The 137781-nt window shown below is 36.1% G+C and overlaps 1 protein-coding gene across 3 annotated transcripts; it reads left to right on the top strand.

The window, feature by feature from the left end:
• The first annotated feature begins 24034 nt into the window (after positions 1 to 24034).
• CHD1 (chromodomain helicase DNA binding protein 1) lies at positions 24035 to 98171 on the top strand. 3 transcript variants are annotated; one of them, XM_032403936.1, is made up of 37 exons: positions 24035 to 24543; positions 26668 to 26863; positions 49641 to 49842; positions 51039 to 51146; positions 51929 to 51993; positions 53946 to 54095; positions 54236 to 54507; positions 55859 to 56084; positions 56685 to 56785; positions 57011 to 57189; positions 58063 to 58190; positions 58632 to 58848; positions 59494 to 59583; positions 60610 to 60800; positions 61517 to 61705; positions 63246 to 63408; positions 64242 to 64394; positions 66785 to 66856; positions 67296 to 67445; positions 70146 to 70294; positions 70887 to 70983; positions 71108 to 71203; positions 73106 to 73282; positions 75776 to 75936; positions 77263 to 77304; positions 78414 to 78544; positions 79254 to 79392; positions 79619 to 79769; positions 80720 to 80842; positions 81659 to 81787; positions 82248 to 82511; positions 82874 to 83014; positions 87552 to 87730; positions 90263 to 90359; positions 91297 to 91348; positions 91875 to 92085; positions 93792 to 98171. In XM_032403936.1, the coding sequence occupies exons 2-37, from the start codon at positions 26811 to 26813 to the stop codon at positions 94135 to 94137; spliced, it is 5394 nt and encodes a 1797-aa protein (XP_032259827.1). In that variant the 5' UTR covers positions 24035 to 24543; positions 26668 to 26810; the 3' UTR covers positions 94138 to 98171. The 3 variants fall into 3 exon arrangements, with proteins under 3 accessions (XP_032259827.1, XP_032259829.1, XP_032259828.1); XM_032403938.1 differs by lacking the exon at positions 82248 to 82511 and having other exon boundaries at positions 24036 to 24543; XM_032403937.1 differs by lacking the exon at positions 24035 to 24543 and having other exon boundaries at positions 26388 to 26863.
• Positions 98172 to 137781: the final 39610 nt, after the last annotated feature.

Below are 137781 nucleotides of genomic sequence, written 5' to 3' on the forward strand. Positions count from 1 at the left end.
TAGGAATGCAAACTGGTGCAGCCACTGTGGAAAACAGTATCAAGACTCCTCAAAAATTTAAAAATGGAACCGTCCCAAAATCTAACAATTGCATTACGAGGTATTTACCCAAAGAATATAAAAATACTAATTCAAAGGGATACATGCACCCCAATATTTATAGCAGCACTATCTACAATAGGCAAACTATGGAAACAGCCCAACAGTCCATCAACTGATGAATGGATAAAGAAGATATGGGGTGTGTGTGTGTGTGTGTGTGTGTGTATAATATGGAATATTATATGTGTATATAATATGGAATATTATTCAGCCATAAAAAAAGAAATCTTGCCATTTGCAACCAACGTCAATGGAGCTAGGGGGTATTATGCTAAGTGAAATAAGTCAGTCAGGGAAAGACAAATACTATATGATTTAAGGAATTTAAGAAACAAAACAAATGAGTGAAGGGGGAAAAAAAGAGAGACAGAGAGGTAAACCAAGCAACAGATCCTCAATTACAGAGAACAAATTGATGGTTACCAGAAGGGAGATGGGTGGGGAGATGGGTTAAATAGATAATAGGGATTAGGAATGCACTTGTTGTGATGAGCTCAGGATGATGAATGGAAGTATTAAATTACTATGTCATACATCTGAAACACTGTATGTTAACTGGAATTAAAATAAAAACTTAAAAAATTCTGGAAATGGCTAAAGTACTCCATATTGTCCAGAGGAGGTATGCACCTATTACTGCACACAGTGTGAATATTCTGTGTAGAAAACTGCTCAACACCACCTAAACACTTAAGAGGTTTCTTAGTAAATGGTCTGTTTTAGGAATTTCTCCTTTTTCATGCTAGCAGAATTTAAAAATATATTGTACATATTTGAAAGTCTAAAAAGGAAAACATTTTTCATTTACTGACCTCATATTTAGGTACTGAAACTATAGAAAAGAAATACACGTGGGTAGATGATTGTATTTATTAACTGAATGCAAATCTACATCAAAAAACAGATTTCTGACTATAGTTTCTGTAGTATTAATCTGAATTGAAAATAGATTAGCATCTTCCCAAGAACACTTGATTTTTAAAAGTACTTTTAAAGGTTTTAAAGTCTAATTATGCCTAAAGGAGTCATAAAAATGTTTTGCCTAATAGCCTACTCAAATACATACTCTAGTACTAGAATAGTACTGCCAGTAATATAGTATTTATTTCCTAAGGGAACTGGTCTTCCAGGAGTACAAAAGGCTGATCTGGCATCTGGAGTGCCCAACTGAATTTGGTGGTAAAAAGAGTGGGGTGCAGCCACTCAAGAGATCAATGCTCTTTGAAAATCATTTCAATAAGTGTTCTTCCGTAAACTTTGACACTTTCTTGAGTCACTTACTATATTAGTTTTCCCAAATGAAGTATCACAGATTGTGTGGCTTAGAAAATAGTTCAAGATCAAGGTGTCAGCAGGGTTGATTTCTTCTGGAGCCTCAATCCTTGGTTTGTTCATGGCTGTTTTTTCCCTGAGTCCTGGTCTTCCTTTTGTACCTGTTTCCAAATTTCTTTTTTAATGAACACCAGTCACATTGGATTAGCTTCATTACCTCTTTCAAAACCTTGTCTCCAAATGCAGTCACATTCTGAGGGATGGGGAGTTAGGATCAATATATGTATTTTGGGAAGACACAATTCAGTCCACAGCACTTACCATGAAGCAAGAAATACTGCTGGTCAATGTTTAGCAAGCAGCTCTTCAAAAAGGAAAAGCTCTGAATTGCAGCATTTGCTTATTTCTATGGTAAAAATTCTCCCACCACAGCCAATTTCAAGCTATCAGTGTGATATCTCCGAATGCAGATTTGGGGAGAGATATGCCACGGCACACCATTTTTTATTATTTCTACTGTAGCAATATATAGATGTAAATAACCTTAAGAGATCAGAAGTCAGCAGACTTTTCCGTATAGTGCCAGGTAACATTTTGATTTGCTCAACTCTTGCATTGTAGCAAGAAAGCAGCCATGGGCAGCATGTAAACAGATGGGCATAACTGGGTTCCAGTAAAACTCCATTTTGCAGTTGGACTTTGCCTAATGATACAGACTTGGGGAGACGTAGTGTTGTAATTGCTTCTTCAGCAGCTTTCAATCAGCCCTCCATGTTTCAGCCTTCCTTCCCATCCCCTTGATCAAGTTCTTCGGCTACTGGTTGCTGGCACACCTACGCCTTTCCAGGCTAGATCAGCAGGACAGCCATGGAAGTGTACTACTTCTATCTCCCGTCAAGATAGAACTTGCAGTTCAGCTGCAATTAACACCATTAAGGGAACTGCCTCTACCTGCAGCATTTTCAAGTTTTGATACAGCATTCCAACTGAGGCCACCTCTCCTGCTCAGCCAATGACTGAGCATGGTGATGGTACTAGAGCCCCGCCATCTTTGCCCAGTGTAGGATTTCCCCAACAGGCAATATTTGCTCCAGAGCTCCACACTGTGTTGGCTGAGCTTCTGTCAGATTTGAAACCTTTCTTTCCCAATCCTGCTTTCTCTCCCTTTATCTTTTTTCCAATAGACTTCCTGTACAACTAACTTTATGTCATCTTCTGCTTCCTGGAATACCCCAAATGAGACACTTGATCAAAGGAGTAGTCTGAGAAATCAGTAAGATGGGCTTTGGGAAACTGGATCAGAACCATCCCACTGTCAATGAACCTCACCACATGTGGTATCTGGGGCATGGATCGTCTCTGGTACAATGTGGGGGCCCAGTTATGAAAACATTCACCAGTTGTCAGTAGGGAGACTATTCTGAAGCAGAGGAATGCCATGGCAGGGGCAATTCAAAAGTGTGTGTACGTGTATGAACAATAGATACAAGCTATTATTAGCTGGCTATTATTTAGTCGCACTGAGGCCTACAGAAGGTTAATGAAAACCAGAGAGCAGTTAACCAAGTGAAAACTCACTACTTTCCTAGTGGCTTCTAAAGACACCCTTACCTCCTGCCCTGAGAAAACAGAAAAAGCTTGAACACCAGGGAATATGGACAACTGCATGGATGCCCCCAAAGATTCTGGTCCTGAGAGACTCCCGTGAACACTCAGAGCCTACAGAAGTTGCTCAATTTCTGATTAAAAGCTAGCACTCCTGGGACTCCTGGGCAGCTCAGTTGATTAAGCAGTTAAGCGGTTAAGCATCTGCCTTCTCAGGGTCCTTGGGCTCCTTGCTCAGCAGGGAGCCTGCCGCTTCCCCTCCCTGGGCTCTCTCTCTCTCTCTCTCTCCCTCTCTCTCTGTCAAATAAATAAATAAAATCTTTTTTAAAAAATTAAAAAAAAAAAAAAAGCTAGCACTCCTCTCAGGCAGAGAGTCACTACAGTGAATGCTTCTGAACAAAAGAGGGCTCTCTAGGAAACTTAGCCCACCTTCTCTCATGGCTGCCACACCAATAACTAGGGTTAAGACACAGCATAATCAGAATATGCTAGGCCTGCTCTATACTCCAAAGAAGCAGCAAGAACTAGTCAGCATATACTGACAGGAAACAGGGGAATACGTGGGCAGATTTTCAGAGTGCTTGATCAAGAGAGCTAGAACATGAGAGTAGATAAGGGTAAGCTTATTGACTTGGTGGCATTCTTGGGATATGGGATTTCACATCCTGGCAGGGTCCCAGGGGATGGTGCAAATCTCCTGTTAGCATGGTTCCTAGAAGTCTAGAGAAAGTAATGGCCTATGCTGAGAGATGTAGAAATGCCTGAATTGCCTGGCAGACAGTGGAGGGAAAAATTTAAAAGATCAGAGAAGTAGATATATTATGTGAGGCCAGAAGCCCATATGGAAGATTATGTTGCATGAGAGGGATCAGAGGATACACTATTCACCAAAACCAATGGGCATGCCATGGTAAGAGAGGCACCACCCTCATGAAGAAGTTCAGTGACAGCTCACTTGTAAAGGCCAGAGCTTACTGTAGGTGATACTACCATAGAACTTGGCTTATTAATTGCAATGGGAATGATGGGGCCCAGAGGCATAGTAGATCCAAAAGACAGAACTTAATACCAGAGGTCAGCATAATCACAGTTATCCTAATGACTGACAAAATCAGCATGATGGCCAAGGGAGTTCAACCCGCAAAGAGTTGTGGAGATGTTTTCTAGAACTAAGTGTCCCTAGGAGAAAAAAAAATGATGGGCAGGCAACAAGGATACTGCCTAACATATGTAATCAAGGAAAGGAAGAATGAATGAGGAGACAGAGCATGGTCACTACAGTAAGAAGTGTCAGGATCCTTTGCCCAGTTCCCAGATCAGAGCTAATTTTTAGACCCAGAAGCTGTAATCAGGTCCTAGAGGAAAGGACTCCACAACACTATGGCAAATATATATTGTAATGATTCTTCTAGTCCCTCCTGCAAAGGGACCTAGGCCATTTTCTCAGGTGACTGAACACTGAGGAAAAGGAAATATCCAGACATTTCAGGGAAAATTAGACATGGGGAGTGAGTTGACATTGATACTTAGAGACCAAGAGTATTATCTTGACCTCCCCATTAAGAGTTGGAATACATAAAGGCCAGGTTTGGACTGGCCTTTATGTATTGGACAAATTTGGACTCACAGTGAGTACACTGGGTCCATGGAAACAACTAGTGCTCATTTCTTCAATCCCTAAAGGTTATAATTGCAACTGACATGCTTGGCAGTTGGAGTAATCCCCATATTGGGTTTTAGCTCTTAAGTAAAAGCTGTTACAGTGGGGAAGACTAAATAGAAGTCTTGGACACTAATACCCAGTGTACTTCCAACCAAACAGCAACAACAACAAAACAGTATATCATATTTTGGGTATGGATGGTGGCGATGAGTGCCACTCCAATCTACTGAAGGCCTGAATAGAACAAATAAGTCTAAGTAAGGGATAATTTTCTCTCTGCCTGACTGTTTTAGAGTTACGACATCACTCTTCTCTTGCCTTTGGATTCAGACTCAGACTGGAACTTACATCATCAGCTCTTCTAGTTCTCAGGGCTTTGGACTGGAACTGTATCATTAGCTCTCCTGGGTCTCCAGCTTGTTAGGTGTAGATCTTGGGACTTCTTAGTAGTCTCTAAAGCATGGGCCAATTCCTTAAAATAAATCTCTTTTTATGTATATCCTATTAGTCTGTTTCTCTTGAGAACCCTAATACATGGTCCCTATCCTAGGTCCCTATCATTTGTCTGCCCCCTGCAAAAACTGGATGAATCCTGGAGAATGACCATATACTACTGTAAGCCCAACCAAGTAGTTAGTAGCTTTGACTGCAGGCCAGATTTGGCCTGTCTGTTTACTAGAGCATATTAATATGGCTTCAGTGACCCAGTATATGATAAAGCAAACTGAGCACAGAATCTTCTGGATGTTTATGCTATTTTACTTTTTTTTTTACAGCTGTTTCATATATACCCTTATCTGAATATTCTTAGCCAGTTGAATTTCAGTTTTTCAAAATCATTCCACAGAATTTTCATAGAAACTATTGCCGTCTTAGTTCATCAGTTTATGTAATTTTTTTCAATTACGTAACTGCAGCAATGAGTACAACTAGCATTAACAGGCTTAAAAGAATAAATACATAATTTAAAATATGCAATTCAACTTACAGAAGCAGGAATGTATGTTGCACTAGAGTAGCTTACCACATATAAGCATTTAAAAGGTCAGCATGTCGATGAGAGCAGACAGTGTGTTTTACAGAGGGGATGGAGAGGGTGGGTTATTCATTCCAAGGAGTTACAGTGGATTGAAGATTAAGTGGAGCTCAGATATGACTGTGTTTATACTCAGAAAGGACATGATCCTCCTCTCCTTCTTCCTAGTCCCATGTATGTGTATATGGTGGGAGGTGGCAGGGAGGGAAGGCAGTGGTAGGGAAATGTACTTTAGAAATTTCCAACACTAAACAGATCTGATCTTATTACTTCCCTGCTCCTAAACCATCATTAGTTCTCACTGCTCTCAAGATAAATATAAACTCCTTAAGGGCACCTGGGTGGCTCAGTCGGCTGAGCGTCTGCCTTCAGCTCAGGTCATGATCCCAGGGTCCTGGGATCAAGCCCCGCATCGGGCTCCTTGCTCAGCAGGAAGCCTTCTTCTGCCACTCCCCCTGCTTTTGCTCTCTCTCTCTGACAAATAAATAAATAAATAAATAAATAAATAAATAAATAAATAAAACCTTAAAAAAAATAAGAAAAATAAAAACTCAAAACTCCTTAAAAGTGGTGTGTCCCTTCACCAGCTCAGAGTCCCTATGTTTTCAGTCATATTTCTACCTTGTGCCCCTTCCCCCACCAACCCTCCTGTCATGCCACTCAGTCTGGAATTAATTTTTCCTTCTTTTTTTAGGGTGATACATAATTTACTATCCATACTGGTACATATTTAAGAGCAAAAGGGGACACTAACCAAATGAGACAATGGGAAAAAATATACAAACTGGGGTACTCAGCAGACTTGTGATCCCCCTATTCATTATGGGCCCAATGATTTCCTCATTTCTGTGATCTCAGGGCCTAACACTCAGAGAATGCTCCAAAAATCTTGGTTGAAATTGATTATATATTCTATAACCCTCTCCTATTGCTGTTTTTATTTCCCTTTCCAACCTTGGTCACCAATAATACCTATAGAAACTTTGTGTGAATTATAAAATGTGCCCTTTCTTGCTGGTAGCAAATTCCAGAGTACATAGCAAGTGGACACAGGCTGGATTTCAGCCACTACTTTCCCCTCACATGGGCACTTTCCTGTAGTAAAAAAATTACTCGATGTGTCTCCAACTATTTATCCCCTATAAAAATTAAGTGGTTGTGGAAGATCCTGAAACACTCCACTGAAATATATGTCAGATGACATTTGAAATCTGGATGAGAAAAGATGCAAAGTGAATTTGTAGTAAGGGGAGAAAAGTATCAAATGTTTATCTAGAATTTTATGCAGAGTGAACATGAGAGCACTGTGAAAATCTATTGGGGGGCAATAAATTTGCTTCACATTGAAACAGGAAAAGATTTTACAAGTGGAACATGGGGCCATAATATTATTTAGAGAAAACATACTATCAATATCAATCTAAGAAAAAGAAAAGCCGATATTCTTACTGCTCAGAAATGGGCCATATGTATAAAATGTCCATTTTGTTTTAAGAAATCTATCTTAACAAACAAACATTCAGTTTTTTTTTTTGTTTTTTTTTTTTGGTTATTCAATACCTCCCTAACATAGTACATATATTTTAGATATTACCCACTGGGGAATTAAAAAAAAAAAAAAAAGACGAGGGGCCCCTGGGTGGCTCAGTTGGTTAAGCGTCTGCTCGTGTTGTGATCTCAGCGGTCCTGGGATCAAGCCTTGAGTCCTGCTCCCTGCTCAGCAGGGACTCTGCTTCTCCCTCTTCCTCTGCCCCTCCCCCCACTCATTCTCTCTCTCTCAAATAAATTAAAAAAAAGATGGAACTTCAAACTTCTTATCCTTAAGACCCTGACTTCCTTTCTATGTCCATTCTATGTACCCCACTCCTCTATTACCATTCTCTACATCTAGAACAACAAATACTTTGATTTTTAAACTGCCCATATTAAATAGTAATTAAAGAAATCATTTTTTAAAATGGACTCAATTTAAAATTCTAAACTTGGGGGTGCTGAGTGGCTCAGTTGGTTAAGTGTCTGCCCTCGGCTCAGGTCATGATCCAGGGTCCTGGGATTGAGCCCTGCATCGGGCTCCCTGCTCCACGGAGAGCCTGCTTCTCCCTTTCCCCCTGCTTGTGCCCTCTCTCTCTCTGTCAGATAAATACATAAAATATTTTTTAAAAATATATATATACTGAAAGCTATTTCTTCATTTACATATTTTAGATAATGTCTCTTCACTTGTTGTTAAGAGAAAGTAGGATTTTGTCAGATAGGATGCCTCAACTTCTAGGAATGCCAATCCCACCTCATTTAAGAAATAAGAACTGTGCTGATTTCCACAACTGGAAGCCCAGTTTATTGTGAACCTGCATCAACTTCATTCAGTGGCACTAGCTCCATTTCTCCGTGGTTCCCTCAGGTCTGTTATCCCTGGAATGATGTCCCCATCCTTAGACTGCCTCTTCTGTGTGGGCAAATGAACTGCAGCATTTCCTGGTCTCACGCTAACACAGCTGACATCCAAAGGAAGAGAGAGGTTCATTCTTTGATTTTTCACATTAGAATAAAGAAAATCTCTTTTTCTGAATATCTAGACAAATCCCTTATAGATCCTTTTTTTTTTTTTTTTTTAAGATTTTATTCATTTATTAGAGAGAGAGCACAAGCAGGGGGAGAAGCAGGCAGAGGGAGAAGCAGACTCCCCACCAAGCAGGGAGCCCGACACGGGACTCTATCCCAGGACCCTGGGATCATGACCTGAGCCGAAGGCAGACGCCTAATGGACTGAGCCACCCAGGCATCCCCTCCTTACAGATCTTTACTACAAATTGGGTCATATGTTCATTCCTGAGCCATTCCCTATAACCTAGGGAATGCCATGGATTTATTGGCTCAGAACTGCCCATCCACAGATTTATTAGATTGGCAAGGGCAATCGGATTGCACTAATCAGTTTAATCAGGCTGACCTCTAGAGTGGTCTACATGGCCACTATGCAATGGGGAAAAGGTGGAATGGATGTTGGACAAACAATGCCAACTTCTCCTGTAGGCATTTAGCACTCACATACCACATCCACCCATACCACTCCAAGAGAATCACATCACCATATTTAGGTAAATCACACTTAACTTCATGATAACCATGAAAAAAGCTGGCAATAGGGTACTATAATTTTATTTCCTTTCTGTAGAACATTTATGTTTTACCTGTAATTTTTGATTGCTTTTAAAAATCCTACAAAATCTACTTTTAACATATCCCTAAACTTTTCCAAATGTTTCATCCGATCAATTTACCAGGGAGCTTACCTTTTAGTAGGGGGGAAAACAAGAGGCAAGTAAGACAAGTAAAATGCGGTAAACGTAAATCCTAATCGCTATTTTTATGAAGAAAATAAACAAGGGAACTAGAAAAAGTAACTGAGGAAAGCCTCGTTAGAGAATGCTGTTTCGAGGGCCTCTCTGAGGAAGTGACATCTGACCTGAGACCTAAAGGATGACGAATAGCCTGCATGAGAAGAGCTGAGAGAAGCATTCCAGGCCTAGAAACAACCAGAGCAAAAGCCTGTGAGTGGAAAAGAATTTGTCAGGCTTGTGGACAGAAAGGAAGCCAAGTGACTGGGACAGAATGAGTAGGGGAGAGAATGATGGGGTAACACTGCAGAGTTAGACTGAAGTCAGGTCATACAGGCTCTTGGAAGACCATAGAAAGAAGGCTGGATTTCTCTGAAAGGGTGTGAAACAGTGGAGCAATAGGATTTGCTTTATGTTTTTAAAGACACCCCCTGGATCCTTTGTTAAGAGTTGATTTAAGAGGAGGGTGGGGGATGGAGCCAAAATGGAAGTATGAGAATCAGCAGGATACTGGCTGCCACACTCTTCCTCATAGCAGTTCTACTAGACTGCACTCTTCAGCCTATGTTTTTTTTAAAAAGAAGCTTGAATTGTTTTGAAAATGTTCAATCAGCTTTATTTATTAATGACTAGATGTTCATTTAACTACTAAGACCCAGAGAACAACAAACTTCGACAAAGTACTTGTACTTATTTCTCTTATTCACTTATTGCAGATGAATCATGTAGGCTCACCTACCATCTCCTCTGGAAGTTTTGTTAGTGACATATATAAAATGATAATTTCATGTAACTTTTACTTACATTCCTCTAATTAAAGTGATCTTAATTCATCACAGGAGAAAAATAGGTGATCCACAATAATAACTAATATTAAGAAACCACAAAATCAAATTGATTTTTAATTTTTTTTTAAAATAAAGCATTTATGCCTTATTATGTGATGCCAAATCTCTAAATACTTCACATTTCAGGTTGAAAAATTAAGATCTATGGAGAATTTAAAATATGAAAATAGAGAAGCTTCTAGCTAAATGAGCACTTTTACTTCCTCAGTGTTAATACAAAAATTAGTATAAACAAACAAATAATTAGTATGTGAGTGCTCACTCCACTGAACTCAAATTAGATTCCTTGCTGTGTCATAAACATAATAAGTACCCTCTAGCCTTAGGGCTTTTGTCCTTGCTCTTCCTTCTACATAGAATGCCGCTGTCCCTGCCAAATATCTGCAAGTGTCTCTTCTTCACTTTATTCAGTTTTTGGCTCACATGTCTATGACCTTATCAGAAAAGCTCTCTGTGACCTTGTTTAAAATACCATCCCCATCACCCTCTATGTAAATATGTAAATATGTAAAATACATATTTTTTCTTCATAGCGCTTACCACTACCAGACATAACATATGTTTACTTTCTGGCTCCCCATACAGGAATATAAATTCAAAAAAAAAAAAAAATGCAGAGACTTGGCTTTCTTGTCAATTGTTGTATCTCAAACATCTAAAACAAATAGCACAATACATAGATGTTTCACATACAGTCGTTGAATAGAATGTGTCCTTATCAAATTAGGAACTACATTCTTAGCATTAAATGAGTCTAGGCTGCTTAAATTAATAATGACTCAACTATATTCTTTTCAGCTGAAGACTTTCTTTGCCCCTGTATAGTGAATCTCAGGGTCAGGATTAGGGGCATGTCCTTCTTGTCTCCAGGAATATAAACTCCTTTGAAGCTGATATCATCAGCTCGATCAAGCTGGTCAAGTCCTGTACAGCCGTTCACTTCTAATCATTCTTTTATTTACTGACAACATTATTTTCTGGTTTACTATCATATTTCCCCTTTCCAACACCATATGTGGTCATTCTCAGTGACTTTCAAAATATATGTAGATGACCCATCCAATAGCATAGTCTTCCAGTTCTTTTCTGTTACAGTGTTTTTGTTTTTATTTGTTTTTAAATCTGTAGCATTTCTTTCTATTTCTTTCTTAGGATTTCCATCTCTCAGCTTACATTGCCCATCTGTTCTTGCATGCTGCCTACTTTATCCATTATTGTTCAGAGTATATTAGTCATTGTTGTTTTAAACTCCTTGACTGATAATTCCCAACAACTCTGTCATGTCTGGTTCTGATGCTTACTGTCTCTTCACATTGTGGGGGTTTTTTTGCTTCTTGATATACCTGGACATTTTTTTCTTGATAGTTGGACATAATGTACTGGATAAAAGGAATTGCTGTAAATTGGCCTTTAGTGATGTGGTGTTGAGGTGGTGGAAGAGAAACATCCTTTAGTTCTGTGATTAAATTTCCATCATTTAGTGAGCCCATGTCTCTAGACTGTGAACCTCACAAGTGTTTCTCAGATTTTTTTCTGTCCCCCTGTGGTGGGACAGCATAACTAGAGAGGATAGGAGTTGGATATTTCCCTTCCCCTAGGCCAATTAGGCTTTGAAAATAGCCCAGCAGGAAGAACAGAATGGTCTGGAATATTTCTGAATGGTTCTTTTCCCCTCTTCCTGCAGAAAGCACAAGGGGATTTGTGTCAGATATTTATTGTGGGAACCTAGTCAAGCTCTTGAAGGTAAATCTCACACTATTCGTGAATCTCACCCTTCTATGACTGGGTCCCCTGAAGTTTTTAACTCAGAGTTGTTTATACAAATCCTCCAGAAATTCATCAATTACAGTTCAGATTTTCCTAATCTGGTCTTGTTCCCACAGTGTTTTCTGCTTATCTCTGCTCAGGTAAACCATGACTCTGTGTATTCACTTGTCTTGCCAATCTTGGGAGCAGAGGTCTGTCCTGTGTTGTCTCCCTTCTCTTACTGATCCAAGAAGAGTTTCTGATTTTACAGTCTGCTAGCATAGAGGGGAGACTTCCAAGCTCCTTACCATGGAACTGGAAAAGACTGACTTCTTTAACCTTCATCATCTCCACAGACCATCACCAACCTCAACGCATATCCTGGACTAACCCTGGACCATGTAAGCACTGATAACTGTACTACCTGTGAAATATCAATTTTGAAGATCCTATTTGGTCCACCCACCACCTCCTATCTGTCCAGCTCACTTTAGCTTGGCAGTAAGTCTTTAGCTTCTTACAGACCTCCAGTTCATTGATATTCTCCTCCACTCCCACTACTTTTTAATTATCTGTATTCACTCCCACATTTACCCAGCTTGGAATTCATGTTTCATCATATAATCATTCCTTCTGAAGTACAATCAAGTGCCTTGGCTCCCATCTCCCTCTGTTGAACTCATTTCACAAAATCTCAAACCTGCTTGAATTCAAGTATTTGTTCCTTTGTGCAGAGACCCAAGCAACTTAATAAAGAAATAATACAATTAGCTGACTCATTTCTCTTTAAATTCATGACCACAGACCACAAACGAACACCTAAGCCAACCTGGCTGGCCTTCTATGCTTCCCTAGGAAGTTCATCTTTACATTCTCTGAGGTAGAAATGTCATATTTTTTTTTTCCTGTTACCTCAGACTCCTTCATTCTCATTTTCAGCTGATGATCCTACTCCCTATGTAATTCATTGTGAATACAGAAATCATCAGAGAAGATTTACTTCATTTTCATTCCAATAGATATCCAAACCTCTCTGCATCTGTACTCGTTTTCTCAGCCTTCTTTTCTGTTAAAATTGAAATAGTATTATTTTCCCTATCAGGGGCAATTGTAACTCTTGACACCTATATTTTCTCTTCTTCTCAGTTTTGCTTCTTCAGTTATTACATTTGTCTACTACACATCATCAAATTTTCATTCTCTGCTTATTATTCATGCCAGTCTACCAACAGACTTCAGTATTTTCAACTAAAAAGAAACACTTCATTGACTTGTTCCATCTATTACCACACACCTCTCTAACCTTTTCACAGCAAAGGTTTGTTTGTTTTTTTTAACATTTTATTTATTTATGTGTCAGAGAGAGAGAGAGCGCACACGCAAGCATGGGGAACGGCAGGCAAAGGGAGAAGCAGGCTCGCCGCTGAGCAAGGAGCCTGATGCGGGACTCAAACCCTGGACCCTGGGATCATGACCTGAGCTGAAGGCAGAAGCTTAACCCACTGAGCCACCCAGGCGTCCTGACAGCAAAGGTTTTATATGCACACACACACACACACACACACCAATTTTTATTTAAAAATTATATTGAATGTTTACGGAAAAAAAAATATTTCCTTCTCCCAGCCCTCTCCACTCTCAAATACCTTCAACATTTCTAGCTCTTTGATATTTATCTCCACATTTCCAAACAATATACTTGTTTGCTATTTATTGATATATTTAGATACTAATGTATAGCAAATGATGACCGCAACTCAATTGTCGTCACTCTTACATCCCAAATTAATCTAAATTCCATCTTCTCTACATTTCAAAGCTACTCCTCTAATCCTAACAGCTATTATATATTAGAATAGCTTTTTACGTGGAGAGCTAGAGAGAGCCGCTTTCACTTTTCCTACTATTATCCATTTTCTACATAGCAGCTACAACAATCTTTTACAAAGTAAATCAGATTATGCTATTCTTTGGGGTAAAGCCTTTCAATAGCATCTTCTTGTGTTTGGAATTAAACCCCAGTGCTTTTCATAGACCACAAGGCTCTGGTTCAAAGGAGGTTCCCTGAATGTTTTTTTGACATCCAATATCAACTTCTCATACACTATGCTTCAGCTATACTTGCCTCCTTTGGTTCTTCACATATAACAAACCCCTTCTTACCTTAGGGTCTTTGCACTTGTTCTCCTTCCTGCTCTTCCCATGGTTCTTCCTACAATAGGCACAACCTCATTCTACCAGTTACAGCTTGAAGAAGTCTTCTCTGACCACTCCCTTGCTCTTTCCATTTGTCTCCTTTTTACTTTCTCTGACATCACTTCACCTTTCCCCTACAAAACCCATCCCAATTTGTAACCTTATTTCCTTAATGATCTCTCTTCTTTCCCTCCTCCAAAGTAGAATGGCAACTCCAAGTGAGAAAGCCCCTTGTCCATCTTAACACGTTTTCCATGCCCCTACCCCAAGGATAGGCATATAAAAAGCACCCAAGAAATACTTGAATTAATTCTGCAATATGTGGACTAAATATAAATTAAACTAGTTTAACTAAATTATATATTATATCCAGCAGGAGTGTGATAGTAAATAATAGACCCCTGAAATCTTATAAGGCATGAGCTAATGGACCCACTTCCTAGTCAGTTATTAGGAAATCTGGCTGCACCCAATTTGGATTCTCTTTAAAATCTTCCAGGGCCACTCCAAAGGACACTAAGGTTCTTCATTTGGGGCAAGGGTACCCACTTCTGACTGGTGCAGATTCTTTTGTACTGGAGAATGAGAGGTGCTTGAGGGGTTGAAATAGTCTGTGGTCTGAGTCTATTTTGGGGTTTATGACATGCAACTGCCTTACTGTGGAGGACTGCCTGCGAATTTTCTTTTAGGGAGATTTGTTTTGTATTTAGCTAATGCTGAAGAACGTAGTGGGTCAGGTTTCTCCTTAAGTTGTCAATTCTTCTGAACTTCTGTTTCTTAGCAACAGCTGGGACTTTGTCCATCCTCATTGTCCTCTGCTTTAGCCTCAAAGCAAACAAGAGGAAAAGTGTGCACGGCAGCTTGCAGTTTGCCATTTAGTAATATTCCCAGACACATAGTGCATTCCAATCTTAGTAGCTATTGATAGACAATGTAAAGGATCATCACACTTTTGTGAAGGGATGAGCAGTGAAAAATGTTTTGGAGGGAACTGAGAAATTGGAATGTCTTGATATCATTTTGCTTCTTCTTGAGAGTCCTATTGCTATTACTAAAATTTCACTCTGGAATGCAAATGTAAAACTTCAGTGTTAGAAACAAGGTGGCAAAAAAAAATATGTGGCAATTCAATAAATCCCTTGACTAATTTCTTTTTTTGGTGGGGAGGAGCAGAGGGAGAGAGAGAATCTTAAGCAGACTCCACACCCAGTGGGGCTCGATCATACAACCCTGAGATCGTGACCTGAGCCAAAATCAAGAGTGGGATGCTTAACCAACTGAGTCACCCAGGCGCCCCTCCCTTGACTAACTTCTTGATCTGTTTATATATTGTCAGACCAAAGGCAAATTGGCTTCAATAATTGTCAAATCTGCTAAATTTGGCATAAATGGACAAATTTGGTGCAATTGACTTTCATCTGGGAACTTTGTTCAGAACTTCTCTTTTCAAACATACTTTTAAAAAACCCTACAATATAGTAACCAATGCATGTGACTTTTTTTTTTTTTTAATATGTAGCCAGAAAATTCTCTAATGCCTCACCTCAGTGAATATATACTCTGAGTTTTAAGACACTATTGGAGAAAGTCTGGGTAAAAGGTTCACAATTGTATAACAGAAGCTAACAAGTTCCCATTTTAGGGCAGGAAAGTCTTTATTGCCTGCTATTCCACCTTGATTCAGCCAGCTTCAGTTTCTCTGAGGTTTGTTATTTTCAATCCCATTCACAGTCGAACTGGAGAAATACTCCTCCAGTTGCAATTGGCAGAAACCCACTTAAGCTAGCTTAAGCAAAGACATGAAATTTTATTATAAGGATAAATTATGATAAATAATTCAAAGATAGGAAGCAAACTCAATCTTCTCAAGAGACTGACATCAAAAAATGGAAACCTATCGGGAACCAAGGCAGCTTTTATAGCTGTGTCTGATATGTCAGCACTGCTTCATGAAAGCACAGACTGGAGGCAGACAGCCTGAGTTTTATTTTAGCTGCAGTACATATTTACTTTAGTCAAGCTTCTGAGCTTCCTTACCTGCAAAGTGGGGATAATAGTACCAACCTCACAAAATTATAACACTTAGACCACTGAGTGACACAGTAATGTGAGATCATTCTTACTCTGCAACACAACTCAGATTCTCCACATGCTGCTCCCAAATAAGGTAGCCTTGACTTAACTTCCTTTCTCAGAACAGATTAACTGTCTGATAAACATTCTCAACCCCAATTTTAAATACTCAAGATAATTTGATTGGTTCAGATAGGGTATAGTTGTTCATTCTAGCTAAAGACAGAGGCATTAAGTTACCTAATACATACACAGCTGCTGAGGCCCACTCCTCAATGTCTATGAATATTTCTCGGTGGTGGTGGTGATCATGAAATAAGGCTAAACTCAAAACAAAACAGTGGATTTTTCTTTTTTCTTTTTAAGATTTTTATTTATTCATCTGAGAGAAAGAAAGATACAGAGAAAGGGAGGGAGGGAGAGAAAGAGAGAGACAGCAGAAGCCAAGGGGAGAGGCAGGAGAAGCAGACTTCCCACTGAGCCAGGAGCCTGACATAGTGCTCGTGGGGCTGGATCCCAGGACCTGGAGATCAAGACCTGAGCAGAAGGCAGATGCTTAACCATCTAAGCCACTCAGGTGCCCCAACAGTGGATTTTTCTATATTTCTCTTAACTCACAGATCTTCCATAGCCACAAAAAATACCAATATAAGTGACTTTACCAATGTCATAATAATGGATGAAGCTATGGTTCAAAACCAGATCTGACTCCAAATTCAAAATTTATTTTCACTAAACAATGCATTGGAGTTGTTCACAAAGTGAATCTATTATGCAGCTAACCCTGTATTTAACCAAGCACTTGAGACACAAGGTTTCAAGTAGTTCAAAATTAGGTTTCCCAGTTTCTTTCCCTAATTTTTAAGAAATGGGATATAGCATATACACAGTAAAGTCAATAAAACTGAAATGTTCAGTTCAAACTTTTTCATATGTATATGCTAATATAACCAGCCAGATGAAGATGTGGAAGGACATTTCCATCATTTCATCATTTATGCCCCATCTAATACCCATGCCCTGAGAGGTTACTATCCTTTTATCATCACAAATTAGCTTTGTTTGTTCTTAAATTTTATATAAATGGAATTATACAATATGAATTCTTCTGTGTCTATTTCACTCGACACAATACCTCTGAGATCTATCCATGTTATTGTGTGTAGCAATCTATTCTTTTTAATTGATGGGTATTATTTCATTATGTGGAGATATTTCACTTTATTCCAGTTTGAGGCCATAATGAATCAAACTGCGATGAACTTTTGTATATGAGACTTTTAGCAGAAACCTTCATTAATTTATCGAGATAGAAGTTGCTGATATAGGGTAGGCATAAGTTCAGCTATAATAGATACTGCCATCGATTTTCCAATCCAATTTACACTTCCACCAGCAATAAGAGTTTCAGTTACACTATATTTTCTTTTAAACAAGGACAATGGGGCGCCTGGGTGGCTCAGTTGGTTAAGTGACTGCCTTCGGCTCAGGTCATGATCCCAGGGTCCTGGGATCGAGCCCCACATCGGGCTCCCTGCTCTGAGGGAGGCCTGCTTCTCCCTCTCCCACTCCCCCTGCTTGTGTTCCCTCTCTTGCTGTCTCTGTCAATTAAATAAATATTTTAAACAAGGAAAATAACATAATCAGTCTATTGTGCTAGTTATATTTCTTTGTTCTGCAAATGTGTTTTGAGGTTCTTTTGTTGCTAATTATAAATAAGTTTGAGCTTAGGCTAAGTTATTGGGTAGAGTAGATCCTCCTTCATTAGCACCCTTACCAAACCACAACTCTACCCATTAAGATTTCACTAAAAAATACTACTTAGCTTGCCGTTCTTTATAGCAGGGTTTCTCAACAATGGCACTATTGTCATTTGGAGCCAGGTAACTCTTTGTTGTTGGGGCTGTCTGGTGCATTGTAGGATCTTTAGCAGTACCCCTGGCCTCTACCCATTATATGTCAGCAGCACCTGCCATTCATTGTGACAACCAAAAATGTTTTCAGATATTGCCAAATGTCACCTGTGGGGCAAAATCTTCCCTTGCCCCATTAATAACCGCTATTATAAAAAATAAGTGTCCTGGACTCTCCACACTCTATCTAAACTGTTTTGAGTCAATGCAATATTAATACAATGATGCCCATAGTTTTCCAGTGCTATAGCACAGAATCATCTTTAAGAAAAGGTGAGCTTTTAAAGAATGCATAGGCCAAGGACCCACCTTAAAACAATGGAATGCAATCTCTTGAGGTAGGGCTTGAACATTTTTATGGCAAAGCTACCCAAAATTTAATTCTAAATTTTGGCACAGTTGAGAACTTCTTAACATATTACTCTTCCCAGGAGTATATGCTTTAAAATAGATTTCTACCAACAATTTTTCAAACATTAGTAGAATATGAGACATACATAAATTTGGGGAATAGAAGGCTCACAGAAACTCTCAAATCATACCAATGACCACCTGGGGCCCATAACTATAAATAGTGGTATCTAGTGTTTAGTTCCTGATTGAAAAAATTATTTTTTTTCCTAAATCAGACTTTTAATGTATTTCCTTTTTCTGAATGATTGTTAATCCTTCCAGCTATCGTTAATCCTTTCACCTAATTATTGCTAACTCTTCTCTAATCAACCTCTCTCTCAAAAGGACGTTTCTCATTGTTTTTGAAACACCTGAAGTCTTTCACCTAAACAAGTAAAAATCCACAACCCTTCCCCCAACAATTCATGTTCCCTCCCAAGTCAAAGTCAATGATTTTAGACTCAATGATTCATTTAACACATTCCACTCCAATCTGACTTCTGGCCCTACTATTCCAACAAAATAGTTCTAAGGTAACAGATGTTCATCATGTTACTAAATCCAGTAGATATGCTGACCTTATTTCACATGATTCTCAATAGCGTTATACACTATTCACCACTCCTTCCTTGAAGTACTTATGCCTTTGTTATCCATTGCACAACACACTTGACATCTGCAACTCCTTATCCAGCTCATCTTCTTCCACCTAGCCAAAAATTAATTCAAGTTCTTGACTGTATACTCCTAGACTGTCTTTCAAGTTTATTTCATGTATACTCCAGACTTTAATTTCTCCCCACACACTTAACAGTTTTTATTCAGTCCATCTCCCTTCTCAGCTCCAGACTTCTATACCAGACTCTTAAATGACTCAAAGGTGTCAGAAACTCAGTAAGTGCCAAATTTATGATCTTCACACCTACCCATCTCCAAATATATTACCACTGAAATGAATGCTATTACCATTCAGTTCTATTCCATTCCATTGTATGTACAGTTTCCCTCCTCCTCCTAATCCTGAATCCAATTGCATCAACAAACCCTGTGGACATTTCCTTCCAAAACTACTCTCTCTTCCATAACACTACCCTGGTCCATCAAGTTATTTATCTTTTAGCCTAATTCACTTAAGAATATTGTTTTCTTTGACATGCCACTAATTTCGGCTAAATTTTCCAATTTACAAATCCTTCATTACCACAGTTTAAAATCCTTCAAAGGTTTCCCTTTGTTCCAAGAAAAGAACCCACTCAATTTTTATTACTTATTATTTTTTTAGAGAGGAGAGTGGGGAGGGGCAGAGGGAGAGAGAGAATCCCAAGCGGCTCCATGCCTAGCATGGAACCTATCTCACAACCCTGAAATCATGACCTGAGCTGGTATCAAGTTGGACGCTTAACTGACTGAGACACTGAGGTGCCCCAAACCCAATTCTTTACCTGGCTTTGGGACCTGAAGAGCCTGGCTCCTATGCAGCTTCATCTTCCTCAGTTCTGTCTGCTCCAGCAGTACTATGCTCCTTGTAGTCCAAACCAGAGTGCCTCTGAAAGTAAAAAATGCCTATCCTTACAATCCTAACTGGATTGTAAGTTGACCCCATCTCTCTGGCCCAGAATTTTTGCCCATCTTATTTCTTTTACCTGGAAAGCTCTTTTACCTCTCTTTTGCTTTTCTACTCCATATTAATGCTTCAGTTCTCCAATAATGTCACTTCCTTTGGAGCCTTTTTTTTTAAGATTTATTTTAGAGAGACAGAGAGCTTGTGAGAGAGCACATGAGTGGGAGGGGGGGAGGGAGAGAATCTCAAGTAGACTCCGTGCTGAGCATGCAGCCTGACAGAGGACTTGATCCTAGGACCCGTGAAATCATGACCTGAGCCGAAACCAAGAGTCAGACACTCAACCGACTGAGCCACCCAGGCACCCCTGGAGACTCTTCTGACTAGGGCTCTCCATTATGAATTCTCATGTGATTGATTCTTCATACCATTTTTCTCAGTTATGATTTTGCAGTATGATGGTTTCCTCTATTAGACTTTAACTCTTGAAAGTATCTGTTTTTGCTCTATTATAATACCCCCACAATCACCCCCACCCTAGCAAAAAGTCTGGTATGCAATTTTTTGAATAAATGTCAACAATAGTGCACTGGGGACACAGAGAGTCCCACTCAAGGGGCTCACAGTGTAGTATGGAAACAAATGCTTTATTATAATACAAAGACATGCTGCACTTACAGAATACACAATTTGATGTCCTAAAAGGGAGGTGGAGAGCTGCCTGACATGTCTCATAAGGTGTCTGTACAATTGCATCAGGACATTCAACAATCCTTGATGATTTACTTAAACCTGTAAGAGACTACTTCATAAGATAGATGGACTATATCCATTTACAATTAAAGGTAACTTTCCAATGACCTGAAGAAATGTGTGGCTAGAGTGTTATGTGTCTCCTAGGAATGATGGGAGGCAATGCTGGGGTGAGATTGTGAAAAGACTAGTTAAAATATTATTTATGCAAATTTGTAGTATATTTAAAAATACATATTTAAGGCAGGGGAGTGATTTCATTAGATTTCAAGTCTGAAGGAAGGCACAGGGTGAGCTAGAGGGAAAGACGTAGAGAAATTGGGGCTTATATAAATAAAGTAGTAGAGATTAAGAAAGGGTGAAGAGGGCATACACCAGGTAAAATGAACAGCAACTAAAGGATCTGCAGGAGAGGAATAATACAGCATTAATGCACCAATTTGATATTAGTTAGCTAAACTTACTTTTCTTACTCTGTGGGTGCACTTAACTTTGAAATTAAAGGAGGTAGAATCTTTACATACAGGTCAATGGTTAGATTTTATATATAGTTGCCTCTTGGTATAACCTCTAAGAACTTTCCATTTGACATTTAACTTGTGATTCAAGAATTTATCAGTAAAACCCCCATATACAATGGCCATAAGCAAGGTGAACGAACTGTTGGTGGATATCTGAAAAATCCAGAAAAAAATTTCTAAACACTATCTAGAACCTAGAAATTCTGCGTATCAGAAGAGGAAAGGAAAGGGAGTGTCCAGCATGCATAGTTAGGAAAAAATTTCCTCAGTTACCGACTCCTGCCCCCTGTTCAACACTGGGAACCACAGCTCCTGTCATATAATTTTAATGATTAAAAAAATAGAAAATGTAAATATTCACTATAAGGTGACTTAGAATTTCATGGGTTCTATTTATAAAGGACTTTGTAAATTTTAAGTATATTTGGAAAGCTATTCCTCTGTCTGGGAAGGATCTGGGGGATAATGACATAGGTTTAGATTCTAGGCTATTTTAATACTGTTCTGATTGTTTTAGCAGCTTCTCATACACAAATCCTCTAGGCAACAAGAATATAATTATGGAATTAAAATCCTATCTTGGCATCCAAAACATTCATGAGAAAAGCAAGAGTTATCATTGTCTTTATGTTGAACATCTCACAATTCTGGGTAAGTGGTTCTCAATCTATCTCCACCTATGGATACCCATCAGTAACTAGTCCTAGCAGAGCATATCAGAATCAAGGTCCCACAATGTGCTGTCCTAGATTTTGTAAACATAATATGCTTCCCAAAGAATATGAAATTTCTCAAATGGGAAATAATAAAGACTTCCTGGTTGACATTAATTTTCAAGGATTTTTGCTAGTCATGTGCTGAGATTATCAACTGTCTATTGTTTTTAGTACCAATAGAGAGAGATAACGACAGTTTGTCCAAACAAAGTGAAACTAAAAATTTAACTGTGCAGATAACAAATGGTCAAAAAAACTACTCTTGCCTTATTAATCAAATAACTTTTAAAAAACTTAACTGGCAAGACTGTTCCCATTTTCCACAAATAGCTTGTATTTCTCCACATTCTCAACAGTAATTCTAAAATTCTGTGGAGTCATAAAGTATATTATGATATTACCAGAAATATAAATCTCACAGGTTCAGTATTCTGTTACAAATTTATTAAGACTTATTTTGCAAAAAAAGTGTCTATAGAGTTTATGTGTAGTATGTCACATCCAAATGGCATAGTTTAAAAAGGTTTGTGATGTGCTTTCAGAAAACATATATATAATTCATACAATTCTTTTTTGTAAGATAATGATAAAATGTAGTACAGATATAATTCAAGTCTTTATTATCCAAATCATTCTTGATTACAAAATTCTTTATCTGCAATGGTTACTGTTTTTCTGGGGCTTTTTCCTTTTACTTACCACTCTAGTAATCCAATAAAGAAATTAGTCTGAGGCACAGGAAGCCCCTATCCTTAAGGCACCTTAATCATATTTTCAAAGCATAACATTAAAAACTAGCAATTAGTTCCTACTTTTAGGGACTTCAGAAATGGGTATTTATTATGACCGTATTCTTCATAACCCAGCATTACAGCTATTTAATAACTAGGAAAAAAGAAAATTTTAAAAAAATGGCTGAGCACAGATCATTTTACAAATTATGGTAGTGTTACGTTTTACTACTTCATGATAAACATTTTTTTTCCGAGTAGACCATGTGTACTTGTTTGCCTTTCCCTACTTCCCAAAGGTGAATATACCCTTCCATACAATGAACACATATTTGGAATTATGTTTTGAGATCTTTTTGAAGGCTTTAAACCAAACTGTTTCAACAGCTAGTGGACTAAAACATGAGTATTTCCCACAGACGAAAAGAATTATTTTGGGAATGCAGGTACCACATTCAAACCCATTGGGCTTGGAAGGTGGGCCTTTGCACCAAATCCAATCACTGGCGAATAGGATTAGAGTTTTATCATTAACCTCGGGTGAGTCAAGACTGACCAATGGATTGGAAAAAAAAAAAAGTATGAAAGAATTTTGATTTAAAAAATGCTTTCAAAAAGAGTGAAGCAGGACACCACCGTGCTTGAAAGGTGTTTCCTTCCACACTTGTAAAGGGTTGTAACTTAGGCCCGCAGTTACAGTTATGAAAGAAACCGTCAACTAAATTGCAGCAGGTTAAACCGACACAGTTACTAACGTCCCGGAGTTGCTTTTCTGTTGCGAGTCGGCACCGCACCCTCCACCCCGCCCTCCAGGAAGGGACTTAGAAAGGTAGTAAAAGCTTTTTACTGAACCAGGCAAGGGCTCCCCACAAATGAATCAATCACAGGAGGACAACTCGGTCTCTATTTTTCTCCGTCTCCTCAGGAGCCCCGCCCTTTCGGGGCATGAGACCCCCGAGAGAGCCCGTGTCACAGGTGGCCTAAGCGTAGAAGGCGGCGGGAGGTGACCACAGTTGCCCAACAGTTGGGTTCCCAGGCTGCCTGGTGTGACGCACAGCCCCCTCCCCACCCCTCCGGACAGGCGCTCAGACTGGGCCGAGGGAGCTATGGTTCCAGGCCTGGACAACCAGACTCCACGCAAGACCCTGCTCCCTCGGCTTATCCAACTTGGCCCTCCCGCGGCACTCCGAGCCCCAACGTAGTTTTTAGCGTTTCCCCACCCTCCTGCTTCCCCCGTAGCTTCTCAGTCTCTCCGCCGCGACGTCCTTGCGTAATCGTTCCGAGTGACAGTAGCGTCCATACCCGCACGGAGCGAGCCTGCAGCTCCCACTTCCCGGAATTCAATTCCCGGCCACTAAGAGAGGGCGCCCGAGCAAGGACCAGCGGCCCACGGCCGTGGCCAGAGTCCGGCGGCCTCCGCGCGGCCAGCGTGCGCGCTCCCATCCATGCGCGTGCGCGCATTCACTCTTCGCCCTCCTCAGCACCAATAGCTTTCCTTCTACACCCCACGACTCCACAACGTAGCCCCTCCCACCGCCGGCGCGCCAGCCGGAGGTGTTCGGCGTGCGCGCGCTCGTTCGCCCGCCGGCCCGCCTCGCGCCCAGTGGGGAAGGGGAGTGAGCAGAGGAGCTTACGTCGCGCGGGAGGCGGAGGCGACGGCGACCTCGGTGGTGGCGGCGGCGGAGGCGGCTACGACGGAGACGGTTGCGCTCGCTCTCTCGGCGTCATGGCGGCTGCCGGGAGCCGATAAGCGGCGGGAGCGGGAGCGCGCGCGTGGCCGCGGCGACGACGACGGCTCGTTACTTCTCGCTTTTGCTGCCTTCGCCGTTGGTGCTTCAATAATGAATTGATTGTTGGATCCGCTCCGCAGGGGATCGCGCGTTGGTGCCGCGGCCCGGGGCTTCCCCTTCCCCTCTGCGTCCTTCCCCTTCCCCCTCCTTCTCACGGACTCCTGCTTACCCCGAGACGCCCGGAGCCCGAGGACTCACTCGGCGGCAGAGACCGCGGGCCCGGGCGCGGGGGAGGCCGCCGACCCGAGTCGGCTCCCTCCGCCCCGCGAAGCCTGCACGCCCGCCGGTAAGAAAGGGGGCGGCGGGCGGGTCAGGATGTGGCGGGGAGGACGGGAGCCGGCCAGGCGGAGGGCGGGGGCGGCGCGGTGCCCGGGCGGCGGCCCAGCGGCCGAGCGCCGGGCGAAGGCCGGGGCGGCTCTGTGAAGGCCGGCAGGGGCTGACGGGCTTGGTGCACAGGGGGCGTGTGAGTGGCGAGCGCAGGCCGGCGCCGAGGAGCGCATCCTCGCGCCGGACGGGCGGGCAGCTGGGCAGTCGAGCCCGGGCCTCCTCGGCTTGGGGCTGGCGGGGCCGCGAGGGGAGAGCGGTGAGGGGAGAGCGGCGAGCACTTGCCGGGTGCTTTGGTCCCGCCGCGACCCGGACTCCCAGCACGTGGGGAGCGGCGGGGAGGGGGAGGGGGCGGCGGCCCGGGCGAGCCCGGGAGGGCGCGGGGCGGGTCTGCGGGAAGTTTGAGGCGGGAAGAGAGACCCGGGGACCGGGATGAAGGCCCGGAGAGGGACGGGGTTGGAGGGGGGGTTGGTGAGCGTCTGGTTGGGAGGCTGATTGGAGCCAAGCTGCAAAGTACGGATGAGGGAGGAGGAAGGTTTCCAGCCTCCTTTCGAGTACCGCTTTGAAAACTTAGCAGGAGCGAAGCAACTGTTAAAAGACGGGCGCAGAAAAGGAAGATTCAAAGAGGTATAGCGACTTAGGGAAGAGTCATTGTTAAGACGCGTGAAAGGCAGGAGAGAGCTGCGTGCGCCTGGAGCTTCAGAACTTACGGTTGTGAGAAGGGTTTCAGAAAGAGGACTTACTCGGAGAAGGAAGATGAGGGGGGAAAAGGAAGTTACAGTGTACGGAGAAAGCCATTTTGAGGGGCGAAAAGGAGTGAAAAGGAAAGAACGGAAAGAGTTGTGAACTTTCTCGGTGAAGAGAGACTTTGGGTAAGAGAGGCAGTTTGTTAGAGTACCTGGATTTTTAAGACATCATTGTTTAATAGTAAAGCTCTTTGATTAGTTGGAATTAATATTTAACGTTGAGACTAAATGTTGCGTGGAATAGTTACTTTTTGGATGACCATTTCTTGGAAAGAGTCTACTGGACTGTAGTCTCGAGAATTAAAATAACCGATCAAGATGCAGAGTTTAATATGATTGGGTTGGCAACAGCGTATTCCCCCCCTCTTTTTTGTGGAGTGGAAATAATCGTAGGAGTAAATTCTCTTTGCTGAGGTCGGCGGACAGCTCTGCTCTCAGTCGCCTGTCTCGGTACTTTCTGGCTGGGGAAGGATCTGACGTCTCCTTCCCCCGCTTCTTCCTCTCCCTCCCCTGCCAGAGATCTCCTTTGTTTATTCGTGGATGGCTCGTAGGTGACTCTCCAGTGTTGGGCTGAAATCTTGAAAGGTGGAAATGCTGTGTCTTGGCTCATGATTTCTACCCCAAGCCCATGTCTTAATTAATCCTCCTGTATATTCTATTACGTTTTTTTTTTTTTAATGGAACCTCTGCAAGTCCGAACTGGATAAATACTATTTAAATTTTATCACTCCACTCTCGGTTTACCTGCGAAAGAATACATTTGTTTTGACCTATACATTTTTCGCTGAAATTGTATGATACACTTTTATTCTGTTCTCATGTGAGCATTTTCAAAACTTTCCCTCACTCAGTTACATGAAGTTCTGGGTAATAGGAATTAGTGCTTGATTAAAGGTAATGTTTTTTTCCCCTTCATTTGTTTGACCAAGTTTCTAATAAGACTTCTTTTTCTGTTCTTGATATATATATATATATATATATATATATATATATATATATATATATATATATATTACATACTACCACTTTGCTTTAGTTATCTGTTTCTGTATAATGCGTATATATGTGTATTGCTACACGGTTGCAGTCAGTTTAAAAGTTTTATCACTCCACAAATATTTTAATTTCTTCTGTCAAAAATAAGCAGTAGTGCTAAATTCTAGTAAGTAGTCAGGAATGTAGTTAATAGAAGCCTAAGTATTTTGAGTGAAAGACTGCTAACCCTTCCTTACCATCTCTAATTTAATTGGCCTAGGTAGATTTGTATGAGTTCTAAATAGACTTAACTCATCTTTTCCTGGATAGGAAATTTTCTTACTTTCTCAATATATTTTCTTTAGGTGAATCAAAAAGGGCCCAGGAAGCCTGTGAATGTTGGAGAAAATTCATCTGTGAATTTTCGATGTTTAAGGAGTTCGTATTTGTATTCATCTTTTAAACTGGGAAGATTTATATTTTATTTTAAAACTTCTTGATATTTACAATGAATGGACACAGTGATGAAGAAAGTGTTAGAAACAGTAGTGGAGAATCAAGGTAAGCACTTTATTATCAAGTATTTATTATGAAGAGAATGTAAAACTTGAATGACTCTTTAGTTTTCTTAGTAGGTGGCAGAGTTTTCAGATCAGATTCTTCCTCTTAGTTATCCAAACAGTAATAAAAAGTTTCTGATACATGAAGTTTTATTGGTAATACAGGTTTTATTTTTTCCATTGAGATACACAAAGATGAATTTAAATATGGAAAGTTTAGGTGACTTAAATCTCTTTGGAGGTTTATATTGTTTGGGTCAGTTATTGAAACTAAAGCAAGTAAAAAGAGACCTTTAAATTGCTTTGACTGTTAGTTCACTCTCCAAATAAAGGCAATAAGGAGTTCTTTACTCACCTTTTTCTAGCATTTTGTCTTCTATCCCTTTCCTGTCCAGTATAGTAGCCACTAGCCACATGTGGCTATTTAAACTATTTAAAATTACAAAATATTCAAAATGCAATTAGTCACACTTGACGCATTTCGAGCGCTGAAAGCCATATGTGATTAATGGCTACCATGATGTGTAGCACAGATAGAAAACATTTCTATCATTGCAAAAGTTCTTTTGGACAACGCTGATCTGGACATTTGTTAAAATATTGCTGCAACCCTTTTTTTCCCCCCAATTTTCTTTTTAAATTTGAGTTTTAATTATATATGAATGAGTTACTTGGGCCATGTCTTTGCAAAGAAGATAGAGTTAATGGGAATAAGCCATATTAAGCTGTTTTATTGTGTAAGAAACCTCTTTAAATACAAAGACTCTTTAAATTCTTCTCTAACCCCCAAATTTTGAGTTACCTGCACATTGATGGAATCCATGTCGTTACATATAGACTTATCAGTAGAGATCAGGAATGTGAGCATCAGAGTCAGACTGACTGATTACTTTTTCCAGTTCTACTTTTTATTAGTTGTGTAAATTAGGGCAAATTACTTTACCTCTGAGGTTTTGTCTTTTTCACTTGGAGAACATGAATTACAGTGTTATTTGTCTTATTTAAAGTTGGGAATAGTGAGGTGTTATGTGGAAAGGGCTTAAAATAGTTCCTGATATAATAAGCACTCACTATTTGCTTATTATAATTAGCATCATGTTTTATGTACCATAGGATACTACATAACTGGAACATTAATTACAGTGGTAGAGAAATGTGATGGACAAGAAACAGGAAAGTTTTGGCAGTTGGGAGGGTTTCAGAAAAAATGTTGGATAGAGAAGGAAGCAGTGTTATAAGTATTTGACTTGAAACTTGGTATTTTCTGGTCATGCTAGGTGTACTTTATCAGCTTTCACAGGCAGACTGTTTGGATAACAAGAACACAGAGAGAGAAAGGAGCAATTATGAAAAGCAGCATTATTTAGTTGAACAGGTATTGGTCTAAACATTACAAAACCTGAGTTGACACTCTGCTTTAACTAGTTCTTTGAATGATCGTCTCAACTTTAAAAAAAGAATTAAACTGAATGGTTTTGAAGTTTCATCCCACCACTTAATTTACAAAGTATAATAAGGTTTCAGACAATAGAGTTCAAGAATCAACAGAGTTGAGAGGCTAAATTGGAAGAGTTGAATCTCATATTTGATTCAAATCTCTACAGGTATATTGACTATATAAGTGATTAGAAGAGTCTCATTGTTCACATTCTTTTGTTAGTGAGCAATGAAATGGTTAATAGGTAGAAATATCTAGAGGAAACACAGGAACTAAACTACTCACAAAATAGGAAATAAGACTCTTGAGAGTAAATCCTCTAGTTGAGTGTTCAGAGAGGTCATGTGCTGTTACATTCTGAGCCCTTACTTGTTCCAATGATGTTTTATGTATTTTGCTGCCGTATCTAAAGGGGAGTAATAAGATAGATTTGGTAGTATAAGTGAAAAAAGTTAAACCCTGTGAAATCAGATTTACTTAAATCTTTTACAGTGCATATTTATGAAATAATTGCAAATCATATTCCCTAATTATTGTGAGTTATTATTTCTACTATACAGGTTTTACGTGCTTCTGAGAAGTGTGGTTGTCAAGTTATCTTGTTCTTGCAACTGCCTTGGTGTTTATCAGAAGGAGGGAGACCTGCTTCTCGTCTACTTTCATTTTCTTCCTTACTGCTGTTATGCTGTCCTTTTCCTTTGCTCTACTGTTATTGTTACCAACCCTCAGCCACCATTTTCCCCAGCACCCCGCCCCCCCAAAAAGCTTTCATACCAAGGCAGTACAGAGAAAGGAGATTGTGCTTAAGGACATGAACTTATAGGTAGGGGGATTTTCTTGCCAAAAAAACCCACTTCTAGTAACTATGAATATTAATATAGAGTGAAGAGAGGAGAGATATGCTCTGCTTTTAAAATTGATAATATATTGTAAATAGTTTTTAAAGTAAAACTTGATTTTTATTGGGTAGAATTTTTAAATGGATTTTTGCTTTAGATTTTCTTCCTTTGTGGAAATTCCATTATGAAATGAAATAAAATCAAGTAAGAAGTCATTTGACATTTTTGGTTGGTATAATTAGCTTTATACTAAAAAATGTTCTTTGATTCTTTCCATGTGGAAAGTTGTCTATGACCATTGAGTGAAAGGAGGAAGAATACACAGGAAGATGTCTCTTTAGCTATGCTATAACTGACAATTTTGAAACTTATTTACTAAGAAATGTGGGTCAGGATGCACCTGCACATCAGTTTAAACTCAGCACAAAGTTTATTATATAACTGAAGTTAAGCTTTCTAAAGATGCTTTTGGAAGATTTTAAAATACTGATTCCCGGCTGTGGATTTGAGAAAAAACAAAAAAATCAAGTTTTCCAAATCCTGGTTAGACTTTTTATTTTAAAGTTCTCTTGAATGATGATTTAATCCAGGAATAGATTTGTGGATGAAGACCAGAAATACATAGTCACATTTGCTAATTTTTGGGTGATTAGTACATGCTTAATGTTCAGAACAATTTCTCTCCTTGCCTGCAGATTAAATTTTTAATCTAAAATTGTACATGTAAATTTGATAATTTATTTGAGTCACTTTAATTAGTATCTACATATGATGCTCTTGAAAAATTTTTACAGAGTGAGGGAAATTGTTTGTGATGTGCTACAATGGTCTTAACCATTTATAGTTAGTATGTGGCTGGCAGTTGAGCTTTATTAACCTGATTCTTAGAATTCTTTTGTTTCATTATTGCTTTTCATAGTGTTAACAATGCTTGATTTAATATGTTTAATATATGTTTTAAATATATATGTGTGTAAATTTTATATTTATTTAGAACTCTGTGTCACACAAATTTCCTTGGTTTATAGAGAATATTTTTGTTAATGTTACATACTTCAAAAATCTTTGGATCTGAACTTTTAAAGTGTTCCGTGTTAAGTAATGAGTAGGAAATATGATCAGTGGAAATGTTCTAAATGAAAATCTCCTTTTATAGAAATTCAGCATCTTTAAAAGGCTTTGAGAAGTCTAGTCTAAAGGACCTGTTAAATTTAAGGAACACCAAGTCAAAGTTAATTTGAACACAGGCCATGTTTCTTTACCATGTATTTATTTGTTAATGTCTTGTTGAAAACTACTATGGTACACCAATTTTGGCAATTTTGTGTTTATGTACACAACACATACCAGAAAGATTTGTTGTCATCCAAATCATTTTTTTTCACTAAGTAAATTTGAATAATTTTTAAAGGCAATACCAGTTAAAATGGTATTTTCTAAGCTTACTTTGCAGTTATCTCAGAGTTTTAAAGTCAATTCATTCTTAAATTTCAAACGTTTGTGCTAAGAAACATTTTAAGAAAGGCAGGAAAACATGAAATCATAAAGTCAGAATAGCTAGAAATCATTGAGTTAAGGAAACTGGTTTTTTAAATTCTTCCATGATGTCATTATTTGCGGGAAGTATGGCTCTTTTACGTCATTTTCTGTTAATCCCTGTTTTTCAGCTCTATATGTACTTTTTTCATTTATTCCTATTAGTTTTTTCTTTCCTCAAATATCCTATACACGATCCTAGATGATCTGAGATTAAGTACCATTTCTTAACATTTTGAAAATTGAATAAACTGTTAAGCAGGAGCTTTAGTAATAGGTTACTCTCTCTCCAAATGCGATTTACTGAATTAAAATTTTCATAGTATTTCCTAGGATTGTGATTAATCTAGATTACCTTAGAGTGTTTAGACTTCCAACTGGTAAGGATAAGAGAATTGTATATGATTTGACTTTCAAATACATTACTTTTATCTACATAGGCATGAGATAATGTGGATGCAAATGTTAATGGGTAATTGCCCCTTTTTTATACTGCTTAAGTAGTTCCTTATTTAAGATCTTGGTGACTGGTTACATCTGGTATGGTTCTATATTTAAAAATAAAGAGTATTTCTTTGCAGGGAAGAGATAAAGAATAAATAGAAAAAACTATCTTTCTTACAGAAAATTTTAAAAAATGTATAAGTAGAAAAGTTAAAGCTGCAGTTGTGGTTCTTGGAGCTTGTTGGAAATGTACAGCCTTGGGCCCCACCCCAATCCCTCTGAATTAAAATCTTGATTTAACAAGATTTCCAAGTGATTTGTGTTCATGTTAAATTCCTGTGTGTGTGTGTGTATATATCTACACACACACACACAGGGGGAGCTATTTGCCTGGAGTCATTCAGCACCTTGCCACTTTTTTGTTGTTGTTACTGATATTGTTATTTTTTTTCCTGGGAACCCCCAAAGGATGGTGTCATGGCCCATGCCAGCAAGAGATTGAGTACATTTCATTTCTCTTGAAATGATGATAATGTGGCATGCAGTGATTATTGAGCTCTTACTCTGACTGAACCAGACATGGTAAACAGAGTGCACAGAGTATTACATGAATTTATCATAGTTTATCCTCATAAAACTCCTGTGATGTATGCAGTATTATGATTCCTACTCTCCAGAAGGGGAAACTACTAACTGAATTCCACACTTTACTTGGATTTCATTGGTTTTTCTATTAATGCCACTTCTGTTCCAGGGTTCAATCTAGGGTACCATGTTGCATTTAGTTGTCAGCTCTCTGCAGTATCCTCTGGTCCGTGAAAGTTTCTGTCTTCCCTTGGTTTCCTTAGGTCTTGAAGTGCTGGCCAGGTAGCCTATAGAATATCCCCCAGCTGGAATTTATCTGATGTTTAGGATAAACTGGGGTTATCAGTTTTTGGAAAGAATATGACAGATGAAGTGCTCTTCTAGTCACATAAATGGAAAGGGTAATATCCACATGATATTACTGATATTAACCTTCATCACTTAGCCATTTTAAGTTACTGCTTTTTTCTTCTCATACTGTATTCTTTGGAAGCAAGTCACTATCTCTATCCCTCTTGCAAATGGTTGGGGGGAAGGTTGGAATTAAGTTCTGTCTCCTGCTAGGAGAGAGTATCTACATATATTAAGTGGAATTCCTCTGTAAAGAAGTCTTTTCTCCTCCATTTATTCAATCATTCATTTATATAAGCCTGGACTTACGTATATGAATTTTATACTTTGGGTTATAATCCAGTAAGTTATATATTTTGTTGCTCAAATTGTTTTAGCCTTGCCCATCAAGTGCTATCTTTCAAGTTGGCCTCTGTATCCTTTTTACATACTCCTCTATCTTTTTGCCCTAGAATCAGCCATTTCTCCAAAGAGCTCTGGATCCTTTTATTGGAAAAAAGGGTATTAGAAACCAAGGTTTGGGTGCTGGGTATGCTTGTTGCTACCCAGGTATCACCGCTTCTAGGTCCTCGCAGTGGAAAAAGCGGACAGAGCTAGGTAGAATATGCATATATACTAAACCAAGTATATCTACATATCTCTAGTTTTGGTATCTATTAGTATGCATATTAAGGTAGACATGAGTTCGTATTGATGTCTAATTCTGTACTACAGGATTCATCCTAACTTTCCTTTCTTGCTCCTTTATAACTTCAATGTCCTTCAGAGAGAAACTTGGCTCATACCATCCACCATCCCATCATGCACTTCAAGGTCAGATACAGGTAAAGGAGTTTTAGAATTTTTAGGCCATACTCCCAGAAGAAACAAATTTATCAACTAGAATACAATGTTTATGTACAGTATACAGTTCATATTATATTTAGCCTTACAGATTCTAGTCAAAACACTGTTTTCTAAAGTTACTAAATTTAGCTTCTTCCTCGCACCCTCTTCAGTGTGGTTGTCATAAATTTGTAATAAAGTTAGATTCATTTGGCACAGTTTGCATTTCATTCTGTGTTCCTCAGTCGCAGGTTGATCTTTTAAAGTTGCATGTATTACATTTTCTCTGTGATGTACAGTTTCATGTGTTTTGACAAATGCACAGAATCATTTATCCTCTATTCCATTACTGTGCAGAATGATTCCTTCACCCTAAAATTTCCCATCTTTGTCCCAGATCTGCTGAATCAGAATTTTCATTTTAACAAGATTCCCAGGAGATTTGTATGCATATTAAATTCATATGCATATAGGAGAAGCTGTTCACCTGGAATCATTCAATATCTTGCCATGTTAATGAAGAAAGATTATTATAATTTAGAGCAATAGCTAGGTTTTAACACACCCATCAGGTTAAGTAAGTATACTCAAATTCATGGAACCATATAGGTAAACAAATGAGGTGAAAGAAAATGGAATTGGGCAAAGTACTGGAGTAATGTAATGGGCTATATGGAAAGTTTTCATGGAGCTCTTTAATTTTTATAACCTTAATGGTAAGAAATGATTTAGTTTGGAAAGAAAGGAAGAACAAATAGTATATATTCAGAAGTAGGATGGAGAGGAAGGTTTTTACAGAGTCATAGGCCCCCAATAAAGGAGTGCAAGTTCCCTAATAAAGAATGTGGTGGAGATGCTGGCTTTGCAGTTCTTTAGTCTGATGTTTATTCAGTGTTATGCTGAAGTTATTGTATGGTTTAGTCCCAAGTGAAGGAAGGAGTTTAAAAAGGGAAGGATACCTGAATAAATGCAGTATGTGTTGAGAGAATAATACTCATATAAATGGACTGGTCAGAACCACTGGTTTAAAGAGATACTCTAGAAATTTATTGTACCAGATTCAAGTTCTTACATATGAATGGCTGAGAAAATTGCTGTTTATAGTTAAGGGTATCTTATCTGTCATTGTGATATGAGGTGACTGCTTAGTCAAAAGTCAACTTTAAGTAAATGTTAAACTGCATTTGAGAGTTCTTTGCTGTGGATAGATTGATATGTAAGTTATCATTGAGAATAAAGTACAGAGACATGGTAAGTTCTGGCTAAACAGTACTGGCTTCTGGCATCCATTGTCTATACAGCACAAAAATAGTGGCAGCTCTTAATGAAAACCATTCATGTTATCTATTTCACAACTCTCATTGCTGCTTTCAGAAGTACAGTTCTCTGTCTTCAGATACTTAATTTAGATAATTGAGCAACTACTTTGTGGTAGATTGTATGAGATATTAAAATTGGAGATTCTCCTATGAGGCTTATAGTGAAGAAACTGAATTTAAGTATTTGTAGTATCAAGTGGTTATAGTTAATACAAAGAGGTAATAGCGTGCAGCCATTCAAAGGTGGGAGCCAGAGAAGTTTGGTCATATGGCAGATAGTTTCTCTATCAAGCCCAGTGTCAGAATGAGGTTTGTTGTTGTTTTTAAAAGAAATGTGTAAAACCCTGGTGATCTTAGATTTTCTACATGTTAAAAGTTCTGATAATGTGGCTTTTATGATGGTGAGGTATTTTGACAGGCTTAAGCAAAAAGCAGATTAACTTTTATACTCAGGAAAATGCTGTTAGATGGCAGTAAATACTGTGCTGAAGAGCTGTTAGTGTGAAGCAATGGGGCCATTGGACAAGAGTGGAGTTACAGTCTAAATTCCTTGAAAGGAGAATATTCTTTTTGTGCTTGAAGTAGATTGTAGTATGATTATTGCCATTTGATGCAACTACTACAGTATTCCCATTTCTCATTGAGTAAATCTTGCATTTATAAAAGGAGGATGTTTGATCTGAAAGGAAGTTTTTTTTTAAAGATTTTATTTATTTGACAGAGAGAGAGATAGTGAGAGCAGGAACACAAGCCGGGGAAGTGGGAGAGGAAGAAGCAGGCTTCCCGCCGAGCAGGGAGCCCAAGGGATCCCAGCACCCTGGGATCATGACCCCAGTTGAAGGCAGACGCTTAACGACTGAGCCACCCAGGCACCCCTGAAAGGAAATTTTATAAGAAAAGAATTACAGTTGTATATGAGTACGAAAAATGTAAATAATCTCTTTATTCCAGTTTTAGCCTGTATTTTATACCAAAGGATTGACCTAATGTTCAGTAACTTATCTCAGTCATATTATACTACATTGATGATTTCACCTCTTTTTTTTTTTAATCGAACTGCTCACGGTAATTGGAGGTGGTTGTTATGTGCAGCACCTCCTATGTGTATCTGCAGACTGATGAAATACCAAATTACAAATAATTTTATTAGAAAGTAAAGCATATAGTGCTGGGAACTTAGTTGTTTTGCAACAGTATTCATTAAAATAATAAAAAGCATATACATACTCCAAAAATCTTTTTTAAAACAAATTAATCAAATGGATAATATCTTTAAAATTGAGCTTTTAAATATAGACATTTATTATTAGTGTTAACTTAAAAGTTGTGGATGATAATTTCAAGCATATGCGTAAGTAGTGACAGTAGTAAAATGAACCCTCATGTAGACATCATCTAGCTTCACATTTTATCTCATGGCCAATCTAGTTTAATCTCTAAATCCACCCACTCAATTATTTTGAAGATTATTTTGAAATACAATTTTTTTTTTTTTTTAAGATTTTTATTTATTTATTTGTCAGAGAGAGCGAGCAAGTGAGCACAAGCAGGGGGAGCGGCAGGTAGATCCGGCAGAGGAGAAGCAGGCTCTCTGCTGAGCAAGGAGCCTGATGCGGGACTCGATCCAAGGACCCTGGGATCATGACCTGGGTGGAAGGCAGACGCTTAACTGACTGAGCCACCCAGGCGTCCCTGAAATACAGTTTCTACATAGATTAGACTTCTGCATGATAGATAATACTAATGGGGAAAACAAATGTTACCGGTTAAGCTTTGTCTGCTTGTTTACAATTACAAATTACAGAAATAGAGAAGCACCTGGGTGGCTCAGACAGTTAAACGTCTGACTCTGGATTTCGGCTCAGGTCGTGCTCTCAGGATTGTGAGATCGAGCCCAGTGTTGGGCTCCTCGCTGGGCGCGGTGCCTGCTTAAGATTCTCTCTCTCCCTCTCCCTTTGCCCCTCTCCCCATCTCTCTTTCTCTCTCCTTTTCTCCCTCCCTCTCCTCTCTCCTCCCCATCTAAAAATAACCCAAAATTACAAAATTAGAGATTTGTATTATTAATATTATAACAAATTTTATATGTATTTTATGAAACTGTTTAGTGACTTGCAAATGTATATATAGTAGCCTTTATTTCTCATCTGATTCTCTGAATGTTTACTAGAGAAACTTTTGAGTTTACTTTCTACCTCATATTCAACATGTCTAAACCCAAACAGTCATCTTTAAAATTAAGTCATGCTAAATGTGACTCTTTCTAGCATCTATTTCTAGCAGTTTTATTCTCATTTAGACAGTTGGAGGCTTTAAGGTGGTAGAAGCATACTGTACTTTGAGTTTATAGTAGCATTTTGATTTGGATTGGTAACTTAGAATGCTAAAAGGAACTGTTGGGTTCCTATTTTGTGCCTCACATAGCAATGGCATTAGTTGGTTTTCAGAACCATACAGATGGATAGATACATTCCAGATTTTCTCAAACCTTTGATATTTATTTGATGTCTTATAATAAAAGATAAGGCGGATAACAGATTTTAAAATATTTTTTAGAGATATATTTGAGAGAGAGAGCATGAGTGGGGGGGGAGCAGTAGGCAGAGGGAGAAGCAGACTTCTTGGTGAGCAAGGAGCCCAACATGGGGCTCCATCCCAGGAACTTGGGATCATAACCTGAGCCAAAGGCAGACAATTAACCGACTGAGCCACCCAGGTGCCCCAACAGATTTTAATACGATGTAATTTTATAGAATTTAAAGGTAGTCCGATCTTAGTTATCATCTAGCTGAACTCTTCTCATTTTTTAAATGACTACTCTAGGGTAATACATTTTAAATAGTAAGTTGCAGTATGTTAAAGGATTAGGGTCAGTTTTTTTTTTTTTTTTTTTTTTTTTTTACTGAAAGAGAATAGTGTAAACTAGAATAGAAAGTACAGGGTTCCTTTTGTAGAGTACTAGTTCATCAAACTTTTATGCCTATGTGTGCATGTGCGTGCATGTGTATACTGCATCATGATATGAAATGTATTATATAAGTCATAGTCCAAAAAGTTTGAAAGCCAGTGCCTTTGGCCACTAATTCATTTTTTTAGTTTTAAGTATTTTCTCAATACCTACAAATTTCCATATTGTTTCTCTAGTCCTGTTGAAGTGAATGATGGTCTATAAAAACAACTAAAATGAAGTCCCTGACATATTGAATTCCAGGATGTAGTTAGAAGAGAGATACATGGGGGCACCTGGGTGGCTTACTTGGTTAAGCCTCTGCCTTCGACTCAGGCCCCGCGTCTGCCTCCCTGCTCAGCGGGGAGTCTGCTTCTCCCTCTCCTGCCTGCTGCTCCCCCTGCTTGTGCTCTTTCTGTGTCAGATGAATAAACAAAATCTTTAAAAAAAGAAATACATGTATACAAATAATTAAATATTTATATTTAAATATTTAAATATTATAATTAAAATATTGTGAAGGCATTACTAATAACATATGAGCAAAATATTGTGAACATGTGGGTTGGAACAGTGATGTGCCTGGAGAAATTGGAGAAGGTTACATAAAGAATGTGATAATTTTAAATAATGTTTTATCTGTTCTTTCAGAGAAGAATCATTCTCCAGAGTGAAAAGTATGGGGAATACTACCAATACTGATCTCTAAAATCACTCCCTCCATAAAGCCATTTCCCTCATCTCTAGTTCTTTAATCAGGAATCAGTCCATTTTTGTATCTTTGATTCTCATGTTTTACTTTTTCCCATGGTATTTTGTCTCTGCTAGAAATTCTTGCTCAATATTTGTTTGTTGAAGAGATGAGCCAATGAATTCACATTATCCATGTACAGAACTTATTCTTTTAAAAATGTTTATTGCATAAACATTATTATAGTATATTAGAGAACCAGTTAAGGTATTCTATATGCTGGAAATCTCACAACACAGGGGCTCAAATAGTTACTTCTTTTTCATTCTCAGATAAGTGAGCGCTACCCCTTGAGGTTATTAAGGTACTGTGGCTAGTGAGACAGCTTTGCTAAACTTAATCTTAATACATGGCTTCTCTTGCCCTACTAGCCATTTTTCAGCCAGCAGGAAGAAAATGGGGAGGGGTAGGATTTAAGGCAAGCCACTTTGAGAGCTTGTTTGGAGGTTCTAGCAGGGGAGCGCAGCTACTCGTATACCCTTGACCGAAGAACGGTCCTCCTCTATCGGGGAAGGTCGTCCTCTTCGACCGAGCGCGCAGCTTCGGGAGGGACGCACATGGAGCGGTGAGGGAGGAAGGGGACACCCGCCTAGCCAGCCAGATCAGCCGAATCAACCCTGGCGATCAGTGGGGTGACAGATGTCGCAGCCAGATCGCCCTCACATCCTAAGGCAAGCCACTTTATTAAGGCTGTGATGTAAAAATCCCATACCATTTCTAGCCATATCCCTTTGGCTGGAACCTGTTTACATGGCCACATGTAGCTAAAAGCTGGGCATATACCAGTGAAACCTGGAGGACAGTTAATATACTACTAAAGGGCAAACAAAATGGATACTGGGTGAGTGGGGAGGAGCAAGTAGACAACATAAACATATGGCACAAATAGAAATGTTATTTTAAAATAAATCACTCCTATCATACAAGAAATTCATGGCTTTCATTTTCTGAATTTTCTTTCATTTCTTTATATGTATTCATAATTTGTACACTTTGGTTATCTTAGTATTGGTATTTGGTTTTGTAACTTATTCTTCCCTGAGCCTCAGTTTATTTATTATATGAAATTGAAAGGATTAAATGAGAACCCAGGATCTGGCACATAGCACCAATTAGTAATCATCATGTCTTCCCTATTTTTATTAAGGAATTTATATTGAAAATTTTAGTATATCTGTAGGTTTAACTCATAGGCATTTTACATATTTATATTTACAGTTATGACATTCCGAAGAACAGCTAAAGTAGTCCTTGAAGTAATGATTCTGATCTTGAACTCAGGAAAAAGACCCCCCCTTTTTTTATTTCTAATAGCTGTCAGTGTTGAATTCCTACAGTATATCAGACTGTATGCTTTACATCTCTTTTAATCTTCACAGTAATCCTTAAGTATGTTTATTGTTCCCATGTGGCAGAAACTTGAGGCTTGTCTAATGGGTGTACATATATAAATATAATTACAATGAGAAGAAGGAGCTAGAAAGCTAGGAAAAAATAAGTTAGGGTTGGTTGAACTTCAGAGCACTCATCAGGTTAGCTCTGAATTTTCCCCATAAGTATCTTTCAAAAATTCTTTCAGAATTCCCCTAAAGAAGTCCTTTTGAATGGTATTGACTCTTAAATAGTAATCAGAGGAGGGAACAAGGCATGAAGTGAGAATTTACTATAATATGTTTGTTCCTTAGAATAGTAAATACATTTCTTTGTTTATGTATTACTGTGTTTGTCAGGCATACAACCTTCTGTTAATATTTCTGTGGAAAATCATTTTACCTTTTATCAGTGTATCCTATAAGCTTTCCTCCCCTACCTTCTCAGAGTCTGCTATATTTAAATACTACTACCAGTTTAAAAAATTTTGAAAATGATAAAGTAGGGAAATGGTATATACCAGAAAGAAAATCTTGACGTCCTAGGGACAAAAGAAGAAAATAAATGAATACATTATTTAATGGACTTAAAATGAGAAATCATTGATGTAAACCTTTGATACAGGCAGTCTAATTTATATATAATGTTTGAAGACACAGTCTTCTTTTCTTCTTTACTGCTGTTGTTTTGAGAGGTTCTTTTTATTGCTCCTTGGTACTTCCACACCCACTCCAGTAACACTTTCTTTCTCCCCCCCCCCCCCCCCCCCATTCCAATAACACTTTCTTGGCTTTTTCAGTCTATTCCATCCCTTTATCAGGGCCAGTTTCTTCTTTTGCTGATCTGATGGTAAGGAAAGCAGCTGCTCATTGTTACCATTTTCTTAGAAGATCATTCACTATCTTATTCATTCTTCCTTTATGTGCTGTTGCAGACATAGTTTCCAATTTCTGTGATAAAGAAAGCAAAAAATACTTGAACATTTTTTTTCTTGTAATAAAGAAGAATCTTTGTTTATTCACTTGAGAATATTTTCTCATCTACCCATTATAGGTCTTGGTGTTTTCTTTAGTCTAAAGGATTGATTTGAGTGGAGAGAGGAGTGCAGAGCAAGGAAGTGTTGCTATTCTGTCATATGCGAGGCTGAGCTAACATAGACTCTCCTAAAGTAAAGTACTTCCTACCCACAAACACATGAAAATCCTAAAAAAAATTGGGAAAATGGGCAAAAAGTCAGTGTACTGCTAAACTTCAGAGAAAACCTTCATGTGCCAGAAACAAAAGGGACCTTGAAGTCAGCAGTAAGTAAGCTCCGAGCAAACATGGCAGTACAGGGGATATTTGGAGGGATACAGGGTCTCTGAACAGGAAGCTGAGGTTGGAATTGAACTTAAGTATTTGACTAGGGAATTAAGTCTCCTTAAAGTTGGGACCCCAGACGGCTTGCCTCCTCTGGAAAGAATCTAGAAAAACTTCCTATGTGTGCCTTCAAGGACACTTTTTGTTGTTAAAGATAAATTAGAATATAGTTATGAAGATATTTTGAAATCTCTGAAGAGCTATTAAATTCTGTCTAGAGTAAAATGAGAGAAAGGGCCATAAGAACCAAGCAGATAACATAAATGAATGAAGCTGTCTGGGTATAAGATACTTGTTTGGGAGAGGTGACTAGTGAAGATCATACAGAGATTTGGTGATTATATGCATCATTGTAAGGAACCAGTGCTACTTGGATATAGATAATCGTGACCATGTGGGGAATGGACCTAGTATTTAGTGTTCTAGATATTCTGATTCTTCAGAATTATTTTCCCCATAACAATTTTAAATTAGGTGACTTAGAGAAAGAAAAAAAACAAAAGAAGAAGAGTGGAGGTAAAGAAACCAGGAGGAAAGAACAAGAAAATTATGAAAGATGTAGGCTTAATGATATTTTTTAATAAAAAACAGAGAGGTGGTAGTTTTAACTGTTTATTAATTCACATGTTTTTAGAGTCAGAGTTCTAGAGCGTAGAGATAGATTTAAGTAATAACACTCCTATAATACAACTAGCTTATGTTAAACATGTACTAATAAGTGCCAGGCACCCTGCTAGGTATCTTAATGTAACCTGTGGAGATCTAGAAAAACTGAATTGGAGATGTGAAGGATGAATAGAGGAGGAGTACTAGTGAAGAGTACAGAAAAGTTGCAAAAATAGTACCAAGAAATTCTTTGTGTATCTTTTGCCCAGATTCACTAATTTTTAACTTTTTGCCTTTATATGTATATTATCTATATACATGATACATTTGTAATACATATTTACTTTTCCTGAGTTTTTTTAAGAGCATGTTACAAAAATGATGCCCCTTTAGGCATTGATACTTCAGTATATATTTTCTAAGAACAAAGGTACTCCTTTACAGAAGCCATGTATAGTTATTAAATTCAGGAAAATTTACATTGATATAATACTTTAATCTTTAGTCATTATTCCAGTTTAGCCAATCGTCCTAATCATTTTTCAGTACAGGGTCCAGTCTAAAATCACATACTGCATTTGGCTGTCATGTCTCTTTAATCTTCTTTAATCTGGAACACTTCCTCTTTGTTTTTATGACATTAGCATTTTGAAGATGATAGGCAAGTTATTTTACAGAATATATTTCTCAGTTTGGGCTTGTCTTATGTTCACTTATGATTAGATCTAAGTTATGCATTGCCTACCATATGCACCTCTGGCTGGAGTACTGTGTAAGTGGTGATACATCTTTCTCAGAGGTATATCTGGAGGCTCATGTTGTCTTCCTGTCCCTATTGATGATGATGTGATCATCAGGACAAGGTGGTATCTGGTTTTTCAACTAGTTTCAGATTTATCTGTTACACTAAAAAGCAATTTCTGAGAAGTTACCTTGAGACTGTGCAAATTTCTACTCATCAGACTCTCTCCTTAGATTTAGCATGTCTTGATGATTCTTGCCCAAATCAGTATTTTCTATGATGATTGCAAAATGGTAATTTTCTAACACTACTCTCCTGGTCACATTAATCATTTGGCATTCAGAGCCCTATCAGAGCCCTCCCCTGTCTTTCTGCCTGTCTACCTACCTACCTGCTTATCATCAGCATGGCCTCAAGGATTCCTGTTTTATTTACTGGGTAATAACCTTCTTATGGTCTGTTTTGATGCTCAGGTCAGATGTGGCCAATGAAAGCTTCCTCAGGTTGGCTCCTGTGTTCTGTTTTGGTTTTTTCTCCTGTTCTTTTGACATGCCCCCATTTTTACTTTTCCTTCCTTCCTTTCCAAGTATTTTGCTTTTTGGCATAGCAAGATAGTTTAGGTTCATCTTTTATTTTCCTGTTCCTAGAATCTGCCATTTCTTTTTTTTTTTTTAAGATTTTATTTATTTATTTGAGAGAGAGGGAGAAGCAGGCTCCCCGCTACGCAGAGAGCTTGATGTGGAGCTCCATCCTAGGACTCTGGGATCATTCCCTGAGCTGAAGGTAGACGCCTAACTGACTGAACCACCCAGGTACCCCTAGAATCTGCCATTTCTGAAAGGACTCTCAGTTCATGTAAGTGTGGAATAGTACATAGCTATCAGGATCTGGGTGCTATGTGATTATAAATTTAACACTTCAAAGCGGCTATTTTTACATTAGTTGATAAATAGCAAATCAGAAGATACGCTGCCATAAATACAAAAAGATATATGCAAAGGCCATCTTTTTGTATCACTGTGGTATCACATGAATGGAAGCAAAGCATGTTCATCATTGAGGGACAAGTTGAAACTGTGATGTATCTACAAAATGGAGTATGTGCAGTTGCATAAAGGAAGGGGGAACATATCTACTGCTGTGGGAATGATCTCCAGAATGCAATATATATAATATAAAATATGTAATAGTGTAAATATGTTAATGATTATGAAAGAGGAGATATAAACGTATATTCTTACTCATAATTTGCTTATATTGAAAAAAGGGAAAATAAATTTAAAACTTTAAAAAAAGTATAGGGGAAAGAGGACATAATGTAGAGGAGATAAGGATGCGTAGTGGATTTTGACTAACTTCTGTAAACTCAGGTTGGACCCAAGTAAATAATAAAGCAAGATTAAATCGAGATGAATAAAAAGCAGTCTCTAAAATGAAAAAAAAGCAAATGACCGTGAGGAAACCAAATTGGTGGCTATATAGAAATAAATTATTTCAGTTGACTTTAAAACAATAATTTGCTTCTAGTAGTATTCCTGAAGGACAAAAAGAATTGTAAAGAAATCTTGACATTTAGTAATCATATTGTTAATAATATAGGTATTATTTTGGAACTATTACATATAATCTAAGATAGGCAGTAATTTTGTTAATGTCATTTGGAACCAAAAAACTCAACCCAAGTGATATTATAAAATAGAAATAAAAACCCTGCAAACTTAAATTGGAAATGCTAGTATAAATTCTTAATGTATTGTCTCTAAAAGTATTTATCCTAGGTCATTCCATTAAAAACAGTCTTTTTTTTTTTTTAAGTTATTATTTATTTGTCAGAGAGAGCGCACGTGTGCACAAGAGGGGGAGTGGCAGGCAGAGGGAGAAGCAGGCTCCCCGCTGAGCAAGGAGTCTGATGTGGGACTCTATCCCAGGACCCTGGGATTATGACCTGAGCTGAAGGCAGACACTTAACCAACTGGGCCACCCAGGCGCCCCTAAAAACAAAATTAAAAACAGCGACCAATCCTGTACTTAGAGGCTCACTTAGTACTCAGATTGTAATTTAAATTCTAATCTAAACAGAAGCAGGGCTTTTTGATGAAATGTCTGAGTTACATTCTGAAACAAGAAATATACAAGATGAGCCTGGTTCTTCTTGTCAGACCAGAAGGTGAGGAAGCTATCAAAGACTGCTTGAGTTCTTGTCAAAAGGACTCAGGAACTGGGGCGCCTGGGTGGCTCAGTTGGTTAAGCGACTGTCTTCGGCTCAGGTCATGATCCTGGAGTCCCTGGATCGAGTCCCGCATCGGGCTCCCTGCTCGGCGGGGAGTCTGCTTCTCCCTCTGACCCTCCCCCCTCTCATGTGCTGTCTCTCTCACTCTCTCTCTCTCAAATAAATAAATAAAATCTTTAAAAAAAAAAAAAAAGGACTCAGGAACTAATAAAGGGTTTCCTGTTGGCTAAAGATGGGACAATTTGAACATCAACAATGATACAGTGGATTAAAATTCATCACATAATTCAAATCCATGAGTTCGTGAGACATAAAAATTATTGGCCGACTTTGAAAGGATGCATTTAACTTTCAAAACTGACAAATAAGGAAAAGAAATGAAAATGGCTTTCATGTATGAACTGTACCTTAAGGTTAACAAATATGAAAGTTTCTCATTATAAAAGTATTCCACCTATTAATGAAGAAATTATATAATGGGTAAATAAAGCAAGATACAGCACCATTTTACTGCCTCTAAATAAATAGGTGATAAAGCCATCATGATCAATGGCTGCTAAAAACATTAGATAGAGAGCTTACAGGGAACTGCAATGAAAAGATAAGGCTGAAAATGCCATAACTTAACCTTAACCTCACTCAAAAAGAGACAACCAAACTTAAGTTTCTTCTGATAGAAGTCCACAACAACTGAAAAAATAGTCTTGCTAAGAAAAGCTGAATTTTAATCTGAGTCTCTTGATGCAAGAATTTACAAGAACTATAAGGGCCAGAAAAATATGTTAATACCACAGGGTTACAGTAAGTGAAATCTGAAAAAGCAGAAAAAACTACCTAATTTCTTCCACAAAATAAATTGCAAGAGAAAACAAAGAGGAAAAGGGAACTGTCAAATTAATGAAGGAGACTTAGAGAAAAACAAATACCATATGATTTCACTCATATGTGGAATTTAAGAAAATAAATGAGCAAAGGATAAAAGGCAAACCAAGAAACAGAATTTTAACAGAGAACAAACTGATGGTTACCATAAGTGGGGTGGGTGTGGGGATCGGTTAAATAGGTGATGGGGATTAAGGAGTTGCACTTGTTGTGATGAGTACCTGGTGATGTTTGGAAGTGTTGAATCTCTATATTGTACACCTGAAACTAATATGCTGTATGTTAAGTAACTGGAATTTAAATAAATAAAATGAAAGAGACTTAAAAAAATATAATTCAAGGGCAGTATGTGAACCTTATTTGGATTCCTATTCAGTCAGTCCAGGAAACGAAATCGTGTGACTTAATGTTTAATTTCATATTAAAGTGATTTCATATTAAAATTCAGGAGTAAGTGGTATTTTAAAGATATGATACTGGTATTGTGGTATTTAAAAATAGTGTTGGTTTCTTTTTATTTGTAGTACTTAAGTATTTATGGATAAAATTTTAAAATGCCTGAGATTGTGTGTGTTTGGGAAGCTGGATTAGTTGAAACAAGATTGGTAAGAGTTGATAATTATAAGGTGGGTTTTTAGATATATGGTAATTCATTATATTGCTCTTTTGTTTATATTTGAAGTTGAATATAAAAACAAGCCTGAAAAGAGACTTTAATTTGAATTGCTATTTTATTTTTTAAATGTATTCCTATTTAATTTACCCTCAGAAAACAATTTACTTTTATCAAAGTGCCCATCAACTTATGGTGGGTTTTGTTTTGTAAATTGAGAAAAGTAAGGAAAAGAATACAGTGTTTCTTTATTGTTAATGTGCTAGTGGGATTTAATATAATTAATAAGGGTAACTCTTAAGTAATCTCTTAAGTAACTTTGTTGTATAGAAGATCATTGTTACTGGTTTTTACCTAAATAAATAAAATGTTAGTTGGAGCTCAGCAATATTTCTTGTAGGCAAATTATATTTGTGAATTTTATACAAGAATTTGAAGCCATATATATGTTTGTTTATATGTACATCCATCCACCCATCAAAGATGCTCTTCATTTGGTGTTCATTATACAAAGGACAACAAGTAAAAATCCCAACACTCTAGAAACATATAGTAGAATATGAAAGGTAGGATACCAAAAACACCAAAGAAAACAATACTACAGTGTTCATTACATAGTGTACTCATAGCCAAGATAGTGGTATGTAATAGTGTTTTGGAAGTGCTGAGGAAGGATACCTAATTTAAGGTTGGATTGAGAATAATGGAGTTAGGAGAGAGTTTTGGAGAAATGCCTCTGAGATGAGGCTCAAGTAGGAATTATATAGTGGGGGAAAAAAAGAGAAGTACTTAAGCAAAAGCAGGAAGTAGGAAGAGAAACTGGCTCTCAGAATTCTCAGTAGTTTGCCATTGCTAGAACTAAGGATTTAAGTGGGAAACTGGCTGGAAATAGGCTGGCAAAGACGAATTCCTGAATGCCCTCATAGGTGTTTGCACTTTGTTATAGAAACACTGAAGACTTATAAAAGAAAGTTAGACCATGCCCAGATTTTTATTCTGGAAAGAGCATTTACAGCAGTGGGCTGAATTAATAGGGAGGTTTTTCAACAATTTTAGCTCAAAATTTTATGTCTGAATATAGATTTTTTTTCCTGAACCTGTGTGTTTTTCCTAAAATTTTTAGGATTTTCTTTTTTAAAAAATTATGTAAAACATTTACATGTTTTGAATCTGAGGACTCATTTCAAACCTTGTTCCCTCTACTCTTCCCTCTATCCCTCCTTCTGTAGATAACCATTTTTTAAATTAATTGTTGGTTTATGCTGCCATTATTGCTATTTTAAAAATATAGGCAAGTTATGTGTATTTTTCCTTTATACAAAAGAGGCATACTATAAAGATTGTTTTGTATCTTGTTTTTTTTTGTTTTGTTTTGTTTTTTACTTAACTATATTCTGGAGATTGTTCTGTGGCAGTATGTAAAATATTTCTTATTTAATCTTGTATATTCTTAATCTTACTAAGAACAACTAAATAAAATACTTTATACTTCCAATACATAAGGTAAAGACATTCTATAATAGGTCTGTGCCATTAGAGTAATCTAGATTCAGACTGTTTGCTTTAATCTCCAGCCAGAACTACTACAACCTAAAGAATATGAAGGGAAAGATTCCTCCTTTCCCTTAGAGTTTTGATTTATTAACAAAGACTTTTGACTAGCCATTCATCTGGAATGACTAATCAAGACATAATCAAGAATACAGGGGTATGATAGCCCCCCAAATTCAGTCGTTCTTATCTACCTATTTTTCGAGTATCTATTAAGCATCCTCACCTGTGTAAAGTTCTGTGTTTAGGTACTCTGGAAAAAAATAAATGATATCCTCAAGAAGCTTACAAGCAATTTTCCTTTTCTATCAATCGCTCTTTTTTCTTGGTTGTATATGCAGTGCTCCCCATTCACCTAGATCAGTTATCTTAAAAATAGCACAGAACAACATTTATTGGTTGACATGACTGCCTCTCCATACCAGGTTAGAGGTTTTTTTTTTTTTTTTTAAAGATTTTTTTATTTTTTATTAGAGAGAGTACAAGCAGGGGGAGCGGCAGGCAGAGGGAGAGGGAGAAGCAGGCTCCCCGCTCAGCAGGGAGCCCAATGTGGGGCTCGATCCCAGGACTCCGGGATCATGACCTGAGCCGAAGGCAGACGCTTAACCGTCTGAGCCACCCAGGCGCCCCAGGTTAGAGGTTTTTTAATGGTAAGGATTTTGTATGCTCTTGGTCTTGCCCAGTACCTAATACACAATACTGTCAGTGAAGTTTATTGAGTAAATGAAAGTGGATTAAAGGAGAAATAAAATTGTATGTCAGGAAAAATATCTTCTCTTAATATTCTTGCTGAAATTTCTCTGAAGGAACCGAAGTGAAATATGGTTAAGTGGGGTTTGTTTATTACGAGGCACTGTGCTGTTTTTGGATCTCTGAACCATGTGACCAACAGTTAAAAATTGCGGCAAAAGTGATTGAGGGGTGCCTGGGTGGCTCATTTGGCTTTTGACTCTTGATTTTGGCTCAGGTCATGATCTCAGGGGCAAGAGATTGAGCCCCCACTTGGGCTCCGCATTCAGCAGGGAGTCTGCTTAAAGATTTTCTTTCCCTTTTCCTCTGTTTCTCCTGTCACTTGCATGCACGTACTCTTTCTCTCTCTCTCTCTCTCTCTAAAATAAATAAATCTTTTAGAAAAGTGATCTTGATAGCATAGACTTTAAAAGGCAAATTTTTGCTGTTTCTGTGAATATTCTACTCGACTTTAAAAATATACATATGTTTGCATTTTAAGCATTTTAATTTATATCTAACTTTTGGAATCAGAAGTCTTCTTTCAAACTTTTATGTCTGTGTTTCCTTGTGAATACTAAACTTGCTCTAGAAAAGGAGAAATTTTATAAATGAATTACTTTTAATAGTGCAGTCTATTTCCTTAGAGTAATACCTCCATCTGGTGGTATTTCTGAAAATTACAGCAGAGGACATGAAGCTTGAGTTTAGCTGTGTGTACATAAACTGCATTAACTGTTGTTTGTCATAAAGCTAAGTGAAATTACATCAAAAGCTGAGTCAAATGTGTGTATAAAGAATTTAATGCCCCAGTTTTCAACAATTCAGATGTAAACACTATGTGAACAAATGACCTTGGGAATAATAGTAATTTACATAATCACCTGTTTAGGCCAGACCATTTCTAGGCTACTTTGGACTGAAAATTAGTAATGGGAGAAAAGGTGGTTTCTCAATGAACTGGTAATTGCTTTCACATGTGATATACAGAGGTTAGGAAGGATTGTGAGAATTTACTATTATTTCAGATTTATTACTGTGGAACCGTGATAGATTCAGTGATACTCTCAGCGAAGCTATTAGTAAATTGTGTGGGCTCAATCCCTAGGACCCCGGGATCATGACCTGAGCTAAAGGCAAACGCTTAACCAACTGAGCCACCCAGGCACCCCTTTTCATAGCTTAATTTTAATAAATCACTTTTCCCAGAATGGTAGAACACAGATATAATTTAAAGACAAGTAAAAACTACAAATTTTTTTCTACGTATGACTGGGAATTTTCAGCACATTAATCCTTTTCTTCACACAATTTCTACATTAGATTTCCTATACTTAAATAGCCTTTTAAGGATAGCGACTATGGCTTCAATTTCTTGTTTTCCCAAGTTTCTAGCCCAGGATTCTGTGTTTGATAGATTTTGCTTATTATCTTGGAGGAAGATTGTGATCTGATTGCTTATGTTTTCACCAAAACTGTACTAAATCTATCAAGTAGTCATTTGTTATAGATTAACATTAGTTCTTTTTTCTATTTGTTTGGCTATGGAATGTTGAAATGTGAAATAAACAAGGCTTAATGATCTGGGGATTTCTGCTGACTTTTAAGGAAAATTAAATTCCTAATAAATTTTGTTTGAAATCTGTTTATTTTCAAATTGTAGCCAGTCGGATGATGATTCTGGGTCAGCTTCAGGCTCAGGATCTGGTTCAAGTTCTGGAAGCAGTAGTGATGGAAGCAGTAGCCAGTCAGGTAGCAGTGACTCTGAATCTGGATCTGAATCGGGCAGTCAGTCAGAGTCTGAATCAGACACTTCCCGAGAAAACAAAGTCCAAGCAAAACCACCGAAAGTTGATGGAGCTGAGGTAATAAAGTATCCTGAAAGACAGGTTTCTTGTACTACTACTTTGGGAAAATTTATAACATTGGTTTATAGCATTCTTAATCTAGCTTTTAGAAGACATTAATTTTAAACATTAAAATTTACTTTCTCAAACTTGTAGTTAAATATCTGTGGACTTGATTGGCTTTGAGGAGAAGCAGTCAAGCAAGTACAAAACAAACACTTTCTGTTTTTGTTTTTGTTTTTAAAGATTTTATTTATTTATTTGACAGAGAGAGAAATAGCGAGAGCAGGAACACAAGCAGGGGGAGTGGGAGAGGGAGAAGCAGGCTTCCCGCCGAGCAGGGAGCCCGATGTGGGACTCGATCCCAGGACGCTGGGATCATGACCTGAGCCGAAGGCAGACGCTTAACGACTGAGCCACCCAGGCGCCCCAGACACTTTCTAAGGCAGAAACTGAGTTTCATAAATATTCATTGTCTCATGGATAAAAATTAAAGGCTTTGTGAGGTCTCTCTGTTAATCTTGAGTGTCTGATCTCTACTTTCAAGATCTTCAAAGGAGGTACTTTATTGCTAATAGCAGGAGAATCTAATAGAACTTGCTTCCTTGAAGATACTTGGTAGAGTAGGCTAAGGGTCATCTGTTTGAAAAAAGCTACTACAAGATTTACTAAAACCTATCTGTACCTCATAATGGAATACAATAGTGTTTCTTCGAGTACCAGTCATGATGAGATCTTTGGGCCAGAATGTACATCAACACACAGCTTCTGACATGGAGAAAATCTTACTGTCTAATAAATAAATAAATAAAAATAAAAGTCAGTTGAACTGAAACTATACTTAGTGACATAGTTGATTTGCATTCTGACTTAAGCTCTTCATCTTCATCTCACATCAATTAAAAAACCAGGCAACCAGTTTTCAAGTAGCACTGGTGTCACATATTGTCACTTTGTTTTTTGAAAATAATATTCAACACCAAAGAATATATTGATTAATATTGTTTATGAAACTCAGCACACCATAAATTTTTTATATGCAACTAAAGCTCAAAATTTTATTTTAATTGCCATAATATTGTATTACACGTAATGTGAGTACAGAAAAGTGTCTTAACTTAGTATTTGGAGGCAGTGATAATGCTGTCCAGTAAATTAACTTTTTTTCAGTTTTTTCAAGATTTCATCCTTCACTGGGTATATTTCTGTTGCAGTTTTGGAAATCTAGCCCTAGTATTCTGGCCGTTCAGAGATCTGCAATGCTCAAGAAGCAGCAGCAGCAGCAGCAGCAGCAGGCTTCATCTAATAGTGGATCAGAGGAGGTGAGTTTTCACCGAAAGTTGACATAATGCCCATTTAACTGGGTGTAGGTATTTATGAAATTATTACAAACAGTAAGTGTTTTGAAAGGATGAGGAAATAACTACATTTAAGTATATGTATCAAGAGCCTTCAAATATCAGTATGTTTTTATCCAATAATTATACTTTTAGGGATTAATCCAAAATAAGCAACAGACGTGTGTACATTTGCTCATCACAGCAAAACTAGAAATAAACTGTGAATACTATGAAAATATACATAGACAAACGTGTCTATTAAATCAGTATAGATGAATAGCAAGTCGCAACATCTTTTTAAAAGAATAGGCCATAGCTTTAAACAGTATAGTTCCTGTGCACACGTAAGTACACCAGCATGTGTGTTTGTGCAGAAACATTCAGAAAGAACTATATCAAAAACTGTCTAATGGGGCAGAAAAATATTAAATCAAAATTTGAACATACCAATAATTACAATTCCTTTTTGAGGCCATACTGGGCAACAATAATGGTTTCTAGAGATGGTAGATTTTAAGGTGTTATACAAAATGCTGACATTGTGATATTTACCTAATGTCAATGGCTATGTTATGAATTTGTAATAGAGATGTTACTAATTACTTTATGTGCTAATAGTACAAATATAACAACATGGGAACAAAGCTTTATAGTTAGCATTATTAGCAAAGTGAATGTCAAATAGTATGACAAGCAGAAATTTGATACCATGGTCAAATTCTAATCATTAATAACATTAGCTTTGTTTTTTTTCTTCTTTGTAGGATTCCTCCAGCAGTGAAGATTCTGATGACTCATCAAATGAGGTCAAAAGGAAAAAGCATAAAGAGTATGTCATTTTGTTCAGTCGATCACTTTCAAAGCAGGAATACCTTATTGATGTTGTGTTACTTTTTTTATGAAAAACTGTCAAAAGTAGACTTTTGTAAAGTCTTGGTTCATGGTATCTTATTAGGTTAATTAAACTATTAATCTTTAGCATTTATCTTTCTGTGAGGACTTGAGGTTTTTGTGCCACTTGTTTATCTTCTCTAACCCCTCTCTCCTATGTATTTTTCAACTCCAGAGATCTACTTGGTCATAATATCAGAAAATCTTAATAACTTGGGAAAACTATGTGGAAGTGTAGGGACCAGTGGAATTTTGGGTATTTCTGTTAATTTATGTTAATAGCTATCTTATTATTCATTTGCACATGATATTTGCTTTCCCCGTAGAACTCATTTAGAAATTCAATATAATTTCCTAAACATCTTGACCCAGAAGGTGTTTAAGGGTACTTCAGATTCTCAGTTCAGTTATTTAGATGGTCTGAGTTTTTCCTCTCTCATTTTGTCAAAAATATCATTCCATTGTCTTAGGTCTTATTTTTCTACTTGTCTTGGATATTCTGCAGTTTCACTTTTGTGTGTCTAGCTTTGGATTTGTTATTTATTTATTACACTTTATTCACTCATTTTATATATCTTTAATGTGAAGATTCCTATTTTCTGGACATTTTCTTATCCTATAAATTTCTCTGGTGGTACTACTATTAATATATATCAGTCATATTGGATTATATCTATTATGTATACTAATGGATCATCCATCTTCATAAATCTTACTGTATCATGTTTTTTATCCCTTTATTTCTATGCTACATTATGACTAATTTCCTCAGATATGTCTTCTAGTTTATGAATTACATTTTCAACTACTGTGTCTCATCAGCTCTGTAAACTCTTCCACTGAGTTAGTAATTTGTAAACTTAGCAGAGGTGCAGCCAAATAATATTTTTTAAAAAATCTAGTGATTTGGGTGATGGGTGGGCTTGGTTAGATATAAAAATCATTATAATTTGTATTATAAAAAATACGAATTGGAGATACTTTTACATATTCTATCTACTGCTACTTCTAATGTGCAAAGTCTAAAAAGATCTCAAGATAAAAAAGAAATTGCTTCTCATGTTTTTATCATAAACCAGATTTTAGCATATGTGCTTGCTTATGTAACTCTTGACATAGTTATAATTGATACAAGAGATACAGAGGAATGGAGTAGAAGCAGTAGCTGTGAGAGAGAGGGTATGGCGTATATATAAGAATCTAATACGTATCTTCCATTTGAAGTTTATATTATAGCAGAATATTAACATGTGCATTCATTCAGTAATTTTTCTCTACATGTGTATTAGAATTAAGTAGACCCCAAGTAGACTAAAAATAGCAATAAAGGTAAGGTAATCATTGACTGTTGGTTAAAATGGACTGATTTTTTTTTAAATACATTTTTCTATACTGTATTTTAAGCTTCTTAATGAACATGTACAGTACTTTAAAAATCAGTTTCAGGGTGTATTTTTTTTAAAAATCACAGTCCCCAAAAAATTGAAGTAAAAGGGATTAGATCTTTTTTTTTTTTTTTTTGAGATGGCAAGTATAATTCTACAAGATTTTCAAAATTAACCCTGTGATTCTTTAAATAGCATACTATGTTTTCATCCACAGTGATAATCAGAGTAACATTTCCTTATTTGCCATTCATTGAGGTATAAATAAATGATTAACAAAACTCTGGTGGCGTTATAGGAGAAATCTGTGAAGAATATTTTCCAGCATTTTTTTTTACTCTACTCACATTTTAATGTGTTGGTGTGGGTAAAAGCAACAATTTTTTTTATAGTAACTGAAATGTAGTTCAGTTTGATTTTTTTTTTTTTTTGTACTTTTATCAGAGATAAAATTTGCTATACAATGTAAGGATAAACAAACATACTTTATATATTCTATATACAGTGAAGATTGGCAAATGTCTGGGTCAGGATCTCCATCTCAATCTGGTTCAGATTCAGAATCTGAAGAAGAAAGAGATAAAAGCAGTTGTGATGAAACAGAATCTGATTATGAGCCAAAAAACAAAGTTAAAAGCAGAAAACCTCAAAATAGGTGAGTATAGTATGTTCTCAACTTGACACTGAAAATTGTTGGTTACAGAAGGTATTCTTTTTGTATATAGTGTCTTGCGTCTTGTTTTCTATGCTAGTGTTTCTATAAAACACCTCTATCCCTTGGTCTTCCCTCCCTAGATCTAAGGCAAAAAATGGGAAGAAAATTCTTGGACAAAAAAAGAGACAGATTGATTCATCTGAGGAGGAAGATGATGAAGAAGATTATGATAATGATAAAAGAAGTTCTCGTCGCCAAGCAACTGTCAATGTTAGCTATAAAGAAGATGAAGAAATGAAAACAGATTCTGATGATCTACTGGAAGTCTGTGGGGAGGATGTTCCTCAACCTGAGGAAGAGGAATTTGAAACAATAGAACGTTTTATGGATTGTCGGATTGGGAGAAAAGGAGGTATTTTCTTAAAAAACATATTTATTGTTTGGTTGTTTCAGTAATATTTACTAAAGTGAAGTATTTCTTGAAGTTATTTCCGTTTTGAAAGTGAAGAGGGTGGCTTTTCATCTGTTATACTTATTTGTTATAAAATATACTTTGTTTTGCCTGAGTTTTCTTCCCACAGAATAATCCACTTAACCTCACTTCATTGATTACAGATAATTAGAAAAATTTTTAACCTACGTATTTGAGCTTTTCAGTTGTCATGCCTAAATAATGGTTGTTATTTAGGTACTTTCAATTTCACAAATAGTTTGGTTATTTTTAAATGTTTTTTCTTTTATCTCAAATTAGTTATCTTCACATGCATTTTTTTTGTTTTGTTTTATCGACATATGACATACAATGTATAAATTTAAGGTGAACAGCATGACTTACATATATTACAAAATGATTACCACAGTAAGTTTAGTTTATATTTATCCATCATCTCATATAGATAGAATAAGAAGAAGAAAAAAAAGAAAGTTTTTTTCCTTATGATAACTTTTAAAATCTACTCTCTGAGTAGCTTTCAAATATACTGCACAGCAGTGTTAACTATGGTCATTATGTTGTACGTTACATCCTCAGTACTTATTTATCTTACACCTGGAAGTCTGTATACATCTACATTATTACCCCCCACACACATCTGCCAGCTGCCTTGGGTAACTACAGATCTGATCTCTTTTCCTATGAGCTTTTCCTTTGTTTGTTTTAGATTCCATATGTAAGTGAGATCATATGGTATTTGTCCTTCTCTGTCTCACTTACTTCACTTAGTGTAATACCCTCAATGTTCATCCACATTGTTGCAAATGGCAGGATTTCCTTCTTTTTGTGGCTAAATAGTATTCCATTATATATGTGAATCACATTTTCTTTATCTGTTGATGGGATACTTAGGTTGTTCCCATGTCTTGGCTGTTGTAAATAATTCTGCATTGAACACGAGGGTACAGATATCTCCAACATAATGATTTTGGAGTTTTTAAAGGTGATTTTTCATCATTTTATTTCCAGTTATCAGGCATCCAGTCATCGGTTATTAGAAATTACTGTATGATCTTAGGTGTGCCACTGTCTTTTGACCTTGTTTTTTCTAATTTTAAAACTGAGGGAATTAAATTAGATAATCTTTCCATTCTAAAATTTGGAGTTTCTTTTATGTATGTATAATACAATTTTCCTTAAATTCTTATACCCTGATTCTTTACTTATTAAAAAGCACATATATTTTTCTCTTCATATTCTTGAATTTTTGAGTTGAAGGAAACAATCTTATAGCAGAATTGCATGGAATGTATTGTGTTTTCTTTTTCAGCTACTGGTGCTACTACAACCATCTATGCAGTTGAAGCAGATGGTGACCCAAATGCAGGATTTGAAAAAAACAAGGAACCAGGCGAGATCCAATATTTAATTAAATGGAAAGGATGGTCCCATATTCACAATACTTGGGAGACAGAAGAAACCCTTAAGCAGCAGAATGTTAGAGGAATGAAAAAATTGGATAATTATAAGAAAAAAGATCAGGAAACAAAAAGATGGTAAATACGTTTTATGTTACATTTAATTTTTTAACAGTTCAAAGATGATTACTAAGCTTTTTGTTAATAAGGAATACATAGTCAAGAGTCCAATAACCTAAGAGGAGCCCTGGGTGGCTCAGTCGGTTAAGCATCTGCCTTCAGCTCAGGGCATCATCCCAGGGTCCTTGAATCGAGCCCCACATCAGGCTCCCTGCTCAGAGGGGAGCCTGCTTCTGCCTTTCCCACTCCTCCTGCTGGTGCTCGCTCGCTCTGTCAAGCAAATAAATAAAATCTTAAAAAAAAAAAGAGAATCCAATAACCTAAAATAACTATTTATACTCTTAAATTGTATTTGAAGTTAAAACTTTTTGGAAATAGCCATATCTAAACTTCTCCTTAATAATAGTCATGTAGAATGTCATCTCATAAATGATAAATTATACATTTTTTTAAATTAATTAATGATGCTTCACTTTATTTCTATTTCAGTTTGTTCATTGTTCAGCTGACTCACATGATAAGTGGCAAATGGGAGATTTTGTGCTACAGATAGTATTTGGGGGAATGGTTATTTAGGGGAGATTTTGAAGTCTTATTTCTGGATTAATAATCTTTCAGGTTGAAAAATGCTTCTCCAGAAGATGTGGAATATTATAATTGCCAGCAAGAACTCACAGATGATCTACACAAACAGTATCAAATAGTGGAACGAATAATTGGTTAGTAATAAATGATTCTCACTAAAGTTTTATCTTTCCATTTCGATCTGAAAAAAATTTAAATGTATTGCTTATACATCAAATACAGTAGTTTAGTCTTACTGTCATAGGGTATTGTAAACCAGATGACTAATTTTTGCTTGTGTAGTTTTTTTTACCAAAGATTAGTCCTCGGATAAGATTCAATGTGAAAATAAATAAATAAATATCTGATTTATCTCACAGCTCATTCCAATCAGAAGTCAGCAGCTGGTTATCCTGATTATTATTGCAAATGGCAGGGCCTTCCATACTCAGAGTGCAGCTGGGAGGATGGAGCTCTAATTTCCAAAAAGTTTCAAGCATGCATAGATGAGTATTTTAGCAGGAATCAGTCAAAAACCACTCCTTTTAAAGATTGCAAAGTGAGTATTGTTGGAAATTTTTAATTAATGAAAATAGTATTTACACATCATAAATATTACAATCCCAAATAGAGAGTTGGATCTTGATTTCAGGTAGACTGAGAGAGAGAACTGCTTGGTTGATAGGTCTTAGGGGAGAAGGTGTTCTGGTGATTGCCATGCGGTCTTAATGTGGTGCTGTCTTTTAGCCTTGGTGAGTGAAACTGTCAGGAAGATGATAAATTGGTGGTCGTAGTTGTGAGGAGTGTCTTGGGGAGAACAAATAGGGGAAATTACCTGGAAAATAGATATATATGCTTGCTTTAAAAGGTAGTGAATATTTTCTTTGAAGGTAGGAAAGAAAAGAGGGATGTACCCATAAGAAAAGAAGTGGTACTTAGGACTACCTTGCCTAATATAAGATCTTTTTACTTAGAGACATTATCAGCCGTAGTTTTGAGGGTCTATGTACTATTAGAATTTGTTTTCTTACTATAAGACTGAATTAAACTGATAATGGTAATTTAGAAATCAGAAAGTTAAGCCAGTTGTATGGTTTATTTCTAGGTCAGGGCTGCACTAGCAGTTAAATGAATGAATTTAACATAGCTCTTGCTTCTGAACTGTGTAAGACTCAAGTATTTCAGCAGGAACTTACTTATTTCTATCATTTTTTGTCCAAAAAAGAGGGCAAAATATTTCACTGTACGATTTTGTTAAAGTAAGAGAAAACAGTCTTCTTTGAATGAATCCTGAGATATATTTTGAGTCATGGAATTTCTGAGCTTGAAAATTTGAGATAAAGTTTCAAAATTTATGGTAAAATCTGAGATTTTGATCTTTTAAGATTCTCACATTTGATAGTTCTTCTTATTACATTTATTTCTACTAAAGGTATTAAAACAAAGGCCAAGATTTGTAGCCCTAAAGAAGCAGCCATCCTATATTGGAGGACATGAGAGTTTAGAATTAAGAGATTATCAACTGAATGGTTTAAATTGGCTTGCTCACTCTTGGTGCAAGTGAGTATATTTTGAATTGTCTGTTTAATTTGAGGTCATACGAATTTTACAAATACAGGATTTGGAAAAGATTTCCACCAATATCAAGGATGAAGACTGGTATTTATATGCAGGCTTTTGAATTTCCTTAGTATATAGTATTATTTATTACATACTAAGAAGAAAATCCAGGGGAGTTTGAGTTTAACCTTAATTGCTGCACTACTTCATATTACTGTTACTCTTTAAGCTTCCTTTGGACTAAAATGGTAAACTTTGTCCACTTTTTTTATACTATTACAGAGGCCTTTACATTTATTACTTATAGCTAATAAAAGTGGTATATTGTTTGTATACCTTTCAGATTAATTTTAACTTTAAATTTGTATATGGGTTATGTAAAAAGGTTTCTTTATAAATTTGAATCTATTGCATACATAATTGTTGTTTTTAATTTTGTAGAGGAAATAGTTGCATACTTGCTGATGAAATGGGCCTTGGAAAAACAATACAGACGATCTCATTTCTGAACTATTTATTTCATGAACATCAATTATATGGACCTTTTCTGTTAGTAGTACCACTTTCCACTCTTACTTCCTGGCAAAGGGAAATTCAGACATGGGCTTCTCAAATGAATGCTGTGGTTTATTTAGGTGACATTAACAGCAGAAATATGGTAAGTTGTTTCTCCATACATTTAAAAATCTAGACATACTTGTCTTTATAGTCTTAGTTTCTAGTGTAAAACTTGCCACAAAGTAAGTACTCAGTACATATTTAATTGGCTGTAATAAAAGGCAATTTTCATCTGAGTGTTACTTTATGTAATATATATTTTTTCTAAGTTCTTACGGAGAATTTCAAATATACATGAAAACAGAAGACTATAATAAATCTCGGGGTGCCCATCTCCAGCTTCACAGTTCTAATGCTTTGCCGGTTTTGTTTCATCTGTACCTCTACAGAGTACTTTCCTCCCAAATATTGTGAAGCAGACCCAGACATCATATTTCATCCATAAATGCTATGTTATTAAATGAATTAACCACTTATGTTTTGTTAAATATGAACTTTCTTCAGTAGAAAGTGTGTATTTAAAAATGTGTCTGCTTTATTTTTATAGGTTTTGATATGCTGTGGTATTTATATTTTATTTATAAGTAAGATGAGTGTAGCTTGTTGGAGTGTGTTAAAAATTAAAATGATTTTATTATATAAACAGATTTTTTGTGTATTTTGGAGGGATTTTTTTTAGATATTCAAATAAAAGTATACTTTTCTTAATGTTTGTCTTAAAATTATCTTTAAAATTTCTTGATAGATAAGAACTCATGAATGGATGCATCCCCAGACCAAACGGTTAAAATTTAATATACTTTTAACAACTTACGAAATTTTATTGAAGGATAAGGTGTGTATTACCTGTGCTTTTCTGTTTGGTGTATATCCATTTTTCCTTTACCATATATTGTTGGTAGGGTGAGAAGATAAATCATGGATCAGCAAACTACATCCTGTGGGTCAAATCTGGCTTGTTTTTTATGACTTTTGAACTAAGAATGGTCTTTACATTTTTAGATGGTGTAAAAACAAAGAATATGTGACAGACCATCACACATTTGTCTGCAAGAAGCTAAAATATTTACCATCTGGGTCTTTACACGAAAAGTTTGCCAACTATTGACTTATATAAAACTAGTTTGGTATAGTGTGTTGATTTGTAAGATCTTCAAAGAGGAGGAAAATACCTAAAAGAATTAAGCTACCCCTGGGTGAAGCACTAAGCTAAATGCTTTATAGATGTTGTTTATTTAGTTCTTTATAGTTCATATCTCAAGTAATTCCCATCTATTTTATAAGATACTGCTATTTCTGCTTTATTGGAAAGAAAAATCCAGTGTCAAAAGAGGTTAATGTGCTTGTCTCCTAGGTCATACAACCATTAAATAGCAGAATGAGGCCTGTCTCTGTTTTAAGTCAGAGACCCACATTTATATATTAGAGATCCACAGTTCATAAAAATCATACAGTGAATTATTTCTACACTTGGAATAAGACGCTTCCAAATTTATATCATATTTTCTCTAAATTGACATTAATAGAGGCTTCTGCTGGCCTTAAGCTAAAAATCTGTGAAAATTTTTAAATACTATTTTAATGATACTGTTGTTTTTCTTTTTCCTTTTTTTGAATGTGTAAGCTAGTAAAAACTTTCATTTGCTTTTCTCTGTTTTCCAGTGGGTGAATTAGTCATGCAAGGAACTTTGTTTTGCATGTTGAGTTACTTTATTTGAGGATTTCAATAAATCTTGAAATAATATATAATTTTTATTTGAAAAAAGACAAGTTTGCTTTTAATTTTACTTTGCCTTGGTTTATTAATTTGAGTTTAATTTTTCTCTTAAAATATTAACTGTGTTTTTCTGTTCATTTTAAGGCATTCCTTGGAGGTCTGAATTGGGCATTTATAGGTGTAGATGAAGCACATCGATTAAAGAATGATGACTCTCTCCTGTATAAAACTTTAATAGACTTTAAGTCCAATCACCGTCTCCTTATTACTGGAACTCCTCTACAAAACTCCCTCAAAGAGCTCTGGTCTTTGCTACATTTCATTATGCCAGAAAAGTAAGATAAATTGGGATATACAGTTTTAATATTAGTTTCATATGTTAAGCTTAGCAGGAAAATAATTAGTGTAGGTAGTAAGGTCCGTAGAAGTTTTATTGTCCTAGAACATTAGACCACAGATTTTTAAGAAGGAAAATAAAAAAAGGAAATGGGATGCAACATTTCATATTTCTAATATTTTAATTTTTCAGTTTTGTAAAGAAGTTTGAGTCATGTGTAATAAACAGTTGATTTTGCCCTTGTTCAAAATAATATTCATTTGAATAACTGAAACAGTATCTTTCTTAGTATTTAATAGTAGCAATAACTACAATAATAAGGTCCTGGTAATCCCTTTTTTTTAAATGAGGGAAACTAGACTAGACAAGGGTCATATAACTTGTTCAAGATGACAAACATTTTTTTTTCAATAGATTCAGAATTTTAAAATTATATTCTTTGAGAAATATTTTAGTGATAATTCTGTATTTGAAAATAATTTTATTTAACATCTTTAGCTCAAAGAGAATCATAATTTTTGTAAAACAACTTATGTTTCACCTTTATATATATATATAGGACATTTCTTGGGAAGGATAGTTCTTAGAAGTGACTAATATTAGCAAATCTTTTTTCCTGAAAGTCTATATTTTGTTTATATATGACTACTCTCAAAAAACTCATATGCAATATGACTTTTTTCAGTGGTTCTTCCATTTTCTTAAACTTCTAAGGTTTTCTTCCTGGGAAGATTTTGAAGAAGAACATGGAAAAGGCAGAGAATATGGTTATGCAAGCCTCCACAAGGAGCTTGAGCCGTTTCTGTTACGCAGAGTTAAAAAAGATGTGGAAAAATCTCTTCCTGCCAAGGTTGAACAGATTTTAAGAATGGAAATGAGTGCTTTACAGAAACAGTATTACAAGTAAGCTGTAAACAGACCACATGTTCTGGATATTTAATTCTAAATAGCCCTCTGTAACGTTGTCTCATCGAGGTGTCCCCCCACCCCACAATAGGGTTTTTTTTTTTTTTTTTATTCATTTGAGACAGAGAGATACAGAGAGAGAGAGAGCAGGAGCAGTGGGGAGAGGCAGAGGAAGAGGTAGAAGCAGACTCCCCGCCGAGCAGGGAGCCCGACGTGGGGCTCGATCCCAGGACCTGGAGATCATGACCTGAGCTGAAGGCAGATGCTTAACCATCTGAGCCACCCAGATGCCCCCACAATAGGTTTTTAGAGCAATAACAATTCTTGAATTTTAGAATAGGCTTATTCTATGGGCTCTTGAAGCGAAGAGAGATTGAATGGCATGTTCAAGATCATGGGTGACCTAAGACTTAATTGTGTTTGTCTATTTTATGCTCTGTTACCATATAGAGAGTTCTGTTAAGTGTTAATACTAAAGTGTTAGTGATACTAAGGCATTATTTTGTAGTTATGATAATTATATAATTGACAGAGGTAGAGGCCAGAAAAAGAAACTTAAAATTTTAGGTCCCCTGTTGAAGAATATTAATCATACTTTAAATTTATATGTAAGATCTATACAGTACTACTTCAAAGAATCAAAAGGTAATATTTGTCCTAATAGTTATTTAAACATTTAATTGCATAAAATGCACTGCTACATGCCTTTAGATTCTCAGAAACTTATTTTATGGTAACATCTGTAAAGTGCCATACATTAAAAGAAAATACATTTATTGCATGAATTTTAGGTTTGTATTGTGGAAAATTTCAAACATATACAAAAAGAGGATGACATAATAAATTTCCAACACTTGGCTTTGTTTTCAACTCATAGCCAGTCTTATTTTATCTCTAGCCATTCCCACTTGCCCCACCTCCTCTCATTTTGAGGCAAATCAGAGATAAAATTGTGTCAAGTCCCTTCCAAGATTAACCTTATAAAAAAGAAGAAAATAAAAGATGGTAGAAGACAAAGTATATTGTGGTGAGAGGAAATGTTACATAGTTACATAAATAGTTTGGAGTGATAAAATAACCACCTGTAATTTTTCTACAAGTTGCATATGTATTGTTTAATTGTAATTTAGAGAAGGCAGTGTGGGTAAACCAGGTATGCTCATGAGGTTTCTTATAGGTCTATGTTTTGGTTGCCTAATGTAGTAAAATTTGTTGGAAGGTTAATATAGATGATAGCTGACCCATTTTTGAAGTAACTTTGGGGTAAAAAGGATTAATACACTACACTCACTATGTTACATTAAGCCTTTACTGTATATAGCACAGATAACAAGTTATGTGTTGTGTTCTCATTAATTTTATGAATGAAGTTCATTAGTCTTGTGAATGAGGTTTGGTCCATTGTATTATCCAGTTGTAAACTTCATAATGGTGCAATTTTGCTTTGGTGCTTGATTGTTTTTTCATGATTTTAGAATTCATCCTGGTAAGTATTCTGCTAAAGCTCATTTTTATGTTATTTTTTTTCTTTAAACAGATGGATATTAACTAGGAATTACAAAGCCCTCAGCAAAGGTTCCAAGGGCAGTACCTCAGGCTTTTTGAACATTATGATGGAGCTAAAGAAATGTTGTAACCATTGCTACCTCATTAAACCACCAGATAATAATGAATTCTATAATAAACAGGAGGCCTTACAAGTAAGGATTTTAAAATATTGTTACTTTATAGTAAAACAAAATTCTGGGAATGCTTATTGCAGTTATAACTGAAAATGCCACGAGGCTTTAATATATTGGTTAGAATTTCTCTTTGGTTATGGTATAATTAAATAATGGGTTTTTAGTCTTTAAAAAAGGCTTCAAAATTATAATTTATCCAATTAATTATTTTGATCATTTTTCTAAAAATGGGTTTGTATGGACTACCAAGATTTATCCAGCAGAATTCCCTTAGTATATTCTTAATTGACAAAAATTCACATCAGTGAATGTGCTGAATTTGTGATATGGCAAATGGTAGGCTTGAGAAAGACATCTTGACCTCAGGTTTTACCATTCCTGTCACTTCTGGAAGACAAATGGAAAGTATGAAGAAGGCACAACTGCCATCCAGCCACAGTAGTGCTTTAAAGTGCTAGGTTCAGTGACTGATATGTATAAATTAAAATAGGTTTTCTTACTGTTTTAAAACCTTTAGTTGCTGCTTCTTTCAGTATATTATTTTTCAAAGATTTTTGGAGAAGTAGTGTAATAACTAGCAAATAAAGTGAAACTGCTCCCCCCATCCCCTTACCTCCAAAACATGACAAAAACCTAGGTGCTAAATGGCAAGGAAAATCTTAGCTGGCATAGATTAAAGTGATCCTAGAAAGTCCTAGGAAATTTTGAAAACTGAAACTGTTTTCCAACATTATAAAAACATAACATTTTGATTTTAAATATAAATTAAAGAAGATGAAGTATTAAGTGGAGTATTTGTTTCGTTTGATTCTTTTCACATGCTGTAACAGTTGTAATTTATTGTTTCCTAGCACTTAATCCGTAGTAGCGGAAAATTGATTCTTCTTGACAAACTGTTAATTCGCCTAAGAGAACGAGGCAATAGAGTTCTTATTTTTTCTCAAATGGTGCGGATGTTAGATATACTTGCAGAATATTTGAAATACCGTCAGTTCCCCTTTCAAGTAAGCATTTCATTTTTTCTTTTTTGTTGACTTAAATTTCATCTGATTCTTGAGCGTGTTCTACAAAATTACCTTTGAAGTTCTTCTGTATAGATTTTTATATAAACTACTTTTAAGATAATGTATCTGTTTTAAAAATTTCTAAAAATTTAAAAATTCTGTTTATCATTATTCCTTTTTTTTTCTTCTTCACCTTATATTTAGCAGCAAAGCAATTTTTCTCTTCTCTAATTTTTATTTTAATTCTGTACTTATCTTCTGTGCTCAAATCTAAATGGGCAGCTTTATGTATTAGGCTTTAGTTTGAGGAAGGGAAAGAGAGCAGTCCTTGTGAATGTTATCAGGACTGTTACACATTCTGAAGAATCATGTTCTCATAGTTATTCTAATACATAGCTTGCTGTATAAAACTATAGATGACTCCAAGGACAGTACTAAAGACCAAAATGGTCTTATATTCCATCTATTCAGTATTTATTTTGAAATCCATTCAGGGTAATTAAAGCTAATATGAATGAGTGTTTAATGTTAAGAGACAGATAGGTGCTAGTCTCAGTACTTTCTAATAATTTAATCCTTTTATGAACAGTGCCTAGAACCTAGTGAACACTCATATAACTAGTAAATGGTATATATTTAGTGCAGGATATAAAATAGAAGCAGAATTATAAAGATGAATCTCAACAGACATAATCCCTGCTCTGTTGGAGTTTACATCATAGTGTGGAAGATAGACATTAAGCAGGTAATTACAAATAAAAATAACATTACAACTCTGGTAATGTCTGCTTTGAAGGACAGGTTTTTGGTGATATGAACATGATTGGGAAATATATAGTCACTCACACTAGGGGAAAAGTATGGAAAAAGTATCATTTGATTTTCTTAACAGCTTTATTCAGATGTAATTTCTTTCCCATGCAATTCATCCATTTAAAGTGTACAATTAAGTGATTTTTTAATATATGCACAGAGTTGGGCAGCCATCAACACAATCTTAGAATGTTTTCATCCCCTCAAAAAGAAACTGTACCCTTTAGCTATCACCGTGTTTCTCCATATCACCCCTCTGTCCCCACCCCAACCCTCTGTTGGTTGTTTTTAGACAAACTATTAAATGTACATGGTCAAACAAAACAAATAGTAAAGAAGTGCTTATTAGCAGTTCTTTACCCCTAATCCCTTCTCATTCCCAGATTAATTCCCAGAGAAAATTATTTTTACCACTCTTTTGGTTTAGGTCATACTTCAATAAATGGTATACCCACTGTTTTTAAAAGTCTTTACTAATTGTAATTGTTAATGAAAAAGAAACAAATAGCACTATTTAAGTTTCTTTTTTTTTTTATTTTGGACATCAGCTAATATTTAGTAAGGACTCAGTATGTATCCAACACTGAGCTAAGTGTTTTACTGTGTTCTCTCACGGAGTGCTCTGAATTTTGTGAAGGAATTACTACTATTATGTTCATTCCCTGAGAAAGAAACAAACAAGGTGAAAAGTCAAGATCACTTGCCCAGGCACTCATGAATACTGAAGACACTCAAATGCAGGCTATTTGACTAGAACCCATGGTTCCCCAAATCAGTGACTTTCAAACTTAAGGGCTTTTGCTGGACCCCTTTCATTCTCTCTCTCTCTTTCTTTAAATTTTTTTTTAAAGATTTTATTTATTTGAGAGAGAGAGAGTACACATGAGCAGGGAGGAGGGACAGAGAGAGAGAAGCAGACTCCCCACTTGAGTGGGGAGCCCGACATGGGGCTTAATCCCAGTACCCTGAGATCATGACCTGAGCCAAAGGCAGACACTAAACCAACTGAGCCCCTGGACCCCTTTCTCAGAGTTTCTGATTCAGTAGATCTGGGATGGGGCTCAAAAATTTGCATTTCTAAGTTCTCAGGTGACACTGATGGCTGTTGGTCCAGTAACCACACTGGATTTAATCAGCATTTATAAAACTATGGTCTGTAACCTATTAATGGATCTGGGAATCATTTCAATGAGTTGTACCAACATTTTGAAAAAATGAAATAGATTTTAATATAAGAGAGTATATCATGGTACATTGTGTCATGTAACTTGCTTCGGGTATACAGCTGTGTACACATTCATGTGTAAAATGTATTTCTTACAGTGAGACTCAGGCAGAATGATAGCCATTGTCATTACTTACTATTATTATCTGTGGAAATAGTTTTAGTGGTTAAGAACACAGACTTGAGAGACAGAATGCCTGGGTATTGTCTTCTTGCCTCTTAAGTGCCTTATACTCTTACGGCCTTAGCAAAAGCAATACTGCCTTTTCATACTTAATTTCATTGTTGATTTAATATCTTTTTTAAATATCTGAATCTGTTATATGCAGTATTTTAATGTGTTTTATTCTAGAGATTAGATGGATCAATAAAAGGGGAACTGAGAAAACAAGCTCTAGATCATTTTAATGCTGAAGGATCAGAGGTATGAATGCTTTTAAAATTGTAAATTATTTTAATCATTTTAGTTGAATGTGCTTTTTTTTAAATCTTATTGTTTGTTACCCAGTTTTTCTTTGTAAGTGAGGTTTTAAAATCAATATTCTATGTTAAATCTGAAGAATTTTACCCTTTCTTATCAATACTATTTCAGCATAGGACAGTTAATTTGATTCAAAATAAATTAGCCCACTTTCATTTACAAATTTTTAAATTTGATATATATTATTCCCATGTATATTTGTATTTAGGAGTCTTGTTGATTGGTTTTGCTAGAGGTTTTTGTATTTTATTTTTTAAAACTGCCCTTTACTTTTATTGGTAAAATACTTCTAAATTCAAAAAATCAGTTGTAAAATTCTCTAATTATTCACAGTCACAGTTAAGACGAATTTAAAATTGAGTCTATTTATAATTCCTTACAGGATTTCTGCTTTTTGCTTTCCACAAGAGCTGGAGGCCTGGGAATTAATTTAGCCTCTGCTGACACTGTTGTTATATTTGATTCTGATTGGAATCCACAAAATGATCTTCAGGCACAGGCTAGAGCTCATCGAATTGGGCAGAAGAAACAGGTATTTTTTTTTTCTTTTATTTTACTTTTAGATTCCTTTTTTATGATCATCAGTGTTTAGAAGTGATTTTGGTTTATCTTCTGGGTCAGATCATTGGAACATAGTCATGTTGCTCTTTAACAGGTAAAGTACTCAGGAACTCAGATTTACCAAAATCACCTGGAAGGTTTGGCAGAATTGAATACCCGAGCGGGGAGGGGTTGGGGAGTGGATGGAGGGCGCCCGAGCGGCACTCTGGGGCTGGCACAGCAGGCACCACGCATCGCATACACACACAGCTGTCAGACCCGGATTTCAGAGACCTAACAGCTGCAAGGCCTGCCATAATAGGATTATGCATTCTCTTTTAATCATACATTCTGTTTACAGCTGTAGAGTACCAATGTTTTTCATTCAAAACATAAGCATTAAAATGTCTTTATTATCTTAACTATGATTTTGGTTAGGATATTGCTACCTTTTTGTTAACCTGTATCTTAATCCATTTGCCTATAAGGTTCTTTATGCAAAAAAGCCATTCTGATTTTACAGTTTTTGTACAGCTATCTGACACCGTTGTAATAGGCCTTGAGAAAAACTGTATGTCATCATTCTGATGCCTTGGTCCTTGTATTTTAATTCATTTACCTCTATCTAGAGTAGTGCTTCTCAAACTTCTCCAAAGCAAGAGATACGAACAAATAGCACAGAAAGAGCACGTTTATATTACCTTTTTAAGATTTCATACTGAAAAATATGTCCATAATTTTAATTGAAAAAAAATATTTTGCCCAAATAATTCTCATAAAACTCTCGTCAGAAATACATTATGCTTCTTTCTGTAATTTTTATACTCTGGAAGAACATTGCATACCCCTAAGTGTGATAGCTTGTATTTACAGTAGTGGTTCTTAACATCATCAGACCCAGGGACCCCTTTTTACAACAGCTGTTTTTAGCTCCCCCTTTTCCTTGAATTGAATACATGAATTTGAAAATAATTTGAATGCCCTAATAGCAATTTAGGTAAAAAAACAAACTCTTTTTAAAAAATAGGTATTTTAATATATAAGACTACACTGGGATATAAAGAACAAATTTAGAGTTGGGAAAATTAGAGCAGGACTCATTCTCCATAGAAAGTACAAAGGAAGGAAAGATCGGGTATATTGGTGCATAAGACAATAGAAATTAGCATTAAAATTAGATAATAACACTTACTTACACATTATAAAGAGAAGCAAACTTGAAGTAGGGATAATAACAATAACATGCCAAGATAAATTATAGACTGTCAGAGAGGAGAGGGTGAGGAAATAAGATAATCTCACAGGTGAGCTGGGCGTAATGTATATGTGAATAGTCAAAATTAGCCCTGTTTTATGAATGAGATAGGGAGTAGTGGTTAATTGCACTAAACCCTCCTATATTGAAATCCTCAATACATGGCTGGGCTCATATTCCATTTATACTACTTAAATACTTCTTAAAGGCCACCCCATTTTCTAATAGGTGATAGAAAGTAGAGGATACATTAGAAGAACCAGTTAGATAAAATACTATAGAAAGTTGCATGGTAGACCTCTAGGAAGAATATTTGAGTAAGATCGTAAAATAATGGTAACAGATTTCTTACTATTTTGTTACAAAATTTAAAAAATAAATGTGACATAAATATGACTATATTTTAAAATATAAGTTATTTAATACATTATCATTTAATACATTTAAAATATATAAATATGAATATATATTTTTATTAATGATTATTGAGATATATTCTTTATTATTTCATTATTGGTGTATTAAGATTCGTATGCCTCATGTACTTGGCTGTTTTTTGTTTTTTAAGTTTTTATTTAAATTCTAGTTAACATACAGTGTAATATTAGTTTCAGGTGTACATTATAGTGCTTCAACTCTTTCATACAACACTTGGTACTCATCACAATAGGTGTCCTCCTTAATCCTCATCACCTTTTTAACCACCCCCCCTTCCCCAGGGTAACCATCAATTTGTTCTCTGTTGTTAGGAGTCTGTTTCTTGATTTGCTTCTCTTTTTCCTCTATGATCATTTGTTTAGTTTTTTCAAATTCCACATATGTGTGAAATCATGCACGTACCTGTGGCTTTACTAGTATTTGGTTCTAAATCTGACACAAGGTATTTCATATCTCTTATTAAATATTTACGTGCAACAACTACAAAATGAGTATAGATGAGTAATACAGATGAATTTTATTGGTGACACTAATACTATACACATTTGGAAATAACTTTGACAGAGATTTAAATAAAAGGGTATCCAGTTACCTACTGATTTATGCAATAGTTACAATGCTGAAAAAACTAGTATATGTTTTATAACTTCATTAAAACTCTTCATGTTTACCTTAAAATGGAGTTCAAATTTAGACTCAAAATAATTTTAAAAGGTTTTTAAAAATCATTTGTAAGACTTGAAAGACTGAGGATACTTTTTCTTTGTACCTGAATGTCCAGTTTAATGCAGAATGTCTGGTATCCCAGGTCCCTTTGCTCTTAAGTATTGGTAAACCCACCTAATGATTTCAAAAACTATAAAAATGTTCCCATAAATTTTCAAAATATCCCTATATGGTGGTACTGTTTGATATAGAACTGCCGACCTTTGGGTATTTCAGATGAGCAAAATGAATCCTTTTTACTACATTTTATTTTCATTATGCATATCTTTACAGGTGAATATTTATCGTCTAGTTACAAAGGGATCAGTTGAAGAGGATATACTTGAAAGGGCGAAAAAGAAGATGGTTTTGGATCACCTTGTGATTCAGAGAATGGACACAACTGGGAAGACAGTACTACATACAGGTTCTGCCCCCTCAAGGTAGTTACTTTTTTTTTTTTTTTTCTAAGATTTTTTCATTTGAGAGAGAGAACATGAGCCAGGGGCAGGGAGAGAAGAACAATGGGAGAAAGAAGCAGACTTCCCTCTGAGCAGAGAGCCCGATGACACGGGGTTCTATCCCAGAACCCTGAGATCATGACCTCAGCCAAAGGCAGATGCTTAACCAATTGAGCCATCCAGGCGCCCTGGTAGTTACTTTAATATTTTTTAAAAAAAAAGTCATTTAGAATCATTCTGCACTCATTTTCCTGAAATCTTACATGCTATAAGCAGATCTTTGAGGTACCATATTTAGTATTGTAATTTTTTAAAGCACTGGAGTAATTTTTAGTCAAAAGCATACATTTAGTACTGATTTTACCACTCAAGTTTTATAAATCTTGGGAGAAATTCCTTTAACTTCCAGGTTTCAAGTTCTTAACTTTTAAAATAAGTGCACTTATAATACTTAACATGTCTAACTCTGTCATATAAATTATATAAAGTTGACTGTGTCAGTAATGAATAAAAGTGCAATGTAAATATTGTTAACTGTTAGTATTAAGCATTTTTATTTGTTTTTCTTGATTAGTTCTACTCCTTTCAATAAAGAAGAATTATCAGCCATTTTAAAGTTTGGCGCTGAGGAGCTTTTTAAGGAACCTGAAGGAGAAGAACAAGAGCCCCAGGTAAAAAAAAAAAAAACAAAAAAACTTGCCTCAAAATGTGCCATTTCTTTAAACTTGTAAGTATAAGGTGTATCTACTTCAAAATATGTTAAACTATACTTAAAGATTTCTTTCTAATTAATAGGAAATGGATATAGATGAGATCTTGAAGAGGGCTGAAACTCATGAAAACGAACCAGGCCCTTTAACTGTAGGAGATGAATTGCTTTCCCAGTTCAAGGTAGATTTTTCTTTTTAATTTTTCTTTCAAATTATTTTTTGTCATTTTGCATTTTATTAATCTCTTTAAGCACAATCAACATGATAATTTCTCAGTGTTTTTGGCTTAAAATTTGCTATGGTGTATGAAAATTTTTCTCTCTTATTCTGACAAACCAGTAGCAACTTGTTTTGAAAAGGATCAAATCATTTATGAATAGGTACATACAGTGGAATGAGGAGGGCTGTTACTCTAATTAGCATCTAAAAAAGTGCTTAGCACATCCTCAAATATTTGGGTAAATGAGTGAACATGATCTCTAATGGAGATTTCTATGACAAAAGGCTTTTAGCCTTCTATTTGTTGGAGCAGTTTTTGACATTAAGTTAAGCATTATCACACCTAAGAAAACTCAAGTTATTCAGTCCATGTAAGCAGTGAGCTCCTATTAGTACCTGTAAATACCCCTGGTTTGGTGAGGGGTAAAAGGTTGCAAGGAGTCCTAAAGCGATGTAAGTCAGCCAACCTCATAGAGTAAGTTGTATGCCAGTTGTTTAGTGTAAAGAAGCAGGTTCCTCTATAGCCATTTTCATGAACTGAGGGTTTTAAGGAGAGCAGTTCAGTTTGTGTCATTTGTTCATCCAGCAAATATTTATTGAGCACCTGTAGTGTGCCATGCACAGGGACACAGTTTGTAATTTTAATGAATCACTCTGGCTGCAATGTGGAGGATGTACTGTAATGGAGCAAGAATTAAAAGCAGGGAGATAAGTTAGAGGACTATTTCTTTAATCTTGAGGAGAAGTTAAGGTTTCTGGAACCTGTACTTAATCTGGGTATTGTCTGATTAACTCTACATGGTTACACTATATGCTTTTAATTTGACTAATTGGCAGTTTGAAAAAATGTCACTGATCAGCTAAGTAAAGTAAATACAGATTACTTTTATAACAGTGAGTTAATTCTCCTAAACTGCTAGCTTTGGGCTTTCATCACAGTTAAATAATAGACACAGGGTGTCTGGGTGGCTCAGTCGGTTAAGCATCTGATCTTGGTTTCCATTTAGGTCATGATTTCGTGGGTCCTGGGATCGAGCCCCATGTAGGCCTCCACACTCAGCAGGGAGTCTGCTTGAAGATTCTTTCCCTCTGCCCCCTCCATGCATGCACGCGTGCATTCTCTCTCTCTCAAATAAATAAATCTTTAAAATAAATAAAGACATGAGAGAATGAACACTATTTGCAGTGTCATTTCTTAACACAGGATAAGCACAGGTTTTTTTCACCCACTTTTTCTAAGTTTTAATGTGCCACTATTGGCAGTTAGGTTTAACGAATCCCTTCCATGTACCAGAGTCTTCATAGTTCCTTAAATGTATTATCTTATTTAATCTTCACAAAATTTAGTGAGCTCATTCTATCCCTTTTTTTTAAGATGAAGTAACTAGGAACCTCAGAAAGGTTATCTATGGACCCAGAGTTCTTTGTGTCTTGTCAGTAGCTTTTGTGTTACTTTTTATGATTATAAAAATAAGAATACTGGTTTATTCTACAGCACTTTGTAGTTAACGGACTGGTGTGGTATTTTCAGCAGAAGATGATTTAGCATGTTAGTATAAATTATTTTGTTGGTCTGTCAACTAATTTTGTTGAGCAGCAGGACAAAAGAGAATCTTTCTTAGAAGTTTTTTGGTTTATTCTACTTTGACCTAATAAAAAATAATAAATAATAAAGAACTAATAAAGAACTTAGATAGTTTAGCAGTCATTTTGGGTTTAATCCATAGTCCTATTCATTATCCTGAGGATATTTAAGTTTTATTGCCTTATTCTGGTATGTCACGTCCTCTCCCCTAAAATGCAAAATGTAATTTAAGGATGAGTTTTTCTTTAATGCTTATTCTTTAAAATTCTTGAATTTAAGGTTGCCAACTTTTCAAATATGGATGAGGATGACATTGAGTTGGAACCAGAAAGAAATTCAAAGAATTGGGAAGAAATAATTCCAGAAGATCAAAGAAGACGATTAGAAGAGGAAGAAAGACAAAAGGAACTTGAAGAAATTTATATGCTCCCAAGAATGAGAAACTGTGCAAAACAGGTGACTTTTTAATTTAAAAGATTATTGTTGTAAGGGTATTCATACCTGGACTGATCTGTTTTTGTTTATAAAGCATACTGGTCCATTGTTTTCTTTTGTAGTGTTTTCAACTGATTTAATAATTCTTGCCTCATAAAATAAGTTGGAAAGTGTTCACCCCTCCTCTGCTTTTATGAAGAGTTTGTATAGAATTGGTATTCTTCATTAAATATTTGGCACTATTTGTCAGGGAAACCATCTAGGCTTGGAGTTTTCTTTGTTAGAAACACTAATTTCTTTTATAAATATAGAACTATTCAGAATATTTCTTTCTTGAATGAGTTTGGTAGTTTGTTTCTTTCAAGGAATTTGTCCATTTTATCTAAGTTGTTGAATTTATGGGCATAAAGTTATTCATAAAATCTCCCCAAAATCATCCCTGGTTTCATTTATTTTTCTGTTTCAGATTCATTGATTTCTGCTCTTTATTACTCTTTGGCTTTGCTTTAATTTGCTCTACTTTTTTTTAAGTGTCTTAAGATGTATTCTTAAGACAATTTAATCAAGACCTTCTTTTTATAATATTATTAGCGTTTAAAAATGCTACAAGTTTCCCTCTAAGCACTGCCTTTTTTGAATCTTGTAAATTTTGATACCTGTTGTGTTTTCATTTTCATTCATTTCAGAGTATTTTCTAATTTGCCTTATGGACATACTCTTTGACCTGTAGGTATTTTTTTGTTGGTTTGTTTTTGTTCTTTTTTGTTGTTATGAAGTGTGTTTAATTTCCAAATATTTGGGAGATACTCTGATTATTTTTGTTAGTTGATTTCTATTTTAATTCTGTCATCATCAGCATACCTTGTGTGATACGAATTTTTAAAAATTTATTGCTGTTTATTTTATGACCCAAATGAAGAAAATAGGAGATTTTTAAATAATGGTAGCAGGGCCATGCCAGGCTGCATCAGGTACTGCAACAAAAGGAAAGAAACTTTAATACTAGATTTTTTGTTTGAATTAACTTCTGTTTTTTAGAATATTGCGTTATATTTCTGAGCTTTTTTGGTGCCTCCTTAAATTTTGAGTCTGAGGAAAATGAGGGAATTGCTTAGTCATCCTTCTGCTATCTTTCCCTCAAGGGTAGAGTGTTTTGTTTTCTTTTTCTTTTCCTGCAACAGTATTGTGTCTTCTGTCTTCTTCAGTGAGGTGCCCTCAGTGCAGTAGAAAACTGCTCCCTTTCTCCAGGCCATCATCTGGAAGGAAAGTTTTTTCTGATCTCCTGCCCAGTCTTACTCATGAGCACCTGTTGGGAGTTTTGCGGAGGAATATCTGAGAGGGGGTGCAGGTTCTGTTCTCCATGCCTTTCGTTTCCAGGACTCTCATAGTCACCCAAACAAAGCCTTTAGTAAATTTTAGCTAACTTCCTTTTGCCTGCTTTTATGTTATTTGATGACCACAACTCATGCTTTTCACAGGTGAGCCAGTATTCAGGTTCCATCTTTTCTTACGAGTCTCCTGTATTTTCTTATATTTTAGACTATTAGATTGCCTTGTGATTTTGACATGTGTAAGAGAAGTTAGGATTTTGTAGATGAGATTTGTTGTTAGGATTGGGGCATCCTATCAATAGGCAGAAATGGAGCCAAGTGATGTGTGTGGTCTGAAAGTGACCATGTATGTAGTTTCTTGTTAGTGTTTATTGCTGCCAACCCCATAATGATTTCCTTTTATAGTACATGGGAAGCACAGCATTATATTACTACTTTTGAAAGGATGAGAGGAGGTTAGAATGAGTAAGAACTGAATACTGTCTTTGACTTTCAATTAGCTTTCAACATATTAGGGGTTCAGAAAATGCACGGTGACTTCCAGAGACTTACAGAAAATATGTTTTGATGTTTCTGTTAAATAATGAGTGTTATAAATAAATATTGTTGCTTTAATTCTCATTTAAAAAAATTTACCATTGATGTTGTTTAATTCTATGTTTATGGTATTTGATTAATTGCTTGTTAATAATTTTTCTCATTTTTACAAAAGGACAATTTTGGGGCCGCCTGGGTGGCTCAGTTGGTTAAGCATGTGACTCTTGGTTTCTGCTCAGGTCATGATCTCAGGGGTTGTGAGATCCAGCATTGGGCCCCATGCTCAGCGGGGAATCTGCTGGAGATTCTCTTTCTCTCTCTCTCTCTCCCTCTCCTCCTCACACGTGTGCATTCTCTCTCTCTCTAAATAAATCTTTAAAAAAAAAAAAATTTGTGTTTTATTTCTGATATATAAGAATGTTTTTAAAAATGTTAGGGCCTTTAATAACTCTTTGTCATTAACCTACCATGTTTTTCTCTGTTTTGTTTGCTTTTTAATCTTATTTATAGAAAATTTTTTGATATACAGACAAGATTTGAATTTGTTAATTCTCTCAGTCTTTTCTTTCTTAATGTTTTCTTTGCTCTTATAGTTAGAAGCCTTCTTTAGTCTAAAGTTGGATAAATTTTTGTTTTCCAATTCCAGATTAGTTTTAATGGAAGTGAAGGGAGGCGCAGTAGAAGTAGGAGATACTCTGGATCTGATAGTGACTCGATCTCAGAAAGGAAAAGGCCAAAGAAACGTGGAAGACCACGGACTATTCCTCGAGAGAATATCAAAGGATTTAGTGATGCAGAAATTCGGCGGTAAGATGACATAAGGGTATTTTACTTAGCTTCCTTTTATTAGAAGGTGAAATTAAAATAGACAAATCCCATAATTTTCAAAGATTAAAATGAAAGTTTTAGAGAAGGCAAATATATGATAATTGTGTAGGGATTGAATGGTTCTGCTTTTGGGTCTTCATTTATAGCTATGAAAAATAAAGTTTGGTATCTAATCTCTGCATGTTATTTATTTATTGTTAGTCTACTTAGACTGCTAAATTTTTTTGGTTTTATTAAAAATGTGGTTCAGAATAGTGGCCCTTTTAAAAATGAATGTATATTTTAGTACATTAGACTTATTTATTAAAATTTCTCCCTGCATTTATGACTCCCAACGTTACTATTTTTATGTGGGAATACTGTAGTTCCAAATTTTTCTAGTTTTTTTTTTTAACACTGAGGAGATTTGCTTTTTGAAAGTAACAATGTTAAAAGCATTTCTGATATGTCCAAGTAGGAATTGAGGTAAGATAGTCACGTAGGATAAATTACAGTTTTCTTTCAAAATATGTTTGTTTCTTTATATACATTCATATAAGGGGACTGGGATAACAGCCTACTTTTGTTTATGTAATATTTTTGCTTATGAAATTTGTAAAAAGGTTTGCTCACTGTTATATTTTGAGAGTTTGTTGTTTCTTTCAAGCCATTGTAGTAACTCTTTTCTTTTAATCATAGACCTGACCGATAAAGTTCTTCCTCATTCTTTCTACCAGAAAACTAAATATATTGTTAGATTTTATTAAGGGTATTTTTATGACCACCTGATTTGCTGGACTTTCTGTCTTTAGTTGAAGAACATTTCAACTTCTACTTTTCCTGGATATTTTCCCTCATCCATCAACCACTTGGGTAGCTTTGTTCTTAAGTAAAATTTTTATTTTCCATTGTTGGTATTATACCATACATCTGAAATAAAGCTATTATTCAGTAAACTTTTATCAATACTTGGAATGTGAGGAGGTGTAGTATGATTGATAATTCTGGACACACTTCCTGTGGTAGCCTTGAACTTGTCTTGTGAAAATAATAAAGTAATTTCTAAAATAAAATTTAGCTTCTATTGTTTTATTTATATTGGTTTCTAAACATCATCCTGGGTGTTAAAATATGTCTTGCTTGGTATATCTTAATGTTTTAACATTTTTGTCTTCAGCATAGTTTATTCATTTGTGTTAGTATGGTAACAGTGCCTTGAATTAATTTTTGCACTAACAGCTGTTTTCTTATTTCTACGTATTTATAAATCTATTTTTTAATGGATAGTGAAACCCACACTTTAACCAAACAATTATTTTCTGTTAGGTTTATCAAGAGTTACAAGAAATTTGGTGGCCCTCTGGAAAGGTAAATACGTTTGTCATTCTCATAGAATTACAGAATGTGTGTTTACATGCTGTCAACTTTATATACACTACTATTGGGTTTAGCTACTTTGTTAAATTTGCTTTAAAAATCATTTACAACGTTAGTCTGTAGAAAGCAAATTTCAGATTTTTTAAAAGGTTTTCATATTCTTAATTCTTTCTAGGTTCTAAAATTTTATCTACAAATGAAGGTTTCTATAAAATACATATGTCTGTAAAATACTCAGCATTTTGTGATTGTACTTTTCCCATGCTTTTATCCCATCTTTTACATCCCAAACTTATAAATAGCAGATTTATCCTTTAGAGAAGGTGAGTTGCTAGCTTAGTCTTTTGACTTAAAGACCAGTTCTGTTTTCCCTTACTAGGGAAATTTTCTTAAGTTTCCCTAATTATGGTTCCTTTTTATATGAACTATTAAAATTCAGAGTATCAGGACAGTTTGTGTTTGTGTGTGTGTGTGTGTGTGTGTGTGTGTGTGTGTGTGTGTTTTAAGTTAATGGTTAATTTCAGTACGTGTTGGTGATTTGAATATTCTTTGTCCTTTGTTGTGGCAAGGCCAATGTCTGAATATACAGTGGCAAAGACTCAGATTGGCTCAGTTCTATTTTTTCTCTCCAGAGCTCCCTCTTAAAGATACTTTGTTTTATTTTGAATATTTAGAGTTACTATACTGTATTTATCGAAAAAAAAATCCACATGTAACTGGATCTGTCCAGTTCAAGTCTGTGTTATTCAAGGGTCATCTGTATTACAATGCTTTAGAATTTAAGATTTGATTGGTTATGAAAAGCTTTTATAGAATTATTACATAATTTTCAAGTTGGAAGCATACCATTTTTTTCTATAATGAATTAATTGGTTAACTTTATTATTCTTGAATATATAAATGAATTGTTTCCCTGCCAAATTTTTTAAACATTTTTTTGAACTCCTTTTTTATGTATCTTGTGCCAGTTATGTGAACTTGACTTCATAGGGCATGTAGAGTGACTTGTAGAGCTTGAGGCAGGGTGAAACTTACTATCTCTTAAATGGCACCACTTTATTCTGCATATTTACCTGAAAATTGTATTATTTCATTAACAGATTAGATGCAATTGCTCGGGATGCTGAATTAGTTGATAAGTCAGAGACAGACCTCAGACGACTAGGAGAATTGGTGCATAATGGTTGCATTAAAGCTTTAAAGGATAATTCTTCAGGAACAGAACGAACAGGTAATATTAAAGTGAGAGTGATTTAAAGAGAGGTAAATGGAAGTTTCACATAATGCTTTTACTGAGTTAAGAGGTTGTTATATCATAGCCACCTATTCATTACTCTTAAAAGACGCTTTAGAAAACAAAGCAGGACCATTCCTGGGTAATAGGAAATGGGTAACAGAATTGTATTCTTGAAAGCAATAGTGTATGTCTAACTGGTATATTCGAGCTAGTTGGTAATATCAGAAGTTACTGTATTTTTAGTATAGATGGCTGGGAAAAGATAGTGTACATATGTGATCTTGGCTTTGGGCATAGTTACTTCATTATGCTTATTTTGTAATTTACCTAAATGAAAATATTTAGTTAAGATTTAGTAATAAGGTATACTGAAAAAAATTATACTAGGCCACTTATTTAGAAGGTGACAGTATTAATAGATGTATCTTGTGCAATTGATAAAACAATTATGGAAATGCTTTCAATGAAATGCTTTCTTTGAATCCACATCTGCTATATTATAATCTCTATAGTATGTACTGAAAAATCTTATAGTGAAATTTAAGGTTTGCCAGCAAGTGCCACCCCCCAATAATAGAAAGAAGTAATACTTATAAATATAGCTAAATAAGTGATGCTTATTAATGTAAATAATAGCATATCTTGCTTTGTATTTTGTAGAATTGTATATTTCATATTTTTTTATGTCTTGAAAAAAATTAAGGTGGTAGACTTGGAAAAGTGAAGGGTCCAACATTCCGAATATCAGGTGTACAGGTGAATGCCAAGCTTGTCATCTCCCATGAAGAAGAATTAATACCATTGCACAAATCCATTCCGTCAGATCCAGAAGAAAGAAAACAGTGAGTTGTTTACTTTATCTATTGTAAATTATTTGTTGTTATTCAATAATTTGGGTATATATGTTATAAAAATGTCTTTTATGTCATTGGCTAGTTTGAATGAAATGTTTTTAAAAATAAAATCAGGCATAGTATTTTGAAGTTCCAATAACTTAAATATATTCTTCAAAATTAATTTTTAATATGGCAGTGAAAAACTTGACCATGGTTATTAACTTTGATACAGGTATACTATCCCATGCCACACAAAGGCAGCTCATTTTGATATAGACTGGGGCAAAGAAGATGATTCCAATTTGTTAATTGGTATCTACGAATACGGATATGGAAGCTGGGAAATGATTAAAATGGATCCTGACCTCAGTTTAACACACAAGGTACTTAAATATTTCTTGTTTCCGTTGACTACTGATGTTGAATTAGATTTTTGCTTTTTAAATTATGTTAGAAATAAACTTGATTGATAGGAAACCAAGGCTCTAACTAGCTGTATGACCTTGGCTTCTTGGTTTTCATGAAGGGGTTGAATTTAAATGATCTCTGAAATTTTGCTTTACCTCTGAAATTATATTTTTATTATTAAGGCATAGATGTATTTTTCTTTATATTACTAGGCTTAAAGTAAAATTCTCATTCTGTCATATTATTCAAGAGCAAAATAAATTTTTTTTTTATTATCAAACAATGTTTAGGGGTTTTAGTGATTTGATACTACCACAGCTAAAATCATTTCTTTGCCTAGACTGGAAAACACTGGAAACATTGCCTTATTATCATTTAAGTTATCTTTTTATATTTTACTTCTTCACAGTCACTTTTGATATTGGTGTTGTGTCATTTGCTACCTCTGAAGCCAAACTTGAATAGCTTAAATTCCTACTGTAAAAATTTCTTCAGAGTGCATGCTTTGGGTCACCTAAATAGCTGATACATTGTACCTAAGGAATTTTTGTATACTTTATACATACTGTTATTGAGAGAGGAAAGAAATCTAAAAATACTGTAATGTTTAATAACACTGGATGCTAAATACACTTGTATATTTGAAAGAAATTTTTAACCTCACACTTTGTATTATTATTTTGAATGGAAGGATTTTTTTTTCATGTATTTATTTAGAACTCATTCCCAGGCAAATGAAATCTTTGCTGTGGTGTAGTATAAAAAAATGTATTTTGCATTCTTAGTTGTTTATTCCTACAAATTTTAACAATTGTAACTTGCCAGTACATTATATGTATTTCTTTAAATGAGTAAGCCTTTTATAGGCAATAAATTTCTCATATTATTTATTAAAGACAACCTGAAAAAATTAATTTCTTTTCAGATTCTTCCTGATGATCCTGATAAAAAACCACAAGCAAAGCAGTTGCAGACACGTGCAGACTACCTCATCAAATTACTTAGTAGAGATCTTGCAAAAAAAGAAGCTCAGAGACTTTCTGGTGCAGTAAGTTAAAATTTAGATGCTTAAAGAGCAATTTACTTTTCAGTAAGATAAATTTAGTTTACTGATAGCCCTAGACATCTGAGGCTAATATGACCTTATAAGTGTATTTTTCTGTAATTTGGTAACTTTAATTGAATATTGTGATATTTTGCCTTAAGTTATCTCTGCATTCCTGTTAAAACTGGTAAGTCCTATCTTTCAGAAGTGGGATCCTGTTTTTGTTTTTTTTTTTTCTAGTGTTTGGATAGGTACTGGGGGCAACTTGTTTAGAGTGGCATACTTTTTAAGGGGTCAAGCCTCTATTACTGTTTTATTTGGTGTTGGAGAGCTGAAGGTACAGCATAAAGATCACTGAGCTTATTTATTAGGGAGGGGCCAAAAAAGTAGGAAAAATACACTGAAGAAGAGGTGATTAGAAACTAACAGCCTTTAACCGTTTGCATTATAACCACAATGTCAGTAACTGTGTACCAATAAAAATATTTCTAATGCTATTTCTGATTGGATCAAATTTAGTTCAGATAATAGTAATTTAGGAAGGTGAAAAACCTTCCTTCTGTTTCTTTCAACCTCCACTTTTCTCTAATCCTTTTTGAAAAGAATAATTAGTTATAGTTAGTATCTGTTACTCATAATATGTACTTGATTCATTAAGTTATATCACTTTTGTTGACTTTCTAAGATTGGTGTAGCTTACTACTGTTAGACTAAGGATTGGGTAGGAATATGTGTTCTTTTAGCTTTTTAGATTTAGTATTTAAGAAATTTTTTTTGACTGAATCTGGAGTTGGTTAGAATAAAAATAATTATTTTTAGGGAGGGTCAAAGAGGAGAAAAGCAAGAGCTAAGAAGAATAAAGCAATGAAGTCTATAAAAGTGAAAGAAGAAATAAAGAGTGATTCTTCGCCCCTGCCTTCAGAGAAATCCGATGAAGATGATGATAAGGTAAGAATGTGTTTTAGAAAAACAGACTTTTGTATTAGAAAGGGACATAGCATGTTTTAGTATACTTGACATTTAAAATTTGAACTAAGACCTGAAATTTTACTTTTAGGTACTTGAAGTTCCTTTTTTGTAGTTCATTACGTAGTCTCACGTATGGAACATAATTTTACTCATCTAATAGAATATCACTAAGAGGAATATAGAGCAAAGGTCCTTCCTTTTCAAACATTTGCCATTTAAATGAGGTTCTGTTTCCATTAATTTTATTTTGAATTTTGAATGGGACTGGCTTCCTTTAGTTTTTATAGGAAGGTGAACATTGCATGTATCATTATTAATGGGATTCTAGGTTATTTCTTTCTGAATCCACATACATGCAATCCGTAGTCATGCAAAGAAAAGAAATTAGTCTTTGTCAAGATTTGGTTAGTAATACATTGGCCATACTTGCACTTTTCAGGATGAGATCACTTCTGTGAAACATCCAAATAAAAAAATTAAAACAGAAAGAGACAGTGAAGAAAGACCTGAGCCAGATGTTTTTATAAAGAAGGAATCAGAAGAAAAGAGGGAAGCAAAAGAAAAAGAGAATAAAAGAGAACTTAAGAGGGAGATAAAAGAAAAAGAGGATAAGAAAGATATAAAGGAAAAAGATTTTAAAGAGAAAAGAGAAAACAAAGTAAAAGAAGCTATACAGAAAGAAAAAGACATAAAGGAAGAAAAGGTACGCAAATCATAATGTAAAACTTAGAAAGTGACACAATCAGCATATTTACATTTTAGGAAAATAAATTGCCTGTCAGCCCAAATTAGCCTGAATAACTGAATTCTTTAAAAATACATGTGGGTATCTAGAAAAGGAGAAAAATAGGTTTGAATCTTTTTTTTTTTTTTTTTGAATGCTTTACGTATAGGGTAACATTACAGAGTAGATTTATTTTTGGTTTCCCAGAAAGATAAAATAGAGTATGGAATGTGAACAAACTATTGTAGAATAAAGTGAAATATTAATTGTTTTCTGGAAGTGTTAATCATTTCACCTTTGTTTTTGTTGGATTTTTCTTTTTATTTTTTCTTTTTCTTTAGTTGAGCGAATCCAAGTCTGATAGCAAGGAAAGATCCAAGAAATCTTCAGTGTCAGATGCTCCAGTTCATATCACCGCAAGTGGTGAACCAGTTCCCATATCTGAAGAATCTGAAGAGCTAGATCAGAAGACATTCAGCATTGTAAGTAGTAGACTTGCTGGTTATTAGTAAGAATTTATATAATATTTTATGTTAATTGGAAGTTTCATCTTTTGGAGCTTTTTAATTTAGAAGTGTATTTGAATTGGGTAGTACTGCAGTTCAGATTGTTAAAGGCAATAAATTTAAATTTTGAAAGTTATCTTAAATTTAGAATTAACTTGGAAAAACTTTTTAATAAATTAAAGACTTTAAGGAGAGGCATTTAGGGAATACTTGGAGCAAACTTTTTTCCCTTCAGCTTTAGAATTGTAAACTACTCTGTTCCTGAACCTTTTATCTTTGTAACATCACTTCTTATCTACAGTGAAGAACTAGCTTTTTTTCCCAATCTTTTATAGACCAGTATTCTTAGAAAGTACAATAAAAACAAATAGTGAAAATATTTCATTAGAAAAGTGAAAATAAGGAAAAAAATGCAAAATGTAAGCCCCGTTATGTTACTAGATTCAGTAGACATAAAATTGCACTGTCAAATTGATACAAAGGTTTCTAAAATTTCTGTACCTATTCCCCCTTGTGGACTAGTACAGGTTCATAGGCCACTTTAAGTAACACTGGTCTTACATGCTGTCATGCTTTTATGTTCATCAAAGTCAGGGAGGATCTATCTTGGCCTCTTTCCAAATGAGTTATTTACTGGATATAATCAGGAACCCAAAATAGTCTCAACTGAAATTAATTGTGATAAATATTTTGAGAAAAACTTTATAGTGAGGTTGCAGTGTGGGAAAGCAGTTATGTGTAGCAATTGAATGTACTGGCTCTGGAGCCAGAGTGCTGCTGTTAGGAAAGTCAGTATGATGACCAGAAGAGTTGATACATGGAAAGTTTTCAGCTCGTGCTTTGCTCAAAAAATTGATAGTGGTTGGGGTGGATGTTGTTATTGAATATAGACATGCCAGCAGATTGATTGATAAAGGACTAAAAAATCCAGATACAGAGCAAAATCAGGAAGGAGTAGTAATGTTACTAGAGAAAAAAGACTGAATGATATGAGACAGGTACAAATTATCCTTCAGTAAGAGATACGTTATTATTGGTAGCACCTAAAGGGAAAATTTATAGTCTGATATAAATGTATCTTATTTATATACAGTTACAGTGTGCACAAATATATGTAAATATATATTCATATAAGATATTTCCTCTTTGGGGCGCCTGGGTGGCTCAGTTGGTTAAACTTCCGACTCTTGATTTGGCTCAGGTCATGATCCCTCTTACACATGCGAGTACGCATGCTCTCTCTCTCTAAAAAGATAAAATCTTTAAAAAAAAAAAAAAAAAAAGAATATTTCCTCTTTAGGATCTCTAGAATCTGCATCTTTTTGCTGTTTGGGTGTAATCTTAAGTCAGTTTTATTGCTAATATTAATCAAATGCTATACTTGAAAGATGGAAATTTTCACTTCTGAAATCATGTTTTTGTTTTACCTCTTACACCATTCTAGATGCCCAGGTTGCCTGCTTGTCTCATTTTCTTCTACTCTGTACCCTAACTAGAGAATGTTGATCAATGAACCCATTTATTCGTTCCTGCTAATTCTTTGGCATGCCCTAATACAGCTTCAAATATTTTTCTTGCTCTTTAAGTGTAGTAGTTCCTTAACACAGTTTTACTCTCCTCCTCACTTTTGGCTGTTTACATCCCTCCAATCCCTAAGAATGTTGGGGATAGTCAGAATAAGCTACTCTTGTTCCTGTCTTCCATCTTACTTGAACATATCTCTGGACTTTCATCTTTATCTCTTCAGGTTTACATGCTGATTCCTTAGCATCTTTTTAAGGTTAACCTTTCTGTTTGTGACCTGGTTCTTAATCTAGCCTCTCTATCCATTTTCTGTTGATTTTTTTTTTTTTTTTTTTTTAAGCCTCTCTATTGGGTGGGAATAAGGAGGTGGTGGTGTGCTTTTGCTTTTCTGAAGTGAAGACTGAACTCTTTTGAACTGCTTCCCTTACTCTGCCTGTTCATTACTGAGAGGTGAAATTGTACCTCTTGCCACCTTTCTTTGCCTACATTTCCTCCTTAGCCTTCTGCCTTGTTCATATAACTGCTGAAATGGAAAACTTCCTGTTGTACCCAGTGCATGAGTTTCTTCTCCATTAACTTTCATGATAGATCTTAAAATCACTTGTATTATGGAAATGAAGAATGGAATAGTTTAAACATGGACTCTGGAGCCAGACTTTCTGAGCTTGCATGATTAGGATTTTACTGCTATATAAATTTTATTTGGGACTAGCTCTGACTGTTAAACTCAGTGGCCTTTTCTTGGTCTTCATTTTCCTTCCTTCACATCTTTGCCTAATTTGACACCTCTTGAATTTCTTTGTGTCTTATTGATTTGTCTCCTAAATTTCATTTTATAATTTAACAGTTAAGAAAGAGTACAACCTTTGAGGTCAGACCTGGGTTTGACAGATGTCATTTCACTCTAAGCTTCAGTTTCTTCAATAAAATAGTGTTGCATAGATCTACTACCAGAATCAAATGAGGTGCCTTTACACAACACATAGCTTCTGATACCTAATAAGTGCTTTATAAATATTTGTTATCATTGCTCCAATTCCCAACTTCAGGCCTTGGCCTTAACATAGATTTTAGTCATGAATTCCTCTTTTTTTCTTTACCGCTATCAGTCATTAAGCAAATCATATTGGCACTCCCATACTACTTGAAGCTACAGCCATCTCTGCCCTCGATTATTTCAATAGCTTCATAGCTGTTTTTCACTGCTCCCCACTCTTCCTGTGCTTATACCCTTTTCGTTCCTCAGTGCATACTCCACACAGCAACCAGAGTGATAATGACTGTTACAGAGAGGGTCAAGTCACCCCACTCCCTCTTATTTTTTCGCTTCAAATCCTTGAGTGGCTTTCCCTCACTCAGGATGAAAGATTCATGATAATAGGCTAAAAGATACTGCACCTGGTTTATTACTTCATCTCTTGCTACTTCCCTCACTCAGTAGGTTCCAGCCACACTGGCATTTATACTATGCCTTTGAACATACAAGTTTTAGAACATAGGTACTTGTTCGTCTCTCTGCTCAAAAGTGGCTTACTCCCTCATTTTCTCTAGATATATGCTCAAACATCACTCTTCTCTGAAGTCTTACGTGAAGGAGGTCTCTCTCCTTTTTCTTGCTTTATTTTTCTTTATCACAGTTTTCACCATCCAACACGCTGCATCTTGTTTCTTTATTGGCTCTTTTCTCCTAGTAGAGTACGGGTTCTGCAAAGGCAAATCTCTTGTATTTACTGCTCTGTTTCCTGGGTCTGGGACAATGCTGAGAACATGGTATGCACTCAAATTATATACATTTTATGAATCATTTTCTAGCAGAATATAAACTACCAAAATCAAGCAAGAAGCAGGAAATGTAGAGAACAGATAGGAATACTGCTAAAAATTAGAAAGGAAAAGATTTTCCCTTTTTAAAAAAAGACATCAGGCCTGGCTGAGTTCTAATAACTAAAAAGCATGTAATTCTAATATTATTTAAATTATTCCTGACAGAAGATGGATAACTTCCAAGTGATTTGGACAAATAGGTCAGTAAAACAGAATAAAATACTCAGAAACGATTCCATACATATATAGACACTTAATAAGACTGGCCCTTCCACAGCAGTGATAGGATTTCTTCTTTAAATAAATGGCGTTGAATCAGCTAAATATATTGTCTGTAGTTGATCATCCTTAACATTCCTGGAACTAACCCAGCTTTGCTACTTTGCTACAATATAATTACCGTTCATTTTAAATTTGTTTTGCATTTGGATACATAAATAAAATTTATGTATAGTTTGCTTTTTTAGTAATATTCTTAATTTAGTTTTGGCTTAAGGTTATAGCGTTTATTGCACATGTTGGACTTTAACTGAATCATACAGTTTTTGATACATCATCCTTTTATTGGCATGCCAGTGATATGTAGGCCAAGGAAGAGGTTGGCTCCTATCAAGCATCCCCAGTTCCCTGACCAACCAAAATATAAGAGCAAAATTCATTAGCTACTTTCTTTTTCTTACTTTCCAAAGGTTTAGAAGAATAGACAGTTTATACCTATAGCTATATTGGTTTTAATAGCTTTGCCAGCATATTTTATTTTATGAAGATCCTTATTTTTTTTTTTACATTTTACTCTATATTAGGAGGATACTAAGTTGTGTTCTGAGATACATTATTTTTTAACATTCTGTGTTTAAGACTGCTTAATGATGTGTTACAGGGTATAAAATAACCATTTTTACAGAAGGTAAATAAACCCAAAGCTTTTACATACAGAAAGATTGAATTTAAATGATAATGGAAAGCCTTACTTTCTGAAGAAAATCTGAGAGGAAAAACCCTGATATTTAAGAGCTGTAAGGCAAGCTTTAATGCTTTTTTAGCATCAAACAGTGCTGTATTTACTCATATCGATATCATTTGAAGGAAGTAGATCTTTGTTGAGTTCTTATTTTTAATACATGTTCTTATTTTCCATACATGTTTTTATTTTCCCATTTTAAAGTGTAAAGAAAGGATGAGGCCTGTGAAAGCAGCTTTGAAACAACTTGATAGGCCTGAAAAAGGCCTTTCAGAAAGAGAACAACTGGAGCATACTAGACAGTGTTTAATAAAAATTGGAGACCATATCACAGAATGTCTGAAAGAGTATACAAATCCTGAACAAATCAAGCAGTGGAGAAAGTAAGTGATGTACTTTTCAGGAAATGTTAAATTTGTAATTATGTAACCATCTATTTGTGTCTTATATTTTAATTTATTTTTCTTATTCTGAAGTTTAGGTAACAAAATAATGTTTAAAGAGGTAATCTGAGGGTGATTGTTTTCATTTTTTTCCTTTAACTTTAAAGCTTTTATTTGTGAATGATTGCTTAATTATACATCGTGATAAACCACAGGTGGCACCTCTTCCTTTAAATACAGTATAGTGAAGGGGTGCCTGGGGGGGTTAAGCATCTGACTTCAGCTCAGGTCATGATCCCAGAATCCTGGGATTGAGCCCTGCATTGGGCTCCATGCTCAGTGGGGACTCTGCTTGTCTCTCTCCCTGTGCCTCTCTACCTGCCTGTGTTCGCATGTGCTTTCTCTCTTTCTCTCTCTCAAATAATTACAGTCTTAAAAAAAAAAAAGTGAAAACCGTTTCATTAAAATTCAGGTTGCATTTTATTTTTAGAAATTTCTAGTTTGCCAAATTTTTCTTAGTAATAACTTTAGAATTTGCAGTACCAAACAAATAAATTTATTGTTACATGAATTTAGCAATTCATCTTCCAGGTATAAGTATACAGCCTTGTAAAAATTAATATTCTCAGGCAGTGTAAAATGCAGATTTTTATCTTCCCCTTTACTTTAGAAGCAGCAGCAACACAGTTGGTCTTAAAATTGTAAATCTGAGCTGCTATAATATTATACAAATCACTTAATGACTACCAGACCGAGATCAGTGTTAAGTCAAGCTACTAGACAAGTTAGGAATACTGCAAAATGACCACAGCCAGTCATATCAGTTTATTAGCCTGCTGATTTCCTTGCTCTAGGCAGTGCAGCTACACATCAAAGCAAAAAACTGTAATAATGACATATTTCTGAAGGACTGATGATTACACTAAAGATTCTATCCTTGTCCCCTTTCTCCTTAAAATCAACCATGACCCATGGGGCACCTGGGTGGCTCAGTCGTTAGGCATCTGCCTTCGGCTCAGGTCATGATCCCAGGGTCCTGGGATCGAGCCCCGCATGGGGTTCCCTGCTCACTGGGAAGCCTGCTTCTCCCTCTCCCACTCCCCCTGCTTGTGTTCCCTCTCTCGCTGTGTCTCTGTCAAATAAATAAATAAAATCTTTAAAAAAAAAAAAACCATGACCCATGTTAGAGAGAGGAGACAGGAAGTTGATTATGATCACTAGGCTTTTGAAAACAAATGAAACTGAGCTATCATGTCTGAAGAAGACACTGAAGCCATGCATGGACAATAATAATAGCCTGAAGTTAATGTGCTTATAATGCCATGGAATGATTCCTGGAGTTGGCATCAGAAGACATGCTTGGTCTCCATCTTGGCTAATTATTGGCTTTGTGACCTTGAACAGTTACAGAAGATCTCTGAGCCCACTAGTAATCATCCACAAAATAATATCATCTGTACTTGAAACCCTTTATAAACTATATATAAGGGACTGTATATTTTTCAATTGAATGATAACGATAAGGTATAGTAGGAGGGGCACCTGGTGGCTCAGTCAGTTAAGCATCTGACTCTGGATTTTGGCTCAGGTTGTGATCTCAGGGTCCTGGGATCAAGCCCTCTCCCTCTGCCCCTCCCCCTGCTCACTCTCTCTGTCTGAAATAAATAAATCTTTAAAAAAAGATGATAAGAGGAAGGAGAGGAAATAATCCTAAAGTACTATATTGTCTAGCTTAATCTTTTATTTATAGCTGAAATACATATACTGGAGTTTTAATGCTTTCTTTAGATACTGTAAAACAATTCTGTACATCTCAAGCTCTTTCAACTCATATCATGTCCCTCAAACTACAGAACCATAGAACAGGGATACAGTAAAGATCAATTTTATATATATATAGATATGTATATATATTAGGCTTAAATGGAAATATAGCCACATTCTCTTTTTATACTCAAGATCCAAAGTTAAAGTTTCTCTGTTCATGGCTCCCATACAGTTGCTCTTTAACACATTCTTTAGGACCCTTCTTAAACAAACTTAATCCACATTATCTAATGGTATCTTTAGTCGGACTACTACCATAGCTTGTTTCTTTTATACTAATATAAATCATAATATGAGTCCCTTCCTGATTTGTAACTTTACATTTTTTTGGTTTCAAATTAGGATGGATTACTATTTTCACTGTAAAAGATTATAAAATGAGGGGATTTTGGAGAGAAGTAAAACTTAATATTTAGTTTCATTTGGAGTCTTATCCATATGTGGGCACCTGGCTGGCTCCATCATTGGAGCATACAACTCTTGATCTTAGGGTTGTGAGTTCGGTGTTGGGTGTAGAGATTACTTAAAAAAAAAAAAAAAAGATTGGAGTCTTAGCCGTATAAAGTTTTTAAAAATACTAGAAATAATGTCCTTAGACTTTGTTCCATAGAAGGCTAAGTATGTGTGTTTCTATCTAGAGGTTAGGGGGTTCCATGAAAAACCTAAATATTTTCCACCAGACTAATTTACCTGTTCTTCTTCTAGAAACCTGTGGATTTTTGTATCTAAGTTTACGGAGTTTGATGCAAGAAAATTACATAAATTATATAAACATGCTATTAAAAAACGGCAGGAATCTCAGGTAAATTAATGCATCATATTTTTTTCCTTTATGTTACTAAAACTGAGACATACCTCCTTATAGAAGAATTCAATTAATAAATGTAGAAGGAATGAAGGAAATATAAAATCACTGTTAGAGCACAATAAAAGTTGTTACAGGTAGGATCTTCTGAAGGAAGCTAAAATTAGTGGGCATGAAAACAAGATATGGCATAGACTAAGAGTATCTCCTCCAAGATGTTTAATAACCACCTTAAACATTTGATCAAAGTTAACATCATAAACCCTCATTACATGCACTAAGAAAGGTACATCACTTTTATGGAATTCTTGGCAAAAATATGCATACCCTTAATTTGATCATGAGAAAAATATCAGACAAACCCCAATTGAAAGATGTTCTACAGAATAACTCTTTAGTACTCTACGAAAGTGTCCAGGTCATCGAAGACAAGAAAAAAAAAGCTGTCCTAGATTGGAGGAAACTAAGAAAACATGAAAACTCAGTGTTAATATGGAATACCAGATTGGATCCTGGAGCAGAAAAAAGATTTTAGTGGGAAAATGTAAAATTTGAATAAAGTTTCTAGTTCAGTTCATAGTATTGTACCAATGTTAATTACTCAGTTTTGATTATGCTGTGGTGTTGTGTAAGATACTAACATTAGGAGAAGCTGGGTAAAAGGCATATGGGAACTCTAGGTACTATTTTTGCAGCTTTTCTGTAAGTCTAAAAGTCTTTCAAGTCAAATTTTTAAGAAAGTCATGGGACAAATAGTCTATGCTTTAAAAAAAGGTATCTGGAAGTGATACATTTATACATTCTAATATATGAGGACTTCTTTCAGCATCAGAATTTTCTTTTTAGGATGTTTTGGTTTTTTTTTTCTTTTTCCTATTTTATAAGGGTATTTGAAGCCACTTAAAAGATTCTTACATATGTGCATTTATTTTAGCAAAATAATGACCAGAACAGCAACTTGAATGCTCAAGTGATTAGAAATCCAGGTAAGTGTTACTAATTGTTTTAGAGAGTAAATTTAAAAATTGTTTTCCTCTTTCAGGTTTGTTTTACATAATACATACCCACATTTCTATATCGAATCTGTTATCTTACACAGTAATTCTTTTTAGCTAATTAACCTTTCCATAAATCAATCTTTTGTCAGTTCCTAGAACTTATAGAATAATTGTTAAAGTGAATGTATTTTTTAAAAATACTATTTCGAATAAAGTATTCTATTGGTGCAAGAGTCACAAAAGTATAGTCTGAGAAGAAAATGGGCCTTAAATTTTTCAGTTATATTTTTTCACATTTCAGAATACAGTAACCCTTTTGTAGGCCTTACTATACTGCCCTTATAGACCATTTCTAAAGTCTTCAGCTGTCTGTTGGGCAACTGATTTTGTTTTTCTGGAGTTGAAATAGGAGTTCTTATAACCTAGCAGCAAAGTTAATTTTGCTTACCATGTTTTTTTTTTTTTTTTTTTTTTTTTACATCATTAACAAAAGCTGTATTCTTTTCTCTAACAGATGTGGAAAGATTAAAAGAGAATACAAATCATGATGATAGCAGCAGGGACAGTTACTCATCTGACAGACACTTATCTCAGTATCATGATCATCATAAAGACCGACATCAGGGAGATTCTTACAAAAAGAGTGACTCTAGGAAAAGACCCTATTCTTCTTTTAGCAATGGTAAAGATCATCGTGACTGGGATCATTACAAGCAGGAAAGCAGGTAAATTGGACAATTAGTTTTGAAATTTTGCTTATTCATGTCTTTTTTTTAATTTACAATACATAACAAATCTTAAGTGAAATAAAGGTGTTTGTTTACAAATAAAAAAACTGATACATAGCACTTTTTGTTAATATTGAGAACTGAATTTCTATAAATTTTTTTTAATTCTAAATTTAAGATCAACGTGTGCAGTAAGAGATGAAAGTGTAGGGAGTTCTATAATTAATAAGTCATAGGATTCATTTTTATTGGTTGGTGTTAGAATATTGGCTCAAATATTCTTCAAAATACAATAATAGAGTAAAATAAAAGCTCAATGGAATATGACTGAAATTTGGTGGGGGGAGTTCTGTGTTCCATTCCATTAAAAAAAAACGGGAAAAATTAACTCACGTGAAAACACTTCCCTGAGTTTAAACTTAATCACAGCAATCTGGGAAGTCTTGAAATCAGGAAGGTTTCTCTGTTTATTGTTATTTGAAGCCTTTAAGTAGTAAACAACCTAAATAGTAACAACAAAATACATTTTACTTGGTGAAGGAATATTTTCATAAGTTAATGATAATTATGAAAAGCAAAAGAAAAAACAGAAAAGTAAAAAATGAGAAATAAATTAGTAGATTTTCTTTGCATTTTAGTTGTGCTCACTGTAATAATTCCTTCTGTAGTAGAAGCACTGTCATTAAATATATCAATTGTAGAATGGCTCTCACAATTAGAAAAGGGCACACGAAACGAAAAGCTGTATTTGTAGTAGTAAATTTTTATAATTTCACAGGCTTATAGAACATAATTTATGTTGTTTATAACAACGACCTTTCCCCAACTAATGAAAATTCCCTTCCCACAAATTAGTTCACAGACTGCATTTTAGAGGTTTTTATTTTTTTTCTGCTTTAGAGGTTTATAAAAGGCTCTGATTTCAAGGGTATTCTAGATCGTTATCTTAATCCTCACTTCCAGATAACTAAGATGCATTAGTATAGTTTTTGCATAGAATAAAACGTAGCAACTTTATTGAAAAATGGGCATGTGAGCTAAGTGAAATAACTCAGAGAAAGACAAATACCATATGATTTCACTTGTGTCTGGAATCTTAAAAAAAAAACAACAATCAAGCCTCAGACATAGAACAAACTGATGGTTGTCAGGAGGGAGGGGAATGGGGGGATAGGTGAAATAGGTAAAGGGGATTAAGAGGTACAGACTTCCAGGTATAAAATAACTTGTGGGGATATAAAGTACAGCTTAGGAATAGTCAATATTGTAATAACTTTGGACAGATGGTAACTACACTTAACCATGATGGGCTTTTCATAATGTGTTTAATTTCAAATCTCTGTGTTGCATACCTGAAACTAATGTGATATTGTACATCAGTTATGCTTTAACTAAAACTAAAATTGTATTAAATAGTTAAAAAAATAATTAAAAAATAAAATGGGCATGTAAAATTAGATGCTGCCTGAGGTGTTCTGTATGGTTCACTTTAGTTTTGTGAATTGAATGATTTTTCCAGAGAGGCATGCAGAGATAGGTCCAATAACTAAAGCTCACTTAGGAAGTTTTTGTAGTGAAACACAGAGCTTATATACAATTAAAAGGATGCCTTAAAGTTTTTGTGTTTTATTTTTTAATAATTATTTTATTTGGAAACATTTAATTTGCATTATTAATTTAATTCCTAATTTGTCTTTTATTAGGTATTACAGTGATAGAGAGAAACACAGAAAACTGGATGATCACAGGAGTAGAGATCACAGGTCAAATTTGGAAGGAAGTTTAAAGGATAGATCTCATTCTGATCATCGTTCTCATTCAGACCATCGGTTACATTCAGACCATCGGGCAAGTTCTGAATATACACACCATAAATCTTCCAGGGATTATAGGTATCACTCAGATTGGCAAATGGACCACAGAGCTTCCAGTAGTGGCCCCAGATCACCACTAGATCAGAGATCTCCTTATGGCTCCAGATCTCCATTTGAACACTCAGTTGAACACAAAAGTACACCTGAGCATACCTGGAGTAGTCGGAAAACATAACAAAAACTGATACTTTGTCTTTCTGGACTTTTCTTTTAGCCATATATCATAAACCAACACAGTAATTGCCTTACATGACTTGAAAGATATAAACAGATCTTCTATCAGTAGCAGTATTGTTACTTCTTTCCAGGATGCAAGGTCTATTATCCCAACAGAAGAGAAAATATTTTTATATTTAAGGATTATGCTGCACTGTACTACAAATACTGTAGTACTTTTTTTTTTTTCTTTTTTAAAGAAATGGAAAATGTTTACTATTACAGGGACCTCAACACTGCCCTTCCATATAGGCTGGATAAAACTGTTTTTAAGTCAGTGATTTTAGACTGACCTCCATTTAAATTATGTTTGTATATGAACTTTACTCTGACCTGTGATCATGTTTCAGGAAGGAATGAAAGAGAGTTCTTTTCTTAATAAAGAAAAAACACTCAAGGACTTTGTTCACTTTCCAAAGCTACTTGTTTACATTGTACACTGCGACCACCTTGCCGCTTTTCATCACAAGCTTGAATATTTAAATTCTGTACTTATATCTGTAAAATAGCCAGGAATTTCCTGTTTGTGATCTATTATTATGCCTTTTTACACACACACACATACACACACACACAAATGGCTGTAAATTATTGTAAATGGATTAAATGAGCTTTCCTTACTTCCTTTCCCTTCTCAGGCTTTTTTTGACTGTTCCTTTCCCTACCAACTCAGGCCTTCTTATCATTTAAAAATATCAGTGTAATAACACTTTTTAATGATTTGTCTTGATGGAATCATTGTTTAGAATGTAAAAATGGGGAAAGGGGCCACTTAATTCCATTAGTCCTCTTTTTATATTGACTATTTTATTAGATACATGTTATTTCTTTTTTTTCTTTTTTAGTAAATATTGTGTTTGTAGTAACAAAATGGTGAGATAATATGTAAAATCTAAACTGCATGCTCTGGAAACATTTTTTTCAGACGCATTTGGTTTAAAAGGGTAGGTGTATGAACACTTTTCAGAATCCAAAATGGCCAAAAGTAATTGTAAATCCATTTGTTTTCCCTTTTCATGTGGGCAATAATGTCAAATGTGCTATGCAGCCAGGTAACATTTTAGATAAACTTGATTGACTTTTAATATAAACTGTTACAATGCACACTGATTGTATATAAAAACCTTATATATGACAAATTAAATTTAAGAAAAAGGATATGTGGGCTCCTGTAATTTTCTGCTGCATTCTTACTCCCTCAAGCACTTAACTTTTTTTTTTCTTTTTTTTTTAAGTAGTAACGTTTAGCTACCAGGAAAAAGGTATTTTGGTAAGCAGTTAACTATTGTTAATGTGTGGCACTACAACTAAATCTATTTTGAAGACTATATGAATCTATGAAGTAAAATTTAGATCGTAGAAATCTTTGTTGGACTCTTGTTGGTTTCCTGCAGATTTTATTTTAGAAAGCCTTATATTTATTCACAGATTTTTATTTTGTTATATTCAGTGGAACTTTTTGAATCATGTAGCATACATTCTTGGATGTGTGCTGTGCTGTAGCAAATTTGAATCTTAACTTTGACAAATATAAGTATATTGGTATATGCCTATAATATTCTTAAATGTGTCCCTGTTGATTAACTGTGGGAGCAATCTACAGAAATTCGTCCATAGATGGATGTATTTTTTAAACGTTTTCCTTTTATCCATTTAGGTCTAAAGTTTTATGTGTACAAAACAAAGCCTTCCTCCCCCCTCCCCCCCTTTTTTTTGAGTAGTGATACCTCTTTTAGTTACCCTGGAACATAATAATCTATTTTTTCCTGGCATATCAGATAACATAGGAAGAATAGCTCATTTTCTAAACATTAATTTATAATTAAATATAAAAGTGATTAAACAGTTTAGTGCCGGTACACATTTTTTAAGCTTTTCCACTTTTTTCCACATTTAGTATAAATGATTATTCCACAGATAGCATTTAACAAAAAAATATAATACTTAATGAAATTATAATATTAACACAGTAAGCAGATCAGGGTTGGCATTTTTAATTCACATTTTGTAGCTGGGATATTTGCATTATATCCTATTGTACAGATTTCATAGAAGAACATTATTACATATTTTGAGGCAATGGAATGGGCTCTAATTTCTTAACAATGCCACATTTAGTTGAATATTTTAGTCACCTAATTAGTTGAGTTGAATGAAAAATCTAAAACTGTATGTAACATTAATTGATGGAAAACATGTTCATTATTTGTAAGAAGTCCACAATCCTGTAGAAGAGGAATAAGCCATAAATTTATTAAAACACAATGGAGAAGAACATTAGTGCATAAATATCACAGGGAACATTCTCTATAAAATATGCTTAAATTTTGTCTTTTACATGCTCATTCTGCTTTGCTATTTTTATCCATTTGTGTTTAAATTTTCAAGGGTGAGAGATTATGCATAGTACTGTACCAGTTAACCCTCCACTTTAATAATATACAATAAATGATTCTTATTAAAAGCAATGGCCTCTTTGCTTATAAAGAAAATATTCTTTGTTCAGGATATGTTAGAAAATAATTTTAGACTGGAAAGCTGTGGAAAACTGGAGTGTGAATGATTTGTTCATTAATTTCAGAGTGAGTGGCTTAATAAAACAAACCTTTATAGCATGAAACATAGTAGATTACATATGTGATAATTTCTATAATCCATTTTTGTAGTTAAATAATGAAAAGGTTGTATAGAGACACTGATTGACACTGATTTCATTTCCATAAGATTTAAAGAATACCCACTGGGGTAATTGGCATAATTCCTGTTCGTTACTTTGTTTCTGACTAAATAATAATGGAGTTTTATAGTTGTGTTTTTTTTCTTTTGCAAGGAGTATATTGATTTGGGGTGGGCCTAGGTCGTGGAAAAACAGCTAATTTTTAAATATGGGATTCTTTTGGACTTAACCCAGCTTCATTTGAAATTGTAATGTGAACTCACAAATGTGGCTTCATTGTTAAAATTTTAAGTAGTTTGTTACTTAGCAAATAATGCAAAAAATACTTTTAAATGTTTCTAAATTGATATTTAAGCATGTTAATATAAACCAACTATCAAACCCATTACTTAAATTCAAGACTCAATTTAAAAATACAGATCGATTACATATATTGTAGCACTTCATGCAAGATTTGTGATGAACATGTTTAAGGGCAGATAACTAGGCAATAGTACAACAAAAATATCCTGAGACAACATAATGTCAAAAAAACTTGTGTTGAAATTTTTAAGTCTTCTAAATTTAGACATTTAAAACAAAACAGTTGATATTATATTTTCTCCTGACAATGACTGCAGTAATTGACTTTATAGATGCTTTATGCTAATTTTTTTCTTTTTTTAACCTAATAGATTGATTTTATTACAGGAAATGTTTGGATTCTTTATAAAGAAAGACCTAAGGGTAAGAGATATTAACTACATTAAAGAATGAAAGATAAGATTATTTGGTAAAGTAGGATTAAAAAATACTTTCCAGATTTTTTCCAAGTATCTATACAAATTCTTCAGTGGGGCTTCATGTGCCATATTTTCTATCCTAAAAGACCATTAGCCACCTTGTCCTTTAATTAAAACAAACAAACTTAACCAATCTTTATTTGAAACAAGATTGGTAGTTCAAACTCCCAAATGAATAAGATGCTTTTAATTCTATGTCCCAGTCTACATTTGAGTCTTGATCTAAATATTAAATTGAAATGGTATAAATAGTCCCCAAACAAAACCTGAGCTCATCATGCTTCTCTTAAATGAGCTAAGATTTGACTGCACTGATCTACATTATCTGGCAGAAATGTGGATTGCATTGTAGTTTCACTATTATAGACTACTGTTAGGTTTCCAATCTGTCGATGAGCTGTGGAATTGACCTGGCACTCATTGTTTTTTCCTCTTTTTACCTTTCAAAACTGCTTTGTCTCTGGTGTTCTTCAATTTCACTATGCTGAGCTTAGGTGTGGTTTTGTTTATTTTTTTAATTTTTTTAAAATTTTATTTTGTTAGTCACCATAAAATACATCATTAGTTTTTGAGGTAGTGATCCACGATTCATTGTTTTCGTGTAACACCCAGTGCTCCGGGTTAACCCAGTGATGGGTATTAAGGAGGGCACGTAATGCATGGAGCACTGTTTATATTTTTTAGATCAGGTCTTGCCTCGACCAGTTCTTTCTACTTTCTGGAAACCTGTGGTATTACTCTCATAACATTTTTTATTTCTGTCCTCTGTCTCACCAGCTTTACTGTTTTTCCTTTTCTTTCCGTTTCTGTGCTGAGTATCTTCAGCTTCAGCTACTCCCCTGAACTCATCTTCACTTAGATATCTAATAGGCATCTAATCTTAAAATACGGAAAACCAGACTCCGCCCTTCTCCACCAATAACATTAAGAAAAAACACAACTGCCAATGTTCCATAATTTTTGATAAATGAATAGACTTGGCAATCACAACTTGATAATATGTGGCACTTTACCCCTAGCTATTTCTAGTCTTTCTCTCTCTCACACTACTCCATTGTTTAGAATACCCCAAAGAATACTTCTGGGACTTTGCATTGCTGGTCCCTCTGTCAAGAATGCCTTTATCCCTAATTTGTACAAAGCTTACTCCCTTGCTTAAATAATTCAAGTCTCTGCTCACATGTCATATCAAGTCTCTAAACTGGTACCCTGCCCCTATCAATCATTTTTTAATCTCTTTTCTTTTCCTTCTAGCACTTACCATTACTTGACCTTGTTGTTTTCATCTGTCATTGCCTCCTCATGAACATGTAAGTTCCATTAGGGGAAGGACTTCGTCTTACCCACTGCTGTAACCCCAGGAGCTAAACCAATGCCTCACATATCAGTTGCATTTTTTTCATTATTTTGGTTCTTTCCCAGAAATGCTATGTGCCGTAAGTGGCCAGCATTATTAAACTTTTGTCTTTCCATTATTACCTGATCTGTTAGTATATTTGGAACATTTATATGCCTTATCAGTATCTCTATTACTAGAGTCTTTTTACTATCTTTTGCTTATTAACTCAACTAATAAGAATCACCTGAAACATAGAGAAATACCTAAGTCTCATCTAGAAATTAAAATAGAGAAAGGCCTTAAGTAATATGATTTTGGGGATTTTAATATTTATTTTATTGACTTGAATAATACAGAGGTTAGGTCCCCTCTTAAAATTAAAACACTATGCTTATATATAAATGAAAACTGTTATTTGTAACTTACGGCTGCTTAGGAAAGATGATACTTTGTAAATAGATATTCAGAGGTGTGATATATAATAGGAAAATATAAAACATTTTGATTTGTCTGTTCCTTTATCTTTTGATAGAAAATATGTTTTTAGGTGGCATGATAGACTTTTTCTACTCATAAGGAAAGAACACAACTTGTAAAGACACCGTAATGCAAGAGAAACTTATGTTGCATTTCCAATGTCTTTAAGGTGAAATAGCCAAAAAAAAAAAAAAAAAATTCCCTCCCTGGCTGGTTTTTGATATTTTTTCCCATTAAAAATTTAGATCATGTTTATATAAGGTAAATTCATCCTTTTTAGGTATACATTGTAATAAGCTTTGATGTATTATACAGTTATTCAACCACCAACATATTTAAGATATAAAAACCTTTCCAGCACCCCAAAAAAGTTATCCTATACTAATTTCCCCATACCTAGTCCCTGGCAACCACTGATTTGTCCCCATAGTTTTACCTTTTCCATAATGTTATTTAAAGGAATATACAAAATATAGGCTTTGAGCTGACCTTTCACCGAGTATAATGTTTTTGAGATTAATGTGTTTTTGCATTAACAGTAGCTCATTACTTTTTATTATTAAGTGCTGTTCTTCATACTGAATGTTCTACAGTTTATCCATTCACCAACTGGGTTTCCAGTCATTTGGCCATTATGAATAAAGATGCAGTAAACTGTCATGGACAAGTCTCTGGATAGGCATATTCTAACCTTGGGAAATACTTCGGGGTTTCTAGGTTGTATGGTAAAGTATATGTTTTACTTTACAAAAAACTGCCAAACTATTTTCCAAAGTGGATATGCCATTTTATGTTTCCACCAGCTATAGATGAGAGTTCTTGTTGCTCTTTAACCATGTGAGCATTTTGTATGGTAGGGTTTGCTTGTTTGTTTTTTTCATGTCGCCATTCTGGTAGGTGTCTAGTGGTAACGAGTAATTTGCATTTCCCTAGTGACTAATGGTATTCAACATCTTTTAATGTGTTTGTCATTCTTCTTTCTAGTCTTCAAATTTTTTTCCAGTTTTATAAATAGAATTGTTGATGCAATTCATGTATCAGATAAACTGCAAATATTTTCTCCTAGTCTGTGACTTGTCTTCATTTTTTTAACAGTGTCTTTTGAAATACAGAATTTAAAAATTTTTGATAAAATTCAGTTTCTCCCTTTTTTTTCTTCTATGGTTCCTTCTTTGTGTGTAGAAGTCTTTGCCTAACACAAGATCACAAAGATTTTTCTTATATTTTTTAAAAGGGTTATACTTTTAGGAATTACATTTAAGTCTGTGATCCATCTCAAGTTTTTTGTATATAATGTGCAGTATGAACGAAAGGTGTGTGGGGGGATGTTTTTAGGTTTTCGTTTTGTTTTTTTGGATATGCATATCCATTTTTCCAACATCATTTGTTGAAAAGACTTTTTCCACTGAATTTCTCTTTTACCTTATTGAAAATCAGTTGTTCATATGTAGGTGGGTCTGTTTCTGGGCTTCCTATTTTGTCCTATTAATTTATATTTCTGCCTATGCCAACAACACACTGTTTTGGTTACTGCAGTTTAAATAGTAAATTATGGGAGCATCTGGGTAGCTCAGTCGGTTAAGCGACCGACTCTTGGTTTCAGCTCAGGTCATGATTTCTTCAGGGTCATGGGAGCAAGCCCCATGTGGGCCTCTCTGCTCACACAGAGTCTGCTTGAGATTATCTCTCTTCCTCTCCCTCTGCCTACCCCTCCACCCCCCACTTGCGCTCTCATGCTCTCTCTCAGTAGTAAATACAATCTTTAAATAATAAATTATGAAATCAGGTGGTGTTCTAAATTTTGTTCTTCAAAATTGTTAGGGCCTTCTAAATTCCTTTGCTTTCCCACATACATTTTAGAATCAAATTGTAAATTTCTACCAAAAGCCTGCTAGGATTTTGATTGGGATTATATTGAGCATATAATCAATTTGGAGAATATTGATAGTTTAACAAGATTGAGATGTCTGACTTAGTACAGTATATATTCCATTATTTATGTCTTTAATTTCTCTCATCATTGTGATTTTTCACTATACAAATCTTGCTAAATTGTTAAATTCATCCCTTATAAATGCTTTTTTTAATTACAATTCTTTTAAAGATTCTATTTAAGAGAGAGAACATGGGGAGGGGCAGAGGGAGAGGGAGAAAAAGAAGGGAATCCCAAGCAGACTCCTAGCTGAGCACAGAGCCCGATGCAGGGCTTGATCCCACGACCCTGTGATCATGACCTGAGCTGAAACCAAGAGTCTGATGCTCAGTCAACTGAACCACCCTGGTACCCCTTTAATTTCAATTTTTAAGTATTTATTGATTTTTGGATTTAACCGTTTTCCTGTGGCCTTGCTATACTCAATAATTAGTTATAACAGCTTCTTCCAGATTCTTTGAGATTTTCTACATAGATTATCATATCTTGGAAAAAAGAGTTTTATTTGTATCTTTGCAATCTTTTATGCCTTTTTTTTTCTTGCCTTAATGTACTTCCTAGGACCTCTTTTATAATGTTGGTAAGAATGGGCGCCCTATTATAAGAATTGCCTTATTCGCATCTGGGATAAATTCATTCTTTCACCACTGCGTATGGTAGTAGCCATAGCCTTTTTGTATATGACCTTTATCTTGTCAAGGAAGTTCCCTTCTAATCTTAGCTTTCTGAGTATTGAAAGAAAAATGATAGAAACCACAAGTACTTATCCTTGGGATGTGTGCACCTGTTGTACAACTTCTTAAATCACGGAATCAGATTGGAGACTGCCACCCTCAATACCTATTCTACATTTATTTTCTCGTACTTTTTATCAAAGAAACCATCAAAAAACAACTTTGTAATGTAGTGGGATCTAATGATGAAATTGAACTATCTCAAACTGCTGGTTAATATTTTGGACAGATGGACATTATGAATGTGTTTCTTTCAAAAATTTAACATTTCCTGTAGCACCTCGTTTCTGCTGTTTTTGCAAACTATAGCACTAGCCTAGCGCAGTCATCCTTTAAAAATCCATTAAACATTAACTGATTTCTTCTTTTTTTGCTTAAGTTTATTTTTAAGTAATCTCTACACCCAACATGGGATTCAAACTCATGACCTCAAGATCAAGAGTCACATGTTCTGACTGAGCCAACCAGGTGCCTCTAACTGATTTATTCTTTTTTTTTTTTTTTAAAGATTTTATTTATTCATTTGAGACACAGAGATACAGAGAGAGAGAGCAGGGAGAGAGGCAGAGGCAGAGGAAGAAGCAGGCTCCCTGTTGAGCCAGGAGCCCGACATGGGGCTCGATCCCAGGACCCTGGGGTCATGACCTGAGCCAAAGGCAGACGCTTAACCATCTGAGCCACCCAGGCGCCCCTACCTGATTTATTCTTAATTGTTTTATGCACTCTTTCTTCTTGTCTTGTCAAATATACGGTTCATTTATATCAGTTCCCCTTGGAGAATCTTGTCATTTTTTAGAATTTAGTTCACTTTGTTGCTTGGTGACCTCTATACTCTCTAATGGGTTCAAGTAAAACTATGATTTTTTAGATTAACTATTTTTTCATGTTAGGTTAGGAGGAATGTTCTCTTACAACTGCATCCTAAGAAGAGGCACTCTAAAATGGGTTTTTAAGTCAACTTTATTGAGGCATAATATATATCCCACAGTAAATTGCATGCACCATACGTGTGCAATTTGGTGAGGTTTGAGAAATGTATACATTAACCTAATCATGATACAGAATATTTCCATCACCCCTGAAGTTTTTATTGTGTTCTTCCCAGTCAATCTCCATACTTAAACTGTAGCCTAGGAAACCACTTAATGATTGGCTTTATATTACTTTATATTACTACAGATAGATTTATCTAACTAGAGTTTAATAAGTAGTGAAATCACACACTCTTTTGACTTCTTTTGCTCAATATAGTGTTTTTAAGATTAGTTCATGTTGTTGCATGTATCTGTAGTTCATTGCTTTATATTGCTGTATAATACTCCATTGTATGGATCCACTGCTCACTTAATGGGTTTCCCGCTTCTAGCTAATATGAATAAAACTTCTATGACCATTCCTTTACAAGTTTTGTGCATATGTTTTCATTTCTTGGATAAATACCTTGGAAAAGAATTGCTAAATCATATGATAAACACTGAACTTTTAAAGAAGCTGTCAAACTTGTACAACGTAGCTGTACCATTTTACAATACATGAAAGTTGCACTTGTTTTGCATCCTTGCCAGCACTAGCTATGGTGTTTTTTTAAAAAGCTATTATAATAGTTACGTAATGCAGTTGCATGGTTTTAATTTGCATGTTTTTGATGACTAATGATACTGATCTCTTCATGTGCCGTTGGCTATTTATAGGTCTTATGTGAAATACCTATCGAATCTTTTGCCCATTTTGTAGTTGGATTATTTGCTTTCTTGTTATTGAGCTGTAAGCATTTTTTTCTGTCCTGTATTTTTAATAGATTATATTTTTTTGATAGATTATATTTTTTAAAGCAGTTTTATGTTCACAACAAAATGGAGCAGACACTAGAGATTTTGCATATGTCCCCTGCCCTCAACATATGCATAGCCTCTCAATTTATCAACATCTCTGTAATAAATATATTTTAAGTAACAGTCTTTTACTAGATATATGTATTGTAAATACTTTCTCCAAATCTATGACTTGCCTTTTTTTTCTTAATAGTAATTTTCAAAGAGCAAAAGCTTTAAATTTTAATGAAGTCCATTGTCTAATTTTTTCCTTTAATATTTCATACATTTTGTATCCCATCCATATAACAAGCTTTTGTCTACCCTAGAGTCAAAAAGATTTTCTTGTGTTGTTTTTTTTTTCCTAGAAGAGTTATTTAGGTCATTGTTCCATTTCAAGTTAATTTTCTATATGATGAGAGCTAAGAGTTGGGGCTCATTTTTTTCCTCCATGTGGATATCCAGTTTTTCCACCATCATTTCCAGAAAAGAGTAATTTTCCTCACTGAGTTATTTGACTTCTTTATATATATTAAAAAAAATCGGTTGACCACATGTGTGCGTCTATTTCTGAATATTCTACTGACTATCCCTATGCTAAAATAAAATAGTCTTGATTACTATATCTTTATATTAAACCTCTTGAAGTCAGGTAGTAAGAGTGCTTCAACTTTGTACATTTTCCAAATTATTGTGGCTACTCTAAGTCCTTCATATTGACCTTAAACAAAAGAGCCAGCTATTTTACCAGCAAAATGAATTTATTGGGGAATAGCAGAGGAATTGCATCTCAGGACAAGCAAATTATGGTGAACCAGAGGCAAGTCTGGAGAACAGAGGAGAGGGGCTTGCTTTTACAGAAGAAAGGAGGAAGCTGAGAGGGCTGTTTCACCGAGTTCTCATTGGCTGGGCTGTTGCTAGATAAGGAGAAATTCTTCCTTCCCACTGCTGGGGTATGTAAAATAAGTTTCCTGTTGGGAAATGTGAGGTTTGCTTCTTATGGTGACTAGCAGTACATGAAAGCTCATGCTTCAGGGCTTCCCTATTCAATTTTAAATGAGGTTTCTTTTATTTATTTTCACATTTCCCCCTTTTGATTAAGATCTTTCCTCAAAACATTGCTGCTCAAGATTAGATTTTTGATACTTAGTGGTTTTGTCCCTTTGTGCCAGGAAGGACATTTACTGGTTGTCCTGTTCCACATCAGAGGGAAAATACACAGATTGCAAACTCTTGAGGCCTCATTTGAGTAACGAGGAAGGGAATGAGGGATAACTCTCAGGCATTTCCCATCCGAGGTCTAGATCTTACAAGGTTGGAAGCATTGGAGACCATCTGTAAGTGCTGAGCTAACCCCACCCTCCTGGATGCATCACTTCTGTAGAAATTTGACAGGCAACAGGTGCAAAATTTAAAAATGATTACATAGCAGAATAATGACCCCAATTTGTATGTATATAATAGTTCTAAACCAGGAGCCAAACTTGAAGGCAACCAGCTAAAGAGGTATGGTTATGGTTAGAGAAAGGTTAAAACAGGTATGAGAGCATCTGGCTCTAACAGCCTAAACTGATAGGTCTTGGAATCAAACAAAAATTGCTTACAGATAAAACCAAGGGATCCCTGACGTCATGAAATAGATAGGAGTTTCTGGTAACAGATCAACAGTCAGAGAGGTTTCCTTTTTTTGCAACAGATTGGGTCAAGAAAGTAAGGAAGGAAATAAGGTAAGAGGCCAACAGCAAGGAGAAGGTAAACAAGCCTGGTTCTGTCATTTTGGGGAAAGCTCTCTCCTTCAGCTGTTTTGATTCCTGGAAATCTATTTTTCAGGCCACCAGTTGGTGTGCAGGTCCAGTCAGGGTTTGGTGCTTTCTTTAGATGCAACACATGGATCGAAGAATCGATTCCTTGGAGTTTGGCTGCATAAGGGTTGGTTAACAGTACCTGAGAGGAGTCTTTCCAACAGAGTTGCGTTATGAAATCTTTCTGGAGATATCTTTTCCAGTAGACAAAATCTCTGGGCTGCATGGTGAGATGTTTAAGGTCTTCATCCCCTCGGGCAAGCTGCGTAAAGATTGTTTTACTAAAGCATGGTTTAACAATTAGGTGTTCGCAATATCATCAAAAGGAGTAGACCAGAGATTTAGAAGGATTAATGGCAGTGCCTTTGGTCAGGGTATTTGAAGGGTCTCTGCAAATTTTGCTAATTGGGTCTTAATTACACTGTTCTCATGTTTGAGGATTGAGGGTTGTAAGCACAGTGAAAGTACTGTAAAACTGGCCAACCAAACAGCACAGACCTGTCAAAACACTTGTCCAGTGAAGGGACTTCCCTCATCACTCTGAAGTTCCAGGGACTTCTTCAGGTTGGGATGATCTTTTCTAGTAGATCAAGATATTTTCTTATTCTGAAATGAGGTGCCCCAAATATCAAAGCTCCATTCGGGAATTTAAAGTGCTTGGGAGCAGTGTGAACAGGTGTTCTTGAATCATATTTCAGCAGGAGGGGTAGGCAAGCAAAGTAGGCACTCTTTGCAGCCTTATTAATATATCCCACTGCTGATTCACAAAGATTATCATTTTTTTCAGTATACCAGTGATTCAATGCATGGATAGTAATCAGTAATGGGAAATTTGGAGTCTCTGGCAGGACTGGATTATTTTTGGCGTAAGCCAAAGTTTTCTTTTTTTAACCAAATTAACAATTACTAGAATTCCAATATTGTTTTTCCTTTTCTAGGGCCAACTGCTGGGCATCTCTAGTCAACTTTTCTAGATTATCATTTGAAGGAACATCTCCGTGGACCATGACAGAAGTTTGGTTGTTGGTTCCTTTGAAAGCAGTGTACTTTGTGGCATTTCCAAGGTCATGAGCTACTGCAAAGGCATCACTATTGTCATATACGTATATGTGGCTTTGCTGTCGGCTAAAATGCAAGCTCAAGTAAGACAGTTCGGACTGTTGGGGCGAGGTAACCAAGGTATCTTGATGACTTCCAAAGGAGTTGGAAGAGCATACCCAGCATAATATTTACCATTTTGATCCTTTTAAATAAGAACTGTCAGTACAAAAAAGTTGGTGTTAATCAAAGGAGTTCCCTGTAAGTCATCAGGCAGGGGCAGGAGGTGACCTGTCGGAGACAAAAACTCCTGAGGAGTACCATCCACAGAAGGGGGAAGGAGGGTGGCAGGGTTAAGATTAGTTATGTGAGGAGTGGGTATGTGTAATGAGAATTCAGGAGGGAGAGGGAAATAGGAAATTGGTCATTAGGATGTCCAAGGGCGGGATTTTTTTAAGCTTTCGTTTAGGGTTTTATTTTGTTTTTAAAGATTTTAATTATTTATTTGAGAGAGACAGAGCATGAGCAGAGGCAGGAGGCAGTGGGAGAAGCAGGCTTCCCGCTGAGCAGGGAGCCTGATCTGGGACTCGATCCCAGGACTCTGGGATCATGACCTGAGCTGAAGGCAAATGCTTAACTGAGCCACCTAGATGTCCCTCCTTGAGGGTTTTAAAGGCTACATCATCCTGATCTTCCCAAATAATAGGGTCAGGTTTGTTATTTTTTAAAGTTTTTTTTATTTTAATTTTTTAATTTATTTATTTGAGAGAGAGAGTGCAGAGAAAGATAGGGAGAGAGAGAGAGACCACGAGCTGGCGGGGGGAAGAGGGAAAGGGGTAAGCATGCTCCCCACTGAGCAGGGACCCCGATGTGGGGCTTGATCCCAGGATACTGAGCCGAAGGCAGACGCTCAACTGCCTGAGCCACCCAGGTGCCCCATGTTGTTTTTTAATACAGTAGCCTGCTAGCCAAGAAAACCTTGTAAATGGCCTGAACCGAAGGCAGACGCTCAACTGCCTGAGCCACCCAGGTGCCCCATGTTGTTTTTTAATACAGTAGCCTGCTAGCCAAGAAAACCTTGTAAATGGCACTTGGTTTGGGGTTTGAGCAAGTTCAAGATGCCCATTTGAATCTAAATGTAGCCCTTGTTCTGAAATTAGGTGCCCCATATAGCAAAGTTTAGTTTGAGCAAACTGCAATTTCTCCTTGAAGACTTTGTGTCCCTTTAAGGCTAAAAGTTTAACAGGTGGATGCTGTCTTCCATGCGAAGAGGCCTGAGAAGGGGAGCAGAGAAAGCAAGTGCTCTGCATATTGTCATAAAGCAGAGCCTCCAGGTAACTCTGTATTGTCTAAAACTGCTTTTAAATTTTGGGAGAAGTAGGAAGGACTTTTGGCAAATCCTTGGGGCATTAGAGTCTAGTTGTAATGTTTTCCTTCCTAAATAAAGGTAAGGAGATATTGGCATGTCCTATCCCCAGGGCAGAAGGAGGCCGTGAACCCCTGAATACTCCTAATAATTTTTTATTATGGGCTTGATGCCCTACAGCTTATCCATTAGGGACCCATAGTTAGTATCCTTACTATTAGGTCTCGTGTTGCCAGAGATGGAACAAATAAAGATATTGAAGGGTTATTTGATTCATCTGGTCGCCTATTTTGGTTACTGCTATCAAATTCTAGAATTATCTCCCCGTTTCGGGAGAAAGAAATTTTAGTGTGTTATTTCTCTAAGAAATCTTAGCCCAATTAAAGGATAGGGCTGAAAGAAGTCAGGAGAAAAGGGTGAGTATCTCATAGAGGGCGTAAATAAAAGGGAATAAGTTTAGAGACAGGAATGCATTGAGGTTTATTAGAAACTCCTGCTAGTTGAACCATTTGAATCTGTCGAGGCAGGGACTGTTAAATAACAGTGGGGTTGAGCTCCAACAGTGCAGCTCCGGTGTCAGTAAACACAGAGAGGGATTCATTTCCAACCTGGAGAAAGATGGAGAAATGCTCCTGTAGTTCCTCAGAGTCTTGTAATTAGGAAAAGGTTGGTTGGAGGGCTGAAGGCTCCTGGAGAGCTTAAATTGGTAACAATCTTTCTTCCAGTGTCCTAGCTTTTGCAGTAATGACAAAGACCAGACAAAGTTTGACTTCGTTTAGGGGCCTCCATTTGTTGGAGTTGAAAATTAAGGATTTCAGTGGATTTCCTTTTAGTTGAAACACCTACGGTGAGCACGAGCCGATGTTCTAACTTAACCAAAGCTAGAGTGGATGTGGTTTCCCATTCCATCCTGGTCCTTTTAACTAGAAAGAAAAGATCACAGTTCAGCCTGTTCATGAACACAGAGTGGAAGACTACCCAAGTGGATTCAACATCGGTAGAAGGCCAGAATTTTCCTTAGAAACAACTGTAATAGTTGTGCACAGGCTCATCGGGTTTCTGAATGCAAGCCTGAACCTTACTCCAGTCAATAGGTTTCGAGAAAGCCCTAGGCATTGCCAGGTGAAGTCGCTTAGTGATTGCAACCCTGACAGTATACAGGGCCGGGAGTTGGTCTCACATTTGCAGTCCTAGAGATTTTTCAGAATCGTCCTGCTTAGCTGTTTGCCTCCAGCGTTGGGCTTGGTCTTTGCCAAAGAGCACGTGAACTAGCTGGTGAAGTCTGAGAAACCAGGTTGGTAAGTTCAAACAACTATGTTAAATTCCTTGGCAATTTTTTAAAAAAATAAGACTTTATTTGACACAGAGAGAGAGAGACAGACAGCACAAGCAGGCAGAGCGGCAGAGGGAGAGGGAGAAGCAGACTTTCTGCTGAGCAGGGAGCCCGACGTGGGGCTCCATCCCAAGACCCTGAGATCATGACCTGAGCTGAAGGTGGACGCTTAACTGAGCCACCCAGGCGCCCCTCCTCAGCAAATCTGTGGGAATCCTCGCTTACTTTGGGAAAATCTTTAGTCCAGGGCATATGCGAAATTAAGGATTTAACATTAGGATCTTCATAGGGTCTAATTTTAAAGGCGCAGGTTCAATTGGGTGCTAAGGAGAGGGATAGGGAGGGATTCTGAGAAAAAGAGAAGTTCAGCAAGAGAGCTGGAATGAAGAAGTGAAGGGTACCAGGGAGGTGCGCAGAGTAGAAGAGCAATAGTGTGGGGGTGGAAGAGATGAAGAGGCCTCTGATGGCTTTTTATCTTTTTTCAGTAGTTTATTTGCCTGGGTCATTCCTTCTTTCTTTCCTTCCTTCCCTCACTTTCCTTCCTTCTTTCCTCTTCTTTTGTCACTATTTTTTTATTGTTGTTTTGTTTTAATTGAAGTATAGTTGACATACAATTATATTCTTTTCAAGAATACAATAGATTGATTTGACAATTAGATACATTACTCATTGCTCACCACCCTAAGTGTGGTTACCATCTGTCACCATACAGTGTTGTTATAATTTTGTTGACTATATTCTCTGTACTGTAGTTTTCATCCCCATGACTTATTTTATTTTTTTGACTTATTTATTTTATAACTGGAAGTTTGTACCTCTTAATCCCCTTCACCTATTTTGCCCATTACCCCACCACCCTCCCCTCTGGGAACCAGCAGTTTTTTCTCTGTATTTATGAGTCTGTTACTTTTTGTTCATTCATTTGTGTCATTTTTTAGATTCCAGATATGAGTGAAATCATATGGTATTGGTCTTTTTCTGACTTAGCATAATAACCTCTAAGTCCATCCATGTTGTCACAAAAAAAAATTTTCATTTTTTGTGGCTGAGAAATATTCCATTGTGTGTGTGTGTGTATGTGTGTGTATATATATATATATATATATATATATATATATATATATATACCACATCTTCTTTATCCATTCATCCCTTGATGGGCACTTCAACTGCTTCCATATCTTGACTATCATAAATGATGCTACAATTAACATAGGAGTGCATCTTTTCAAAATAGTGTTTTCATTTTCTTTGGGTAAATATCCAGTAGTGGAATTACTAGGTCATATAGTATTTCTGTTTTTAATTTTTGAGGAACTTTGTACTCTTTTCCATAGTGGTTGCACCAGTTTACATTCCCACCAACACTGCAAGAGGATTGTCTTTTTTGATACTAGCCATTCTGACTAGTGTCTATTAAGGTCCTCTGCCCATTTTTTCATTTGTTTATTTGTTGTTTTGGTGTTGAGTTGTATGAATTCATCATATGTTTTGGATATTAATCCCTTATCAGATATATCACTTGCAAATGCCTTCTCCCATTCAGTAGGTTGCCATTTGGTTTTGTGGATGGTTTCCTCACTGTTAAAAATCTTTTTAGTTTGACATAGACCCAATTCCTTTTTTTTTTTTTTTCTTTTGTTTCCTTTGCCTGGGGAGACAGATCCAGAAAAATATTGCTAAGGCCAATGTCTAAGAGTTTACTGCCTATGTTTTAAGGTCTTACATTTAGGTTTTTAATATATTTTGAGTTTATATTTGTGTATGGTACAAGAAAGTGATCCAGTTAAATTCCTTTGTATGTAGCTGTACAGTTTTCCCAACACTATTTATTGAAGAAACTGTCTTTCCCCACTGTATATTCTTGCCTCCTTTGTCATAGAATAATTGACCATATAAGTGTGGATTTCTTTCTGGGCAGTCTGTTCTATTTCATTGATCTGTGTGTCTATTTTTGTGTCAGTACCATATTCTTCTGATTACTATAGTTTCATAGTATAATTTGAAATCTGGGAATGTGATACTTCCAGCTTTTTTATCTTTGTCAATATTGTTTGCTATACATGGTCTTTTGTAATTCATACAAGTTTTAGGATTATTTTAGTTCTGTGGAAGATACTATTATTATTTTGATAGGGATTGTGTTGGATCTGTTGATTGCCTTGGGCAGTGTGGACATTTTAACAATATTCTCCTAATGCATGGACATGATCTATCTTTACATTTATTGGTATCTTCATCAATTTCTTTCATCACTGTCTTACAGTTTTCAGAGTACAGGTCTTTCATTTCCTGGATTAAATTTATTCCTAGGTATTTATTCTCTTTGCAATTGACTGTGGTTTCTTAATTTCTCTTTCTGATAGCTCATTATTACTGTACAGAAAAGCAAGTAATTACTATGTATTAGTTTTGTATCCTACAAATTTACTGAATTCATTTATCAGTCCTGATAGTTTTGGGATGGAGTACTTAGCGTTTTCTATATGTAGTTGTCATGTCATCTGCAAACGGTGACAGTTTTACTTCTTATCTACTGATTTGGATGCCTTTTATTTCTTGTCTAATTGCTGCTAGGGCTTTCAGTACTGTGGTGAATAAAAATGGTGAGAGTGGACATCCTTGTCTTGTTCTTGATCTTAGAGGTATACATTCTGTGGGTTGTGACAGATGCATGACATGTATCCACCATTATAATGTCATACACAATAGTTTCACTGACCTAAAAAGTCTCTATGCTCTGTCTTTTCATCCCTCCTTTCCTCCAACTCCTAGCAACATTGATCCTTTTACTGTCTCCATAGTTTTGTTGTTTCTAGGGTGTGATAGAGCTGGAATCATACAATATGTAGCATGTTCTGATTGGCTTCTTTCATTTTGTAATGTGCAACTTAGTTTTTTCCTATCTTTTCATGGCTTGATAGCTAATTTCTTTTTAGTGCTGAAGAATGATCCACTGTCTAGATGTAACAGTTCACTTATCCCTTCACATACTGAAGGACGTCTTGGCTGCTTCAAAGTTGGGCAAGTATGAATGAAGCTTTCATATAAACATTCATGTGCAGGTTTATGTGCAAGTTTTTGTATGGACCTAAGTTTTCAACTCATTTGGGTAAATATCAAAGAGATCATATGGTAAGAGTATGTTTAGTTTTGTAAGAAACTGTCAAATTGTCTTTCAAAGAGAGTCTACAGTTGTGTATTCTCACCAGCAGTGTATGAGAGTTCCTATTGTTCTACATCCTCTCCCGCATTTGGTGCTGTCAGTGTTTTGGATTTTGGCCATCCTGATAGGTGTGTAGGGGTATCTCATGTTACTTTAATTAGCAACTATATCCCTAATAATGTAGGATGTTGAGCATCTTTTCATGTGTTATTTTTAAATTTTTCATTTTTACTTGCACATCTGGATTAACAATGAGTTTGAGCGTCTTTTCCTATAGTTCATATTCCTTTGAGTTTCTTCTGTGAATTGCCTGTTCATATAGTTTGCCCATTTTCCTATTGCTTTTCTTATTTTATTTTGATTTCTTATTGATTATTCTCATTCCTTTGGGATGCTGGAAAATTAGTCCCTCATTGGTTTAAACTATTGTAAATATCTCCTTCCAATTTATTATCTATCATTAACTTTTACATGGTATCTTTAATTGAACAAAAATTCTTTTCTTTTTTAAAGATTTTATTTGAGAGACTGGAAGAGAGAGAGAGAGAGAGAGAGAAAGAAAATATGAGCGGGGGAGGGGAGGAGGGGCAGAGGGAGAGGGAGAAGTAGACTCCCTGCTGAGCAGGGAGCTGACATGGGGCTCCATCCTGGGACTCCAGGATCATGATCTGAGCTGAAGGAAGATGCTTAACCTACTGAGCCACCCAGATGCCCCTGAACAAAAATTCTTAACAATAATCAAATCCATTGTCTTTTCCCTACCTTATGGTTTGTACTTTTGAACTTGACTATGTCCTTTATCTGTACATTAGTCACAAAACACTCTTCTACATTATCTTCTTTTCACTTTTTATGGTTTTAGATTTTACTTTTAAGTTTTTAATTAATTTGGAAACTACTTTGTTCCAGGTTTTAGGTAAGGATATAGTTTTATTTTTCTCTGTATTGTGAACTAGTTTCTGTAACAGTATATGATAATAGTCCTTCCTATTCCCATTGATTCATGGTGTAACTTTTGACCTATATCAAGTTATTATGTATACATAAGTGGAATTTTGTGCTATTTTGTTTCAGTCATCCAGTTGTCTGACCACATCATTACTGCATTACAAAAGTGTTACTACATGGTAGGGCAAAGCTACCCTCTTTGCTGTTCTCAAAATTATGTGTCTTTAGGCAAATGTATTTCTTTCTTTGTACATTATTTGTATGGGCCTTAAGGTTTCTAATTAATTCATACAAATTAATGTATAAGGAAAAATGTATGACACATTTAATGCAAAATTTCTCTGCTTGGATTTGTTTTTTGGTCTCTGCAAATCATTATAAAATAGTTAAAGACTTCATTATAATATGTTCACAGTATATTTATGCCAGTGTCAGAATTAGTGGAAATATCTTTATATTTTAAATTGTTCTATTCTATACTTCTTAAATATTTTGGACTTAAATATATGGATGCATTTAGAGGTTTTGATCTGTATGGAATAAGAGTCAGAAATTAAAATTTACTTCATTTATTTCACTTAGTATAATGAGAAAATAGAAGCACAAAGAGGTGCACTGACCTGCCCAAGTGTTACAGGTTAATTACTGGTGAAGTCAATAGTAAGTACATATTTCTTAACTTGGCCTTTATTATATAGTTCTGAACATATCTATGGTTTATTTGCTGCTTAGTCGTTCATTCAGTTATAACATAGGAAAACATGTTTGGCAAAATAAATTTTTCAGGTGTTAAGCATTTTTTTTTCACATTATTTTGTTTCTAGATGACCCTCATTATGGGTTAAATTTTCTGGTTTGAGACAACAGAACTTTTGATAAATTTGAGTAAAACTGAGAGCAGAGGATGGCAGTTTGGTAGAAGTCTCTTGACATCATAGCAAGAGATATGTGTCTTTAAAAGCAACTCTTTTCAGAATTTACCTTCTCACTATCTGCGTACTCACCAAGTTCAGGGTATAGTCCAGTGCTGATAAACGGTCCCTTATTTGTAACTTCTTACTGAAATAGGAGGATGCCTGAGCAGGTGCAAGTATTTTGCAAAACAGGTGCTATTAAAAGACTCTAGTAGTCTGATACTGATAGGTAAATATCAAATGTCCTTTCCAAAGGCCATTCTATGAGATTAGGAAAAAGTAACACCATGATAATATAGACTCTATTTCTTTCATGAGACTGGCAAATGTGGGTAACTCTGTTGTGTGTCAACTTGGTTAGTCTACATTACATTCCCGAGAATTCCCTTTTCTGTATGTTGCTGGTAAGGCTAGACCACAAGGGAGATTTCTGAGGGGATTTGAAGAGTAGAATGAAGAGGCACCATTTGTGCATTACACATATTGTCACTTACCTGTGGCTTACCTCCTAGCATGGGCAGTGGCCAGGACTGCACCTGTCTCTGACCCCTTGGCTTGATCAAAGGCCCTATTTTCTGCAGGATACTCAATTAATGTGAGAGGCAATAAAAATGGACACATTTTTTCCAGTCTATTTTGTGGGCTCCAGCTCTTGCTTGTGAGTTTGGAATTGTTCTCTTCCTCACTTTATATCTGTCTTCCCTTCCCATTCTGTCTGACATGTGCACATCAAACTCCAGCATCACATGCAAGCAAGGTCAGCTGCCTTTCAGAGACTCCTTAAGCATCCCCCACAATCAGTAAGTTCAAATCCTTGTACCAAATCCCCATCTGTCCTCCTCCTTCTCTGATTAAACCCTGATACAAATATGCTTAAAATGTCCTCACCTGCATGCATTAAATTAGCACATGTACCTTAAAATTAAAGATTTTGTTTGTTTGTTTGTTTGTTTGTTTCCTTTCAGTTTGCATCTAGACCAATGACTTTTCTTCTTGAATTATTGAGAGCTTTTGACACTGTTGATTCTCACTTGCCTTGATTTTAAGACTCCGGCTGTATTTTAGGTATTAATTTGCACTTTGGGCAGCAAGTAAAGTAATAGAAAATCTTATTCAACTGTTTTAAACAATGAGGGGAAGTTACCTCCGATAGTCCCGAAGTACTTTGTCTCCAGGCTAATTATCAACAATTGAGTGATGTAATCAAGAGCCCAGATTACTTCCTCTTTTACTCTGCCTTCCTTGAGATAGTGCCCTTCATCACTGCATTGTTGCTTCTGCTGTTCTAAGACAAACATCATGTAGCAGAAGGGGATTTCTCTTCCTGGGTTTTTTATTACCACCAAAGGTATTTTTCTCAGAAGTCTCCACACTGGGTTTCCCCTCATAATCCATCAGCCAGCACTGTATACATGTATGTGTATGTGCACATGCCTAACCCAGTCTGCGGCACAAGGAAAGGAGGACAAGTGATGGGTTAGCTCAATCAGGATTTACGCTGGAGCTGGCAGTAACTCCTCCGCTCCCCAGTGGAATCCGCTAAGACTTGGACGGCAAGAGTGAAAGAGGAAAAATGTCCCCGACAAGCAAACATAGTGCCTGCTGCATAGCAGATGTTCTATCTCCCTCATGTCAGACCTCTTTTCTCTGTTTGAAATCCTTAAAAATGGACCAACTGTACTTGTTCTCTTGATCTGTTTGCCCTTAGCAATCCCACGGACCTTTGCCCCTTTAAATATATTGTTTCGGTGGATGGTTTCCACCTCCTTGTCCAATAATGGTGACCTCTCCCCAACTCACAAGTGTTGTTTTTAGAGGCTGGTTGTCTGCTAGCACCTTGAACTCTGCTTATTTTTATCAACCCGTTTTCCTTCTTCGAACCATCTCTCCTCACCTCAGATTCTGCTTTGCTCATTTTCTGCTCAGTAGAATTCAAGTTAATTATGGTTTTACTCTAATTATAAATGATTTGAAAAAAAGACAAGCAAAAACAAAACACCACCTCATCTATATTTCTTCAGTAATTTTAGCATTTAGATGAATACTTAGGATGGAATTCAAGATCGTCTTTTGCTATTCTAGAAAGAAGTGGGCAAGAGTAAAGGTTTACTGGTGACTAACTGCTGTCATAAAGGGGGTTGGATTCCTTCCCACTCTTGTCCTTGGGCTTCCCACCTGTTTCTCCCTTAAATGAACTTTTCTTATATATAGGATATTTTTTTTAAACTATCACCTCTCTCTCCCTCCAAGAATGCAGAGGGTTCCAAAGAATCTTCTGTGTTTTAATTCTAGCCTTTGAAGCTATAAAATGTCAACATTAATAGGCAGTTCTTTAAGAGATTGAAATTTTAATTAGGTAACTAATAAAATTTGAATTGATTATGTTATATTAAATAGTAATGAACAGATGTTAATACATTGGCAAATTTTTACTTGAGCATGCACATTGAGGTATAAATATAAGTAAGTTTGAGATTCTCTGGTAATTATATGCATCATACATCTGGGGCCACTCTGCTCGTCTCCAATAACAGACTGCTATGGTCAAGCTTGCTCTTTGTGACTGTATTAGTCAGGGTTTTCTGGAGAATCAATGTCTATATCTCTATCCATACCTACCTACTTTCCTACCTATCAGCTTATCTGTATTTATACAGAGAGAAGGGTGGGATACAGAAGGGGAGGGGAGAGAGGGAGAGATTAATTTTAAGGCCATGGGTCACATGATTGTGGGGGCTGGCGAGTCCAAAATCCTTATGACAAGTCAGAAGGCTGGAAAGTTAGGGTTTCTATGTTGCAAACTTGAGGCAAAATTTCTTCTTTGAGAAACCCATCTTTGCTCTCAAGGCTTATAACTGATTGAATAAGGCTCTCTCAAATTTGGGGGGGAGGGAGTTAATCTGCATTACTCAAAGTCTCATTTAAATATTAATCACATCTAAAAACATCTTCACAGCAACATCTATACTAGTGTTTGATGAAACAACTGGGCACCGACTGTAGCCTTGGTAAGTTGATGTAAAAATTAACCATCACAGTGACCCTGCCACTCCTTGGGCATAGCTAATTGAGAAAAGATGTACACTTCAAACTTGGACTAATCAGGTTTCTCTCATGGAAATTTATTGTGAGAGACTTAGGGACTCTTAAGGGTCTTCATTGATCCCTTGGCCTAGAAAGTTATATATCGGAAATCTTCAAAGGAACATAAGAATGAAGCAGACCTGGGGAGAGCAGGAGGAACAAGAGACCATGCATCCCCAGAGTGGCCTAGTGAATTATCTTATAGGGCTTGGCTGTATTTCCTGCCCTGAGATTTTGTGATATAATAGAGATTTTTTTTTAAATGAATCTTTTTCTATTTACGTTACTTTGAGAGAGTTCATATTCTTTACTACCAAGTCATCCCTAAGATACCATTACACATACCTTTTTTTTTTTTTTTTTCTCATTTAAGTGGTGAACCGTCAGAAGCTGCTAAGGAATCTGTTAAGGACAGAGAAAGTTGTATTGGAATTGGTATCAGAATCAAATTTCTGACTTTGGCAAGTTTCAGTCAAGGGGAAGGACTTTATTCCACATGGTGTAGATTGAAGAAAGCATGCGAGGTGAGGAAATAGAAACTGTGACTATGAACAACTCTTTTAAGATGTTTAATGATGAAGGGGAACAGAGAAATAAATCATTATCTACAGGGTTATATGGAATACAAAGACAATTTTTATTTAGGGGGTAGAGGTTGTTTGATTGAAAGAGAAGCAAATACCTGAGGATATTTCTCATTAGAAAGGGAAGCAACATGATGCTGAGGAGAGGGGCTAATTGCACTGATCAAGCCTCCATGAAGGTGCGAGTGCTAGAGTTTGAGAGCATATGGGCAGAAGCTGGTCCTCTCCATCGCGAAAGAAGTGAGCGTGGCAGTGCTTTCAGGCTGTGATTGCTGAGAGGCTGGTATTTGTAGAGGCTGCATCTGTAGACTCCTCATAAACCAAGTCCCATCCCCTGAGGAAGGGAGAAGAGCAAGCAAGTTTAATAAAGATTAAAAAAGGGTGAAATATTTCTCTCCGAGATTAGGAAAGAAAATTAGGAGGGAAGATATATGTGATAGCATTGCTGTGACTGAGTAAATAAAAATGACTAAGATACCGTAAGTGACCCCCTGGGGCTATAATCTATATCCTCCATATGGGTAGACCTGCTAATCTTTCTCATGTGTAAAAGAGCAGTAATTATAGTTGGTTGCTATTGTTGAGCGCCTTACCTATGTGTTTTTACAGTTGTACATGTCATCTGTGAGGCTGATATTTTACTGTTGTAGAAATTAACCAGGGGAATTCTATTAATTCTACCAAGATCACAACTAGTGATGGGTGGGGTAAAAATTGAGGTATTGTTGTTGGAAATTTCATTATCCCCTGCTCCGTCTACCATGCCACACTTTCTCCATAATGAATATCCTAGTTGCTGACAGCACCAGGGTATGGGGTTCCTTGGGGCAGAGGTAGGAGGAAGGGGGCAAGGAGGGAGGAAGCTGTGTGGAGGTTTGAATGAAGGTAAATCTCCACGGTTGTCCTGAGAGCAACCTGAAACTATAGGCTGATGTTACATTCAGCTGATGGAGTGTCTGTGTTTGTCTCTGGACTCTAATGTGTGGTCTGGATGTCTGTGGAAAGCAGAAATCTTGTTATTTGGTCAATACCAAATCACAATTATTGAAGGCAAGTAAGCTGATTTTTTTTTTTTTTTTTGATCCATTGGGTTGTCATATCCTAACTTTCAAAATCCTTTTACTATAACCACATTTCATAAAACTAGGGAGAATATGTGAGATGTAGTCATCTCTACAAGTTGCTATTTATCCAGTGCAACAAGAAGGAAATGCAATTCCTGTTTCCAATACACCCCATGTCCCAATGATGTGTTCCATCATCATAACCACAAGAGGGCGGTGTGAATCCACCCATTAAACTTGGCAGGTGTTCTGCAAAGTGTATGCTCTCAGACTCCCCTCAGATAACTGATAACTAAATTTAAGATATTTAAAATATATTTAACTTGGTATCTAAAAATTTTCAAGGGCATAATTTTTATGTAACAAAAGATCATTTCCAGTATATTTTAAATACTGACATTTTAAAATAAAAGGTATATCACTTTTTCCATATAGCCAAAGAAAGATAACCACATGACAATTTGCTAGCCATCACCATCCATTTATTTTATTTGATTTTTTTAAAAGATTTTATTTATTTAACAGAGAGACACACAGCGAGAGAGGGAAAACAAGGAAGGGGAGTGGGAGAGAGAGAAGCAGTCTTCCCGCTGAGCAGAGAGCCCAATGTGGGACTCTGTCCCAGGGCCCCGGGATCATGACCTGAGCCAAAGGCAGACCTTTAACGACTGAGCCACCCAGGCGCCTCCATCACCATCCATTTAAAAGTTAGATGGTGGGGAGCAAAGGAGGGAGGGGCCAACAACTTGTGCTTTCTATGGGTGGTACTCCTCTACTCCTGCCCTGCCTGGCTTCATCCTTGAATTTATTTTTAAAGATTTTATTTATTTATTGAAGAGAGAGAGCGAGAGAGAGAATAGGCAGGGGCAGAGGGAGAGGGAGAAGCAGACTCCCTGCTGAGCAGGGAGCTCTATGCAGTGCTGGATCCCAGGACCCTGAGATCATGACCCAAGCCGAAGGCAGATGCTTAACCCGCTGAGCCACCCAGCTGCCCCTTATCATTGTATTTAACTAATTAAAAAAAAAAAACAAAAAACTTTGTAATCTGTAAAAATATTATAAGGAAAATCTTTAGCATTTAGAAAATTTGTATTTTTTCTACTTTCTTCTCGTATATAAGCTTCCATCACAACATATATATTTGTAGGGTTTTCTAGATTGCCTTCTCAAACTTTTCCTGCAACAAATATAAATTGGAAGAGTTTTAAAAAAATTTCAAGTGAGCATAATTACAGTTATTACTAATATATAATTAAGCATGATAGCATAAATTTAAGTGTTGACAATTATTAAACCTAAAAAGTAAAGTTGCACTCAAAAAGTAGATATTGATGAGATGGATGAGGATATATTTATTTTAGAATGATACAGGATTCAGCATCAATTTTATTTCTTCTATTCTGACAAACAATCACATAAATATGTAGATAGAAATGGCAGGTGTTTTGTCAAGGCAGTAACAAAATTCCTTAAACTCCTCCCCGTCACATGCAGACAGTCACAATGATTGATCATCAGAAATGTTTTAATGGTCTAGTAGTTGATGACTGGTTTAGATACTCCTATATTGCAGTAAGAAAGAATTGAAAACTACTTGATTTGTAAAGTGAGTGTTACCCATTCATTAGAATCCATTCACTTGCTTAAGCAGTATTTTGACTTGTCCTGTGGCTTGATGCTCCAGAGGTTTTTCAAATCATGGCATTGTCCCACGGTAAGACTAGGGATGAGTGAGGGACATGTATTTCATTTATAAATTGGGAGAAAGGTGATTATGTAGAGGGAGTGGGCAAGGAAAACCAGCATCATCTTCAGCCCCAAGGATGTCTTCAGGTAGAACTATTTTAGGAAATACTACATATGAAATAAGAGAATCTGGAAATCATGTGCACTTTGAAAAGTCTTAATGTAAGCCAGTTGGAAGATCATTGTCCTAACTACCTTAAAACAAAATGTGGGCTTTTCTCACCTCTGGACTTTTGAAATCAATTGAGTTAAGAACATGTGAGGAACACTGAAAAGTATACAAGCCCCAGATTTCATTTCTATCTAAATAAACATATTGTTTAAGGCTCAAGGAAGACATTTCTTTCTCCAAATCAATGTATTAATTCATACCTTCTTTTAATTCTTGCTTATATTACAGTAGATATGATTTTGTAGTCTACATTTCAACTGTTTGAAATATACATCTTTAAATGTTTGGTAGAATTCACCTTAGAATCTGTTTGGTCATTGACTTTTGTTGGGAGTTTTTTGATTACTGATTCTATTCATTACTAGTAATCGATCTGTTTAGATTTTGCATTTCTTTTTGACTCTTGGAATATTGTATGTTTCTAGTAATTTATCCATTTCCTCTAGGATTTGTTGGCATAGGATCGTTTGTAGTATTCTTGTATAATCTTTTGTATTTCTGTAGTATATTTACAACTTCTCTTTCCTTTCTTATTTAATTATCTGGGTCCTTTCTCTTTTTTTTCTTGATGAGTCTGGCTGAAGGTTTATCAGTTTTGTTTATCCTCTCAAAGAACCATCTTAGTTTCACTGATCTTTCTGTTGTTGTTTTTAGTCTCTATTTCATTTATTTTTGCTGTGATCTTTATTATTTCACTCCTACTAAACTGTGTCTGTTTCTTTCACCTGATTAGGGAAATTTTCATCCAATATTTCTTCATACAGTTTTTCTCACCCTTTTTCTCTCTCTCCTTCTGGGACCCCTATTATGTAAATGTTAGTACCATTGATGTTCTTCCAGAGTTCCCTTAAGCTAGCCTCTTTTTTTTCATATTTTTTCTTTTTGCTGTTTTGATTGGATGATTTCCATCACACTGTCTTTCAGATCACTGATTGGTCTTTCTGAGTCATCTGATCTGCTATTGATTGCCTCTAGTGTATTTTTCACTTCAGTTTTTGTATTCTTCAACTCTGGTTCTTTTTTATAGTTCTTATCACTGTTCTCATTAATTCTTTTGTTGAGGTCAGTGAGTATCTTTATGACCATTACCTTGAACTCTTTATGTGATAGGTAGCTTATCTTGGTTTTAATTCTTGTTCTGAGGTTTTTTTTCTTGTTCTTTTATTTGGAACATATCCCTCTGTCTCCTCATTTTACCTAACTTTCTGTTTCTATGTGTTTGTTAGATCAGTTATGTCTCTCCATCTTAAAGGAGTGACTTTGTGCAGAAACGCGAAGGGGTTCAGTAACCCCCTTGGGGTTCAGTAACACAAACCCATCTTATAACCTGAGCCAGCTGCCCCAGGACCCCCTGTTTGGGCTGAGCGCACCTCCCTGTTGTGGCTGGGTTGTGACTGGTGCAGACTCACTGTTGTGTAGGACTCTTCTGTCTGTGCAGAAGTGTGACAAAATTTAAAAAAAATTTCCTAAGACACTGAATGAAGGGTTTTATGATCTAAAAAGTTTGTGAGGTTTGGCTGTGACAGCTATTGGGTACTAGTAATTGGGGCTGGACCCTGGCTTCTGTCTCTGAGAGGCCTGGCTGCAACTGTGGTGGGCCCACTTGGGCGTGGTGCTGACCCGTGGTATAGCTGGCTGCAGGCCTGGCTGTGACTACGATAGCGTTCTGGTGAGCAAGACAGGCCTCCAGTGGGGCTCGCTACGAGGTCTGGCTGCAACTCCTGGAGGTGTTTTAATGCGCTGGGCTGGACTCCCGGGACACGGATGTTTAGGAAGTGTTCTGGTGCTGGCTGAGGCCACCTGCTGGGAATGGTAGGATGATAAGCCACTTTAAAAGGGCTCTGGTGATGGCCATGGGTGCCTGTCAGGTGTGGCAGGGTGGTGAGTTGTTTAGGAGGGGCTCTGGGTCACGTGGGTGGGATGGGCCAGTGAGTCCACAGGGAACTCTGGGGCAAGTAAATAGTGTCCAAAACATCTCCACGAGAACCAGGCCTGCTAGTGCTTTCATCCTTAGAAAACTTTTCAGTAGATCCCCATAATATATCAAATTCCTACATGTACTTGGGTCAATTTCTTGCCTTTATTCTGTTCACTAGTTTATTTATTGTCATAGTGCTATATAAGTTATTGATACCTGGTAAGACCCGTTGTTTGAACATTTGTTTTTTTTGAAAATAATTCTTTCCAATATAACCTATGACATTGACCTTTTTTGGTTTTAAAGTCTTCACAGCTGTAAAAGGTAGCAGGTGTATAAATACAAGTATGTAGTTTGGTCATTCATCTGCCCTCAGAAAAAAAATTTTAGCAACTGTGTATTGAATAGCATTATTTTGCACAGCTTTACAAAATTGTGACAAAGTTTACAAGAACAGTCACTGTGCATGAAGCCCTCTAGGACTATATGCCACTATAGACAAGTGTTTTAACAGATAATGTACTGGGACTGGTGGCAGGGGATCAATTTTCCAATAAAGTTCATTTATCTTCTATTCATTACTGTATTTAATCACACTTTCTTTTGTCGGCTGCTTGTGCAAAATCATTACATGTCTAGATTTTCTTGCTCTAGCTTTTTCAGATTCACTTTCTATATTCACAGAGTTCCAGGAACTCTGGAAAACTAAAAATCTAAGAGCAGAATTAAAGATACTACTAGGTGTTTCGCACCCTATTTATATATCTACCTTTATTATGAGACCCAGTACTTACATTACCATTTTCATCACCCCTTTTAATCTTTAATGAACCAGTTCATGCTATGGATATATTTTCTTTGAATTAGGATGGTAAGGATGAAAAATTCAAATTTAACAAATTTAAATGACAATATTCAATTGACTTGAAAATACCATGAGCAGACAATATTTCAATGTAGTTGAATGTTAAGCAAGATTTTGTGATCAGTCCAAATAGCACATGTACAACTCTAAAAGTTTAGAAATTGTTAGAACATATCGAGATTTTAGCAAAAATAAAAATTCACTTTAAATTTCAAATGTGTGAAATACATGCAAACAGTTGTAAGCATTAAAAAAATGTTTTAATTGCCAAACAGACAGAGGATCCTTCATAGATTCAGGAACCGCCCAGGGTCTGAGGAAAACACTTTGAAACACACTGTCCTAAGGCATTTACTTCAGAGATTAAAAGCTCCATATTGTGTATCAGAAAAGTAGAACTCAAACAGTCCAAAGACTTGTACTAATAGCCTCAAATGTAGACAGATGTAGATTCTGACCAGTACTACCTTAAATTTCACTTTGTTACCCAGGAAATCCCCTATGATGTATCATCATTACTATCCATATGCGTTCTGTGAAGAATAGCCATTTATCAAAGGATAGTCATTTTTGTGATCCAAAAAGTCTGTGTAGATGTAGTAATTGTATTTTTCAGTTTTTAGGATAATCATGCTCCTGTTTTATTTTATTTTTTTTATTTTTATTTTTTTAAAGATTTTTTATTTATTTGACAGAGACACAGCGAGAGAGGGAACACAAGCAGGGGGAGTGGGAGAGGGAGAAGCAGGCTTCCCGCGGAGCAGGGAGCCCGATGCGGGGCTCGATCCCAGGACCCTGGGACCATGACCTGAGCCGAAGGCAGACGCTTAACGACTGAGCCACCCGGGCGCCCCATCATGCTCCTGTTTTAAAAATTTTCTTAAGGAAAGGCTTCAAAAAACCCCACATGGTTCCCATGACCCTCACACTCAGATCCCATTCTTCAAAAGCAACCACTTTAAACTGTAAGATTTTGTCCTGGCATTTACCACTATATTTCTATATATTTATTGCTTTCTCATAATTCATCAATTTTAAGCATTTTTTAATTTTTATAGCAGATAATAATTTTTGCCCTCTTATATCTTTCATCCACCTAATTTTTCCAGTATGGTGCAATCACAAGTTTTAGTTAAATTCATGTTGTGTTTCAATTAGTATGCTCAAATATTTCTCTTAAATGGACCAGTAGTGCACGGTAACATTTTTTGTATGACTTTGCCCAATTTCCCCACCAGGAGTGCTTTCATGTTTTATTTGCTTTCATTCTGCAATCTTTTTTGTCTTTTCCAAATTATTTTTTAGTTCAGTCTTTCTGCCACTGCTGAGAGTCAGTGTTCACATCCAGGTTTGATACTCTAAGTAAAACCAAACCAAACCAAATAAACATTTTCTCTCTTATTGTTCATTACTTGGTTTTTCTGTTCTACCTTCTTGGTGATTTCCTAGACTTACTTTCCAATTCTCCTAGTAGTATCTTTAATTCTGCTCTTAGATTTTTAGTTTTCCAGAGTTCCTCATTTGTTCTCAGGATTTAAAAAAATGGAACCCAGTTCTTTGGCTGTGGTTGTGAAAATATTTTCCCTGCATTTTGCTTTTCCCCTCACTTGCCCCCTCCTCAGCACCTTTAAGCTCAGGGTAGGGTTGGGGGGGTAGGATAGAGGTGGGGGTTTGGTCTCATTCATGAAGGGTTGTCTCCTCCAGGAGTAGTTATCTGTAGGTTGTTTCTCTGGGCCAGTTTTTGACTGGAGACCTGGGTTCTCACGGCTACATAGGTAATGACCCTCTGTTTAGTTGCCCCAATGACCCAGGCTTTTCTTGATACCTTGTTACTCCCATTCCTGAGGCTTTCAGAAATGCTTCAGGGCAAATTGACTTGCTTTCTACTGTATCTACCTTCACCTGCATTGGATGTTTCTTTATCTGGTAAATGCATGACCATTCCACTATTCACTTCTGATTTAAACATGGTTTAGGGAATGTGAATTTATTTTAGTATCATCAAAAATTGACTTTCTCTTTGGTTTGTACTCATTCCTGGGCTGATTTTAAAGGGAATAAGGAGTCAGAAAGTATCTTCTTTGCCATTTTGTTCTCATAGTGGGATTAGTCTTGTCAGAGCCAATAATGCCTCTGCTGAATTGTCCAGAGTTAAACTCAAGGGCATAATATCAACCCAGGAGAAGAAGTGCTTTGGGTGTAAAAGACTCATTCAGATTTCTCTGCTAATTAACCCAGATGTCCCATGATTTTTAATAATTCAAGGAAGTATTCACAGTATGCTGCACTAAAAACCTCAAAAAGAATCCTTAAAATACTCACGGAAATTCTGTTCCTGGGTTCTCAGAAGTTCTGAAGACTTGGAATACTTATTCTCAGGCATGAAGAGCACTATTAAGCTGTGAGTGACTGAGACCATTCACCAGGGCATGTATAGGCACCATAGATTTCTTTTTTTCTTTTCTTTTCTTTCCTTTTTCCTTTTCCTTTTCCTTTTCCTTTTCCCTTCTTTTCTTTTTTTCTTTTCTTTTCTTTGAGAGAGAGAGAGAGCACACGAGAGGGGGAAGGGTCAGAGGGAGAAGCAGACTCCCTGCTCAGTGGGGAGCCTGATGCGGGATGCTATCCTGGGACTCTGGGATCATGACTTGAGCCCAAGGCAGATGCTTAACTTTAACTGACTGAGCCACCCAGGGGCCCAGGCACCGTAGATTCCTAATAAAGAAGTGGGAAGCACATCCGTTGGAAGGCCAGGAGGAAGTATTCTCTGAATCATCAAATGACTGATTTCCCACCCCAAGGTCTTTGATTAGATCAGGGTGTATTTTAAGGGCCTCAAGAATCCAATAGGCACTTTAAAATCATCTGAATTTAAGCATTGTATCTATATCTCTGGTATATTTGACCCTGCTGAGAAATAAAGATATGTATCTGTAAGTGTATTTTCCGGTTAACTTTATTGTTTAAGGATTGCTATATATTTTCTTGTTTTCCAAAAATATTTTATGTAGACTAAAAGATCTATATGATAACTAATCTTTCAGTGCCTCAATTTTTGATCACCTCTAAGTGGATATAATAGTACCTACTGCATAGCATAATTATGAGGAATAATTGAGTTAATATTTGTAAAGTTCTTAGAACAGCGTCTAGCATGTGGTAAATTCCATACAAGTTTTTAAAAATAAAACAACATAGCAAAAAGAGATAAAATAAGTGAGGATGAGGCACCTAGAAAACAAAGGGTTTGGAAACAAAATCCAGTACACAAAAATATGCCCATGAAATCCCTTACTATTACCAAGAAGTGGAGGGGCACCTGGCTTGCTCAGTCTGAGGAGCATGCAACCCTTGATCTCAGGGTCACGAGTTCAAGCCCCACGTTGGGTGTAGAAATTACTTAAAGAAATTTTTTTAAAAGTAGTGGCATAATTAGTTAGCTTTGAGCTTTGTGGTACAAGACAAAGACAAAATAGGAAAGGCAATCAGTTATATGATTCATAGAGCCCATAACTTAAAAACAAGAGATAATACTGTTTCTTATATTAAGAGCAGAGAGAAAAGTACATCCCCAGGTCCTAATATCTATCGTTGCCACTAAGTTTCTCACAGTTACTGAAGCAGTAGGTTTTACTGGGCTGTGTCTCATCATCCTTTTCTGTCACATCATAAACAGTCCATGGAGAGCAGCCTGAGGCTGCCGCAGACCTGCAGAAGGGAGAAAGCTGTGGGCTGGCTCAGTGACATACTATCTTTATGTCCTGGCTTAGTCTAGGATTAACTTGGAGAATATCCTGAGGATCATAGCTGATCTTCCAGCGCTCAGTTATCTAAAATTAAAAACAAAAGGCAGGGGGTGGGAGTGGAGCTTGGCACATGATAAACACTCAAAATCCATTTAATAAAGGAATGAACAAAATCCTTTATTTCAGCTATTTTTATTGGAAAACATTACATAATGGGCAGTACACATTTTGCCTTCTTATTTGGTGAACTCAAAATATAATTTCACCTACTCTCGAGGACTCGGTTCCACTGTCATGAACATCCCCGATGGCCTCAGGGGAGCTCGAGAGGCAGAAGCCTGTCTGTGCCCACACTCTCTGCACTCTACTTCACAATGATGTGGCTTTTACTCTGATGGATGTTTTAAAGTTCGCACTTCTGCATCCAAAACAGTTGTCGGATTTATTTTTGGTGATTTCTACTGTCTGCTTCTCTTAGCCTTCTCTTTTCCCTCTGTATATCTGTTATTTTCCTTCTGATGGTGAATAAGAAGTTGGCTGATAAACATGTAAGAATTGTGTCTAAAATAGAACTAAGCCCTGAGTGATGGCCAAGAAATTTTCCTGTGGGTAAAAGGCATAAGATTTTGTGCACATATTCTGTTAGATTCCTTTTGTGGCTCACCTGACCTTTTATCTTCCTATTTACTCGTGGTTGTGTTCTGGATAGCCAAGTTTTCCAGATAAACGATGCTCTGACAAATGTAATATTAAGCTACACAGAATACAGTATTATGCTGAGTAAGCTGTCAGAGGGAGAGCTTTCTTGTAAAATATTTCAAGAGCAGGAGATTGCAGAAGTATTTCTGGGAAAGTCCTTTTGTAAGACATACATAATAGATTAGTTAATCAAGAGTTCCAGGTAGGGCGCCTGGGTGGCTCAGTTGGTTAAGCGACTGCCTTCGGCTCAGGTCATGATCCTGGAGTCCCGGGATCGAGTCCCACATCAGGCTGCCTGCTCGGCGGGGAGTCTGCTTCTCCCTCTGACCCTCCCCTCCTCATGCGCTCTCTCTCTCATTCTCTCTCTCTCTCTCAAATAAATAAATAAAATCTTTAAAAAAAAAAAAAAAAGAGTTCCAGGTAAGTGAGGACTAGATAAACCAGACTGTAGCCCTGAGTCATCCAATGTGGGAGGCAGAGGTGTTAAAGGCTCAGGGCTTAGAGATTGAATGTTCTAGATACCCATCTGTACCCATTTGAAACATTGCTTGCCTGTCCTTAGAGCAGTGTTTGGGGTTAGACATTGCCTCTCTTTATCATTTTCATATTCTATGGGTAGAGTTAAAAGACCACTCCTTGATTCTCTGAATTTTTGGTATATTACATCTGATTTTCACTTAGCGATTTCATTGTTTACCCTTATCATTTTTAGTTACCTAGAGATTTTTGGGAATGGCACAACAAAATGTATAGACAATAGAACAAAGTATGACCTTAAGGAATTCAATTTTAGCATCATGAACAAGAGTAACTGAAATCAGCTTAATTTTATATTGCATCAGTGTAGTTCAGTAAACTTAAGCAGAGTAAGATTCTCAAGAGAATAGGGATATATAGTCTGTAATGAAGAAGTAAATCCTTGAGATTTTTTTTTTTTTCTGGCCAAAGAAGTGCTACTAACATATTATTGGCACAGTCAGAAAAGAATCCATTAAGAGTCTATTAAAATCTTATAAAATTTAGACCACATTTCCCACCTATTTGGATATATTATTTTTCCCATTTTAATAATTTGCTACCAATTAAGCTTGTTGATGCTCCTGCCAACTTGATTAATGAAATGGAGTGTTGGGAACACTGACACATTTAGTCCTCAGAAAACAAACCCTTTATCTTTGTTTCTGCAATTTCTTCCCACGCTTCTACCATCTTGGTCCCTATCAAGTTCTACCCAAGACCTAAATGCATCTTTCCTGTAAAAAATGGGCTTCATAATGGGTGATCATTGCATTATTAATGGGCTTGTTCAATTTACTTTAAGGTCATGTTATCACTACATTATCCCAACTATAAATAAATTGCTTAGATTGAGGTCAAAGGTAGCCCAAGGAAGAAACCTTCTTCAGTGAGCCACCTGAGCCCACTCCCAGCATTCATTGACCTGCATACCCAACACATGTTAATAATCGATTCAAAGTGCCCTTCAGTGAACCAGCCTCCTGCTACTTTCTTCCTAACCTCATCATTCAGAGAGCTTGGGAGCCTTCAGGACTCTGTATACTGATAAATGGCAACAAGGCTTACACTGGGGATGGGAGCTAGGAAAGAAGACTGAATCTTTGCTCATGGAGAATAGGAGGTGTATGGACTTCTCTCCATTGCACCAAAAAGTGAGGCAGGAGGAAGTCCTTCTCAGGAAAAACTGCAATCTTCTAATATGCTTTTCTCTCTTCTGGCTCTGGAAGAACCCATATATTTACCATCTGGGATTTTTCTAAGTCCCCACTTAGGTAAATTGTCTTTATAAGAAGACTAAAATATATAGAGACCTAGAAATTTTTAAGCATCAGGAGAATATTTTGGGGTTTTCCAAGTCTACCTAAATGACCCTATTAAGAAATGAAGAGTTGAGAACAGTTTCACCAAAGTTAATTTGTGTTAGTTACTGTAAAAATGATTCACATTTCTATTTTATACAGAGCACTATAGAAAAATGTTGAGATTTTTACAGTAATCTCGTCTCTATTGATGAACAACAACAGATGCTTGAAACTGTTTCTAAATTAACACAGGTTAAAAGTCCACTCAATTCTGTATTTTGTGCAACTTGTTTTGATAGCCATTTGGGGAAAAAAAAGCCAAAAAACTAACAGTAATAAGGGACACACCAACTGTTGTTAAGACTCATCAAGAAGAAGAGATAATATTTTTCTGCCCCTTGACATAGGTTGTAAATTCCAAGAAGACATGATTATACAGTCTGAAACACTTAACAGTCTCATCTAAATGATTTCAGTAGATTAATTTCAGTTGGAATTGATGAAGAGCTGAAAAGATATGACACTGTAAGATAAGCACGTAGATTTATAATCAGTGAAAGTTGTGTTTGGATTTATGATCTTGCCTTGCATATTGAAGACTTGTGTCTGTTCTAGGTGGGGTGTGGGTGTGTGTGATGTACATGTTAGACATGAACTAGTACTTATCTTACTATTTGAAGGGAGTTCTTTCCCCAAATGAGGCATTTTTTTCTTTCCCTTAGGAAAGTGTAGATAGGATAACTTAAGCTAGATAGATGATAATTTACTGCATTTAAAGTTTTAAAAGTAAGTGAAAATAATTTGAAATAAAATATTGGTCAAAACAATGCTTTTATATCTGTCAGATGGTGTTTTCCAAAGATATCTAAAGATAAGTCTAATCCTACATGATCGTCTACATACGATTTTGATACTCCCTCATCAATAGATGGTTTATTTCTCCATCTCCTTATATTTGGATAAGTCCTGTGATGGCTCTGACTTACGGAATGTAGTGGAAGTAAGTGATGCTCTGCTGGTTTCTGGTATTAGACCTTAACTCCATTTGATTGATCTTTGCTGGGCATTAGGAACCTGCTTTTGTACTCTGCTCACTTTTTTTTTTTTTTTTTAAGATTTTATTTATTTATTTGACAGAAGTGAGAGAGTACAAGCAGGGGGAGCAGCAGAGGGAGAAGGAGAAGCTGGCTCCCCGCTGAGCAGGGAGCCTGATGCGGGACTGGATCCCAAGACCCTGGGATCATGACCTGAGCAAAAGGCAGACGTGTAATAAACTGAGCCACGCAGGTCCCCCCAAGTGAGCATTTAGTTTACTGTATTCCCAGGTGACCCCTAACCACCACTGCATGAGAGAGCTCAAAGAAGAACCACCCGGCTGAGTCTAGCTAATCCATAGAACCACGACAGAAAGTACTTTACATTATTGAAACTGTGAATAGACAGTCTAGAAATGAAATGTTGCTTTTTGAAAACTGTGTTAGCCCATTTAAAAACATTTCCTTTTTAAAGTTGAGCACTGGGGGTTGAACATAATGTTCCTCATTGCTAGACTTTAAGTTTCTCTAGGTAAGGAAATAGGCTATTTAGCTTCGGATCTCTAGCATTCAACAGTATTTTGTAGTTAGTAGGTACTCAAGAAATGTTTGTTAACTGAGTAACTCTTCCCTTTAACATTACACTCCATCCAATTCTTCTACTCATTAAGATCCCTCTTCAATTGCAGGGAGTTACTTTATAAAGTGAACTTATAGTCCTATCCCATGATTGCCAAAGAATGTGGTTATGATGAGTTGACAAGTTTCAGCATGTTTTTGTGAGGTGGTTAGTAATGTTGATATTTATATAAGATTTTATTTATTTTTTGTAATGATTTTACTTATTTGAGAGAGAGAGAGAGAGAGTGGGGGAGGGGCAGAGGGAGAGGGACAAACAGACTCCCTGCTGAGCAGGGATTCCCAACGCAGGACTCTATCCCAGGACCCTGGGATCATGACCTGAGCCGAAGGCAGATGCTCAACCGACTGAGCTACCTAGACACCCCTTTAATAAGATTTTATTGATGTTATACACATACATGTGCTTATATCAGTATTTACACAGAAAACAGCCTAAATATTTTTAAATTTTGACCCTGTTGATTCAAACAGGGATGGTGAAGTTCATTTTTATAGTAACTGACCAAAGTATTTAAGTAAGATTATAGATATATGATTTACCTTCTTATGACAACATCCTCAAATATTTTAGATGCAAACAAAATAATTTGTAATATTTATTCATAAAAGAATGATTTTAATAGGCTACTTATCTAGACTTTCTTAACATTTTCATTCAAGTAGGTGCTATAATTTAATGTAAATCATATAGCAACAGTAAAACACAATTGGACTGGAGCATGGTTTCACATGGCAAGCATGGACTTTAGAATCTCAGTGAACCTGGATGCTAATATAAGCTTCACCTCTCATTGCTTGGTGATCACACCCTAATTAGTCAACCTCTGTTCATTTTCCTCAAACCACATGGAGTTTGCAAGTTGCTTGCACTGACATAATAGATGATCAACAAATCCCTTTGCTTCCCCTCTGTTGGGTGTAAGATCAGCCCATTTCTAGTATTAACTTCATCTCTTTCACACAGCCTCCATCTTGGTATTCCTAATAGGTAAGTGTCAGAAAAAGTGGTTACCATGAGCTTGGAGTCTTTATGATGATAATGGTTACATCTGTCACCTTATTCTTCACTCCTTCCTTCTTTGTTTCTTCTAATTTCAGTCCTAGTTCTACTCTTGTGGCATCACTAAGTTGAATTTTAGCTTGTTTTCCTCCCTCCCTTTTTTCCTTCCTTTGCTTCTTTTCCTTCCTTTCCTTACCTCCCTCTCTCCCTCCCTCCCAGAGCCTGAAAAAAGTGGGCACCAATGTCCTAGAGCTTTAAAATCCCAAAACTTCATGGAAGTCTGTGATGAAGTGAAGGAGAGACTCCCTGCCCATTTTGTGTTCTGTTTCCCTATCTGTCCTAAGCTGGGCCAGAGAGATTGCTCCTAGGGATTTAAACTCTCTGTGGGTAGCTGGAACTACAACTTGGTGAGGTGGCCATGTTCCACTAAGAGTTCCTGTGAAGTAGAGAAAGCAGCCTGCAGAGTGAGAGAGAAAAAAGTACTTGTAGAATCAAAAGCAGAGATGAGACCCTAATGCCTTTCCAGGCATTTTTCAGCCTTGTGGGCCTGACTCCACCCTGCCCTTGGGATTTTGTAAGCTACCTCTGAAACCTTAGAAGAACTCTCCCACTCCTCCCTTTGTGCTTGCGGTAGCTCAAATTGAATTTTGTTGAGGAAATCATAGAGTCTTGATCAGTTATTACTCTTTCCAATGCCTGAGGCAATGTATAATAAATTTTAAAAGCAAATATATAAAAGGAGGATGTGATGTTTAATTTCATATGTCAACTTAAGTGGACTAAAGGATGTCCGGAGAGTTGTACAACATTATTTCTGGACGTGCCTGTGTGAGTGTATCTGGAAGAAATTAGCATTTGATTCAGTAGAACGAGTAAAGAGATCCATCCTCACCAATGTGGGTAGGCATCATTTAATCCATTGGGACCTGAAAAAAACAAAAGATGGAGGGAGGGTGAATTCTCTCTCTTCATGCACTGGGACGTCCATCTTCTCCTGCCCTTGGATATTAGAGCTGCTGGTTCTTGGACCTTCAAAGTCTGGGATTTACACCAGCTGTGCCCTGGTTCTCAGGCCTTTGGACTCAGACTAAATTCTCCCACTGGCTTTCCCAGTATTCTAGTGTGCAGATGGCAGATGGTGGGACCTTTCAGCCTCCATAACTGCATGAGCCAATTTCTATAACAAATTCCCTGTCCCCCCACACCTGACATTTGAACAACACAGGGCCTGGGGGTCCCAACTCCCGGTACAGTGAAAAACCCTCATATAACTTTGCCCCAAAAGTTAACTACTAATAGCCTACTGTTGACTGAAAGATCATGACCTGAGCCAAAGGCAGACACTTAACCAACTGAGCCACCCAGGCGCCCCTATATCCTGTATTCTTAAGTGAGAGAAAATGTTAAGAAAATCCTAAATGGACCCATGCAGTTCAAACTTGTGTTGTTCAAGGGTCAACTGTAGATATTTACATATATGTAATGTATGTATACACACACACACACGGCCATATATGCAGCACATCACTATCTATATTTATATATGTACATGTGGTTATATATATATTCCATTGGTTCTATTTCAGGAAGAACCCTGACTGATACAGAGGATATCTGATTATTCCATGCCACTGCTTTTCTTCATAAATATCTCTGGCATTCCCTGCATTTTTGAATCTCCATTCCATGTCTTTTTTTTTTTTTTTTTTAGCGGTATACAATTTTTTCAGTCATCCCTCCTACACTGTTTACTTTTTGGTCACTTTCTCCTTCCCAATGCTATTATTTTGTAGTCCTTTTCAACATCTTTTCATTAACCTTTGTCTGTGTTGCTTTCTTATTGAGTCTGTGTGCAGTTTCTCACAACTCCTCTCCTCTCACTTGATATATTTGAAAAAAATTCTAAGATCAGAGAATGGGAGGACTTGCTCAGTGGCCATGGTGAGCCTCTTGCCTTTTGTCATTCTCTACTATAAGCCATTCTGAAAAGTTAAGAATGTTATAACTGGCCTAGTCTGGAAAGGATCTACAGATAAGAGCTAAGGTTATGATGCAAGCATCACAGGCCCTGTCTCCAAACCCTCTAAGTGCAACCCAGTCAATGAAGTTGTGCTTCTCAATCTCCCTCACCTATTTTGCCTGACCCCCAGCCCCCTCCCCTCTTTGGTAACCAACAATTTGTTGCCTGTATCTGTAAGTCTGTCTTTGTTTTGCTTTTTAGATTCCATATAGAAGAGAAATCTTACGGTATTTGTCTTTCTCTAGCTCACTTATTTCATCCCAGGACCCTGGGATCATGACCTGAGCCGAAGGCAAATGCTTAACCGACTGAGCCACCCAGGCACCCAAGATTTGCTGTTTTTTAATTGGATTGTTTTGTGTGTGTGTCAAGCTGTGTAAGTTTTTTTATGTATTTTGGATTTTAATCCCTTATCGAATACATCATTTGCAAATATCTTCCCCCATTCTGTAGGTTGCCTTTTCATTTTGTTGATCATTTGCATTGCTGTGCAAAAGCATTTCATTTTGGCATAGTCCCAATAGTTTATTTTTGCTTTTGTTTCCCTTACCTGAGGAGACATATCTAGATGGTCAGTGTCGAAGAAATTACTTTGTATGTTTTCTTGTAGGAGTTTTATAGTTTCTAGTCTCACATTTAGGTCTTTAATCCATTTTGAACTTATTTTTGTGCTTGGTGTAAGAAAGTGGTCCAGTTTCTTCCTTCTGCACATAGCTGTCCAGTTTTCCTGGCACCATTTGTTGAAGAGCCTGTCTTTCTCCCATTGGATATTCCTGCATCCTTTGCCATAGATTAATTGACCATGTAAGTGTGAATTTCTCTCTGGGCTTTGTATTCTGTTCCATTGATCTATGTATCTATTTTTGTGACAGTGCCATACAGTTTTGATTACTGTAGCTTTGCAGTGTAACTTGAAATCAGGGATTGTGAGACCTCCAGCTTTGTTTTTCTTCCTCAAGATTGCTTTGGCTATTCAAGGTCTTTTGTGGTTCCATACAAATTTCAGGATTATGTGTTCTAATTCTGTGAAAAATGCTGTTGGTATTTAATAGCGATTGCATTGAATCTGTAGATTGCTTTGTTTGTTTTTTAAGATTTTATTTGACAGAGAGAGAGAGAGAGAAAGAGAGAGAGAATGAGTGGGAGGAAGGGCAGAGGGAGAAACAGACTCCCCACTGAGCAGGGAGCCTGATGGGGGATTCAATCCCAGGACCCTGGGATCATGACCTGAGCTGAAGGCACACATTCAATTCATGAGCATGGAATGTTTTTTTGTACGTGTGTCATCTTCAATTTCTTTCATTGTTGTTTTATAGTTTTCAGATTACAGGTCTTTCACCTCCTTGGTTAAGTTTATTCCTATGTGTTTTATTTGGTGCAATTGTAAATGGATTGCTTTCTTAATTTTTTTTTCTGATAGCTTGTTATTAGTGTATGGAAATGCAACCAATTTCTGTTCGTCCATTTTTTTGTCCTGTGACTTTCCTGAATTCATTTATTCTAGTAGTTTTTTTGTTTGTTTTTTTGGTGGGGTCTTTAGTGTTTCCTGTATATTTGATTGTGTCTTCTGAGAATAAGGGTGCTTTTTTTTTTCCTTGGCAATTTGGATGCCTTTTTTTTCTTTCTTTTTTCTTTTTTTTGGCTAAATACTACAGCTAGGATTTTCAGTACTACACTGAATAGAGGTGGCAAGAGTGAGTATCCTTGTCTTGCTCCTGATGTTAGAGGAAAAGCTTTCAGCTTTTCATTATTTAGTATGATCTTATCTGTGGGTTTGTCATAAATGGACTTTATTATGTTGAGGTACATTACTTTTATACCCACTTGAGAGTTTTTATCACAAATGAATGTTGAACTTTCAAATGCTTTTTCTGCATCTGTTGAGATGATCATAGAACTTTTATCCTTTTTGTTATTGTGGAGTATCATGTTGATTGATTTGCAGATGTTGAACCATCCTTCCATCTCTGAGATAAATCCCACTTGATCATGGTGTATGATTCTTTTAATGTATTGTTGAATTTGGTAATATTTTGTTGAGGATTTTTGCATCTGTGTTCATCAGGATTATTGGTGTATAGTTTTCTATTTTGTTGTGTCTTTGCCTTGTTTTGGTATCAGGATAATGCTGGCCTTGTAAAATGAATTTAGAAGCATTTCTTCCTACTCAATTTTTTGGAATAATTCAAGAAGGATAGGTACTAACACCTTTTTTTTTTTTTTTTTCTCAGGTACTAACACCTTAATATTTCGTAGAATTCACCTGTGAAGCTGTCTGGTCCTAAAATGTTATTTGTTAGGAGCTTTAAAAGTAGTGACTTAATTTTGTTTCTTGTATGGATCTATTCAGGTTTTCTATTTTTTGTGATTCATTCTTGGAAGGTTGTGTGTTTGTAGCAATTAATGATTTTTTTTTCTAAATTTTCCAACTTGTTGGCAATAATTGTAGTAACCACTCATGATCCTTTATATTGGTTGTAAGTTCTTTCATTTTTTTTTTTTTTAATTTATTTGGGCCCTGTTTTTTTTTATTTTATTTTATTTTTTTTAATTTTATTTATTTGACAGAGAGAGACACAGCGAGAGAGGGAACACAAACAGGGGGAGTGGGAGAAGGAGAAGCAGGCTTCCCGCCGAGCAGGGAGCCTGATGCAGGGCTCGATCCCAGGACCCTGAGACCATGACCTGAGCCGAAGGCAGACACTTAACGACTGAGCCACCCAGGCGCCTCTCATTTTTTCTTGATGAGTCTGGCTAGAGGTTTATCAATTTTGTTTATCTTCTCAACGAACGAGCTTTTAGTTTCATTGATATTTTCATTTTTTTAAATCTTTATTTTTATTCTGATCTTTATGATTTCCTTTTACTAACTATGAGCTTTACCTTTCTTTT

This window comes from Phoca vitulina, unplaced genomic scaffold (genome assembly GCF_004348235.1).
Source record: "Phoca vitulina isolate PV1807 unplaced genomic scaffold, GSC_HSeal_1.0 scaffold6, whole genome shotgun sequence".
Lineage (NCBI taxonomy): Eukaryota > Metazoa > Chordata > Mammalia > Carnivora > Phocidae > Phoca > Phoca vitulina.

Excerpts from the sequence above, each read along its gene's own strand:
- CHD1 (XM_032403936.1), top strand. The coding sequence starts at position 26,811 with ATGAATGGACACAGTGATGAAGAAAGTGTTAGAAACAGTAGTGGAGAA. Across the intron at positions 57,190-58,062 it reads CTCCTTTTAAAGATTGCAAA|GTATTAAAACAAAGGCCAAG; the intron begins GTGAGTATTGTT and ends TTTCTACTAAAG. Across the intron at positions 79,770-80,719 it reads ACCTCAGTTTAACACACAAG|ATTCTTCCTGATGATCCTGA; the intron begins GTACTTAAATAT and ends ATTTCTTTTCAG.